Genomic DNA, 121,896 nt, shown 5'->3' on the forward strand with positions numbered 1-121,896 from the left:
ACAATTTTTAAAGATGCCAGTTTTGCTCATGGTGAAAGAAAAAACCCTTAAGAATACTTTCAAAACAGAAATGAACAGCAACAGCAATTCCCTAATTAAAATAACATAAAATAAGAAATCAGCATCTATGGAATGAAAAATGATCCTATCTGATCATACTGGAGAAATATGTGCACTTTTGTAATACACAATAAGGAAATGATGGCGGTGGTTTTTCCCTCAGTATTGCTTTTTTTTTCTCACCTTATCAGAAAACCAGAAAAAATAAGGGGAAGGGGAAGGGGAAGGGGAAGGGGAAGGGGAAGGGGAAGGGGAAGGGGAAGGGGAAGGGGAAGGGGAAGGGGAAGGGGAAGGGGGGAAGGGAAAGGAAAAGGGAAAGAAGGGAAAGGGAAAGGGAAAGGGAAAGGGAAAGGGAAAGGGAAAGGGAAAGGGAAAGGGAAAGGGAAAGGGAAAGGGAAAGGGAAAGGGAAAGGGAAAGGGAAAGGGAAAGGGAAAGGGAAAGGGAAAGGGAAAGGGAAAAATTAGGTGGAAACATGATAGAAAAAGGAAGCAGTGGGAGCTGTGCTCTCCTTAATTCCACCCTGGGATATGTCAGCAAACATAAACAGATGCAGTGGCAATGGAGAAAATGGTTGTGGCGATCTGGAGCTGCATGTTTCATGCCAGGGTCATCCCAACATGCACACCATGCACACTGCATGGAGCAGTTCTTGGTGGCAAGGCTGGGATTTGCTTTGCTGATTCTATGGAGCTGCTTCACAGAGCAGGAATGGGGATTTGGGGCCTGGGGAGCACCATTCTGTGTAAAGGCCCTGCAGTGAGAGGAGAGGACTCAGTGTGCCTGCACACAGCGAGGTGCTGAGCTAAAAATGACTCTTCCTGACACAGCACTGCTGGGACTTGGCACATGTCTCTATAAAAATTATAAAAATCAAAATCCACCTAATAGATGAGTTAGACTTCTAAAAACAGTCTGATTGTGTATCAGATGTATTTAAGCAAAAAGCCTGAACAGCCAAGAGCCTGTCCCAAAGCTCTAACATCCTAGCAATCATTTCAGGGAACATTTTTATGCTATGAGACAGCTGTGGCACAATACAGTCATGGTGTTTGGGCTTGTCAAAACAAACAAACGCTGCTAGGTGAAATCTGCTGCACAAAAGAGCTAAACAAATTATGGGGTAGAGGCAAAATCAGCCACACCATCAGTATTCAAGACCTGAAGGAAATAGTGGAAACTTTCAGGGTCTGAAGGCAAGAGTGGGAAAGCTAATTGAGCACAAATGAAAGGATCTATTACGGCTGAAAGAATAAGGGAGAGTACATGCAGGACAATCCTCTCATTTATGGTTCAAATATCCAAAGATAGCATGGAGCACAGCTTTAAATACAATTTACAGCCTTGATTACAAATGACTATGTGCATCAACTTGGAAGGAATGCAAAGACCATGAGCAAGAGAAACAGGCTGCCTTGTCTAAAAGGAAAGAGAAGGCAATAAGTGAAGGCGGAACTCAGCTGGACAGTCAGAAGCAATCGGAATGTGTGGAATTATGAAATAGTGCTTTTAGAAACCTGAAGATGAACTGATTAGTGGCCAAGAAGGCTCACATTTAAAATAACTGAATTGCCCAGTGATAAGATTATAAAGGGAGATTTATGCCAGATAATAGCAGCAAGATCAGAGGAAAGGGAGCATCGTTCTGTCCCTGTGTCTTCCAAAAGCAAGATATAAAAATATGAATGCTGTAAAAATAATAAGTGCTGGAAATGAAGAGCAAGGATGGGATCCTGCTTTTATAGGATATGGGTAAGCTTTATTCCCCAGCTTACAGAAGACCCAAAACCACTCTCAAAACACCCCACTTGCGAATTACTCTCTACCCAAAAGCTGCCCGATCCTCACTGTTTTGACATTATTTCTGTAATTTTTACATTTATTCATTCACAGAGTTTGAAAATTCTATAAACCTTACAAAATCTCTGGCATTATTTGGGCTGTGCAGCAAGCATGTCAGCCACAGCCCCATGGATCTACGCATGCCCAAAAGGCAGTGCAACCTTCAGATTGCATGGGCTGTATCTTCTCATGCTTTCTTTCCCACATCCACTTCAGGCTCCCAATAGCATTATGTACCACTATGGCTAGCAATAGTCAGAAAAAAAAAACACATCAGCTTGCCACAAGTCACAACTTCTCTATTCTCTCAGAGCCTGCCTGAAACCAGAAACTCACTGAAAGCAACTGATGGGAGTTACAGCTCAGTTACAGGCGGGTTATGCACAAGCAGGAGCAAGCAGTTGGCTGAATGTATGATCAGCAGACATCAGTGGCTGAGCACTCAGCCCTGGTACTTGCTAAGGGGTAAGGGTAAGGATGCACAAATCTCTAGACAGCCCTAAACGTGGCTCACTCAAGTGTGCCTCCATGATGTCGGGCTGAATTATCAGCAGTGCTCCACATGCTCATGGGTAAATCCCAAATTTAAGAAGCCTCCACTCCTAGTGCAGCATGCAGCAGCTCCTCAACTAAACAACATTAAGGAATTGTGCATGTGTCACTGCAACATCACAATCCTGCTGGAGCTGTCAGAATTGTTTTCTGAAATTCACAGGTATTGAGAATGATGCAATGGCAGCACCTACTTCCTCTCCCGTAACCAAGAGCCACATTCTTCATGACTGTGGGGGTCTCTGTCTGTGCAACAAGGAGGAAGAAAAGGAGAGGCATCTTGATGGCTAATTCAAGTCTACAGGGACTGCATCTGTGTGCCCCAAAAGTAACCACACAAAGGACAAAACCAACATCTCCTCTGCTTTCCTCATTGTAACCACTCATTGTGGAGCACAATAGTGCAGGAGTGAGTGTGAGCATTTTTATTTCTTTTGTAAGGGCACTTTTCTTAAGCAAGGCAGTTAACATGAATAGCCAGGCATAGCACCATTTCCCCACAATTACTCATTTTCAAGAACACTGCTTTTAAAAAGAAAAGAGAAACAAAATATATGGCATGAGCTCCCAGTTTCAGACTGGGTGTGGAAGAAAATAATGGCCACACACTGCTATACAATTAGGTCTGTCTTGGAAAGGAATTATAGTGATGTTTTTCTAAGCAATGCCAGGTGGTTTATTCACCAAATAATGAGACACTAAATGGATCTAAAGATTCTTGGCAACTGGTAAATGCTTACCTTGGACTCCCTACTCCTCTTCAAGAAATGGTTTGCTTTTCCCAAGAGTTTTCCTAAGCAGTTCCTCAGTTGTAATCAAAAATAAATAACAGTGGTCTGAAGGTTGGTTAACTTACACTTGTTTAATGATACAGCTCAGGGAACCACAAATGCACGTGAGATGTCTCACTGATTTAATAAACAGCTTCAGCTGCCAGACAACCTTGCTTTCAAAGTCCATAATTCCCTTAAAAAACAAACAAACTAACAAAAAAAACCAAACAAACCAAAAACAACAAAACAACATCTCCTGTTGTGGTTAACTTCATGTCTGTCTATAATCCGATGTAAAAAATCAACATTTTTAGCAAGAGCAACAAAAGTGGACATTTTTAACTATGCTACAGAAGAAGAAAGTCTCAAAAGTAGGAGAGCCTTTAGCAATAGTGGCTTCCGCAAAGACTTGTAGCCAGAGCCCAGCATTGAGCACCACAGTGGCCAGGCTCCCAATTGCTCCGAAGGTGAGCAAGGCATGGAAAAGCTGTATGTCAGCAGACTTATGGCAGCCTTCTCACTCCACACTGACAGTGAAGCAAATCTGTTCCATGGAGCAAGAGGGCCTTGAGTGTCCCACTTCCAATATCTACCCAAGCCAAAGTGCCAGCCAAAGAAAGTTGGGCCAGGAGGTCCATGGACATTCTTGGGGCTCTGCCATGCCCACAGCAAGAGACCCAGCCCAGCAAAACACCATATGAATCTCCCTATTAATCACTGGGAAACTCTGTATATGCAGCCTGGCTGTAACCTCGTACACTCTATTGCTCTGCATTGCTCTGTCTTCAAAAACTGGAAAGAAAGTGCTCTAGCTCCAAACAAAACTAGCTCAGAAATGGTGCACCTCATATACATGTATCCATAAAGCAACATAATGAATAAACCTGGGGTTGCCATGGACTGCTGATGTCAGAAGAGTGGGCTTCTCTGTTTTTCTCATTGCTGCAAGTTGGCTCCCGTATCAGACCCTCATGGACCAGGATTGAAGCCAAGGTGCAGAGAAGCACAAGCACCTAGTGGATAACAGCAACTGAACATAATACAGAGGAAAGGCCTTGCAGAAATACACCATTTTGTAAATGTCAGCAGCTGGCAAATCGATTAGCCCATGTTAGAGGGCAAAGCACAGGATAAAAGAAAGTAATGATGTAAAAAAAAATGCTTTGAATCATGTTTTACTTATGATTTCTTTTCCAAAGATTTGATATTTAAAATTAGTACTGCTTTGGTCATCTCTGTCCAAGACCTCTCCCAGTCACTTCAAGAGATGGCTAGTTGCAGAGAGCAATTCAAAATATCATTTATGTGAATATAAGTGGATAGCTATGTAAAATCCTACAATATGTCTACTTAAGAGTAATTTTCTAGAATATTCTACAGAATGCTAAACATGTCGAGCATTGCAGGCCTTCTCAAGAAGAGCTAATTACAATGCCCAAATTAATATTTGAAGAAAATCTTGAAGCAATGACTCTGTTGTCATTTAAATATGTGACTATTGTCTTTATAATGTGCTGAGCATAATAACCATTTATATATGCTCCAAGTGATACATTACCAAGTTGAACCTAGAGTTTCCCCTTCTTTTGTTATGGGTTCATAACCCTGCTGTATTATCTTCCATTACTCTATAGCTTGCTAATGCATAATTCAAGCCTCTGTTATTGACAAAAAAGTGGCAGAAAGAAAGAATATTTCAATGACACTTTCCCACATAGATAGCATTGCTTTCACTTCAACTGGCATCATTTCCATACTAAAGCCAAATCCCTTAAAGTATATTAAGTATCATTTTCCTTGCTTCTTTGCAGTTGATTCACTGGGACAACTACACCTGCTTACCTCCATCGTCTGAGAACACATTATGGCAAGGCTGTTTTTTCTTTTTAAGATAGGTTTCTTGCTAAAAGAACAAAGATGAGGAGCTAATGTGTGACATCAGCTGTGCACTAATCTCTTGGTTTAACTAGAGCTTGGCTTCAGAACTGGTGTCACTCTTTCCTCAGATGTGTGTAGGCATTAGGATCATTTTGTGATCATTCTGCATTCCTGGTTTGAATTCCTTCCCTGCACAAAATAACCATGGAAGCAAGCATGCTTAGAGTTTCCGTGCATCACTGACCAAAGGTCAAATTTGTCCTCATATACACCTACGCAATACTTAAAAATCCCACTCATGTTAATGCTGTTGCTTCAAATTCCCACAGGCGGGAAGAAGTTTGAACTTTTCCCACGTTGGAGAAGCATGGTGAGAATTCCAAGCGCTTTTAATCTTTACCGTGCATCCTTCCAACGGTACAAAAGTGACACAGAATCGTGGATAAGCAGAATAACTAGAAACAATAATTAAATTAACTGTAGAAAGAGGGAAGCATCAAACTGAACAGGTTGAGACTGGCAAGTTCTTGTGCCTCCACAGACCCTAAGCTCAACGTCCCCCTTGTTTGGGGGAGGAGGGGGACACATAGAAAGGACACCACGCCTTTCTTTACACATTGCTATAGGGCAGTGGGCTGCTGTCCTCCTTTTGGTCTGGCCCAGTGGAGAGGCTGCCATCATATCCTCTTTATGCTCTCTATTGTTTGCAGCTGGGCATACCACACAAGAGCATGCGTAGGGTAAAGCTCATCTGCAGATTTCCTACATGGTCACGCATTTGTCTGACCTGTGAAATCCTGCTCTTGCATCTAAACTGTGGGGAGCCTGGACTCAGTCTGAAGCCAGACTGCCTGGAGATCCCACCTGCCCCTGTGACAAGCAATGCCCACAATCCAGACAGCATTATTTGTAGGTATCCTTGTTGCAGTAAGGGCAGATTGGCTGAAACCAGGTATGCCAGGGCTCATCCACAGGACAAGCAATGCCTTCAGAGTACTGCACAAGTGGCCCCCACGCCACACTTCTCTTCTCAAAGCTGCAAGTGGTTTGCCTTACAGGCAGCTGGAAGGCACTCAAGCATGTATGCAAGGTGAGCAGAGGGTGAATTTGCCCTCAAGCCTAGCCGAGAGTCACTTCTGCACAGCAATCTACATGCTGCTATACAGTGCCTAGCACAGACACCTACCTAAAAGGACTTTTGTATAATAATGGAAACAGCAGTATTACAAAGGAAGTTGTTCCACCAAAATTAGCAAGAAATATGATCTGAGGTGTCCCTTCAAAACACATGGTATTCCCCAGAGTCACGTTTACCAAACCACACAGTGGCCAAGTCAACATTCAGCTCGGTTTACAGCCATGATGCTTCTTCCCATGCCACCTAAGCACTCACTTCCTTCTTGCAAGTTCAAATTCCTGAAGCGCTGCAGCTCTGGCTACTACCAAAATGATTTCTCTAGACTTATGTGCTTGTCTTCTAAAAGCTCACACAATCTTAATAAAGACTCACTTTCTGCAAAATACTCAGAAAATAAAATTCAAGAAACAAAATTCAAGTGGGTTTAATGGTGTCTCCAGCTGTGTCTCATTTTAAAGACACCATTTATTTAACAGAACCAATGCAAAGAAGAAAGAACTCAGTTACCAAATAATTTAGTGTCATGCTCAGAAAAAAATAGCAGTTTAGGACAGCAATGCTGCTGCTGCTTGAACTATTCCCCTTTTACTTGCCTTAACCTAGAAGCCACGTAATTTCTCACGTCTTGTGCTTGCAGAGGAGAAAAAATAGAAATGATTTAAGTAGCTTTGCAGGGAATTCCTTAGATGTTTCTAACCCTGAACACACTAAAAATTCCAGGAAAATTATAGGAAATGGAGTAGCCCATAAACAGTGTGCTAGGAGGTAAATCATCAGCCTGCTTGTGTTATTTCTGATGCTTGCTTGCTGCCTCTCCTTCCTGCTACCTCGAACACAGTGCTTTGTCAAACATCATGTACAATGCTGAGCAAATAAACTGATCTATAAAATCATCCATCAGATTATCTTCAAGAACAACAAACGGTGAATTTGCTGGAATTTCCCTTAGGTCTGATTGGATTTAACCCCAGTGCCGTGGACAGCCTAGCTCAGGAAGTTCCCACAGGCTTCCTGCGTGTTCCTCTTGCCCACGAATGACCTCTGGCTAAATGCTAGTGAGCTTTACACATGCAGAGGATGAAAGCAGTCTTGCAAAGAGCCTCTCCAGAAATTACCATCCAGAGTTACTCACCACACATAGGGTCCCACAGGGATTGCTGGCACAGGTCCCCAGCTCAGGAACTCGAGGCTGCTGGCTCCTCTCAAGGGATGGTGAGCAACCAGAAACCAAGCACGTAATCAAATTTCCACACAATCCCACCTTCTAATTAGCAAATTTCCACAATTCTTTCACTGCAAAGAGCACCAGAGCCTGTCAGTAGACCTACAATTTCAACATACATACATACAATGTGTGTAATACAGCATCTGCAGCAGGCTTCCTTCTGACTAGCTTTGGAGTAATATAGTCCAGGTATGCTATCTACTTGTAAAGGAAAAAAGGAAGAGCTAAGAAACAATCATTCCTATCTTGACAGCAGGTTTTTGTGCCTTATCTGGAGCTCAGTCACACAACTAGCTGCCAGTTGTTGGCAGGGAGTAACACAACTCATCAAGACTCTGGCAAGGTTTTCTCATCTACAGAAACTTTTCCCACCACTACTCGGGAGGTGCCACCTCCTCCATGATGCAAGAAACCTCTTATGGCTGTGCTCTCTGAGGGGAAAGGAGAGGAATGTGTGAAACAGGAAAGTTTGGGAAGACAGCAGCCAGCAAACCAAGCATCATCTGCAGTGCTATCAGGACAGACCTCATAGGTGAGCTAGCTGAAGTGACCTCCCATTGCTGGTCCCTTCTGCAAGGGCAGACCCTCTGTCTCCACAGAACAGGGACTGCTCTCTAAAACGTCATGGTAAGAGCAGGAAACGGTGAGTTTGTGACCTCCCATCACTAAGGAAGGTCCCTAGCAGAAGTGTTTTTGGAGCACCATCCTAGTACTCTGTGGCAAGCCACAGGTCTCAGAAACCACCAGTGGCTTGGTCATTGTCCCAGGTACGCACAGCATGGCAGTGTCCCAGAAAAGTAACCAGGATCCTGGGAGTAAGATGAACCGGAAAACCAGTGCCCCTTTTCTTTTATATAACACTAGAACAAAGAATATTTAGAAGATGAGTAAGTCATTTTCTCTCTTCTTAGAGAAGTCTTCTAAGACCCCTGCGATACTCAGGTTGATGATGATGAAATATGACATAGAGATTTTCTCTTACAGAAAGGAAACACGGGTGTGTCACATTTTCTAAACTCTTGAAAAGTAACTTACCTCTGTAGATCACACTGATAATATAGGAACAAACAAGTCAAGCCATCCAGTATATCCACCAGAACTGGTTTACAATAGAAAGCAGTTCACAGAGAGTCAAGTGGATGGAGCCATCTCAGTGTCACTTATTTTTTAACAGATTAGAGCATTCCCAGCTCTTTCCATCTAATATACTAAGAGGCATCTTAAAATATTCTGGGTTAGAATGCTATCTGAATGTACCCTCGAGCATCCTCAAAGGATTGCTGTGGTTCAGTATCTGCTTAAAACACTATGCCTTCTTGCCTTTTTTTTTTCTCTCCTGCTTGGGGCTAGACAGAGTCTGCTTGTTTCTTGAAAAGAGCAATATGCTTTTCAAAACCCCTTGGGTATTGGACCCTTCAGTCCAGCCTCGACTTCTCATAATTATGGTCCTAACTGCAGCTCGTGTCCCTTGCAATGAGCAAGACCTCTTCTAGTTAAGTTCCAGAGTTTCTGCTCCATTTTCACAATCTTTTGATCCCTCATGCTGTGGACTTTGCCTTTTATTGGCAAACTATTCACTCAGAAAGTTTTGGTGATTCTCTATGGACCTCTTGTTGCGCTGCTACATTCACCTTAGTCCCATCCTCATAACACATTCCATCTACCTATGTGAACTTCAGAGAGTCAAAACTTAGCCTCTTACTTCAATGTGCTTTCTGCATCTCTTTTTTTCATATAGCCCTTTGGCAATATCCACCTCGGTATTCAAACCCACACAGCTGGGTCATGTTCATGTTCTTGACCTCTCACCCCAAGCTATAACCAAACTATCTTGCTTTGTGCCTGCTTCCTATTCCCAATATGGTATCTTTTTCTATATCTCTCAATAGCAGAAGCGTCCTTCATGTTGACTAGTAACAGGTGATCAGTTGGGAACAAAACTTGTTTATAGTACAATACAGATTTTTTTCTCCATTCATGCTTTGCCCTTTGTCCAACAGCCTTGAGATAAAGGCAATTCTTTGGTGCAATTATTGTTTTTTTTTATTTTTTCCTCCCAAAATAGTACGAATGGAGCTCAAAATAGGTTATATATAAGTTTAAAAACATATGAATATATATGTGTAAGTTTCTCTCTAGGTCTAGCACCAGGACCATGCAGGCACTTCGCTATCTCTTTTCATAGAATGGCTCAACGTGGCACACATACTTTGAAGTGTCAGGCATGACAAATGTCTGTGTGCACTCCGAGACACAGCATCACATGGTACCAGGGGAACAGAACATGTTTAGGGGTTATCACAAAATGTACATGATGTCAAAGCTTGGGAATCGTTGAAGATCTGACAGTTAATAGCAGATTTATTTTTGCACAAACAGAAGATGCTGTCATCCAAAGGATGATTTTAACTAGTTTGCATATAAGCAGTCTTCTATAGGACAGGCAGGGGTGCCAATTTAAACTTAGTCTTTTCACTAAGGACTTTAAGTAGTTTCCAAATACTAAACCAAAAGTTGTTTTGGCTAATCTGCTTTCCACTTTGCACTATGTAATGAGTTACTCATAACATATTAACAGAAAGAATTTCAAGAATGCAAACAGAATTGTGACAGTGCTGTAGCTGACTGTCATCATGGAAAATGTTTCTCCAAGTTCAACTTTCAGTCAGTGCAGGATGTTCAGGACACAACACTGCTGTGGTGAAGAGAGGTCCTTCTTTCACCTGCACTCCAGCTATAATGAAACACACAACAACAGAGGGAGGAGCGAGAGAAAGAGATGGCAGATACACTGAGAACCTGCAGTGTAGATAATCAAACCCTTTATTGTCTAAGTTACATTAGACTTGCAACACCATAAAAACCTGTTAAGAAGAAGAAACAGTAGATTGGTAGAGGTAGTAGAAAGTCCCTGTAACAGTCATAAAAGGGCTTTTACAGGAGTGTATCATGCCAAAGAACTTATCACGTCATTTAAAGGAGCTGATCAAAGCCCACTGACTAAATAAATAAAGAACACAACTCAATTTTAAATACTACGGCCTAGCTAAAATAACAAATCAATACAATACAGCGATAAAGAAAAAAGAAGAAATCATGGGAGTCATTTGAGAAAACAGATGGTCTTTAGGGTTGGCTTTCTCCCACCCACTCTTATTTCTGGTTTAATTAAGTGAAAATCTCATTTCTGTGCTATACACAGCATATAATTATTTAAACTGATTTTCCCTACTGTTGTTCTTCATGTAGCTAAATCATGATTGTAAACTTTGCTGATTAGTACCCTGGTAATGGCGATGACAGCACTAGCTTCTCTGTCAGATATTTGGAAGAAAAGCTCCAGAAAAAAAGCTTTTGGCTCTAAATGTTAACTAAGATTTTTTTTATATCAGCTTGCAAAGCAAAATTAAAATGAAATAAAAAAGAAAGAAATTACAAATGTACGCTACGCTTTTGTGCCATTTTGGGTACACAAGAGTTTTTAATAACTAAAACACAAACAAATAGGCTAAACAACTAGCTTCTGTGCATTCCTGAACCATCACCATTATTTCCATTCATGGAAAACATGACTCAGAAAAGCAACGAAACAAAGAACAAAACCGAAAAAAAGAAACTAATAATAATAATAAAAACAAATGAGAAAGCTAGTGCAAACCCAAAATGATAATCATTAAGCAACACAGCAAAATATTTCTCTTTTTTTCTCTCTCTTTTTTTTTTTTTTTTGGTGTACAATGGAATGTGTCTATGCGACCTCCCTCAGAATAACTTCACAGAACAGTTAATTACAGTCACTTGTAAGCATTTGCACAGACATTCCTAACTACACCAAGACTTACAGAGAATTCTGGTATACATCTGGTGTAATGGTATAAGGAAAAACTAATAAAAAAATACACAACAGAGTTAATTTGCATTGTTGCAAGTGTTGTAATGTAACAAAAACTGTCAAGTAATTTAAAACAAGTAATAAGAAGTATCCAGAACCAATTACCAACTAGATTTTCTCTTTAAAAAAGCAAACCCTCCCCCCCTCCCACCCACCAGAACTGTTAGAACAGAAAGATCTCGCTTTAAAGGGTATTTTTTTTTGTATTTTTGTTTGCTTTTTTTTTTTAAACAAATCTTTGTGTCAGAAGCCCTACAAAAACAGCACTATTCCATTATTGTATTAAGTAAACTGTTGCTCTCACCTGTAGTAAAGGTTAGCATCATTTCTGTACATGTAAAATTATTGCTTTTTTGAAAAATATATTTAGCATGCTAAGTTTTTTTAAATTCCATCTCCTGCCTTTACAAAATGTTACAATTTAAAAAAACAAAACAAAACAAAAACAAACAAACAAACCTAGTAAAGCTTTTGCAAAAAATTTTCACAGAACGTTTTCTTTCAAGGCAGCAGTAACTTTTGATAATGCATAAAATTATATGTGCAAAATCTGAAAGTCTCAGAACTATTACCATCACACATAGTGTCACAGCAATAAGGAAAGAAAATATTTATATCTGTGGAATACATTTTAATTGCTTACACTGCATGGTTAACAACCTGTTATGTGCCACAACCCCACCTTGGAAACTTGCAGTTAAAGAGTTACTGTAGAAGAGGTATATAAAGCTTTTTTTTTTTTTCTTTTTCCCCCTCGTAACACCACCAGTGATCACTGCGTACAAGACATGACACATCGTATGAACATTAACCTGCCACCACAACAGAAGGACCTCGTCTTCTCAGAGTGTGGCCGGGCCCATGGAGGAGCAGAACAGCTTCGGGCTGAGGCACTCCGTGACGCCTTCTCCATTAGCAACATATGGATGGGTGGCATTAGACAGCTGAGCAGGTCTATTTATGTAATTGTTTGAAACGTGAAGACTTCCTTTGTGATCAGGTCGAAGAAAGTAGCCCTGTTACAAAAAAAGGTCCTGAGAGTAAAACACAGAAGCCTGTTTTTCTTAGTGTTCAACGAGCTTTTCTTTTCCCAAACAGAATAGAAGCTTTTCTGTGGAAGTGTTTCCATTTCCATATTCACATACTATTAATGGTGCGCAGTCAAGAACAAGAGCACTAGAAATGCAAGTGGTCCCCAAACTGTAATGAAACAAACCATTGCAGAGTGACGGTCTTTCTCTTTAGTCCCTTTAATCCTTCATCAAGCATTGCTTTCTCAGCACCGAATGCCACCTTCTTCCTACACCCCCCTTCTTCCTCTCTCTCTCTTTTTTTTAATTTGCTTTTCAGCATGACAGGCAGTGGCAGTTTCATTAATTAATACTTCTCCAGCCCTCGAATCCACTGCTGTTTTTCAAATGTATCAAATAGTCACTGTGAGCATCGGGGAGGTTTTTGTTACAGTGCTTAACTTCTTCATGCTGTCCAAATCACATAAAGTTTAATTTTTCCAGTGTCTCAAACTTCTCTTGATTAATATAGATGCCTCGTGCTGCCACGGCGCTTGCCAACTCCACTGTTTATTATAAAGGAAATAAGGAACCATGGGACTGATTAGTACGTCAATTTATATATATCTCGTGTAGCATCTTCATTTATTTCCCAACGACGAGCGGCGCGGCGGCACCCCCTGCTAGCAGAGCGCGGTGCCGCTCCCAACGCCGCACAGTGCTGCCGGCCAAGGCGATGATCCGTGCTCTGCAGGGACGCCAGGATGCCGGCGGGGCGGGGGCTACGGGGGGCTCCCGGGCTGAGGCTCTAGGTGCCCTTGTGGAGAGGCAGCGTGTGGGCAACGTCGGCGCCGGTGTGGTCTCTGCCCTGTAGGGAGGAAAGAGGGAAAAGCTCATTCTCACCTCCTCGCCTTCCCTATTGCACCTGCATCAAGCGTCCGGCGAGCCCTTCTGGTGCTCGTTCCTTCTGACTAGTGTCAGAAGGGCATTTGTCAGACCTATAACGTCTTGGACAAACTAGAAGAACAAGGAATGGAGCCGCTCAGAAATACTAAGAACATGGAGGGATGCTCCTCCAAAGAGAGCCAAGAGGGGTTCATAGCCCGATGAGAGCTTCACAGAGGCTAAAGTTGGAGGTCACAGAGGCAGCTCAAAGAAGAAAAACTGAATTACTGTGCAGGCTTGTCAAAAGCTAAGAAGACTCTTTCCCTCCCCTTGTCATCTTCCTTTAGGTTTTTGAGCCAATTTTCATGAATAATTACGTGGAAAAAATAGAAGGGGTATTCTGAAAATCAAGTGAAATTAAAGATAACATCATGAATAAGTGGGAGCCTGCAGCTCCTGAGAAAGGCTTTAAAATGACATTTAGAACATCACTGTTGGAACAATGCAGTTTACAATCTTGATCCTAAAACAACATGGCAAGATTAATCTTATATAAATGCGCTATCCTTAAGCTAAAGTCCTGATGAAGCGAAACAGACCATTTTAAATTAATGCAACATAAAATACAGCACCCATGTAAAATCCAAGCGTGTTTCAAGCTGTGCCTATGGCAGCCCTAGAAATAGCTGAAGAAAGCCCAGCTCTGGTTGACATAATGTATTAAGTGCATCTCTTTTGTTAATAGATTTAGAAAATTCCTAATTAAACCTGGCCTGAGATTCATGACATTTACCAGTCAAAGTTTGGTTTAAGTCGAAAAGATTTGCAACAAAATTAAAGAAAAAAAAAGCTGCTGTACAGACCGCAGTATATTTGAAATGTAGGAAACAGTAACTGAATGAGAGATGTGATAAAACTTCCTTAGTTGGATGCTGAATTTCCTGCAGTAACCTAAGAAAGATGCTTTACATTTTTGCACGGCTACATCATGCCTGAGAGACAGAGCCACAATTCCAAGTGGAGGCATTCATCACTAAAACCTCTTGCACAGAACCAGACCCACGGACATAGGGGAGCATGGCAAGCTTCCTCCCAGCTGTAAGGGGGAGGAAGGGGAGATGGGCACCATGTCCAGGTTTCCCTGGGCAAGAGCTGACATAGAGGGTGATAGGGGCTGCTGCTCTGGGACAGCCATCCTGTGGGCAGCACACACCCACAGGGCATCAAGTATATGTGAAAGGGAAGATTTATCACTTTCCACTGGGAAGGGATGCACAGAGGGTCAGGGATGTTTCCCTGTTGTCTTTCTTCACACTGGAGAAGTCCTCCTCCTCGATGGGGAGGAAGGCTTTCCTGCAGCAGCACTAGCAAGAGGGAGAGCTGAAGGCTTCAGAACTCAGATGAAAAACTGCGTCAGCAAACAGGAGCTCCTGGAGAATACCAGAAAAAGGAGGGCAAAGAAAGCTTTCCAGAAATCACCTCTTCATAGCGGAGGAGGCTGAAGGCTGGTGGAGGTGAAGACAATGGCCCTGGGCAGGAGCCGACCTTGGGGCACTGTCATGTTCTCAATTCCATCAGGAAAAGGTACCTGAGCTTTCTGAGGGCAAAAGTGGCTCCCTCCTTCGCATCCATACCCACTCATGGAAAAAGAGGGATGTCCGTCAGTTTCAACCATACAAAGTGGGACTGAGAACTGATTTTCCAGTAGATTGAAAGCTATCTCTAAGTCTTTGGTTTTGCAATTGTTAGCAAGGCAGTCAAGTTCTCGATCAAGTTTTGAGCTTTTCTGTAGAGGAAATCTTCAGCTTCCATGACAAAAGCTATTTCTGTACTGAGTTTTAGAGCATTACACCAGTTAACTAGAAAAGGAAAAAATCAGTCTGTGTGCATTGTAATGTATTGGAGATAGATGATCGCATGACATCGAAATAAATTACAATAATCATTTTGGACCATGGGCGCCTTTTCAGTTTGTTAGCAAGAGGAAAAGACTTACAGCAGCTAATCTTGTCTACTGCATTCCTAACCTGGTGGGTTCCTGGCGCATGCATATTACTCAGATTCCAGTACAGCAGCCTCCATGATTCCTTGATTGTTTGCATTATAATCTCCATATGTATGAACGAGACAAATTAGGTTGCCATTTATTTGTTCATTATCTATTATTTTGATTAATGGAATTCTTGTTCTCAGAATAACTATTTAAAAATAACATTTGCAATAATGAAGACTGAACTATTAATCATGATCTTTAGAAGAAACTCAGCAAGGAACTGGGGCAAGACATTTCATATGAACAAATGTCATAAATAGGACTTCTAACATACAGTGCTAAAACTTCAAATGAAAAAAAAAAAACAACACCCAAACACAACGCTAACAGTTTAAATAACTTTTTAAGATATATATTTTATTTTATTTTGCTCTTCCCCCTCTCCCTGCAGTTGGTTAAGGACAAGCAGGGCTGTGCTGTAGTTGGCCTACAAGCCCGTTAGAGGTATCAAAGGTCCCCAACCTTTCCTCCAAGTTTCTTTGCAACACATATATTGTTTTCTTGGTTTCTTCCACTCTATCACTCAAATTCTAGCTTTTCACATCATTATCTTATGCAGGTATTGAGCACTACAACCAATGTTTTTAAATAGTCATAGTGGAATAAGTTAAAGCTCACAGGCTCCTTAATGAAGGTGTTGTGCTCCTGTCACAGAGGCTCTGCTGTATTCTAGCTCTTTCACAGAAAAGTACTGCCACTGTCCTCTGGCATGTGGAAAGCTTCAGCCACAGATATCCATGATACCAACCGTTAACTTTCTTTCCAGCCTGTAGCTTTTCCTTGATCTTCTGTGAGTAAAAGAATAGCTTTCTGGAGAGGGCAGAGGTTAGAATTTTGGGGGTTCTGCTTGCTTCATTTGAGCAAAAAGCAAATTGGCAGAGAGAGATCCAGCGTCTTTGGCTCCAGCACTGTAGATACGCTTCACACACATGTATATTCTCAATCAGAGAGAATGCTGCTAACCAGCAAGCTATGCCTTTTGAAAATCCAATTACTTGTCTTTAAAAAAGAAAAGATTATATATATTTATTGATATAGATATATATAAATATACAGATATATTTATATCTATTTATTATAGAATATATTGTTTGCCACAGCAGTGATAAACTATATCCCTAAAGTAGGACATGTTTTTATATGTTTTTAAAAATGATCAAGACAAACACGAGGCATATGCATTAAAAACTGCCACAGCTGATGTTAGCATTTTGCAAAAGCAGACTATGGAATTGATCCTTGTGCTACTGAATGCACTTGGGAGCTGGGCTTCTGGCTGCAGTGCTGCAGTATCAGGCAGTTCCTCTGCAATAATCCCATGCTTTAGGAGAGCTTTCCTTCAAGAACTGCAGTGGTTTTGAGATTCATGCTGTAACATGGGCCCTTCCGAAAGGGAACCAGCTTTTGTCATGCTATGTATAAGCAACTGGAGTGTGTTTTCTCTGAATTCATGCTTTCTAAATCAGGTCTTTTGATGCTGCATAGTGTATTCCAAATTAAGATACATATTCATAGTGGATAAGTAAGCTTAATTATGGACATATTGGGATATTTAGCATTTATAAAAATATTCAGAATATTCAGTATGTTTAATATGGCAGCATTTCAAGAGGATCTGCAAGACTTTGCACAGATTGTATTAGTTGGGGTATAGAATAAGCGTTTTTTATCCTTTAGAAAAAGAAGACCAGGAAGTATTCTGGAGTTCAAGAGAAATTCATTTGGTGAAAATTTTGTTAAGCATTTGGGTAGAAGAGAACACAGAAATTAATGTTACGAGACACAAACAAAATGTAGGAAATAAGGTATATATTTCAGTGGTGCTAATGCCAAAGCATGAAATGTAGAGTAATGCTGACATTACCAACATTAGGTGTGCATGGCCCTCTTTACACAGCCCCATAGGTGGCCTACTTTTCAGTGCTGCCGAACACCTGCATCTCCTCTGGATGGTTCATTACCCTAAAGTAGGCTTCCTATTTGAACACCTAAATATAGACCTAACTGTCTCACCTTTGAAAAAGCTGTAGACTCTATTTTTAACACATGGAATTAAAATTATTCCATGAGAAAACTGCTATATAATGCAGCACTGTTGTAACCTACTGTGTTGGGGAATTTTAGAAGCCCTACGTAACTTTCTTTTATAAGGGAAACCTTCAGAGATGATCTTCTCTGACTACTGAAGGGAATGGGGGAACTGTGAAATACTAATATTAATATTTTTACTCTTTAGCTGACTACTCAAGGGAAGATATTTCACCTGTGAGGAGGAAACATTATGTAAAGTGAATCACTTCCACTTAACGTTAAAAAAAAGCCTCATTCTAAAGCTACTGAATGTGCTAACTATTGTTTCTTGCTTGAAGCATGTGTGTGGCACTCCTGTAACTCGAACTGACTTTACACCATAAACTCTCAAGAATAGATCTGTCCCCAATTAAGAAATGAAATGAAGACACGGAGTGACAATTTTTAAAGTGGGAAATTGTAATGTTACCAGAGTGCTGCAGGCATTGTTCCTGGTGCAAACTACTTCCCGTGCTTCTAAAGGTCCCTGCAGCTGCAGGTAGAGACAAATGTATTCCCTTGCTGAAGCCCAGGGATTGTGCAGGTGGAGTGGGAGTGCAAAGCCTGCTTGCGATGAGAACAAGGAAAACAGCAGACAACCGAATAATCCTAACTGACACAGATACTGACAAACTGAGACAAAGGCTGATACTGAAGAGCAAATGACAAAAGAAAGGAAACTGTCTCACAGAAAAGTGATCATACTGCTGCTTCTGTGGAAGAAATACCGATGGAGAAGAAACAAAGTGGTTCACGAGCCCAACCTCTACTCGGTATTCCAGTGCGTCGAAAGATGCTGTAATTTAATCAAATGCTTTGAAGACAGATTGATGTGGACTGAGTCTGGAACAGCAAACTACATTTGCTGTGGAAGAAGTCAGTCAATAAATTCTGGTGTAGCAGGTTACTAAGACAGGGTCATGAGTAAATTTGTTGTTCATAAATAAGTACAACACAATTTTTAAGAAGAGTCCAATTTAGCTTCCACATCTCCTTTTGGTAGATATGGCCATTAAGTTTTTGGAAATATATTTCCAACTGTGATCTTACATAGTCTTTTAAAGAAAGACAAGCAAAAACTGTAACACCGAATTCAGAAATTGATTTCAACTCTATAAGAGATAATCAATCAGCATGAAAAGATAAAAGAGTTTTTTCAAGATATTTAGGTTTACTAAATCTACATCACTAAACTAGAACCAAAGTTTGCAGCACTGCAGTGTTCTGCCCCAGCATATTCTTCTACTAAAAGGGATGTCCTAGTACAATTTGATGCATCACAAAAACAGCGTTTTCATGCAGTTCTCTAACTAGAACAGAATTTAGCTGCTACTGTCCCATAAAACCTAAATAAGCTTCGCTCAGAACAACGAGTACTTGAAAACTTCATGAGGAAAGCTGCTGGCCACTCATGAGACAGACCAGATATTCCAGTAGCAGAGACTGAGTTCCCAGAGTAGCCTCCAGGGCAGAAAGAAGCAAACATAACAGAGAAGACATGAAGGATTTCCACAAAGGGTGCAGCACATGACCTAAGCGATGTGGTGGTGCCTGGTGAGGATGTTTATTGAATAGATTGAAACAGCTCCTCATCTTCATGAAAGTAGGACTACTATTGAGCTCCATTCTCTAAACATGGCCGTAATCATCTGTAATTGCTTACTAAGAGACAAGAGGAAAGTCATAAAAAATTGTTTGTAGTAAAATATTAAAAACAAGGAAGGAGTGAGCAACGTTGAAAGCGGTTCCATATAAAAGAAAACTGCCCATGAGAAAGTATGCCCTGAAACCCATCTGTTAAGCTTGAAGATGGAGTGGGAAGGTTCACATTATGACAGTGATATCCAAAGATACGGGATATACAAAATAAATTCAGTTTAGTGGTTTTCTAAGTAGTAGATTTCTTATGCATAATTCAGAGTGCTGAGAAGTGTTTGTTAAGACAGGAAATACATTTTGAAAACAGGAAAGCAACACCACCTCAAAAAGTCCACATAAAGTGGGAGATAAGTCTTTGAGAGACTAGATACTGGCTGTTACAGTATAAGTGCTAATTGCATTGTTGCAGCAGAAAGCATGTTAGTTGTAAAAGCAAATTATTCCTAGAAATTCTTTAAATACCATCTCACTATTTTATATCACAGTGCATTACAGAGCTAGCTATCCCACCCACTCTCCAGTAAGCCAGTAACATGTTTATTTAAACACTAACTACTTGATCTACAATTAACTAACTCTCTATATAACAGACATTTAACAGACATTGACAAAATGCTTAAAAATTTAAGAGCTAAATATCAAGCAACACCATTATTATTTATACATGCTATAAAACAGTCAGTGCTTTACTGATGAGTATCACCATGCAACTTTTTCCCAGCTACCACATTAAAAACCAAACATCCAATTAATTGTAAAACATACTTGTTTTGGGGCATCTGCGGAGGTGGTGTGAACTTCAGTACCTCGGAGTCCATTAGACTCAAACACCACTGTGGGAACAAGGGGGGTTGTTAACAGATGAACATTCAAGCTTCGTTAGTGTGTGTACATTATTTGAGACCATTACAGATTAACCACGTTCAAAAAAAGACACCAGCTACTAGCCTGTGGCCGGAAAATACCAATTTACCGTAACACTTACTGTAAGAGAGTGTGCTAATGGCAGCCTAGGGCCACTGCCCTTTTTAATTCAGACTTCAGCGCTGAAGAAAGCAATCACTGACAACATTAATTATCGGTGTATGTGTAAAGGGACCCTCTTCTTGCATTACTTACCATTTGGCCTCTGTCATTTTGCATCAGACTGGCTTATGTATGCATCATTCACACTTCTCAGAGAGAACCCGCTAGTCTCACTGTCTCATGCGATGCTCAGGAGGCAACAATCCGGCTGGCTCTGGCCTCCCCCAGCTCAGCAGCAGGCTGTGCCAGGTTAAAAAGCTGCTGCTGAGGGCTGCTGATTTTGGGACTGACCCGTCTGAGGGAAATCTCGTTTCCCACAAAAATGGTCCTGTCAACAGCAATGATGAGGCAAAACAAAGCCTTATGTTCTGTTGAAAGGAGTACTTTGATTTCAATTTGTGCTGGTGGCAACAGAATTCATTAGCATATTCATTTCTGAGTACCCTACTCTCTAATTAAAATAAAACATTTGCAAACAGACTTATCTTAAATGCATTGCAATTTTATGGAGTTCGGGCAGGGATCAGGTAAGCAATATCCAGAGAACAAGAGCAATAGTCGTAAAAATAAAAACCTGTATGCTAGATTTAGGTATTGGAATTACTGAGGTTAACGTAGTATGGGAAACGTAATTCTTGGCATTTTGTCAGCTGAATCTGAAAGAAGGCAAGCGAGAAAGGGAGAAAGCAAGAGCAAGTGTGAAAATATACCTGTGTGGGACCTCTGATGAGTTCTGAGGTGACTGGGTTGGTTAAAGCATTTTCCACATTCCCTGCAGACGCAGTCTCCTTGGCGTGTTTGTGTCCTAAGCATCCCTGTAGTTGATAGGGAGGAGGGAAGGGAGGGAGACAGGGAGAGGGCGGGGGGAGAGGAGAGAGGAAAGTTGAGAAGAAAACATTATGCCAGAAGAAAACATCATTAGTATGTCTAATGTGTCATTATGTGAGACTACCTTCAGGCCCTGGATGACAACTGTCAGCCTTCATCTAGGCACCGGCTGACAGGCCAGGCACACACAGGACTGCAAGAATGCATAAATTACATTGAATTAAAAAATGCTCCCCATGATGTGCCCGCACCAGGACTGGCATGTCAGGTGTGCGCTTTTCAGAGCAGCTGGATCCACTTTTCAGCTATCACCCAGCTTTGTCAAGCAGTACATCAGGCAAATCAAAGTGACTCCAGCGTGGCGGAGACAAGTCACATGGATAATAGGAAGTGAGTAGGACCAGAGCCCGACTGTCCCCCCCGGGCGGCAATACCTCAGAGACAAATGCAGAGTGAGTGGAGCCATCACAAACTGATCAAACCTTTAGCCCCTGCCTACCTGCCTGCCGGTGCTGCTTTGACCCGGGAGCTCCAAGGCACAGACGAAAGACATCTGTGAATGAAAGTGTCATTCCGGACATTTTGAGCTAGTCGGGCACAGCAGCCTTCCTCCAGCCCTCGGTAAACATGTTTTCTAGGCCATTAGCATTTGTGGAAAACCGCTCAAACCTCTCCTTTTTCTCCAAAGGTCAGTTTACAGTATCTGACTTAAAGGGCTGGTCTTTGTCTTTTTGCTGCTGATCAAAAAAGACACATTTGACTTTTATTGGGCTTTTTAAAAAAAAAAAAAAAAAATGGCTGAACATCATCTTTTCTATTTTGGTAAAACGCCCTCCTCAGAAGGGAAGAGTTGATGTTTTCATTTGCCACTGGAATACTTTGGCTTTTAAAGACATTCTCAGGGGGTTGTCAGCAGAAATGAAGTTTGAGCTTTTCCTTTGTTTTGTTTTGCGTTTTTTTTTTTTCCCCTTCCTGTTAAGGCATTTTAAAAGAGTAAAACTGTGAACAAAAACAGTCCAGTGAAGAAAAAAACAAATACTGAAATCAACTGCAAGATGCCAGAGGGCCCATCCAAAATACAAACTGCTGTACCTCAAAGTGAATGCAAAAGGAGAGTGCAAAAGCTAACTGTGCTTGTGAAACACCAAGCATCCTATGATAGCTTTTACCATAACATAGATTATGAAGAAACTGTCCTGGCTAAGGAAAGAAACAGAAAAAAAAAAAAAAAAAAAAAAAAAAAACAACAACGACCAAACCAAACCAAAAATCCCCTGCCTGTTTTCTACTTCTATAATAGCACCTCCTGTAGATGGCAGTACAGTCTCTATAATGTAACTGAACAGAAACATCTCCAAAAAGTTCCTGGCAGACAAGAATCAGCTCGTGACTGAGACACAAATCCAGACTTGTCACACAGACACAAACACAACAGCTCTCTGAAGCCCAGGAGACTTGGGTTTCTCAGGTGGCTTTCTGAGATCTCTGTGAATCACAGATTCATTTGAGTTGGAAGGGACCATTAAAGATTATCTAGCCCAACTCCCCTGCAATGAAGGAACACCTACAGCTGTATCAGGGTGCTCAGAGCCTCCTTCAGCCTGACCTTGAGTGTCTCCAGGGATGGAGACACCATCTCTCCGGGCAACCTGTTCTAGTGAAAGACAAATATGCTCTTCTCCAACTTTTTATATTACCACACACTGTGAAGCAGAAAAATGTTTTTTCTGCTATCAAGTAACAGCAAAATCTGTCCTGTCTTCTTGTTTCCACCACCACAGTAACCCAGTTGCATTCAGAAACAGTGAGACTCATTTCCTCCTCCATCCACACACACAGCATGTGCACTCTGGTGAACTCAGCTCCCCACCCAGGAACCAGGGCAGATAAGGCATTAGTAAAAGTCTCTGCAGCAGCCCAACAGTTGTCCCAGCAGAATTCATGGAAGCACACTTCCCATCTCACGTTTTTAGGAGAGAAGGCTTAGAATTGCTGTTGTAAGCTAAAGTGCCCAAATGCAGAGGTGAATGGATTAGCCCTTTTATCAAACCCCTCCCTGGCAGTTACTTAATGGCAGTTATCTTAAAACACAGTTGGAAAAAAGGGACATAGCATCGAGGTATGGTTGCCATTGTTGTATATCCTAAGGACACCATAAGGCTTTTGATACTCCAGAACTTTGTGCTCTGGGCATCACTGCTGCAAGTAATAGCCCCATGACTCACCACTCAGGACACACTCCCTACAAGTGAACAAAAGACACTGGATGGCTGCAGGTGTCAGTGAACTCAGGTGGATGAGGGTGACCATGTGAATGGGAGGTCCTGTAAAAACAGCTTTCAAAGCTGCCTTGAGATGAGCCCCAAGGAAAGAGCACACTTGCTGCCATAACCCCTCCTTTCCAAGGACCACAAATGATATAAATACTGCAAACAAAATAAACAAATGCTGTTTATGTGTAACAATAAGATTTTCTCTATGAGTTTCAGGAAGTTTGGGCAGCACAAAACAAACCTATTCCAAGAACAGAAGCTTTGCGATGGCAGCTGCATCACTACAGAACACACAATTTTCCAAGGACGTGTTGGAATAAACACAAATGTAAAAGGAAGGGTCCCAGAAATAAACCAAGGCTCTACAGAGGAAGTTAAAGTCTGCACAACTGCACGCTAAAATATTCCAGTATGTTCCAAGATGAGGACATACTAATGCACAACACCCAAGTAAAGTCTATCAGGAACATTCAAAGAGGAAAAAAACGTGACAAATAGGGTATCTAACTAGGATTTTTTCATTGTCCCTTATGTCACAACGGCTATGTTCACACTGCTATATGAAGATTTAATTGCATGCTGCATACTGACAGAAACTCAAGGGGCTCAGCCTGGGACTATGTGTTAGTTCAGATAAGATTCGTTTAGCCTCCTCTATTTGCAGTTAGGAGGCTCTTGTTCCTTTTGCCTGCAACAGCTTTTTACGAGGACGGCTCTGAAAGTACTGCCTCCTATTTTATTATGTTGTCCCACAACATCAGAGGTGGATGTTGGTGGTATGGCAGTAGAGGTTCAGCCTTCCCACCAACATTCTGTTGTTGCAAGGCGTCAGATGTCAGCAGAAGGGCAGTCTGACAGAAGGGCATCTGACTGGAAGCGGATGGAGCAAAGGTGTGTCACTGAATTCCTTGACAAAGACAAAAATGCTACCCGCTGATATTCAGTGATGTTTGCTGAACATTTTATAGAGACCAAACAGTGGATATAAGCACAGTGAGGCAGACGGTGATGCATTTCAGCAGTGGTGACAGCAGCAGTGGGTCACCTCTGCTGGTGCAGATGTTTACAAGTGCAGCGTGCAGCCTCTTGTTCATCACTGGTGAAAATGCATAACTAATGGTGGCAACCATGTTGAAAAACAGTGTTTTGTAGCTGAGAAAACTTGACTGCTGTAAAACACTTAAAATGAAAGAAGAAATTTCGAAGCAGAGATAGGCACTAAATTACTTCCAGTTAAAATGTCTCTGGATATCAGTGCCCAGCTAAAACATAAAATAAATGTAATAAAATCCCTCTCTTCGAAAGCAGGTAGACGGAGACCTCCTTGGAAACCTTGCCCCTATTTTTACTGTGCTCCAGTGTTCCTCATGGGTTTTCTGGTGCCTGCATTCACTCAAGTCAGTTTCAGTTCATGTCTTTTATTGTTTCTCCCCACCTTTCTTAACATGGCTGGGAGCTCTGTGGATCAGTAATATTTCTCTGAGCAGGTTGATAGGATGTAGTCTCAGATAACATCAGCAGGCTGACCCACACTAAGGTACCTCAAGGTGCTTGTGGAACAATTAACTGGTACTCAGAGCAGGGAGAAACTTCAGACAACATTCCCAGCCACTGTGGTGCTGAAAGGGGCCTCAGCTAAGATTTGTACATGAACACTGGCCCTGCATTTGTAGAAACTGATAAAATCCTTCTCCTCTTTTCCTTAACAAAAACCATGACCTTGATGCTCCTTACAATAATTACATAGCCTCTAAGCACCTGCTAAATTGTTTACTCAGTAGTGATAACAGTCAACTCTTACGCAACATTACTTTTTATCTGATTGAGTAAAACCAACAATAGGGTGGCTTAAAGGTGCACCTCATTCACTATTTGGCCTCCCTGTCTTCTCCATAAGGCTTGCACAAAGACCTGACCCAACATTCTGTGTCTTTCCCTGCCTCATGGCTGCCAGAGCAGTCAACCTGCATACAACTTCTGGCAACTAGGCCACAACTGGCCCTAGACTACCAGCTTTTCAGTGTCCCATATTTCATATGTAAATGTAAAATGGGCTCATAAACTCATACTCCTTTGACAAAAACAGAGAGCACCATGTCATGCAAAGGTACTTGGCATTACCAGCTGTAGGAATAAAGGTGTGAAACAAGTGCTTTTTGCTTGTGGAAGTCAGTTCTTGCACAGCTTCTAGTAAGAGAAGAAATGTTTAAGAAACCTGGACAGCTTACAAATGGCAAAAGTTGGGACTCTAGTCCATTCTCCAATCCCACATGCCCATCCCAATAGTAATAAATCACTGACTTTAAGTTTCCAGTGAGGCAAACTAATTTTGGCAGTCAGAAGTGTATGGTTTCAAATGTAAATGCACAGGTTTCTTTTTTGTTATATATATACATATTTTGTTTTGTTTTGTTTTTACATGGCAGTTGACTGGCAAGATACAGAAGGAGAGGTGTGGTACTTATTTTTTTATTCCCTGAACTTTAAACTGGTTATTTGCACAGCAGTCTTTCCTGCTTATGTGAATTGGGATGTAATGTATTCAGCTCCACCTCTTTTTAATTGTAAACATAAAAACAGATCAAAAGAATCGTCTGAAAAATACCATAGCAGTCTTTGATACGGACAAGGAAGATCTTAAGACTTTTGTCAAGAAAGACAAAGGACACTGACAAGTGATTATCTGTTTCTGTTGTTGGAAGACTTGTTTGCAGACAAAATTGAACAAAACCTCCAAAATAACATCACAGATAAGCCCCAGAGGATGTTTATTTTGCCCGAAGCAAAAAGATTATGATGTTTGCCAGCACCAGCATATCGCTAGAATCATAGTGTGACAGCACATCTGTGTAACTCTAGCCTGCTTGAAGCAAGGGGACAAAGGAACAGTAACACTCCAGGTGAAACCAAATATATTTAACCCGCGACAGAAATGTCATGCAGTGCACAAGGGGGGGATGCTACAATGTTAGAGATCAGTAAACAAATCTATTCAAGCCTATCCAAAAGCGATAGAACACTGAATTTATAATCCCAACAGCTAAAAGGAGAGGAGGAAACTGCTAAACAACATGTCGTGGCTCAGATTGAAGAAAGAGCAAGCAAGACATGTCCCCAGCTCTGGGAGGGCTTGTGAAATCTTACCTGCGTGATCCAGGACTGGGCTGTTGGCACCACAGGTTTGGTACAACGAAGCAAGGTCCTTTGGAATGTATGTTTTAAAGATATTTAAAATGTCCAAACGTTTCTCATGCCCATCTGATCCCAGATCCTGTTTGTTGGAGTGTAAAACTGAGGAGACTCCTGCTGCTCCAGGCTGGGGCTGCATCAGTGGACTTGCTCGTGTCACAGCTGTGCAGTTTGCCAATGTCCTCATCTCATTCCCAGCCTTTATGTGAGACTCCCTCTGAGGCACCGATGGCTCTTCATGTTTAGTGTACTGCTCGCTTTTGCAAAGGGGATGATACTGCGGTGGTGGGTTGTATTTGGCCTTCATGGAATCAGATGCACAGTGCTTACCTGAAGGGAGAAAACCAGTACTTCCCTGGGGAACCACGTACTTTTCCACTTGTTTACTGTTGGTAGGCTGCATGCTAGGCCTGGATATGACTGTCTGAGTAGGCGTTATGCTTCCACTATAGGCTCCCATTTGCATAAGTTTGGAATTTGCTTCATATTTATTTTTCAGCGGAGGCTGTTGTGCTGCTGTGTTGTATTGCTCCTGTGAATGGTTTACTTTGGGCTGTCTGTACCCATCCAGACCTGATAAGCAAGGACCACAGTGGCCAAATGCATGACTGTCCTTTGATTGATGCATACTCCCAGACTTTGCAGTCATCCCAACAGGAAGAGAACTGCTTTTGGACCCTGGTAATGCACTTGGCACTTGAGTACGTGTAAATCTGGCAACGGGCAAAGGCTGGCATTCCTTACCACCAAGAGCAGGAGGGGGACCAGTACGCCCACTCCTTGCCAGGAAAACCAGGTTGTTTTTAATACTCTTGAATCCATTCTGTTGAACCCATGGGGGTACCATTGAGTTACAGCTGATTTTGTGCAAAATTCTTTTGTGCATCCACAGGACCTCAGGGTAGTAGGTCTTGTGACTGCAGAAAGGACATGGGTAGATAATTAAAGCAGCCTGCAAGGATATATTCAAATTTTTATTGCATGAATTATCCCTTGTTGATTTTTCACTCAAATCAAGTGGAGCTGCCTCTTCAGCTTCAGCACCTTTTTCTATCAGAGGATGCTCCCTGTGTAAGTCTAGTAAATTTTCTCTAGAGTGACTAGCTTGCATTTCAAGTGATGTTTTCAAGTCCATGACCATGTTTGAAGATGTCTGGCCCACACCTGAAACAAAGCCAGCAAAGTGACTGGAGCAAGGAAGCCCTTGGCTGTGGTGAAATGCTGGCATCTTTATATCTGCAGAACCTTTCAGATCCTGATATTTCGAAAAGGGATCCTTGATGACACTCTCCACTGTGGACACCAACGCTGGAATCTCTGGTTTAGATTCACTGGCCTCATTTTCTCTGGTGTTGTGGCTTCCCAGCTTTGTAGTTTCCTCCAACTGAGATGTTACCATGGGGGTTTCCTCTTCAGAAAAACTGCAGCGGTATGGCTTTTCATCTGAATGGGACAAACAAAAAACATAATTGTCACTTAATGGAAAAAGGAGTACAGCAGACAAAGCAAAAATCAAAAATAAAGTAAGGTAGAAGGATGAAAGAACAACTTTGGAATTAATATTGTAATGACATATTACAATGTGTACTGTAAGTGTACTGTATAAGCAAGAAAACTGTGAAATAAGACACAACTGTTTGATTCCCTTTTAACAATCACTGTGAAGTCTGGACAAACTCTCTAATGCTGGACATTTTGAAGACAAAAACAATTCAATAATATGCCCACGTTAAAATTCTGTGACTCTAAGAAAGATAAACAAATATGCAGCCATTTAATTCTTTAACAAAAGCAAAGATAGTGAAGCCAGATAAGACTGACCTAGTTAAAGGTCTGTCAGCATTTCCATTACAAGCCCCTATTTTCAAAGGGTTTATAACCTTGGCTCAACGCTGAAACCAAGAATATAAGCAGATAGAGAGTACAGAATAAATTGCTCACTTAAGAGAGACTTTAGCAGTGGCCCAATATAAAAGATGAGTCATGGAGAACATAAACTTTGGGTTTTTCTGTCCGTTAGCTTAAAGCAGACACATTTTTATTTTAACATATGTTTATGTTTTGAGTCAAACTTTAGGTAAATTTTATGACAGCTCAATCTACTGAGATAAAGAATTCATTCATTGTCAGCCACCGAGATTACAGAATTCAAGCCAGACCTTCAATTCTCAGTTTCTCCTTTGCTTCTCAGCTCTCCAGAGCAAATTTATCTAACACATGTCCTGGAAAGGGAACATACTGGGCAGTAATTAAAGCAGTTTAGAGGGAAGCAGAAGAATAGGATTTGTTTGCTGAGAGCGCAGTTACCTCCACCCGCTAACACAATGCTTATCTCTCAGAGCTGCTGATAAAGTTGTTGAATCCCTCCAAATCAGTTCACAAATCAATTCCAGAGAGATTTTCATCACAACAGTAATGCTTACTTCACTGAATCCATTTAACATGTAACTGAATTGAATCATCTGACAAACTTTCAGTTTCAATTAACATGCAGTTAATGAGCCTCTGCCAGGCAAGTGTAAGGAGACTATGCTCCATCTAAAATGCCACCAGTTCAAAGAGGAGTGGTGAGAATGGGAAAGGAGCAAACTGCTCTGTAGCTGCATATCCTCTCCAATCAACTCATAAAAGCACTTCAGAAAACCAAGTGCTGTTCCTTAGCAAGATGCAGTGCCACTGGCATTCTTCTAAACAACAAAATGGAAGAAGTATGTCTCCTGGAGTTGGAGTTTCACTTCAAATAAAGTCTACTTAACCTCTGCTTCAATTTAAGGAGCAAAAAAAAAAAGAAGAAGAAAAAAAAACCCAAACCCTAAAAATCATAGAATGGCCTGAGTTGGAAAAGGACCTCAAGGATCATCAAGCTCCAACCCCACAGGCAGTGCCACCAACCTCCCCATTTAACTCTAGACCAGGCTGTCCAGAGCCCCATCCAACCTGGCCTTGAACACCTCCAGAGATGGGGCATCCACAACCTCTCTGGGCAGCCTGTTCCAGCACCTCACCACCCTCACAGTAAAGAGCTAAGTAATTAGGATAAAAATAACTCATAAGATTTCAGTCCTGCAGGGCTGAGTGCTCACTCTGCCAAGATCATTTTCCTTTCAAACTCTCCAAGGGGATAAACTCAGGAAAAAAAACCATAACCCCTCAAACTTGTTTTTCCTGTGTTGCAGGGGGCAGGGCTTTGGGAAAGCACATGCCTGGCACTACTGGCTAACTTTACAGTTTGAAACAAAGACGCTGCATGCAGCAGCGAAATCTGATGCTGCACATCTGCGTTACTTTCAAAGCACATCTGTCAAAGCCCAAAATATTTGTGCTCCTAAATAAGATTTTAAGGCTTCCTTTACGATCACAAGCAGTGGGTCCTTTGATCAGCGCAGTAAATAACGAAGGAAAGCAAAACCAAATCATTCAATCGCAGCAGCATTCAGCGGGGGCTGAACCAGCCTCCAGGCTAAGCTCAGCCCAGCACAGAGGCATGGGGAGTGTGGAACACCCCAAATGTGCTGCCCCAGCTGAGGAGCCTCAGTGACTCCTCCATCCTCACAGCTGTTATCCCATCATTTTGGTCAACTTGGCTGTGATGATGGTGTACGGCCACAGAAGCTGTGGGAAGCTCTGCCTATCTCTGGTGCTCCTTGGTGCCTTCTGACTTTGTCCAAATCCACACACTGTGCTGTTTCAGCCAAATTGACTGAGGCGGCCTGACGCTGAGGTGTAGCAAGGTCTACACCTCTAAGACTGTGCATAAGGCGAGGGGAGGATACAGATGGACAGATCACAGATCTGTGTGCCCCAGCAGTTGTGTAGAAAGCCTGGGAGATGGCTATGGCCCTTTTTGGCCCTCCCAGGTTAGTGCAGCTAACAAGAAAAAGGGATTTTCCAGGTGGGAAACATAGCACAGAATATGAAAATGCACGGTGGCGGTGATGAGGTAAACCTGGGCACTCCCACAATTGCTGACATCAGACAGTGCCAGTGCAACACACGAAAATCACAGAATCACAGAATGGCCTGGGTTGAAAAGGACCACAATGATCACCTAGTTTCTACCCCCCTACCATGTGCAGGGTTGCCAACCACCAGACCAGGCTGCCCAGAGCCATATAACACAGCTTCTAGCACCTTACAGTAGCATCTTGGTACGTTCAGTTCTGGCGGCTCACATAAACACTACTAAACATTATCAGAAATAATTTTAAAGATCAAATAAGGAGCTTCAATAGCAGTATTTGTATTAATTGCTTAAGCAATTAATGACAATTTTAGCTTCTAGCAATAAAATGACAGAAAAAAATATAATTCTAAAATCAGCACTAAACAAACACATTGCTAGCTCTCTCCCCCATGATGTGCACACACACAGCCTAAGTTTCTATGGATGCCCTCCCACCTGCCCCAGGGACCCGACACCCACAGCAGCTCCAGGGATGCCCCATCCCCATGGCGTATTGGGAAGCACAGGCTGGGTGCAGCAGGCAGCAAGAGCTGGGGGAAGAGGGGATGCAGGCAGAAGGAAGGGGAGACAGCACGTTGCCCAGTAATAGCATCACAACCTTTTTAGAAAAATAGATGAAATTTATTTCCCGCTCCCAGCCGCTTGCCCCAGCTGAAAAGGGGTACTAACAATCCTTTTAAATCACTGGTATAAAATATTGCTCTAACCAGTGCAGTGCAGGCATTACTGTCACCAGAAACTTTCGAGATTTTATTATGGCCAGGTCAAAGCAAAAAGTCATGAATGGGATGCCTTCTGCACAATCTCCAGGGACTATAACTCATGTTCTCCATTGAAAGACTTCTTGGCTAAGCACTCTCTCTTTCTTTCCCTCAGACTTTGTCATCGTCTTATTTTCATCTTAATTCCTTTGCTTATTACCCAAACAGCAGTTTATCTCTAGTACTTGAGAGTGACAAGGGTCCTTTTACCACAGCCTTAAAGCATTACAGGTTTTGTGCGCTGCAGTCAGCCAGCCAACACTTGCAGCAGAGGAATTTTGCCAAATGCTCAGGAAAGAGGTGGCTGCTGATGCCATCTCATGACTTCAGTTTGAACATAGCTTCAGATATTGGCACTCTTAAATTAGATGTAAAAGCTTGTCTTTAGGATTTTTTGGACATAGCTTAAGACAAAACAGATCACAGCAGGACAAAGTAGAATAGCTTAAAACGCTATATGGGAAGCACAGGTCCAGAAATACAGGAACACCTGGGGATTCAACCACTTCTTCAGAAACATACATCTGACTTCTACTCCTTATATCTTACATATCTTACACAGGCAAACAAAAGAGAATCCAGTTCCTCCCCACACAACGCTCTTCTCTCCTCTTCCTTCTCACAAGCACAGACTCCACTTATTTCCTCCCAGCTCTGACCTCCTCAGAACCAGAATTCAGAATGGGCTGCACAGCTGCTTTAATTCATGAGGCTTCCTATACAGTAAACCAGGCTACAAGCCTGAGGACAATGAAACTGTGATTTCTATTCAGAATCTATTCAGAATAGCAGAACCATCTAGAAAATGGCCCCTTTTCTGGCTAGCACTGTAACACTAAGAGTTGAGGGAAAGGAGCAGATGTGATGTGTTTGATTTTCAGTAAACATTTGATAGTGATTAGCACTTTGATAGGATTGCTACATCTTTATTTGGAAACTGAAAATAAATTCTGATAAAAGCAAAAGATAACATTGGAAAAAGGTGCAATATTGCAAAGATCTGTATATGGGCCTATTTCACGTCATATTTTCCTTAATGATCCAGAAGAGACTCTAGACAGCATGCTAACTGAAGTTTCCAGGAAATACGACATTTGGAGGAACTGCAGAAATAATGGGGACAAGGAAGTAATGCACAGGGGCTTGGAGAGAATAGAAATGCAGTCTGAAAATAATCAAATGAGATTCATTCTGAAAGAAAGCAGGCTAAGACAAGTGAAGGGAAGCGATCCAAAAACCCCATGCAGTAGGAGGGCGAAATCTGGGATGGAGCAATGCTGAAAAGAACAGATGTTACAGGAGACAACAAGTTAAATACGAGTGTACTAGGTGAGGTTCTTCAGCGTAACTTTCACAAACAAAAGCATGCTATAAAACTAAAACTACTCCTCTAAAAAGGACACTTACATGATGGCAGTGCCAGCTGCATTGTTATATGAGCATTAAACCTAATATATACACCGCAATCACGGGCAGTACGGAATAGCCTGCATCAAGTACAGTCCATGGCAAGGGGAAGAGGCAAAAGCAGGTATGCAGTACAAAATTGTGGCATTCTACCCCAAGAAAGGAAGGCCCATCAAAAACACACCACGCTCTCAGAGTATCTGTACAGACCTGCAAATATGAACAAGTTTGGAGGAGTTTCAAAGAACTGTGACAGAAAAGTATGAAATAAAGATTAAGAGTAAAATGTCCCTAACCTCGCTGGTGGAAGACAGCAAGGTGACAGGCCAGTGCCTGCAGGCTTTTGAGGAGCACCAGGTTCCCAAAGAGAATTATGTCATCCTGAGCACTGGAGTGTATCACAACAATAAGATATAATTGCAAACAGGAAAACTTCCAATGACTAAAAAAATAACCTCCCAGTTGTGTGTATTTGTAGAGTAAATATCAAGGGAAGAGTTGGAACACCACACGGAATGTGAAACTTAGATTAAACACTACTTATGTAGGATAAAAATCATTCATTTTCATAGGGAGACAGAAAGCATGACTTAGTTCTTCCCTTTGCTCTACTCACACAGAAAACCAAATCCCCTCCTAAGCTGATATCCACACAGTAGGGCTGAGTTGTGCACACACCCCAAAAACAGCCTTTTCATACTACATCCCTACAGGGTTAGCCAAGAGAGGGACTCCTGGGGAATTCACCAACGAGCCCTGATCCTGTTTAGCAGTGTGCTGATCCTTTGGGCACAGCTCACGTTCTGTTCTGTTGAGTATTATTTGCTTCCCAGTGGCAATGCCCTGTCCCAAGGTTCTTATCCCTTACACCACCCGTTTTTGGTCCCAGCTGCATTACATAGCAGAACCCCAAAATGAAGCTAAAGTGGATGCGAGGTGAGAGACAACTCCAGTGCACACTCTTAGGTTTCCTTACAGCACAAGGCTGCTTGCTGCAGTGAGATACCAGGAAGAAAAAGTTATCTTGTTTTGTTACAGCCAGCGTCTCATCTGAAAAGCTCACCTTGCTCTATATGTAGTTGGATATTTTTAGATGCAGCTGCAACAGCTTCTCAATAATTCACAAAAACAGATGAACACGATTAGACTGGAATAGTCAATACAGCGTGACAGGGCACGCTAGCAGATAAGAGAGTAATAGTGAAGGATAAAAAGCACACGACCAACTAATAACCCTGCTTCCTCTTGAACTAATATTAGAACGAGGGTGTTTTTGGCTGAAGTTTGAGGTTTTTAACAGAGCAAACCAAATACACCTCTTGAGACTGAGATGCTGCCCAATACAGGGGGTTCATCAGTCTCCTAATTCTCCCCACCCCATAATGACTTCACTGCAGCTATGACGGAGGGAAAGCCAGAGGTCAGCCGTGCATAGAAACAAGTCCAAGATGCTCCAAGATGTCCTGTTTTTTCCCAGTCATCTGGTCACGAACAAGAAGTTTCTGTTTAATATCACGCTGCTTTTCCTTATTGTTATCAGCAGCTTTTTTTTTTTCTTGACTACATATTGAAGACTTACCTATTCCCTTCTAAGCTATGAGCTGTGTATTTTTAACAGAACTATATTGTCATCTTTAGCAAATGACACCAGAGGCAATGGGAATGCTTGACTTCTCTTGATACCGATGCACCATTTTTAGCATACTGATCAGACTAGCTGCCCTTTGGTTTAGCTTTGTTCATGATCTCCATTCTCCTTTTATAAACCTTAGAGTTCCTAAAACGATTCTCAATTACTTCTTTTAATCTCATGTCTTTCAATTTCAAGACAAGGATGCATGATGGTCATTGTCAATTTTTTAATAAACTGGGAATGGATGTGGAAGACAAAAAAGCATCATCTCCCAAGAACAGGAAAGAACTGCAGATTTGTATCACTGTTTTTTGGGAGTGGGCCTAGGGAAGGGAAATTATTATCTGAGCAAGGCAAATTTTAATTTCAGGAACCTTACACCAGCAAAATTTCATTTCTTTCCACTCTTTTTTTCCTCAAACAGAACTATTATGGTTGCTATGATGATTAAATGACTAATGCTTGGATCCCTACACATCAACGTTTATTGCAGCAGTATTATTCGAGTCACTTTTCTTGCACATTTGTTTCAAGCTTCCCTCTTCCTTTCTATTCCTGAAACAACAATTTATAGGCTTATACCAAAGGCCCATTTGTTTTATTTTATCAATTTTACACTCTGCAACTTTTAACTTCACACACGAGTTACTGTTTCTCCTTGCTGTTGAACATCTACATTCTCATGCTGCCCTAGCTCTTCAGAAATCACATCCCCAGCATGCAAACAGCCAACCGTCCCATCATATTGCTCACTTCTGCACAGAAGAACTGCGGATGGTCCATGAGATGAATGAGAAAAACGACAGCCCAGTCCAGTGCTCCCAACACTGATTCTCCATCTGACTAATCTCTCCTGCATTGTCTGGGAGGACACCTGCTGCTTGTGGAAACAAAACCCACTGAGCTCTTACAATCTGGGCAGCAGAAAACATGAATAGGCAACCATCAGTCTAATTCAATAAAGTTTGCTCAGTGCTGGATTGCACATGTTGTGGGTTGTTGGCTTTTTTTTTTTTTTTTTTTAAATTATTTCAGATTATTATTATCAGAGCCACTGACTGCATTAGTTTTGCACTTTGGAAAGAATGTGAAAGGTCACTGAGCTGATCAGAAAAAAAATACCAAAATTTTAGTTGATTAAATTTGAAACTTAACCTTTAAATGTGAGTGAAATCTGAGTCGGAGAACAGTTACGGTAAAGCACACAAAGGACCTCTTCTACAAGGTATTCCCTAGCTCAGTAAAATTACAAATTCCTTTGCACAGCAGAAATGCTTGAGAGTTATGTCACACTTCAAGGATCACTTTTTTTTTTTTTTTAAAGGGGCCTGAAACCACCCTCCACCCACACAGCCCCAGCTGCAAATGCCTGCAGGTTTACTGGAATTTCAAGCACTATCTGAGAATATGTACTAACAAAATAACAGGAATTAAGAGGGGAAGGGCATCATGTCCAAAGTCTGGCTGAAGCTTGTGTTGATTAAAAAAAACAGCATGAAAGTTCACAGGGAACTTTTTCTTTCTAGCTACTTGTATTTTTCCTCAAAGAATATTTGGCTTTGTTGTCTAGGGTACCGATGCTACAAGCCTTTCAAAGGCCAACTGATTGCAGAAGCCCCTCCATGTGCAAATGACTCCGCTCTTCCTTTGCATTTCTTTTTATCACCCTCAGCTTCAGAGGTGCTGGCAAGCTCATGCTGATGCCTAAATTCAAGCTCTCTTCTGGGACCTGTCTTCCAGGTATCAGCCTGAACAGATTCAACACAGACTTTTTCTTTTTTTAATCTCAGAGTGAGGGAGGGAAGCATCTGCAGTAGAACAGAGAACAAAGTACAAGCGCACATGTGGGCAAAACGGCTGCTGCTGGCAGCGTGCCACTGACAAACACCACATTTCCAGTGTTTATAGTGTCACTGAACACCTCCTCAACTGCGATTTTGGTAAGTCATTAGATACATGGTACTGATGAATTTTGGACAATGGCAGAGCTAGTGCTCACTCACCAACCCTTTGGTCTCAGCATTCCTCATAGGGAATGCCACATCTTGCTTGCATCCTAAGCAGAGACCTGAGACAGCTTTCAGTGACCATCCTCAGCCATCACCAGTGTCAGGGGCACAGTGGGGAGGCTGGCACCATGCTGCTGGTGACATTAGCAAGCCCCCAAGCAGGGGACCAGCCTGCCCAGCCATGTCTCACAGCCACACACAAGAGCATCAGGCACGCATTGCCTCCGTCAGGCAAAGGAAAATGAACTGTCCACATTATACAAAGCTTTTGCACCTCTGTCACCATGTCAAAAACTGGCTTTTCTTCCTAAAAGAAACTTAATGCACAAGCACGTGCACAGGAAAACAGAGAGTCCAAGAATGGCTTAGGTTGGAAGGGACCTCAAAGACTATCTAGTTCATCAGGCAACCAGTGACAGCACCACATGGGGTTGAAAAGTACAGGTATCTTCACAGTCCTTTCACCTTCTGGATGGTGAGAGAATGGCAAGCACTTATCTACAAATTCAGTGGAATAGAGAGAAAGAGATATGACTACTTACACAGGACTGGTGCAAAATGCTTTTAGACATGGCTTGCCAGAATGAAAACTGTAGAATTTGGCACTGCCTTAATATTACTGATCATGAAGTATTTAAAGAAAATTATGGGATATAAAACCCTTGGAATGCTTTGCAAAATTAGGAAGTAATTAGGCCAGATGATACCAATTTGACTGTAACACAGTTTTGTCATAATTCCAGACTTAACAGCAATGCTGCATTAACTGGTCCAAAACTTAAGTGCAGTACTTCCAGTGCACTGCTAGGCATTTCGCTGTGTGTGGTCCTGCTTGTTAACTGCAGCACAGGTAGAAGGGGGGAAAAGGAAAGACTGTTAACTCAGCAGGACACATAATTAAATTTGAGAGGGTTAGATTTGGGTGGTGCTTTTTCATTGTTATTAATTAAGGCACAAAAAGAGAAATACAAATGGTTTTGATGCAACAAAACTACTAGAAGAGGAGGTGGAAAACGGTGACTCAAATTTATTATTATATTTTCTTTTTTAAGCAAGTGGCAGCCTGCCTTGCCTGGAAAGCCACTCCAAACACAGAACCATGCAGCTGTAAATCTTCCTGGAGATTTTCCCTTTCATTCTTACAGTCAGACATGCCACAACGTCTGCTCCACAGTGTCTTCTTGACCACCACCTGTTCTTCTTACTTCAAGTGTAGTAAGGAAAAAGGCGTTCCAGGCCAGGACTGTGGGCTGGCAGCTACAATGCACAGCTTAACATTCCTCAGCCAATATTTCATTTCTCCTATCATTTGTTAAGCGCGGGCAGCTTTTTGCCATATATCATAAAACCTGTTACTAGACCTGCTCAGTCTAAAAACAGAGGGTACAGCTGTGCTGCAGGCCAGGCTTCTGCCAAAATACCTGCAGCCAATGAACACAATGTGATAACAGAGGGAGCATGGCTATGGAAATACAGAGCACTGCATGATCTAACTTACCTTGTTTCTCGTACCAAAGGCCATGCCACCAAGGCTTGTTCCTATGTTCAAAGCCTTACAGTCAGTCAAAGATCTCTACTCTGCACATCAGTCTTGTCAAAAGCAGTGGCATATCACTGAAAGGTGAACTTAGATTATAATTACAGGTATTCAAAAGTGCTCTAGTTGTATAGCATTTGGGTAGAATTTTTATTTCTTTATTTTTTTTGAGATTATGAGAGGGAAAAGGGCTTCGGAAGGAAAATGGAAGAAAATAGTGCTGAAATAATACGGAAGTCCAAAACATGAGATGTTGACTGGACAGACTGACATTGGTGGAAACAAGGGGGTCAGTGAGGGGTAAAACTGCAGGATCTCAGCTACCCCAATTACATGGGATGCAAGCACCAAGCCCAGACCTGGCATGCAGCAGCTCTTGTAGACCTGGTATGTCACATCTCTGTGCCATGGCAAGAAGGATGTGGCAGAACAGATGAATCACAGAATCACAGAATCACAGAATTGTAGGGGTTGGAAGGGACCTCCAGAGATCATCGAGTCCAACCCCCCTGCCAAAGCAGGTTCCCTACAGTACAGATGAGCATGGGTTGAAGTTTCCTGAGGTGAGGCTTGGTGGCAGGAAGGCTCCAAACTAGTGATGGACCAAAAGTTGATTTTAACAGTTCTGCTCTGGCTGGACTGAAGGTGAACTGTAAGGGAACAAGGGTTATCACAGAGGATGGGGCTACAGCCAGAAGGGCAGCAAAAGCCACGCTGCTGAGGCCACCACTGATGTGCTGACTGCAGCGAAGGCAATGGCCTTCATTGGGTGCTGGCTTCAAATGACCAAATGTGTTGTATGTGTGCTGCAAAACCTGAAGATTTGAGTGAAAAGCCTCAAGAAAAGGCTGAAAGCCCTGCTTGCCAGTCCCTCTGCCGGGCCTCTAGCATGCCAATGGTGGCATTGGCTCCAGCTGACCTTGAACTGCCGCTGTGATATTCACAGGTTAGTTAATTGCTAGGTAAGTAACATTTCCTTTCCCTTTCCATCCAGCATCTTCCCTTGCTCTTTTGTGTAGAAAACAGAGGAAATGGTCACAATAACTATGGGAGGCATTTCCAACAAAGTAAATGGCCTTTCAGACCAGGCTTGAAACAACTCTGACAGCCTTGTGGAAATCACTAAAGACACCAGTCATTTACTGGCAACTTCCACAATATCCCTGAAGAGCTAATAGACAAAGAATCCTGCAACCCACCGCCAGGAACAAGATAACAGAAAAGGCAGTTGTTTGTGGTTGTTTTGAGCTCTTAGAGAGATTTCAGGGTTTTAATTTTTTTTTTTTTTCTGGTGCTTTTATACTGAGAGGTAAGTTTTAGAGCTCATGAGAGCACCAAAGTTAGTTACGTTAGTTCTTACCTAACTGAAATTCTTGCTTATAAAATCTTTTGTAAACGAGCAATAAACAATAATTTTTAAGAAGTAATTTAAAAGATGTAAGAAATTTGAGCATTTATTCACATCCACCATGCAGGCTTCCCTTTTTAAAAAAGAGGAAGCCGTCTGGAAAGGAAGTCAGATGAGAATCATCCCATGGTGCGTAATGTAGATCAGAAAGGTCAGGAGACAGGGATGTCTCAAAGATGTATTGAAAAAAAGGAGAACTGGCTGTAAATGCATTTTATGAATCTTTCAAATAATAGAAACATTGTTATGCTAAAGGAAGAAGGGGAGAGAAATCAAATCCATTAGAGAAAAAAGAAGCAATAACAGCGCATCGCGTTTAAAATAATTTTCATAGACAATGAACTAGTAATTCTGCACCTGTGAGTCATGATTACTTATAAGACACGCTCATTTTAATAAAAGATCATGTTAAAACGCTGAAACTCTAGCAACTGAAATTAACTATTGCACATAGCACACAGGAAGCTGCCCAACTTTTCCAATTAGTACCGTGGCTTCAGCTTCAAACGCAGAAGCAAAAGAAATGCTGAAAAACACTGCCACAGGCTGGCTTAATTTGGAATTTCTCCTTTTCAAAAGGATTAAGACACACATGCACACACAACCAGAAGGGCTGGAAGGCACTTCAGATTTCTGTCCTTTCCCTAGTCCTTCTTGTTATATACATTGCAAAAGAGCAGGAAAGGATGTTTAAAAGCAACTTGTAATCTTGGTTTGATAGAAAAGAGCATCTATATTCACACTTACAGCAGACTGCAACCACCATCTTGGGCGAGAGGCCTCATTAACCTCACCTCTGCCTTTTGTTTCCATATTGAGAGCAAGCCCACAGAAAGCTACATAAAAAATCCCTGTGCCTGCCAGAGAGTTATCAAGAGACTTTAAAATTCAGATGATCAGCTACTGAAATGAGGTGTCCTTAAACAGAAAGACACCTGCCGTCTCAGTTCAAAACTCTTATCCTCAGTCTTGAGAAACTAGTGGGATGTAGGCACATCCCACTGAGAACAAGGAAAAAGCTGTGACACTTCTTAGGCAAGGGCTGGGGTCTGGCATATTCTTGCGGTAGCAGTACTGACACCACTCCTCCCCAGGAGCTTCAGTGTTAATTATTCCCCAGCGTTCAGCTCTTGCAGGGAACTGATATTTGGAACCTCAGGGAGACCATCTGCTCTCCCAGCAACACACAGCGGCTCTGCTCACAGAACTCCAGTAGGGTTTAACAGCATGCTGGGGGGAGGGATGGGGGGAATGGAGGTCACCAAACCACCTCCCAGTCCCACTGCCCGAGGCTGCATCAGCTGTGGGCTCTGTTGTTACACGCAGAGAGAAAAAGAAGAGGGTGAAGTTATCAGAAAAAGAACTCTTCAGATTACCTGCTATTTATCCATATCCTTCTGTTAAAACACGATGGACATGGGTTAGTGGGAAAGGTGGTGATAGGGGTTGGGCTAGATGGCCTTTTCCACCCTTAATGATTCTATGGCTCTATGAACAAACTAGGCACTCCCCACCCCAACCACATTGCTCTGTTGCCTTCAGTCAACAGAATAAAAACCGGGAGAGGATTGGATTTAACAAATGTGGCACAGACAATACATTAATCTGAATTTATATATATTTTTTTCTCTTTAGCCATAAGGAAAAAACAACTTCCACAGTGCACTGAAGTAGCCACGAGAGAGGTGACACAGTTAATGGAGTCACCAGCCTGCAGCAATTAAGACACACACAGTGAAATCACTACAGTGCTGGTGGACTGCACTGTGGTGAAGTTAAAATGCTGTGCTAAGAATTTATTGCTCTTTGCAATACTTTACCTCTTAGAATCATCCTACAGTAGTTCCTGCATCCCAAAGAGCACAGTTAAAGAAACCTTTTATGTTCAAACAACGCACAGAAAAAAGAAAGCTTCGGAGTTTTCCTTGCTATTAAAGGGGCTGATACTTCTGCCTGCCGGAGTCACCTCCAGTACATAAACCTCAGCAGCAAGCAGGCACCAGGCAGGTGCCAATGCACAAGGCCATGGCCGCCCCCGCTCTACCGCCAGGTGGCGCTGCCGCCCAGCGGATGAGTCTCGCCGCCTCTGCGCGGCCCGACCCGGGGACGGATAATAGGAAAAAATCCTTCTCATAGAGCGGTGCTGCAGTGGCACAGGCTGCCCAGGGAGGTGGTGGGCTCACCGTGTTGGAGGTGTTCAGGAGCCGCGTGCATGTGGCAGTAAGGGCCGTGGGCATGGTGGGAGTGGGCTGGCGGCTGGACTGGATGGCCTTAGTGGCTTTTTCCAGCCCCAGTGATTCTATGGTTCTATGTCTCTATACTCCAGCCAAGCAGAAGAAACTTCCTGTGCACGCCTGCAAGATGGAGGCATTCTAACATGTTCTATAAGGATGAGCAACTCACCCTGGGTGAACAAGTTTGCAACCACAAAAACAAAGAAAATAAACGCCTTCTTGTGGTTGCAGCCGTGTGTGGTACAGTGATAAGGGGTGTAATCAGAGACAGGGTTAAAACAGTGACAGAAAGTACAGAAACTTGATTATCTGTCCTATGTACGATGCTACACAACGCTCTCTTGAAATAAATATTCCCCAACAGGCTAATATAGGTTACTTAATAGGAAATATCATGTTCACAGATGGTAGGAAAGCATCCGTGTTAGGGACAAAAGAAAAACACCCTCAGACACAGAGGTTTTGACTTTTGTTCAGTGCTCCTGGTATGCAGAAAGATCTCAGTCAAAACAGGCTGCAGTTTGTGCAGTCAGCAGTAGAATGAGGTAATGCCAATCTGTATCTTTCTTTTCAGCCATTCTTGATGTCCAGTAATTAGCCCGCATGCATCTCTCTGCATGCAAGTATCGCTTAAACTTTTGAAGCACTCAGGGAAATACAAAAGCATGGGAGGAGAAAATATACAGACCTCACAACTTTAGCCTGCAGAGTGCTAACTGACAGAGCATTCCTACAGATTGAGAAAGTGCTGTAACAGGCTTCTAATCAGCTAGCAGGAAAGTAAAGCAGTGAGTAGTAATGTGTACAAGAAGACATCTATACAAAGATGATAACCAGCGTCTGCAACTAGGTCAGATATGAACTATTCTGGAGAGACATTTTAAGATGTGAGAAAGGCAAGCTATGGGGTTGCAGTGACACATTATTAAATTGAAAATATTAGCAGAGGCCACATGGGAAAACAAACAAGCAAACAAAAAGAAAAACACCTTCAGATTTTGCCAAATTTAACAGTGAAGAAATAATGCTTCTGTGTTTGAAATTCAACTTCAAGCCTAAAACACAGACCAGGAATAGGACCAATGGAGTCATCTCTTAATTCTCAGAAAAAAATAAAATAAAAATAAATTAAAAAAAAAAAATATCAAGGACTTAGGCAAACAATCTCTGATTCAAAGGCCTAGGTTTGTTAATGCAATTAGGAATTTGGGGTTCCCATATGTTTTTATTTTTATTGTTGTAGCAGTAAAGTATACATAAAATACTTTAATTAATGGGATATTGGTTTCAGACACAAAGTGTATTTCATTTTGTTCTGAAAATTTTGAAATGATCATAGAATCATATGTTGAGGGTCACCAACCACCAGACCAGGCTACCCAGCGCCACATGCAGCCTGGCCTTGAATGCCTCCAGGGATGGGGCATCCACAACCTCCTTGGGCAACCTGTTCCAGTGTGTCACCACCCTCTGTGTGAAAAACTTCCTCTTCATATCTAACATAAACCTCCTCTGTCTTAGTTGAAAACCACTCCCAAGTGCACTTGGTGTTTGACTGGCGTCTATTTTCCATTTCAGGGCTCTTCCCTAATGCTACAGTTTTCCTCCAGAGTCTTCAGGACCTGAGAGCAACAGTAGCAAAGCCAAAACAAGTGCTTTAAGGATATTTTATGAAAATACAAGAACAGAATGTACTTCCAGGCTAAATTCTAAAATTAATTAAATAATAATTTAAAAAATCAAAACTAAAAATAAATACCTTAAGATTTAGGTTTCACTTATATAATAATTCATTATTTCAGAATAAATGTTTCCTGAAAAAAAAAAAAAAGAAAGAAAGAAAGAAAAAGAAAAGAAAAAAAAAAGAAAAAAAAAAAAAAAAAAAAAAAAAAAAAGAAGCATAAATGAGCTTACCAGGGACTTTCCAAGGTCATCTTAATTTTTTTTATTTTTGTTCATGAAATACTGAAAGACTGGCTTTCCCAGCTCTCTGTCTACAGTTTCCCTTGTCTCCTCCCTTTTTTTTTTTTTTTTTTTTTTTTTAAGAGCCTTTAAAGTTTTCTTTTGTTCACAATTAAGAAATTCCATATGGTCAGGTACCTCTTTCCACTTTGGTGTTTTCAAGCAGGTTTCCCATGAGAAAAGAATCCTTAACACAACTTCTATAGCTGCTTCTAATCCTTTTCTCCTTTTCCTTCCCTGTTTGAATCTTCCTATCTATCTTTTGGTTATTATCCAGCCAGCAGAAAAGCTTGTTACAGCTTGTTTTGTCTTACTCAAAACCATAAAGGTGACTTTCAGAGCTCTCTCTCCTACATCCTTCCACCATCTTGAGAATATATTCTTCTTGTTACACACCTATAATTTCTGCAGATTTGCTGTGCTCCATTCTCTGTTTCACAAGAAAAAATATATATGTATCACTGAGGATGGACAGTTTTGCAGTTAAAGGCATCCTATAAGACATTCCAAGTTACAATTTTCAGCTGTACCACACGCTTTAGTGCCATGACTGACCACGAAAAGGTTTCTCAATCACTCTGAGATTAAAGTCATCTATCTTGTAGAACAGGAGTACCATAACTCAGAAGTACAAGCATTTCTTGGCTCCAGCTAAGTTACATTTGTCCTCTGACTAAGCTCTCTGTGTAAAAGTCTCTACCATAGATTTCATTTGTGGTTCCTTGCCTTGTTCCTACCTTGGTCAGGACAAGAATCTTAAATTGGTCCACTGCCCATTTTTGAAGATGGAATGCAGTGAGAACAGCCATACACGCAGCAAATCCAGCCTTCATTTACTACAACCAGATATTCAGATCAATCTGGTTATTCCTTCTTCTCACGCACATTAACTACTTGCAGTGAAGCTCTAGATAAATACATACAATGAAGTAACCCCTGTCATTATGAAAAAAATGCCATAAATTTGCAATAAACAAACAGCACTTTGCTGTTGCCTTTCCCCTTCTCTCAACAATGCTTCTCATTCTTTTTCCTCAGCTTCTTTATACATTCAATGGTTTATATTCGTGCTTACATAAAGTAGAAAAGCTTCCTTTAGGCAACAATTCCTGCCTAAAAAGTTCAGCCCCCTTCTAACTAAATGTAAAATTCAGATTTAATTTGAAATACCAGAAATTTTATACAACTAAATTTTACTGGCACTTGCACTGTGCTAGGTATTTTCTTGCTACTTAGAGTTGAACTTCAAAGAGAAGTAAAGTTTTACCCTGGAAACCTCAGCAAGAACAATTTAAAGCATTTAGTACTCCAAAGTACTTTTAACATTACTCATTTCTTCATGCATACCCTTTTGCAGTTTGAAATTGATGCCCCACTGTATTGGTTGCAAGCTTAAGCTGTAGTGTTAAGAATATATAATATTTTTTTAAATAGAAACTGTTTCTATGTAAAGTAATTATCCAGGTTACTATCTGAGTCATCTTGTTACTAGGCTGGGAAAAAGAAAAAAAAAAAGAAAAAAAAAAAAACCAACAAAGCAATACTTTGTGTAACAACATTACTAAGTCACAAGAAATTATTTTCTATGGAAAGCATTGATTTAAACACTGTAAGATCAAACTGCCACAAATAATATTTCAAAATACACATATCTGATGCTTAGACTGACTTTCAGCGGCTTCCATGGAATAGCTCATTTCAAAAATTAAGAGAAATCTCATGTATCAGCATAAATTCAGTTAAAGTTGCTTCAAAATTATAGGCTGACAGGTTTAATAATGCAAGAGGGGTTGTGAATAGTGTCTCTGATCGCCTGCCAGTCTCCCCAACCCTTGCTGATTTTGTTTTCTGCAGTCTCTCTTTAATTCAGGAGGTTTTCCATTCCCCCAAACCCAGACCCATGCTACCAACAGCTCATTAGTGTGTTTTGTGGAGGGTGGGTGCACCAACCTGCCTCTTTACCACGCTCCTTCCTGCATCTAAGAGGATCTAAGAAATCCCTTATTTGGTGTGGTCTGCCCTCTAAGACATGAAGGCTGGGGGGTGATAATGGGTCAATACAGTCTAAACATAGATCAGCCTGCCCTAACAACTTAATAGCTTGTTACAGAGAGCTGAAGCACTTAATAAGACAAAGAACAAGAACCCAACTCCTGTGAGGTGTTGCTCCCAATTGCTGGGAGTGGCACTCTCTAGCTTGTCCATAAAAAAAAATAAAATAAAATAAAAATTGTGGTTATTATCTTACTGTTCAGTTCTAAGCCAATCTCAGGACTGATGACAGTAATGACAATATCTGCACAGCCTAGCTGCAAAACTCATGTTTAGCAGTTGATGCTTGTCACAGATGGAAAGGACGGATCACTTTTGCCTACTCAGCTGCTGAGCTGATACCTGAACAGACTCACCAGCAGTTTTCCGGAAATGGATGCCAGCTCCACCACATCTCCTCCTCATTGGTTTAAAAGGAAAACAGAAAAGCTGTTGGATTGGCAGCTCTTCCCCTTTCCCTTGCTGAACTCCAGCAGTGGATCACCTGCTTGGCAGACAGTCTTCACCCAGCCTTAACCTATGTACCTATCAAGCACTGCCAAAGAAGAGCCCTGACTACAGCCTTAGGATACATGGTTTGGAAGAATGCAAAAGCTCGACCTGCTTAATTAGTTAATTCCTCAGAAGGAGTTCATTCCGGGGAACATCTCTTCTACCAGGGAACTTGAAGTACTGTTAGAGGAGACAAAATGGTGCCAAATCCACAGTATCCATAGGATTGACATTTTTAAAATAAAACTTGCAAGATAGTTACAAAGAAGGTCTTTGTCTTAAAACCATCTCGCTACAACCCATTGACATAAGACTCTGGGAGAAAGCACACCTCTCCTGCCATGGGCTGCTAAATTGGAACCCTTGATACACCTCAGATTTGTACAGTTTTATTTTGCAGGAAAAAAGTGATAAAGGACAGGCTTTTTTTGATCGCTCTTTTCTTAAGAAAATTACTTCTAGACCCAGTGCAGGGCCTGTATTCCGACCCTTTCCATATTAAAATATACAATACCTTGGACTTGGTAAGAAGTAACTGAAATTGCTGTGATTCTTCCCCTGTGAGCAGAGTAAGTCAGGAAGAGAAATGTATGAGCCACTGCCCCAAATACACCAATGTGCACTTTGAGGTGCATCAGGCTGCCGAGCAGTGAAGCATCCCTGAAGCACCACACTACACCTTGGATTAGAAGTTACAATTCAGAAATCTCCCAGTGACCCCATTATCAGCATAGCAAAGAGAAAGCAAACTTGAACTTGGTATATGACAGCAATGACTATTCAGGGAGCTTTAATCAGGAAGAATTTAACTGAACAAACAGCCACGGCTCCCAGGGAAGGGCTGAACACTTTGAAAAACTGAAAGTAGTTGACCGTATGCTTTAGAACAATAAGATAAAATTATTACACTAAAACCCTTTAATTAATGCATGCAACAGAAGCTGTGATAGTTAAAGCCTAATCTCCCTGTCATTTCAGTTTTTAAGAAATAGTACGAAGCACCCATCTGCTCAAGCTGCCACAGGAGGCCCAAAGTTCTGTTCTCACACCAGTTTTTGTGCCGGATGTCTCAGTAAATGTACTGCTTATTTACATCAGCCAAAATGGAGGAGAAAGCTGCTGATCCCATAAGTTTGCCCTCCTGCAAAAATGGCTAAAATGCATTTTGCTGTTACACACACCCCTTTCACCCTTAAGAGCTGGGGTGCTCTCCCCCCTCCCTCCCCAGAAGAAAACCCACAGGGCACTTTGAAAATCCTGGCAGATGTTTAATTACAGAGGCACTTGCAGGCATTATTTTGATAAGGTCAAACACAGAATGACTGTAGCTGACGACCAAATGGTTTAAGTGTCTGCTGTACTAGCAAAGCAAAAACTTTGCTAATCCACATTTTGCTAATTCAAACACCTAATAATTCACATACAAGTAAAAAACTGCTTGTAGCGCAACACTTCTGAATAAGTATTCAATAGCAGGAATCTGTAATGCCATTTCATGTTACTAGGGGCATATTATGAAATACACCAAACAGCAGTCAGCACTGTGTTATGAAATATCAAACCAGACTCTTAGTCTCAACATCTAAGAACAAAGTACCTTTTGTAATGCAGTTTTCTTTTTCCCTGTGCTTATTAATTCATGAAGTTCATTCATTTAAAAAGGCCCTTTAGTCACTGATGTAAATGAACAGGGTTCCACAGTACATCCGTGGGTTTGTGGCTGGAACAGAATAGAGATGGCACTGCCTTCTCCACTGTTATTTCCCATTATTTCTTCACATTCCTCATCAATTCACTGCAAGTTCTCACACCAGGTCCCTACTCAGAAAAAACTGTTTTATTTAGAAGGCCAGAAAATCCTATTTTGACTTACTAAAAATAAAATAAAATAAATAACAAACAAGGCATGCAAACAAACAAAATACAGACACACCTGGACCAGTGACTAAAATTTCTTGGATTTGACTTTGAATGGGGCAAGACCTGCCCTTCTTTGCTGAGTCAAATGCAATAGCAATTAGCCTTTGTACATTATCCACCTTCACAGCTGAGAGCGAAACACAGGCGCTTCTCAGTGCTTCTGCATTGTGTACCGAGCATGCACTAACATGAAATATTTTACTAACAGATTTAATCACATTTGAAGCACATTGTTCTGACAGCACCTGGGTCTTCGTCATCACTCTCCTAACTATCAATGATTCTGGTTAATTTTACAGTCACAAGAGGTGCAAAACTCCATCTGGTCAGCCTACATATTACTGCAGATCTGGAATCATACTGATCAACAAAGTATGTTAGCCAGGAAGGCTCTGTTAAGGTGGAGCAGTGGAGCTGGGCTTGAATTTACCCTGAAGATTCATCACAACTACAGCAGTGCAGAGCACAAGGATTAAGGCTCACTGTGCTATGGGGCTCCCTGGGCAGGGAAAGCAACCGGAGCAGGACTCAGGTGTGCCAGCTGAACTGCTTGGCAGCACGGTGACCTTAGCCTCCTGCGCGTCTGCAGTGTGCACAGCAAAACCCTGCTGCATATTTTTCCTTGGAATGAATGCAGAAGCTGGGGGAAGAGATTTCCTGGTTTAATGCCTATGACTAAAGCAACCTTGTAAGTTCATGAGGCAGGATTTCCAAATGCTTTTTGTTCCCTGCTTGTTCAAATGCCAACCACAGCACCCTCGCCCACGACAGAGCAGCCACGTAGCTGCTACTACCACACGAGCCATCACCGTCCCCATCACCCAACCCTCACAGAGAAGCCCTGCCTCTTGGGCTGGCTAGGAATCAGATGGCAAAACCAGCCATTGCTTCAATGTGCAGGGCCTCAAGCCAAGAGTCCCAAGGCCACATCTGTGCCAGGAGCAAAAATCAGACACCCACAGGACTGTTGGTAGTGATGCAGCTATCCTCTCAAGTCTGTCACTTGCACCATTACAGCCAAAACCTCCCTCTTTTGCATAAGACCAACTTAAAATGCTACTTGACTGACAGGTGTCTCTGTACTAAGGGGTCCTTTACATTAGACCTACACTGGCCATGGAGTGACATCCCTACAAAACCTAACAGAGATGATGCTGTGCCAGCCGTGCAGGCTGCCACTAAGCCTCCTGTGAGAGTTGTCTCCCGCTCATCTTGCTGTGGGCTACTTTGGGTTGTTGCTATAGGCTGGGACCTTACCCCACACACTTCTGTCTCCCAGTACAGGCTCCAGTGTTGATTTCTCCCAAGCCTGTCTGAATTTTACTCATCTTCTAAACATGCCCTCTGCACGAACCCCTGATAAAGAGCATAATCAAATGCAGAAATAAGTCTCCCTATATTTGTACCTACAGCAAGTTCTCAAACTAGCAAACACCCAAGTTACTATGCTTGTAAGTGCCATAAGCAAAACAAATGCAAAATTGAGCATTTTCTAATTCTGGACTTCAGAAAACACCTCTCCATTAGGATGTTAAGTATAGAGATGTAAATGCTCTTTAAAAGCACACAGGCGGGAAGCAAAGCACCCCAACCCTCCAATTGTTTCAGTGCATTCTTTGCATTTATCTAACACACAAACAGAAACAAGCCATGAGCAAAAGAAAGGCACCCCTTCTTTTCTCTGCCTTTGTTGAACGCAACTTCCTATAGCTAACTCACCATTAACCACAGTGCAGAATTCCCCGACCAGACCACGTTTTACTTCATTCAACTAATATTACTCTAAATATGTAAAACAAGAAGGCTGTCATGACCTTGCTGCAGTCACTGATGAAACAACAGCTGGAGTCTTTAAAAACCCAGTGGTTCCATGGCATAAACAATGAAAACTAGGTTATAAAACTCAGCAAAAGGAATTAATAAAAATGACCAAGGGTCACCTGTAGCCTGTCAATCACTGTATCGTTTATAGTTCATACGACAGTAAAAAGGCCCGAATGTTGTCAGAGCTGTACATTGGCTACTCTGAGACCTACCATGAATAATGGATGGAGGTTATCCATTTGAATCCCAGTCTATTATTCAAAACTCTAAACCTGCCGTTCACCAACAGCAAAGAGCACTTTGGATGAAGGATGGAGAGGTACTACAGGGAACCATTTTCAACAATGCAAGCAGTGATGAGGTAATGAAGATTATTTGAAAACAAAAGCTGAATTTTTCTGAGAGCTGAGGCACTACTTTTTGTGATACAGTGAAGCAGCATTTCATGTCTATTTTGCACAGTTTACTTTAAATGAGAAAACATAGCAACAAAAACCAAACTCGAGGCTTCAGACCTAAATCTCTCAAAAGCTTGGTTGCCTGAGTTTAAGTCTGAAAAGTGCATTCATCTCATATACCCTTCCAAGTTTTTGCATTGAGCAACCAATATGTGTCTTTTTGAAAAAGGGACTTCAACCCGCCATAAAAGAAAAAAGAGCTTAATATCCAATCAGGACCTCCCCTGACAAGCATGGAGCTGTTGTTGGAAGAAGGTCAGGTGGAGAGTTAGGAAAAGATGACGATGGGCATGGAACAAGCTGTCCAGGGCAGTAGGCACAACACTGATCTGCCAGAGTCCTACCACTCTCAGACATAGGGTTTGAATTTTGGGTGGTGCTGTGTGGAGCCAAGAGTTGGACTCAAGCATCCTTATGGGTCCCTTCCAAATCGGGGTATTCTATCATCACCATTACAGGGCAATGCTTTGATACTTTTAAAATAAGTAATAAAGAGCTGTATTTCTGAACTACACTGGATGCCTGAGGTACTTAAATGTGTAAAACTGACCTATACTTCATTAATTCTGGCACAGCTGTTATCCAAGTACCTTACTCCACTGATGGCATTAATTCTGACATAGGCAAACAGCAGCACACCTTTGAAATGAAGAGTAAGGTAAAAACAGTGAATATAAATCTGTTAACCACTAACACAACCATTAGTCTGCAAGACAGGACGTTCAACAGCTCACCATGACTGAACTCAAGAACCGCCATCTTGAATTTTAAGTACATACTACAGGGTGCAAAACAGATCATAATTTCATCTCAGATTTAAGAAGGTCAAGCTCACTGAGCCCTCTTTGTATGCTCCATAATGTCAGAATAATCCTGTGCCACAATGACAGGCTGAGAAGATGAATGGCTAAGAACAGCAGCTCTGTTTACTTCTTACAGAAGGAGCTGATCAGCAGTGTTCGAACAAGCCACAGTGTAGTTCATCCTTTGACAAGCAACACCTGAAACAACTTCCTTATCTACATACCTCCCAGAACACAGCAGAAATGTACTTTTTCCCATTAAATATGAAAGACAGGTAGTAGAAAGATTATTTTGCAAATCCAGGGACATCAGAGCCTGCTTTTAATTCCCTTTGCTGAAAAACAAGGCCCTGTCTAGACACCAGCCTTAAGGCTTTCTCTTTGCACATATGGAAGGATAGACTACATTGGAAGTGTAAGGATTGTCAAAAAGCCTGTTTGGACTTTAGCAAGTTAGTATTAAACATTGTGTAGACAGTAAAATTCCTATGTTAATGTCTAATAGAAGCAGAAAAAAAATGCTAGTCCTTTTGAAAAACTCAAATTTTCCACAGCAAAAGCCATCTTCTTTCCAATTCAGCCTGTTAGGAAGCCAGGCCTGAAGAAGACTGTGCTCAGATCTTCACTTTTTCCTACCAGGAGACATTTTGACTGTGTTTTGGAGGCTGCATAATTTGGTCTTTTGGACTTCCAAAATCTATAACACTGGTTTCATACCTGACTTCTTACAATCACACACTCATCATTTCCATCAACAACACAGTGTCATTTATTTTTTTTTTTTACCAGAAACTAAGTAACATCCTGCTTTAACAAAAGAGCAGCATTCCTTCTCTTATGCTTCATGTAAACAGCAAAGCCCAATCCTGCTTCCATCTTTCTCAATGATCATCAACAGATTCCACATGTACAGTCAGCAGTTACTTTCAATGGGACAAATCCTCACTTATTCCACTCCTGAGGCTTATGGATACAAACAGCAAGGAAAGAGGGTGACAAGGCGTTGAAACATCATTTTGATGAGCCAACAGTTGAAGAGACCAAGCAGTTTTCACCAAAAAAATGTACCACTGAATTGGCCAAGTGCTTCATATGGTGGAAGAGTGGCAATTGGGAAGACAGAGAGAGAAAGATTGCACACAAATGATTTATTACTAACATAACTGTGTGGCTTCCATATAATTCCTCAGCTAGATATAAGGTCAAAAGACCAGTATAATATTTGATGTGGATAGGCAAATACAAACAGCAGCATTTAGTAAATCAATTATGAAGATTAAATCTGAGCAAAACATTAGATCTAAAGCCCAAATGAACTTCATCATGTAAGAAAAAAAACTAATTGCACTTTAAAGAAAGCTTAGTAAAATTACTACACAATCAGAAGGCAGTCATTTATTAATACATAAAGATTGTATGCTTCTGTTCTCTTTAGTTAAAATTAGAACTGAAATATGAGTCTTATATGGAAAGAAGCTTTGATGACAGTCATTTATTTGGGAAAGCTTTTCCAGCCTTTTTGTTTCACACAAATGATTTGAATGTTTAAGGCATTTAAATAATTCCATATCTAAGTATTAATAAAGAGATGCTGTCTTTTCCATCTTTTATGTTTTTATTAAACTGATAGTAAAAATGCAGCTGCTGACTTATAAGAAATTCAAAATTAATATACATACAAGCAGGCAGCCATTTTCACAATCTGGCAAGTAACACGTTTCCATAAATAACAAAGAATACAGGGTCATGATATCAGCTGTTGAGAAATTTACTAAGTCACCATATCACTAATTCTGCTGTAACCATTTGCTAGATTGTTTCTCTTATGGCTTGAAACTGAATTTAGAAATGCTTTCACTAAAATACTGCTGAACTTTATATATTACATTCCCAATTTAACAGCTTTATCTCTGCTGCTTTCTCTCTAGAATTCCATACGTCTTTGTCCACACTGAGCACGGCGGATGATAACAGAGCACAAGCTTGGTGGGCAAAGGTTTATGAACATCCGAGTCTGGTCTTCACACATTCATCTGTACACACTGCAACAACACGGGGTTATTTGTCCACATACATGGTCAGATGCACTACTACCCAGCTCTTCAGGCACACGGTATTAGTTAATTGCACGGTACATCAGCTTTAGATAATTAGACACAGCTGTACATTTGAAAATAGTAACACACAGTGGGAAATCCTGCTGGAAGAGTTTTGTCATAAACACTTTCGTGGTTCTCAGATATACCATTATCTACTCCTTACGTCTCTATTTTGATCACTGTTTAAAGTTCTTTGTCTTAACTTTTCTCCTGGGGACTGTGCCAAGTATTCCACTTAAAAATAATTTTGTGGCATTGTCACACAGCATCTTTCTAACAGAAAAATATAGAGACAATTTCTTGAAAATGTAAGCTGTTTCCTTAAAAGAATCAAGGAAAAAGAAAATACTACTTGTAACTGACATTGCTAATGGACAATGAAGGGTTATTACATTTTGCTTTTAAATAGCATGCGGAGTAATGCAATTCAATCTTCATTTTTCTCCAGAAACAGCTCCCCCGCCCCACCCTCAAAGCTGTCAGGAAGCTCCAAGCATTTTTTTTTTTAAATAAAACCATCTCAGATCTGTTTAATTTATCTTCTTTCACAAACATAAAAGTTACAAGCTATATTAGCTTAGAATTGATTTTGACGATCTGATTCTTTAACGATTCAGGTGACTGAAAAAGAAAGAATGACTTGGTTTATTGTGTTGTATTGAAGGAGGATGCTTAAAAATAAAGGAGGGAAATTTATATTGGTGATTCTGAAAGATTAAATGGTCACAAAGGCATGCACGGAACTAAACAGAGCAAAATAAAAATAAACACATCAATCAAATCTGAAGGCATACCTGGCATCACAGAGCCAGAGCACAGCATTAGTTTCAGCAGCATAATGAAGTGATTTCTCTCTTGATTTCTGGAGTGCAGACACAGAAGCGCTGCGATCACACAAGTAACTCCAGAAAGCAGAGCAGAGAAACACCATTTCATTTTGATTCATGAGCTAAGATGCTTTTCCTCATTTTTTCCTAACTGCTGCTAACTGTATTTCTGGTCTCCTGTCCAAGTGAACTCCAAGCTACTGGGGGATTTCCCAAGTGGGATTACGCGTGTTTCTTCTGTTTCTACTAGCCACTTGCAGTGGCACCTGTGACAACTTAGTTGAGCTGGCTGTCAATGACCAGCAACCAAATGTGAGGAAATAGCAGACAGACTATCTCAGAAGACAAAATGTAACTTTGGGGTGGGGTTTCTTCTTCTGTCTGAAATTCATAAGAAATTCTAATTCCTGGGGAAAAAAAGGAACAGAAAATTGAACTATACTAAAATCTTCTGCCTTTTGTTCTAGGAGTTTTTCTTGTTGTTCCTCTCAGCTTTTGCCGAGGTACAGTCACAGTGCATAATATAATTAACTTCCAATTAAGGAAATAGTGGGAAAATGTTTCCCCTTCTATTCCTAGGAAAAGCACTGTGAGGGTGAAAGGTGGGGAAGTCAAAACAGGAGAGCACCACAGCTTAAAGTATAGAGAAGCACCATTAAGACTTCATACAACATCTGTATGACATTTGCACATGCACTCACTTCCAGTGAAGAGACAGAATTCAAAACTAATGGAGAACATCCCAAGTCCCCCAATGCAGGAAGAATCCCATAGCCTTCCCAGCTGTGTTTTCAGGATTGTGAAACGGGAGGCTGGCAAAGCAGCCTATTTTCTACTAAATTGCTTTCACTGCTATTTTTGTGGCCAGGAGGTGTTACAAAGTTCTTAAACAGATCTATCATACTACTGCATGTACTACGAGAGACCAGAGTACATTGAGACTACTGTAAAACAATAGCTACAGAACAACCCTCATCATCTTCCGCTTGTTGTACACAGTAATTGGTTCTAAGGTCAATGCTGTGATGTTGCAACAAAGGACGATAGCTTAAGGGTAAAGAATGAACAGCAGTTGTTAATGGAAGTTTTGTTCCTATACAAATGCCCCAGAAATTAATGAAATAAAATATTCTGTATTAGCAAAACTGATTATGGACACTGTTCAACCTTAGCTCTCCATAAACTGTCCATTTCACCGAGAAAACGCAGCAAATGCTTTCAAGAATCTGAAACAAGAAAAGAACACTAATGATGAATTATGATTTTGAAGCAGATTTGACAAACGCAGCACTTGCCATCAGTGCTAACTTATTTGTGTAATAAATAAGGAAGGAAAGGTACCTGGATTTACAGTGTTACTTGTAAAATATCCATTACTAAGAGTAAGGCAGTTTTGTTCAAAGCCCCATGTGGGACTGCTCGACTGAATCTAAACATCTGGGGCAAGTTATGTATCTGGCTTTCATGCCTTTGGAATGACATGCTACATTTAAGCCAAGAGGTTCAGACACACCACTTTTAACAGCCATATTTCAAAAGTCCATGGCTTTATCATTTTGAATCTTCCCACTCAATAACACTTTCAATTAAAAAAGTTTATTCTTCTTTTCTGCACTCCAAGTAAAAACAGGCATAGACATTGCAGATGTCATCTTCCAAAGTGTTTTCCCAAATCCAGTGAGTACCACTGAGTACTTAAGCTCTCAGATGGAAAGGTACAAAGGAAGAGTCACCTTGACGAATCACAGTGTAAAATGCTAAGATACAGAGGGTATCAAAATGTGTTCTCTCGTTTACACACTTCTTTTCGTTTCCCTCAGGACCTCAGAAAGACTTCTATTTGTTTTTCTTTCACCTGTTCTGCCTCCTTACGCTGCCCTGAGCTCTGAGATTGTTCCCGCAGGGCTGCGGCAGCTGCTCTGCTAAATCTCCTGTGCTGACAAACCCCCACCCCGTGCAGACAGGATTACGCTCAGCTACAGCCTCTCCTTCCCTGGTACTCCACTTTCTCTGTGTGTGCTCTGCGCTCGCTCATTTCCTCCCTTCAAACAACACTCATTTTTACCCTGCCAACTGTGTCTTCACAGCCTAATTCCTCACAGCATGCCAACCTTTCCAGCACGTGCTGACCCAGGGCTGGGCTGTCCTTGTGGCTTTCAATCAGCAAGCTAAAGCCCAGGGCTGGTCTGTCCTTGGGGCTCTTCTATCAGCAAGCTAATGCTGTGACACCACTTACGCAAACATAAAACGCTTACCTCCAGCTTACTTCCTTATGCCATTAATTCACCCGTTTTTCAAGGCTCTATTTAAGGCTCACATTCGCTACAATTCCTACACGAACCACCTATGGTCAGTAGCTGACAAGAGCAGCTGAAATGGTTCAAGTGGGATTTTTGGAAGTAAATGCTCAGCTGTGTCCTTGATCCCTCCAGCAGGCACAGCCAGGGGATTCCCTCAAGGTCTCCTCCCTTCCTCAGCTACACTACATTGTCTAGCCTAAGCCCAGACAAAACTCTGAGACGAAGTCTTCCACTGCTTCTTTTGAGAAACCCCAAAGCACCTTTACTTCTTTACAGTAAGGGTAACAGAGCACTGCAATAGGCTGCCCAGAGAAACAGTGGATTCTCCTTCTGTGGAGATAATCAAAACCCATCTGGACACCTACCTGTGCAACCTTTTATAAGGAGCCTGCTTTAGCAGTGGGGTTGGACTCAATGCTATCTTGAAGTCCTTTCCAACTTCTGCAGTTCTGTGGTTTCTTGTATGATCATCAACGCAAGCTGGATCAAGTCGTGGCCTCTGAATAAAAGAAAATGTCCCCAGCCAGGTCCCACCTTCCCTGTCACAACACAAGCAGCTCTCTGCCCATAGAGCTGCATCCTGGAGCCAACATGGCAGGCAGCTCTGCAGAGGTAAGGAGAGAGACTGCACTTCTGTCTTACTCATGCTTCAAACTGCCAACAAAAGAAGTGCATGTTGGCTATCACAATGGTTGAGTAAAATATTTAAACTTACTGAATATATCCTAAAAAAATTTAATTCTTGCTCTAGTATAAATGACAAAGAAAGACTAGTCCAGAAGAAAATTTTACTACCACATATAACTACTTATGCATTAGTAACATCTGATTTCCCACTGTTCATATGAGGGACTCGCATGCTGGCAACACCAGAGATCTAAAAAACCAAAAACAACAACAACAACAACAACAAAAAACAAAACACAAATCTAATAGCTCTATTGCAAAATAAAGTGATTATGTTTGAATTATACCTAATATATCATGCCTTCTATTTTTATTAATTTTATTAATGAAAACAAAAATCAACACTGCACATTTCCCACACAAACAACTGTGCTGGGCATCCTTGTCAAACATATTTAGCAATACAATAGCAAGTAAGTGATTCTCATGTGCACCAATTTGCTGTTCCAGAGCAATCCAAGTAAACAATTACTTTTTCCTGTTAGAATTTTACTCTCTGTTCTGTTTTTGGCAATTTTTCCTAAGGCTTCTCTAGGCTTCAGAAGTACTTAAGGTTAAGATGTTTGTGAGAGATTGGTGTGCGTGTGGACATAGCAAGTGTAAGGACAAGAAACTTCTGCAAAGTATTAGAAGAGGTTTAGGATTAATGTGTTCCATGTGCAGTGTAAGCTGTATTTCCTGAATACTCTTTTAAGGAAAGAGAAAGGCCTCTTTACTTCATTACCTAGTAAAAAAAAGTTTCACTACCTACTGAATAAATGCTAATTGCAGAAAACTGAGCAATCTTGTGGTTCACTGATGCTCCACATTACCAAAACATGCAAAGGGCAAAGTCCAAATGCAGCACTTGCTCCACTACCTTGGGGTACAGCGGGGATAGGAAGAGATGAAGCCTTTGCATCTCTCTATCACCCTGACTCTTACAACACGTTGCACTCAGTCTTTCACCATCGTGACACTTGCTCGAAATCACTATATTAAAACATGCAGAAAATGTTCCATGGAGAGCAAAAGTGCTGTTTAGATTGAGGTTGGTTTTTCTGAAAGAATCCATGTATTTCCCTTGTGGCTGTGTTTTCTTCCCCCCAAAATTTAGTTTTTTGCTGACAGCAGCTTGCCTCAAATGCTATTTAAGTAGTAAGACATCACAAGACATATGCTATTCTGAGATAACACACACCTCTGAAGTACTGTTAGGTGTAGCTGATGCCTTCAACTGCCTGATGAATTTGTTATCTCAAAGAAACACAAGGTTTGGGAGGGTCTTGTATTACGGACTAAATCCAAATTTAGTCTTAAAATTAAAAAAAAAAAAAAAGGGAGAAAAAAAGTGTTTTCCTATCTCTTCAGAAGAAAATAGATTTCACTTAGAGTAACTATCCCTAATATAAGGCTGCCAAAACAAAACCAAGATTACAGCTGTGATACGACAACAAAATCATTTTAATGGCTGCTTATTCTTCTGTTACTTGAAGTAACAGAGAAAATGAAGTGATATTTGAAGTGAGAGATGGCCGATCTGGAAAACAAAGTTCTAAAAGAATGTAAGACTGTGTCTAAAAAACACGTCCTGTAAAAAATACTGACCCTGACAAAGAGGAGTATCTACACCCATACTCAAGTTACAATAACCATTTATTGTGAAAGTTCTTGTCTTTCTCACATTAACACTGCCTTGGTAGAGAATCTGCACTTTAAATGAATGAAGTGTTGGATTTTCATTATTAGCATCACTAAAACATTACTGAACCTATTAACAGAATATCCACAAAAGGCAGTTTTGAGATTTGCTCCTCACAGTGTCTTATCTGCTAGGACTGAAGTCTGAATGCTCCAGTAGATTTCAGGATATGTAATTTACACTGGCATTGATTACTGAAAAGAAACGTTTCTCTGTTTTTCCTTCAACCTCGAGCCAGCAGGTGCCAAGTGGTTCAACAAAGCAATTAACGATGACTCCAACCCGACTTCGCAGAAGCTGAAAACCAAGCCAGCAGTTACCACTTCTGCTAGATCAGCGCCGAGGCATTCAGCAATTCACCAGTTCAAACCCTTGCTGTCTATAAACAAGAAAAGCTGTGGAGGGACTTTTTAATAAGGGCAGGTAGTGACAGGATGAGGAGAAATGGCTTTAAACTGGAAGAGGATAGATTTAGAAGATTTATCAGGAAGAATTTTAGAAGATTTAGAAATTTAGAAGATTATCAGGAAGAAATTCTTTACTGTGAGGGTGGTGAGACACTGGAACAGGTTGCCCAATAATACAGTTGTGGATGCCCACAATCTGAAGGCGTTCAAAGTCAGGCTGAATGGGGCTCTGAGCAACCTGGTCTAGAGGGAGGTGTCCCTGCCTATTGCAGAGGGTTGGAACTACGTGATCTTAACGGTCCATTCTATGATTCTATGAAAAACAAATTCTCCATGAAAACAAGTTCATTAGACTTTTACAGTTCCATTCCAATAATGCCTGGATGCTGGTCACAAAGCATAGAACAGTAGCAGTCACAGACCAAGCACAAAAAGAATCTGAAAGTATCAGAGACTAGTTCTAGGACATTGAAAATAACGATACAATGAAAAATAGGAAGTTTTTTCTCCAGTGTCCATAAAATTTACTATATATGTTTTTAGTGACTCTCAAAAAATCCATGTTTACTGATGATAAATCTTGAAAGCAATCAAGAGCAAACAGAGTAATGGGAAAAAAAGGTTATTGACGCTCTCTCTGTAAAGGGTTCCCTTGACTGCAGCTAAGTTGCTCTTGACTTTTAGTGGTTTGACTGATGCCACAGCCAGGTCCACTCAAGCTAAAGCTGAATAACTGAATGAGACTACTGGTGTAGGAAATAAGTAAATAAATACAAGAATAAAGTGAAGTCAGGTGACCTAATAAAATCCGTATTTGCAAAACCCAGCTGCAGAAAACAACTTAGCTATGCATACACCAAGCTAAACTCTGCGTTATTTTTATATCCTGTGCAGCTCTGGATCCCACTAGGTTTCAGCTGAGGCCCATTCCATCCACAAAGACACATCAAGAGCATCCACTGCCAAACCCAGCCCTTAACAAAGAAAACCTGACTCTCAGGTTAAGACGGATCAAAACTGTGAACCATAATGTTAAGGGCAGCAAAAAAGATCAAACATCAAAGACACTCACACTTATCCCCTGTTAGCAGCCATTTACAGACCAGCAGAATCCCATCTCAACACAGCCATGGTGCTACAGAAATATTTGGAAATCAGATTAAAGCCACTAGCATTGCACAATTTGCATTACTTAAATCTTGTTTTACTACTTGGGGGGATGGGGTCCTTGCTCACCAATCAGAAACTACTAGAAAATAAAAGCATTACACAATGTGATTTTATGCCTATAAATGTCAAAGGGTGATATTTCACGTGCTATATATTAATGTAACAGACACATCAGTAAATTGCTACAGTGGCTTTTAAAAAGGACGCAAGGTTAAGGTAGGCATAAAGAAGTGATGTTTTTGTGGAAGCTGTTGAAGTTACTGAAAGCTGAATTCAAAAGTAGGTGTCTTATATGCTGAAGTTTAAAAAACTTGCTGAAAAAGAGCTAAAAGCCAACTGCAAAAACTGGACCCGCTGTGCAAATACATTAAACATAACGGGAGGTATTTTTTTGAACGCATAAACTAAATCCAGCATTGCTAATAGTTTTCCACATCCCTGGAAAAAAAAAAAAAGTATATATATATTTTTACATTCTTGTTGCATTGGTAAACATGAAATGGACACTGGTGTTTTAGACAGGATTAGCCAGACACAAACAGTCCTTGAAGAACCTGGTGTGACAGCAATTTCAAAAGCTACTGAAGAAGTATGAAGATGTAATCTCGCTTTGGGCATCTTACACAAGCTTCAGGGCAAAGTTTATCTTGCTATCACGTCCCTTTAAGAAACCACACTCACCTCCTTGCTTCCTCACAGATAAAATAAAGACTGAGGAAACCTATCACTCTCTCAGTATCTCTGTACAAGTTTTCTTCCCAGCTGAGCCATGCCTCCGTTGTTCATATCACATACCTACAGCTACAATAAAATAAGTGTAAACAACACACTGACCTAATAGAGTCACTTGTAATTGTGCATGTCAACCAGACAGAAGAAAGTAACAGTTAAAACTAAAATACAGTGGAAATATCTATGATGTACAAAATTCTGCAGTACTTACACCATGGGACTCCCACTGAACCATTTGTACAGAATAAAATGAGTGCAACAGTTGCATTAGTAAATTCAAAATGTTGCTGAAGTTCGCTCTCCATCAACAACTAACAACTTCTGCTATAACTGCCACACCTGGCACAAGTCATGCACTTACCCAGGTATTTCCATCTCAGCCAGAGCTTGCTGCCTTAGTTCTGACTTGAGCTGACTGTGCGTTATCTGCTCCCCATCACCCTGCCCCACTGCAGGAGCAGCTGGAGCTCCTGTTCAGCTCTTGTGCTGGCCACCCACACAACATCAGGCTGAGTAAGACAGGACCTAGTAACAAGGAGCTTGGTAATCAGGAACACAGTGGAAATTACCCAAGATGCCTACAGGGCAATCATTAAATGTTCCTTAGTTAGTATGATGTCAGGGTAATATATAGCATTAAAGGGTACAGACTGCATTATCCCACAGCTACTGCCCTGTTCCAATCAATCATTTTTGTAAGAGCTTCTCGGAGCACAGCCTCCAGGAGCCTAAAATAAAGGGCTAAACAACTTGATGCTTATGAGGTACATGCACCAAAGAAGGTTTTTAAACACATATCAGGAAGTCCTGTGTCTCTCTTCTCTTTCTCCTTGATACATACTTCAGTGATTCTGGCTGCCTGCAATCTTTTTGTCATCTATTTCCTTGAGATGATCAGAATTATTTCTATTTCGTTCTGTTCCCTCAGTTCTTCCCATTCATATTGTCCCATCATTAAGAAGGTAAATAAAAAAAAAAAGCTATTGTGGGTGACAGCACCACAGGAAGATACTCACACTGCAGATTTTCACTGCAGTCCTGAAGATTGTACTAGGGACCAAAGGGGAGGGAAGAGGCAATGGAGTACTGCTGTGCAGATGCACAAAGGTCTGTACTGATCGAAAATGCTTAAACCTGCAATGCTTTGCGAAGAAATTTGAGCTCATAAGAAAACACCATCCCCCATGCAGCTTTCCCACATGCATCGAAATGGGGCTATGTGCATTACTGCAAGGTAGAAAAGTTTCTGAACAGTATTATTAGACATGGCACAACTATGATTCAGTAACTGATTCAGTCCTGATCCACTCAATTTGTACATTGCAAAGTCCAAACTATGCCTAGCAGATCTCATTTCTGCAAGCACAGGGTCCTTGTCTCTTTTTTTCCCCTGATGACTTGAATTGTCACTCTGCTATACTTTAAAGTCTCAGCATTAACAATAAAAACAATTAGTGAGAGCTGTAAAGTTGAGATGGTTTTGTATTCCAACAACCACTCCTGAGCAACACCAAAATTAACTGCTACATGAAGAGCATAATCCCAGCAAAATGTTATTTTCATTGTAGGGTTCTAACAGGAGCCACAGACGCTGTTCTGCTTTGAATTTACTCCATTACAAGGAAATCTGGGGCAGTAGTTACCAGCTGTCCTGCATAGAGATATTCCCCAAATTTTAGTACACTTATTCTGGTAAATAAATAATGCTAAATAATTTCAGCACACTTAAGATTGTACCTATAGAACAAGAACTTCATTTGGTGTAAGACGTCATAATAGCATTGTCTTCAGTGGCAGTTATAGAATCACTGAGGTTGGAAAAGCCCCCTAAGATCACCCAGTCCAACCATCAACCCATCCCTACCATGCCCACTGACCACATCCCTCAGTGCCACATCCACATGGCTCTTGAACACCCCCAGGGATGGTGACCCCACCACCTTCCTGGGCAGCCTGTGCCACTGCCTCACTGCTCTTTTGAAGAAGAAATTTTTCCTAATACCCAATCTGAAGCTGATGCAACTTACAGCCAATGCCACCCGTTCTATCACTAGTTATCTGGGAATAGAGGCCAACTACAGAAAGCAATTTGCACTAAATGGGAGTCTGGCATGAGAAGTTCCTAAAGCACAGTCATTTGATTAAGCTACATAGCAAAATCTATAAATAGCAGAGAGGATTTCCCTTGTATACCCTTGTATACAGATAAACATATTTTCATATAAGCAAAAAAAGGAAGTTCTGGCATTAGATCTTGGCAGCTATATTGCATGCACTCAGTTTTTCCAACAGTATATGTTCACGAGAGCTATCTTTCTTTACTCCTCATTCTTACTCTGGAGTTCTAACATATTTTTATTTTTCTGTTTTCACTTGCAATGCCACTCTACATATACGTAGTGTTCTTCTTCCCCAAACAACAGTCTCACCATTCCACCGGAAAATAAAAGCAACTCTTGAAGATGCTTACCTTTTATTTACTTATTTTAAATCAAAACCCCTATGAGATTAGGCACTTTTTGTTATGGTACCAGCTCTTGGATTTGTAAGAACTTATATCTGAACAAAAAAAAAATATATCCAAATCTATGCTTTACAAATCTCTGCCAGTCTAACAAATGTCATTATCTTTCTATTCTAGCATTGCAATTTACATACAGGATTTTCTTATAATGTTTTTGGGATAAATGCAATCTGTTACATCTTAGTGTTTGTATAATCTGTAGCAATTCATAGGTAGCTCTCCTCCCTTTCAGCTCACTAACAAATACACTAAGACACTAAATCCATTGGATTTCTAAGAGTGTTTAAACAAATGCAAACAAGCCCAGGCACTTCTTCTTTTCTTTTCTTTTCTTTTCTTTTCTTTTCTTTTCTTTTCTTTTCTTTTCTTTTCTTTTCTTTTCTTTTCTTTTCTTTTCTTTTCTTTTCTTTTCTTTTCTTTTCTTTTCTTTTCTTTTCTTTTCTTTTCTTTCCTTTCCTTTCCTTTCCTTTCCTTTCCTTTCCTTTCCTTTCCTTTCCTTTCCTTTCCTTTCCTTTCCTTTCCTTTCCTTTCCTTTCCTTTCCTTTCCTTTCCTTTCCTTTCCTTTCCTTTCCTTTCCTTTCCTTTCCTTCTCTTCTCTTCTCTTCTCTTCTCTTCTCTTCTCTTCTCTTCTCTTCTCTTCTCTTCTCTTCTCTTCTCTTCTCTTCTCTTCTCTTCTCTTCTCTTCTCTTCTCTTCTCTTCTCTTCTCTTCTCTTCTCTTCTCTTCTCTTCTCTTCTCTTCTCTTCTCTCTCTCTTCTCTTCTCTTCTCTTCTCTTCTCTTCTCTTCTCTTCTCTTCTCTTCTCTTCTCTTCTCTTCTCTTCTCTTCTCTTCTCTTCTCTTTCTCTTCTCTTCTCTTCTCTTCTCTTCTCTTTTAATAAATTAAAACCAAGGAAGAACATCCAAATACTTACAACTTAGTGAATCCATATCATCAACCCAGTGGATGTACCGGGAGATGCAAACACAAGAAGCTCCTGCAGCTCTGCCACCTGTTTGTGTGACTGTACCTGACCTCTTGTTTGTTATCATGCAAAACCTCCTGACATCACCCACCTCAGGCCAGGATGCTGTAAGTCCTTTGGCTTCTGTGCAAGATGCCCAAAATCTTAGCTCTGCCTTGGAGGGTTCAAAATCCAGTGCTGTCCTACATTTCCTTCCATTCTTTCTTATTGTCACCTCTCGTCTTGCCCTTCCATTGAGCTCATCTTCTCACCAAACCACTGGTATATCCCAATGCAAAAAAAACACAGTCACACACAGATGTTTTGTTTTCATTGTTTGTTTTTGTACTCTGTGCTTTCCAGCCATTTGTGTCCGTCTTATCTTTTCAGACTAGGAGCTCCTTACGCCTCGCACTGTATTTGTACAGGGCCTCACACAATAGTTTTCCTCTGCAATCAGTCCCTTCCTGCATTAGCCAGCATAATAAAACCAGCATGTATTGAGTAAGAATGAATCAGTTACTCCTTAAAGCATTTTGAAAATTTGGAGGAGTCTGACATAGGAAAAAAAAAAAAAAAAGAAAAAAAAAAAGGAAAAGAAAACAGAAGGAAGAGGCAGAAAAGAAACAAAACAAAATGGAGGAGACTATTCCCACTGAAAGCAACATCACCTCTAAGATGCAAAACACTCTTTCCTTTCACTTGCTTCCCTTCTTGATAATGTCAGGCTAGAACAACAAGCATTCCTCTCATTTATTCCTACATAACAATCCTGGGTTTGGTGTCTGACTGTTTCTTCCTCCTTCTAGGTTTATTTTAGTATTTTGCATTCAAACACCATATTTGGCAGAAAGGAAAAGCAGCAACTTTATGACATTCTCCCTTTCCCCAAGATATAGATTGGGATATCAAAGACTTGCTGTTTTAGTACATGTTTGCTGAGCACCAAGTAGTATTTAAATTGTTTTCACTTCTTTTCTTCATCTTTCCACCTGTCAGAAGCAGTTATATCTTTAAAATCATACTTCCTTCTTTATTTCAGGACTGAAATAGTCCCTGGTGCCTACTATAACAAAATGCAACACTCGAATTCTAAATATATCATGACCACGTGAGTGCCTGCATTAAGCCTTAAAAATACTGACCACTGAATGCACACATATGTACATGCACACAGACTGAACTGTTTCATTTGCACATTAAATACTGCATTTTAGGAGAGAAGCTGTTAGACTGAAGGAAAAAAAAAAAGTATTTTTCCTTCCACTTTTATTGCTGTACAACTTCCCTTTTCTTGCTTAGTCATAACACTGGAGTTCTTTTAATTAAAAAGTTAAAATCATAGAATCTGTCTTTAAATTGGTGAAGTGCTAAGCAACAAATTGCCAGTGGCTCAAACAGTGTCAAACTCAACTGAGTGGAAATTCAGGTACAGTTTGCTAGTGACATGAATGCCAAATAAAAACAAAGACTCATTTGGAGTAGGGAGAGCTCAAAATTATTCTAAGTCTGCTCTTAGCAGACAGACCGCACTCTGGGGCTCCTTTTCCCAGGTGGCTGTCATACAAAGCACATGTATATGGTGCATATGACAAGTCCATATGATGGGCATCACAAGGTACTCTGCACATGAAATATAAGAGAATTGTTTCATTTTTTGCCCTCCTAATAAGATGGAAAACAGTTTGTAACCTGCCAGCTTCCCCCTGGCAGCTGATAAGCAGGGTCTGCATGCATCACTCTCATGCCTGAGAAATCATTATGTTACTCTACGTACACAGCAGAGACAAATTACTGATGTGTTAAGAGCAAAGAAGTGGCTACCCTGGAGGCTCTCAACCCCATTTCACATGCAAAGTGCATTCCTTGCTTTCCTCCCAATAAGCTCTGCCACTTTTCCCCAGCTCCAGTCACCCTCAGCCCCAGCATCTGTTGGCCCTAAGTGAGCATGGAGGTGCACACCCAGCTCCCTTGCAAGATACTGGGCAAGCCAGTTACTACCTACCCTGTGTGTCAGCAGGACCAACTCAGATTAGTACATTAAATGCACAGAGGGGCCTTCAGCTGAATTAGGACTAGAACTTTCAATACCTGGTAGTACCAAGATCCCTCTTCTGACCCTGTGTAACATGGTTAATATGTCAAATGGGGGGGAAAATAGATATGAAAGTAAACTTATTCAAAATAACCTTGTGATTAATGCAAGATTTTCTTGACCACAGTCTGAGTAAAAATACTACCACAACAGGCACATCAGGAAGAGGAACCGAGAGCACGGTTTGCCCTCCTCTGCTGGGGGTGGCTGCTGTCTGGGGCACTGGAGCTCTGCTCTCAAAAGAAAAGGTTCAGCAGCAAGAATGGCTACAACAAACCACAGCAGAGGACAGCAAAATTCTGCACTTCTAGGACAAAATGCATTTGAAGGTCACACTGGACCATCTGATTTTAACAGGATGTACACAAGTGTGGAATTTGGCCTGCATTCTTAAGACCTTATGCCTATGGTAGCAGAGGAGGAAAAGAAAGCCTCTCCAGTTAAAACTGTAATTTGCAGAAGAGTAAAACCAATCCTACAGCTTGCTGGAGAAAAGGACAACAGTCCCATAGCAAACAATGTAAGTGCAGCCTCAGCAAACCTGATACCAGAAAGAGAAAAGTGAGAAACTTCAGTCCTGAAATTTGATGTGCTATGGGAAAAAAAAAATCCTTCCTTTTTAATTAAAAAGTCTTGTAAAAGACTTTTTAAGACTTTTTGTAAACTTGTAAAATATAAAATGCAGCAGCCATTATCACAGACAATCAATGCAAACGCATCCCTTTTCTAAGATGTATATTTAGGCCTATCAGTTTTCTTCTTCTTTAGTATTCAGCAAAATAGATAAGAACCAATTTCACACCCAAAGGAATGAGTTTCCTGGTGTTGGTTAGAGACAGTGGTTAATCCAGTCACCTTAATTCCTGTGAGAGAATCTGCTGTGCAACTCAAACTCTCACGTTTCACTCATGAGACAAGGGCTGAGCTTCAAGTGAGGTAAGAACTGGGACAGGGAAAGAGATGAGACAGCTCCTCTTGTTAAAAATAAAGTGCTGAATAGGGAGAGCACAGAAGAACAGCCTTACTGTTTGAACATCATGTGAAAAGTGTTCCAGTGTTTTCAGCCTGTCTCCAGAGAGATGGTTTTCCATCACAGCGGTTTCCATAAGGGCACTGTACATTACACAGGTAAAATATGGCAGCCCCACTTAACTCCAGACAAAGCTGCAGCTTTAGAACTACGTTTCATATCAATTGTACAGAGGTGCTTCAAGCAGCAGCTGATGGGTTTACACGCAAAACAAGTACAGTCCCATAAACAACTTTTTTTTTTAAAGGATTCAAATCCAAGAAATGTAGATGGGAAAACCAAATACTGTGTTTTTTAACTGTGCAAGTAATAACAGTGACAATATTTGAGTTAACTTGTCACTAGGACTTCTTGGAGTTGTGAAATGGACAAGAAAGCATTAAAAAGGGTGGGGGTTCTCAGTTTAATTTAAATTTCTGTTCTCCTGTGCACCCAACTTGTCCACAGGGGAGTTGACCCAAGTTATAGTTAAACCAAGTTGAGGACCCTTCTTGTAATTATTAATGACAAATGGATGGGTTTCATGAATCCTCCTTTGTTCCCTCCTCTTCCTGAACACTTTGACAGCCACATTGTCAAAGAGTGGTGGCCCCAACATTAGCTGCCTTTAAAAACCCCCAATATTTTATGAAAGAAGCTTGATGACACAATATCCCAGACTGCCTTACCACTGTACTTACTAAAAATGTGCAGTTATTAATACACAGCACTGGCAAGCATTGCTTTGGGGTCACTATGGGGTTTGCAGCCACTGGAGAAAGCACTACATTATATCCACCTTCCTCTACAATGAGATGGTCTTGAAAATGAGTTTAATTTACAGATAACATTGTTCTTCAGAGAGAGAAAAAAAAAAAAAAAGGAACAAAAAGAGGAGGAGTATGTTAATATTTGCCTAACAAAACCAACAAAAAAAATCCACATAAGGCCAGAAAAGAAAGAATGGTTAATCTCATGTTTCTAAGAGGGCATTATAAAACAAATAATGGTAAACAACAAAAATCAGAAGAAAAAAAAAAAAACATACAAAAGTGGTTAATAGTGTTCTTTTAAATATTTACTTTGCTGTTATTTGGAGCATAATTTGTTCCATTTAGTAGCGTTGGGCTCAAAGGACCGCTTTAACCCGAAGAGATTAATTATAGCCCTTGGAGTTATAAACACAAGTTTGAGAAGCAAAGCAGAAAGGAGAGGAGAGAAACACCTTCCATGCTGGCTATTAATGAGTTCACATGCTTAGGAGCAACACCACACAAGATGCACCCTTCCTGAATGAGCTTGCTGAAGGTAGGACTGGGGTTGGGTGTCCATAATCTGGGGAAAAATAGCCCCTGAGATGTCACAGAATGGAAAAAGACCTCTAAGTCATCTAGTCCATCTACCAATATCGTCCACTAAACCCTAGGTACCCATCTACATGTTTCTTGTGCTGGGAGGGCAGCATGACGTAACAGCAGAGGTAACTTGCTGCAGGTCACTGAGATAATTCTTGGGTATCCCCCACTGAAATACAAATTTACCTGCACCTTCTGAAGACATCCTCTGACCTTACATCTATCGCAACAGCATCAACGAAACTGCGACACGGAGCAATGCATGTTGGGCACAGGGCTCCATCCTGCCCACACACTTTGCTCACTGAGTGCCCCAGCCAGCAGCCATCTTACCTAGCGAGGGGTCGGCCGCTCCCTCCTCTGAGCTCTCCTCAGCCCCCTCTTCCCCCAGGCCAGAGGTGGCCGAGTCCTCCAGAGCAGACGCGGAGTCAGGTGTGCTGGGCCCACTGACGGAACCCAAGTCCCCCTCTTCGCTGCTGGAGCCATAGCGGTCGGGCTGGGCGGCCGTCCCACCTTCACGGCAGCTTCTCCGTTCCTTGCGGTGCACCCGCGAGTGCAGCACCATTTGGTGGTAGGTGCGGAAGATCTTGCCGCACTCGAAGCACTCGGTGGACTTGTTCTGGGCGGCCCGCCTGCCCTGCCGTGAGGAGGGACGGTAGTCCACATCACCCTGGGCAGGCGGGCAGCTCTCCCCGGGCAAGACGTTGCTGGCCTTCTCCAGGCGCCCGCTGGGACAGCTCTTCTTCTTGGGGTTGCTGGAAGAGCTGGGCGAATCCTGCTCCCGCTTGCGCTTCTCCTGGTTGACGAGGATGTACTCCCTCTTATCTTTGTCGTAAGTCACATCCGCATCCGCCAGGGCCTCGTCCCACCCCAAATACTTCACATACTCGGAGGGCTCTGCTACTTTTCCTTTGGTGGCCAGCTGCCAAGCTTGGTAGCTACTGACTGGATCCAGCTCAGCTACTCTTTTTCCAGACTGTCCTCTTGTAACTCTATCCATCCCTACAGATGGCCTTAGACTGAGACACTGCAAGAAAAACTGCTTTGTTACTGAGGGGCTCAGGCTCCCATCGATTAAGCCCTCGGCTTTATCCCCAGTGCTGCCCCGCTGAGCCTGGTAGTGCACAGCATTATGTGCTTTTAGGCTTTCCATATTTGTAAACAGATTTCCACACTTGGCGCAGACTTCGTACAGGGACAGGCCAGTCACAATCGTCTCCTCCTGTATCACATCATTGATAGTGGCTATGAGCTCCAGCTCGTTTTTCAGTTTGTTTTTGCTCCCAGATCTCGGGCCGTGTGACTTCATGTGGTTTTTGAGAAACCAGGGCTCTTTGAATCTTCTGCCACAAATGTGGCAGCCGTGATCAAATGAGCCCCTATGCTTTTTCATGTGAGCTTTAAGGAACCAGGTCTGACTGAAAGCCTGGCCACAGACTTCACAAGGAAACTCACCGGCACTCAGCTCACTCTTGCAGTTCTCAGTGTAGGCCTCCCCATTTGGGACCTGAGCAGTAACATGGTCCTTCTCCACATGGCTTAACAATGACTCCTCCCTCAGGGTCATGAAGCTACACAGCCTGCACTTGAATGGTTTGTGGATCTGGTGCAGGTGCTGCTCCAGGTCCTTCTTCCTTTCAAATCTGCTTTTGCAGAAGGTGCATGGGTAAGCAGACAGCTTGCCATCCTCCTCAGCAGGCGTCACCTCTGTGATGTCCTTTTTGCTGCTTCTTAACAAGATCTTGCTGCTGTCTAACTGAGCACTACCATTCAAGATCTTGTTGCAGGCAGACGTGCTTTTGGTGGGGCTGGTGCAGCCGCCAAGGCCCTCCGACACTCCCATCTCGCCCAGCTGAGCCTCTCCCATCTCCACCTCATGTCCCTGACTTAAAGTGCCTGCCCTGTGGCTACGGATGTGGATCTTCAGGTTGCCTTTTTGGGAAGCTCTGTGATCGCAGTAAGGGCATTTGTAGGGCTTCTCACCTGTGTGCTTCCTCATGTGCTGCGATAAGGAGCTCTGAAAAGGGAAACTTTTACCACAAATGCAGCAGCTGTGGCACATGGTCTTGTCAGCATCCATGTCGTTCTTGCTCAGCTTGCCTGGGCTGGAGGATCTCCGTAATGCCATTTCTGCTTCTCTGCTACGATCCATCTGTGTTACTGCAACAGTGGGTGAGTGGGGCAGGAGGATTAAAGCATGTTCAGCAGCAGAGGAGGGTTGAACTGCGTTCTCAATCATACGGTTCTGCGGAGATGTTTTATTGCTTCATTCTTGGAGTAACATTTCTCCTTGCAGCTGCTCAAATCGCTGATTTATTTCTGCGTGTTCTGTAAGTGGATGGCGGAGATCACCTGGAACAAGAAGAAAAGCACATAAACTTACAAAAATCATGTAAGCAGATTCTTAAATGTATTTCAACCCATTAATATTTTGACTTCAACAGATTCTGACGCTTGTGCCACACTCGTAAGCACACTATGCTACGATTTATTGCACCAAGAAGCAGCTTCTCTGATATTGTAGACTTCAATGGCAAGCATTCAAAGCACCATTAATAAAATCCAAAAGGAAGAAACTATGAAAAAAGAATTAAATTTCCATAAACTTACATCACGTTGTCTTTATAGAAATGCAAACTTTAAAAATATTTTTTGTTTTAAAACCAAGCAGAAGTGGCTAAAAAATGCAGCTTACATGAGGAAAACATTTCTTGAGGGGGTTATTACACTTCAAATCTGTGGCTTTACCATCATGAGTAATTTCATGTAAAATACTTACTTGCCAAAGATAAAAGGCTTTCCTAGAGACTTTAGCAAATATCACATTCCTGCTGGCAACTGCATTACTTTGCATCTCAGACAGTTCTGCTGTGCTTGATGTGGCATGCAAGGAGCAGGCGCAGAAACTGAGCACATTCAGTACTTTGATTAAAGAGAAAATGAGAATGCAGAGCCTGACAAAGCATTCCAGGTAACTAATAGTTATTTCCTGATGGGCAGTATGGATGAAATCTCCAAATATAATATTTAGTTTCAATCTGACAAAGTGAACTGATAACATGCTTAGGTATCAACTCATCTTAAAAGTGGGTGATTTATGTCAGCAAGACATACAGGAAACCACAAGAGCAACCACCTCAATGACAAAGAGCCTTAACCATAAACAAACAAACAAAGGAAGCAGCAACTTCGATTAACAAAACAGATTAATAAAAGTCAAAAAGCTTTTGTGTTCTGCCACAGTTAAATACGATGGTCATTATCTGCCTCAGCAATGCAATATGCAATGCACCAGCATCCCTCCCCTTTTCATATAGCAAAAAAATCAATAGTTAGATTTTAATAGATTGCTTCTTTTTCACTTACAACTGTAAAACAAAAATCTTCTCCCATTCCTATCCTCATTAAGAACTACAGACACCACATGACTAGATCAAAGGATACGACGGTCTGTAATGAACAGCACCAAACTATTATTGAGTTAAGAAAACATCAGCATCTTAAAATGTAACTAGCAAAAACAAAACTACGTACTCATGCATCCATCATTTGAGATCTATGACTCAAAAAATAAAGAGCTACAGATCTAAAGTCACAAAGGTTTCTCATTGTATTCACCTTTGAACCTCTTCAGTACATAAATGAGTAAATGCAGTCTAATCACATCACCAGCACAAGCTTAACAAAAAGCAAGGTAAAGCTGATGCAACGCTCATCTCAGTTACACAGTATAGAATAACTTCATTATGTCTAAGTTAATTTAGTCCTCTTATTTGCTACAAAACCATTCATTTCTGGGTTTGATTTTCTACATCTTGTATCTGTACAGCATGTTACAAGCTATCAACAGCATCTATTCAAACCACTTTTTTTCATAGAGAGCTGATACTAATATCTAAAACAGATGTATCACAAATGCAATTTCATTTCTTGAACAAAGCATTTTTATATTACAACTAGTTTGGAAGTAACATATTAGCCTGGGGGTGAGGGGTGGAAATCATATCAGATCACAAATTCAGAAGTCCATATAAGCAGGAAGTGTGCCAACAAGAGCATCTGAATTAATCTCTGAAATTTGTCATTTAAGACCAAGTGAAGGGGCTGCCTGACAGCAAACTGAGTATATGAAGGATGGCAGCCGCTGGAAGTTTTTTGCTGTCTCAGATGGTACAAATATGCAAAATCGCAAATAAAAACATGGTTTCCACTGCTGAGGGAACTGACGGATGAAACAACACAGAGTAATATTTTCATTTATGTGACTCATAACACAAGACTGCCAAGTAGCAACCCAGATTGTCTCATAACCAAAGGCTTGACCTAAAATTCATTAAACAGTAAGAAGAAACAGCAAGGTAATACTTTTTGCCTTTCACACTATAGTATACTTGAATAGGCTGCAGCTGCTTCTGAAATGTTCTGTGGAGAGAGGGGGGAAAGAAAACAACTAGTAAGCCTTGGGGACAGACTGTCCTGGGTATTTTAGATGCCTTCTACATTCCACATTTTCTGCACTTTACACCAGCAAGAACGCTGCTTAATAGTAAGCTTTTATACAAACAACCTTTCTTTTTTTGTTGTTGTTGGTTTTTTTTTTAAATGTAGGTCTCATTCTAATTCAACTTTCTATACTGTTTCTTGTCTGAAAATTCAAGAGTGTTAAAAGTCAAACTTAGACAAGAATGCTGCATGCCACAGTTAAAGCATGTATAAATCCAAAGCTTCAGAGTCCCTTTGTTTACTCGGCCACAGCTTTTCTATGCTTAGCCATGACATATTTCATTTCAATTATTCATAGCATTTTCATTAATGAAGCTTAGTTACGAAAATGAGGATATGAAGAAAGCATTACTTATAAGACAAATACAGTCACTTAGAGGAGATGCCCCAAGCCCTGTATTCAATTAGGCCTCGGGGGGAAAAATAAGCCAGAGTTTAAAGATTGCCAAATGATTTTATTAATCTAAAATAATTAATGGAAGTATATCATCTTCATCAAAATATTGCGAGACAATCGGTTCTGCTTTATTACTTAGCTTGGCCTGCGCACTGCAATTTATAGCGTAAGTTGAACTGAGTGTTCCTGGTTTTGCACAGTTTCAATTAGTACACATTTAAAACCTGCAGCATTTCAGGTCTGATCTCCCCACCGACAGAAATTCCAAGGGGAGGATGGGCATCCACCAAATCTGAGTCTCTACAAGGTAAGCGGAGGTCTGCTTTAGGCCATAGTAAACGGACTGGCAAAGACATACAGGAGCAGCTTTCAGCTCCCACTTTGCATCCTCTAAGTGCCTCTTATATGTAATTCTCTTTGAGGGGCTCTTTGCAGAACAACAAAGCTAGTGTTCATTAGAAAGGAGAGAAGCAGCAAATGCAAAATAAAAACGACAACTTTCAAAAATGCTTCCATTCACAATACCAAACATACAAACCAAGGAAAGTAACACCGAGAATTCTACCAATTTACACTTAGTAACTTCCAGATTAATCATCAGACAAAAATTTCAATGTCAAAAATGGCACAAGAGATGGAAGATGTTGAGTAGAAAACCAAATCATACTGTTTTCTCCTTTGCAGCAAGTAAAATTTTGCCACAGCAGTGTGCATTTTTTTCTGGCTGACTGCAACAATAAAAATATTTTGACCTAATTACAAATTTGAAAATATTCTGAAATAATACTCTTTAAATGCACGTGGTATCTGTCCAGCTACTCCAAGGTATCAAGTCTAAGTAATTCAGGTAGTAACCAATACCCTTTCATCTCTTTGGTCCAAATTAAGGCTCCACAATTGTCATAAACAGCACAGTTTTCACAGCACAGTTGCATCCAGCCTGTAGATTCCTTGCAGGCTGCCAAGGCAGGGGGAGTCCTGCTAGCAGAGGCTGAAGCTGGAGTTAAAAGTAAATCGACTCTATTTCAAACATTTATGCACCAAAACATCTAATAGGCTCTAATATTAAAACTGAGCTTGGAAAGATTTTTTGGCTTGAGAGAAAATGCATTTGGCCAAAGCCAACCTGCTGTCACCAAGGAGCTTGGAGCTTCAGCATCACCCACAGTTTTGATAGAACAGGGGGAAAGAATGGTTTTATAGGACAAAGGGGAATAGTTTTAAACTAAAAGAGAGGGATTTTGATTAGCTACTAGGGGAAGTTTTTACAGAGAGGGCGGTGAGGTGCTGTCACAGCTGCCCAGAGAAGCTGTGGGTGCATCATCCCTGGAGGCTCCCAATGCCAGGTTGGATGGGACCCTGGGCAGCCTGATACAGCAGCCGAACGTCGCCTGTGGCAGTGTGTTGGAACTAACCGATCTGTAAGGTTCCTTCCAACCCAAGACATTCCATGATTCCCCAGTAGAGCATCGGGCCCTTGCCAGCACCACAGCAGAAACACACGGCTCTGCTGTGCTCGCAACTCCATTGTCCTCACGGCTAAAATGAGTTGTAAAGTGAGGCACGGGTAAAAGGGCAAGGAACAATGCTTTAAATAAAACAGGAGCACTCTGCAATACCTGATACTCTACTTTTTATGCCACCTGCGTGTTCTGAAAGAAGACGAGACACGCTTAGTCCCCGCAGCTGGCCACACAGCCCTCTCAAGGCCTTTTTGTGCCACTTGGAAAACACTGAAGGAAAGAAATACATAGAAAATAAACAAGGTGAGAAATTTGGAAAAAATACAATGTAAAGAGAAGTACCTCATTGAAAAATTGCAAATTCATTTCTGTCACATACTTAGATACAAATATCTTCAGCAGTGTAGACAGAGTAAGAAAGAGAAGAAAATTATCCCTGTTCCAACATACAGAAAACTGTAAATCCTTTGTTTTCCTGCAACAGATGAGAATATTCTTCAACAGGTAATAAACAAGAAGATACATTTTAGGAAGCCTCTGCAATCTTTTCCCAAAGCAACGTGTGTATTTTAAAATCAAATGCTTTCAGTTTGGGTGTCAGTATTGCAAGTCCCATCTGAAAGATAAATACATTGTAGAAATACTGCTGTTCTCATCTGCAAGAGGTTGAATACGCACTGCAATCGCTGCATTCATTGTGTTTCTCTGCCAAAAGCAACAGTGACTTTAAAAAAAAAAAAAAAAACAACCACAAAAACCAACACTGCGAGTTGTGATCTTAGGAAAAAAACCTCACTGAAATTATTTTACACGATGCAGTGATAGGATATTGCATGCAAACATCTATAGGTAAATGGAAGGAAGTCGTATCTTTCGAAGAAGGGCAGCCTGGAGCCTCTCTAGGCTTGTGAAGACTCAGACTGCCCCAAAGTTATACTCTACTGCACCGCAAAAGACCAAGTGTGTCTTTAAATAGTAAAGCCCACCCTTGAATTTACAGGAAATCCTCACATTCTCTGACCTAGGGACTAAACTTGCCAGTAGGTAAAGGCAGCATAGCTTTGAATTGATTTTCTGAAAGTAATCCAAACTAATCCAGTGAAAAGCTATCAGCGAATCCAGAGATAGTTATGGAAGATGACTGTCTAATTTTCAAATGTATTCAATTATTATGAATGCATCTTAACAACAAGCCTGTTTGAAAAGTTTGTTTAAGCCTGCCAAAATTGACACGATGACAGGAAAGGAAAAAGAAAAAGAAAAACATGGAACTTCTGCTAGTCTAAGTTTATTCCAGCTACATTTCATAAAACCCAATCCTTAAGCAGACTTTTGCAATACTTGTTGTTCAATCATTTTAAGCCAGCCATCCCCTGCAGCTGAGGAAGCTGGTCCCATCTGGGAAGTTTGCCTTTCAAACACTGAAACATTATTTTGAGCTCCTCTGACTACATCGGAAGGTTTTGTGTCTTCCTCCCTCCATGAGCTAATGGCATCCTGCAGCAGGCTCCAGCCCAGCAGCCAGGGCTGCAAAAGCAGAGTCAGGTCTTTCCAAAGCGATGTGGCACCCTTCGTGGGGGGTGGGAGAGGAAAAAGACGCTGGAATAAAGATCAAAATCACTGCCATTGAAAAAGCTCGAGGTAGGCATCTGTAGCGAGGTGACCTCTCTCAAAACCAAGCCGGCAGGACAATAGGGACAGCGCAACCCAGATTTTGGTGGTTCTTAAAGCAGCAGTGCAGGAGCGTGGAGGGGGGGAGTTTGCCCTGCGCTGCTCCTGGGTTTGTCGAGAAACACGGAGCTGTCACCCACTCAGTACATATTTTGTGTTTTAGTGCACTGTGCGTGTTTGTCTTCTGGAGACAAAGCAGTGCGCTCTCTTGGTTACACTGTAGTATTATGAGCAATGAATTAAAATATATCATTAACATCCAGGACAAGCTTTATCTTGCTCGCAAAACAAAGAGACCATTCTTTGAACAAATTGAGGGGGAAAATCCTATAATGACAATGAAGAGTTCCTCTCCCTAAAACCGGCGCTGTACAAGATTAACAATTACGGGCTTATATCCTACAGACTGGGGTTACGAATAGCTGCATGAAGTGATGCATTCACTATTGGGAAAGTAAGTACCATTGATGACAAGGCCTTGGGGCTTCTGCTGTTCTCAGACCAATCAATAATCCATTATGAACAAACTACATTTCCACTCTAATATGAAGAAATGAATAAAAGGGAACCAGTATCACTAGTACTTCCATGGAATGAAAACAACAACGCAGAAATCACAAAATGCCACCATCACAAGACTTAATCTAGTGGTGATACGTAACACTGACACAACCAGCCACAATAACCCTTTATTTTAAAGCAGTTGTGAGTGACCACTACATTATAGTCCAAAATAAAAAGCTTATTTTAAAGGCAAGATTCTTTCAAGACTACTTACTCTGGCTGCGGGACAAAACAAAAAAAATAACATTAATCTTACAAGGCAAGAGGAAAACGAACCAACTTCACTCAAAAGCCTACCAGTTTGCTTCAAACTATTTTCTAACGCAACGTAAATAAGAACTTCTAATTAGAACTAACTTGTTATGCTTGACCAGTCGCATTTGGACAGACCTCATAGCACCAGCTGTGTTGCCATCCAGACAAGAAGCCCTGGAATTGTTGTTCTCCCATTGTCATGTTCACATTCAACAATACAATGAAGAGTGGATCCATTTAAATAGCAAAACCGTAGCCAACTTCAGCATCCTCAAATTCCTACTTAGATCACTCAGCACTGCACCATAAGGTAGAAATGAAAAGCTCTCACGAAAAAATGATAAAAGTATTAAAATAAAGCAAAACAAAGAAAAACAAGTTACTCATTCTGAGGGGGTAACAGTAAATTAGATCCAAAGGAAACACTGAGAACAATATTATTAATGCATAAAGCCGTCCAACGTCCTTCATCTGAAATATAAAGACTAGTAGTTAAAGTTGACCTTGCAGGGTGGGGGGCTGGAGGGAATGAATACACAATGTGATTATTGATCAGCCCTAGAAAAGCCAAGAACTGAACTAGTGCAGATGTGATTTTTTTTTTCCTAGGGTCATTAATGATATATGTTGGGAAGTCAAAAGCTCTTACTTTGACATGCTGTACATTACTAATTCTGAGTATGAGCCTCATTTTAAGTTAAAAAAAAAAAAGGAAAAAAAAAAGAAGAAAAAACCCCCACAATGAACAACTCAGTTTTACTTCAATTTAACAATAATGTTCTCTTATTTGGCCACACCTGCACAAATGAGCTAATTTTGTGTCTTGAAAATATTCAAGTGCTAAGAATTAAAAACTGAGGAAACATTCACCATGCCGTCCATAGCACAATAAACACAAGTCACTTCCAAACACAAGCAAAGTCACCTCAATTCTGCACATTACCTCCTTATTCAAATCGATGGCATTGATGCTGCCCATTCATGCACGTCCATGGAGATGCACACATGTATGTGCAGCACAGTACTTTCCCAGCATCCAACAGGGCTTTTATATTTAATGATCTTGTTAGGGTTTCCACTGCAAACCAATTTGCAGGGAGTTGCAACATGGCTATTTTAAATCTGCAGCATGGGGGCTGTCTGCAAACTGGTTGGGCAGGGCATTTTCCTGCCAGTGTGCTTCACTACATTCTGCTCAGTTTTTAATCTTAAAATAGGGGGGGAGGGGGAGAACTACCTGCTTTTATTTTCAGCATCATGATAAGAAAATGTTTACTTTTAATGTATTTGTATTTTCTTCAAAAGAATGGGAATTGGATCATCAGCTGGCATAAAATGCTAGTGCATCTCACACATACATCTCCTTTCTCCCTCTTACATCTGCCCCATCAATTCAAGCTCCATACAAACCACGTCCCCAGCTGCTGTGAGTGCACACAGTGCCATGAGATTAATTTATCTCAAATGGGAAGCCATACCATTAGCTAAAATTGGAATGCCTTTGTGCTGTGTGCATCAAGTCTTGAACGCAAGAACATGTGTGACTAAAAATAAACATTTTGAATGGTGGATTCCCTACCCCAGCAAAAGTTACATTAAGAACACTGTCCAAAGCACCCAGATTCCTGCTGTCACAACACACAATTACCACAACACACATCAGTGCTGTCATACATGCATACTGCATTGGAATGGCTTATGCAGAGCAGACCCTGAATGCAATAAGCTGTGTGTTTAATACAGAGCAAATTTACTAGCTATAGCTAGGTGTTCAGTGGGTCAGTGGGAGGTAACGATTATTTCTACAGTACATTGCTATGAAATAAGCTGTGTGCAGAATTAAGAAATTCAAGGTAATAAATTGCTTTTTCTTATACCTAATATATCCTGCTGCTCAAATTGCTACAGTAAAATCATTACCTTATAAATATAAGCGTTGCCAAGCGTTAACCTGTTAACAGATCCAGAATTGCAGCACTGTTGTTTGACTAACTACTAAAGCCTTAGTGTAATAAAAAAGATCTCTGAACGAACACCAGCAAGTTATTTGCTCACTTTTTCCCCCAGATTATAAAACAATTGTAAAACACTGGAACAAGGCTTTGGGCTGATGCTGACTTCCTTATCACCTTTCAAAGTCCCATTTTCAAGAGAGCTACAAAAATACCCAACAACAGCAAAACGCACGCACAAAAAATAAGAGTGAAAGAGGAAGGGAGGGGAGTGCAGGGGAAAGAGAGGAACTGTGCCCTGAAATACAAGGAGGGATCGTTATATGTAGAAAGCCATAAAAGCCTTCTGTTAAACATTACTTTCTGAGGTAGCAGGGTTTAACACTGAAAAACAACACCAAACTCACAAAGCATACAACACCGAAAACTCATTCTCAGTTGTTAGGTTACTTTTCTTGTAGGCACTATTTTCCTGTAAGCTCTTGCAAAGCACTAAACAGAATGGACTAGCTCTATTTTAGGAAGCTTTCTTAACTGTTTAAGAACTTAAGCAGGTAATTAAGACATTCAATTACAGCTTTTCCATTCTCTGCAACATTTCTGAATGTCAAGCACACGCACTATGCCCACTCCTACATACACACACGCTACATGTCAGAGATCCCAGACCAGCAAAGCTGAGACCTTTTACATTACTGAAACTGCAGGCAGCTTTGGCTCAGTAACACCAACCACAAAACAGATGAGAACAGCACAGAAGGCAAATGTGCAGATATCCAGCACCTTGAAAATCTTTTCACTTTCTCTTCACTAATGTCCACAGCGCCCCTAAAGATCACTTAATGCACAATTTGTGATGATGAGCTTACCTTGTACTTGGTAATAAGCCAGAAGACTGCTAGGAGTTTAAAGGAAGGCTTGCAAGTTTCAAAGTTCACCAGCAGTTTTAAAGACCAGAAGATGTTAGATGTTGATTCATCCATCCATAAATTTATTTTAGAGCTTTCTGCAGCTCTTAGCATTAAAAGCTACTTCCATTACGCATTTGATAAACCCAGCTGTGAAATACATGGTGGCTTGCAATGACCTGTCATTGTCAGCACAGAAAAGGACACAGGTACAGCCAGCGTTAACAAAAGCTATGTCGCCATAAAGCATTAGTTACCCTACACCAGGATAACTGTTTTTCCCATCTTTTTACTATTGTATTTCTAAGACACAAAGGGAAGAAACTTGATAATAACTGTATGTCAAAATAACATAAAGCACAAAATTACTTTCTGAATTTCAAAACTCATTAGAATTATAGAATGGCTTAGGTTAGAATGGACCTCAAGGATCATCAGGCTCCAACCCCTCCTGCCACAGGCAGGGCCGCCAACCTCCACATTTAATACTAGACCAGGCTGCCCAGGGCCCCATCCACCCTGGCTTTGAACACCTCCAGGGATGGGGCATCCACAACCTCTCTGGGCAGTGTGTTCCAGCACCTCACCACTCTCTCTGTGAAGAACTTACCCTTGATATTCAACCTAAATCTTCCCTCTTTCAACTTAAAATCATTTATCCTTGTCCTGCTATTATCTACCCTTTCAAAGAGTTGGCTCCCCTCCTGTTTATAAGTTCCCTTTAGCTATTGGAAGGCTACAATGAGGTCACCCTGCACCCTTTTTTTCTCCAGGTTGAATGCACCCAGCTCCCTCAGCCTGTCTTCATACGGGAGGTGCTCCAGCCCCCGATCATCTTTGTGGCTCTCTTCTGCACCCTCTCCAACAGCTCCCTGTCTTTCTTGTATTGGGTCCCCAGCCCTGGATGCAGTACTCCAAATGGGGCCTCACAAGGGCAGAGTAAAGAGGGACAATCACCTTCCTGTCCCTGCTGGCCACTCCTCTTCTGATGGAGCCCAGGATACCATTTGCTTTCCGAGCTGCAAGAGCACACTGCTGGCTCATGTTAAGTTTTTCATCCATCAGGACCCCCAGGTCCTTCTCTGCAGGGCTACTCTCAGGGATTGCTCCTTCCAGTCTGTAACTCCTAGCTAAGAAAGGAAAAATTGAACCCCAAACCAAATATTTCAGCTGTCAGTCAGGCAGGCTTATTTTGGTATGAAGTGTTGAGTTATTTCTGTGTAACATCACTGCAGTGTATCACACAAAGAGACAAACAGCTTCTACACATTGCTTACAAATATGATTCCTACGCACATTTTTACAAATCCTGTTAACTTTGCTCTCATTAGTGCACAACATAAAGCATGCTTCAGATTTTGGCAGGTTGGGATGTAGTGAATATCACAAGATAAACCCTGATAACTCTGTTCAGGGAAACTCTATTTTCCTTATATAAATAGATACAGTCGCTCCCTCTCCTTATCATTTAATCAAACACTTTGAAACAAAAGGCCTTAAACAGTTGGGCCAGCCCCTCACATACAGAGCGAGTATAATTTTCCACAAAATCCACAAACACACACCCAAGTGTAGTGCACAATAACATAGCATCACAAAGTCATCCAGGTTGGAAAAGACATCTAAGTACAGCTAGTCCAGACACCAGCCCACCCCCACCATGCCCACTGACCACGTCCCTCAGTGCCACATCCACAAGTTCCTTCAACACCTGCATGGATGGTGATCCCATCCCCTCCCTGGGCAGCCTGTGCCATAAAAGAGAAGGGCCCAGTGGGACATCCATCCCCAAAACCAACTCTAAGCTCGCTGCTGGCCTTCTCAGGCATCATAAATCAGAAAGAAGGACCAAAATCCACCCCCAATTTAGGAAGCGCTATACAGCCTCGACCCACAGACGCTGAGTAACTATTAGGGAGATGGAAAACAGACAAAGCCCTGGAAGTGCAGCAAGCAAACAAGCCTGCAGGGAAGCAAGGCCTGGCTGCACAGGTTGCTGGTTTGTTTATTTTTCCACACACTACAACTTCCAAGACAGATCTATCAACAGGTAAAACAAATACGAACCACACACACCTTGAGACACATGGAGAACATAAATCTGTTTGCATCGCTAGGTGTTACAGAGTTAGCCTTTTTCCCTCCAAAGCACCGTGGCTGTAACACAGCCACCCTCCTCTCATGCATGCTCTCTGTGACAAGGAAGAAATCAGCCTGATATTACTGCCACACACACACTTCATTCAGCTTCCGTCGCAGCATATGCCCACAGCATCTCACTCACACAGCCCGGATGGCACTGATCTCCTTCATTGCCGGCTCCTCCCTGCCTTCATCACCGCCATGCCTCCCAGCCCCGGCTGCCCATGCAGGCTGCTGCCCAGCCTGGCTGTCACATCCCTTCTGGATCACCTGCATGCAGCTTCACCCTCCTCACCTCTTTCCCAAGATATGCCCATCCCGCTGACAGAGTTTAAAGGCCACTTTTCCCCACCTCTTCCTCTCTATCATCTCACCCTTTAGCCTTTGCTTTCTCAACTCTCCTCAATGCCTCTGCTTCTTCCAGAAGTGCCTTCTCCTCCTCCCTCTTGCAAACCTGTTTGGGCCCCTTTTGACTCATCCTTACATTTGTGCTCTCCTTTGCTTAGCTTTGGCCCTGACTCGTTGGCTCCTCATTCACAAGGTCATTTCAGCACAAGTTTAGCAGCTGTGGCCCCGGGGCACGCAGCCTCCTTCCTTTTCCCCTTTCACAAACCTCTCTCTGCATGTGCTGCCCCTCAGCACATGCCCCATCAGCTACTTCAGATCCATATTTAAAAACTCATTGGGCATCCCCAGTCACCAGCTCACAGCTTGCTCCCTTCTGGCCCAGTCAAGTGGGACTGCTCCCAGCAGCATCCTGCTCTTCCAAAAACCAAAGGATGCCAAAACCCAGGTCAAACGCCTTGTGTGTTAGGCTCAACTGCCATTCTTCTCCCCTAGGGATCTCCATGGTTCCATCCTCTTTTATTCTGTGTGGACAATGATTCATACTCCCTAATGTGAAGGAGGGAAGATTTAGGTTGGATGTTAGGGGGAAGTTCTTTACAAGGAGAGTGGTTAGGCCCTGGAACGGGCTGCCCAGGGAGCTTGTGGATGCCCCGTCCTTGGATGTGTTCAAGGCCAGGTTGGACGGGGTCCTGGGCAACCTGATCTAAATGTGTATGTTTGGTGGCCCTGCCAGGCAGGGGGGTTGGAACTACATGATCCTTGAGGTCCCTTCCAACCCGGGTGATTCTGTGATTCTGTGATTCTGTGTAATGTATCTTGTATATCCGTTTCCCACATATGACCAACACTGCATTTAGAACCAGTTTTTCTTTTTTGTTGTTTTTGTTATTTATCCTTAAAAAAAAAAAACAAAATCATTTTCCATAAATGGTTCAAAATTATTTTAAAAAATGAAATCCATCACTGTGTTTATTTACTCAAATGCATAACACTATAATACTTATTACATATGTTCTAACTGGTGTTCCTCAAGTCAGAGGCTTGAGATCTTTTATACACTTTTATACAGTGTCAAATGTTCTGACTTCAAATAATTTCTAAGAGCAAATTATCACTCTAAAGTGAAGCTTCACCTTTCAAAGAGTCATAGTCCCTCTTCCATCAACAAGCAAAACTAAAAAAAGAAAAACACAAAAAAAATTTTCCTCTGACCCCCAAAACTAAACCAATACCCTCTGTTGCCTGTCCAGACCTCACCTCTTACTGGGCCTCCGTTTACCACCAGGTACTCAACAAACAAACAAGGCATAAATGAAGCGTCACTGGGCTCAGCTCTTCTCTCTGTGCTTGCATAGTCATCCTGATCAAACTTCTTGGTTCTCCTCAGGCACCTCAGCTGATATGTAGAGGCCAATGAGAAAGAACAAGAACCTGAAAAACACTACTGCTCAGCTCTCTCTGGGAGCTCAAACCTCTCACGTCATTTCCTTTTGAAACATACGTATCCACTCATTTACAGAGTAACAATTAGAAGCAAGAAGCTTCATAGCAAATGCATTTCAAGTGCCACATACCACTAAAGGAAGCAGTTTTCTCCCCACTTCTTCAATTCACAGGTAACTGGAAAAAATGTGGGCTCTCCAGCATACCAAATTAAGGTGTAAGGTATGTAGAAATGAGTCTCGTATCAGCAAGGTATTCTTACAGCTGTTATCCACTGTACCCCATTAAAAAAGGGGTGGCCAGTAGGGAGAGGGAGGTGATTGTCCCCCTCTACTCAGCTCTTGTGAGGCCCCATCTGCAGTGCTGTGTCCAGGCCTGGGTTCCCCAGTACAGGAAGGACGCGGAGCTCTTGGAGCGGGTCCAGAGGCGGGCCACTAAGATGATCAGAGGGCTAGAGCACCTCTCCTATGAGAAAAGGTTGAGGGAACTGGGCTTGTTTAGCTTGGAGAAGGATCCAGGGAGACCTCACTGTGGTCTTCCAATACTTGAAGGGAGCATAGAAACAGGAGGGGGGAATGGCTGTTTACAAGGGTGGATAGTGATAAGACAAGGGGAAATGGTTTTAAACTGAGACAGGGGAGGTTTATGTTAGACATTAGGAGGAAGCTTTTCACACAGAAGGTGGTGACACACTGGAACAGGTTGCCCAAGGATGTTGTGGATGCCCCATCCCTGGAGGCATTCAAGGCCAGGCTGGATGTGGCTCTGGGCAGCCTGGTCTGGTGGTTGGCGACCCTGCACATAGCAGGGAGGTAGAAACTAGATGATCATTGTGGCCCTTTTCAACCCAGGCCATTCTATGATTCCGAGACTGACCTACAAGCTTTCCAAACCAACTCTACTCCAGGAGGTACCCGCTGCTTGATATCACACATTTTACTATTCTGCAAATTCAAATACTTCCTTGCTTCTTAGGGCAACATTTAGATTTTCCACCCAAGAAGCACGACATAACTGTGACTCTTTAACTCTGAGAGTAGAATTTGAGCCACACTGATAAGTCCTTAAACCTGTTACACAACAAATAAGCATGGATTACTGCATGACTGACTAATTACGGGATGTTTGGGGATATTATTCCTAACACACAAACGTAGTTTGCCTCAGCCACGTAGGTGAAGACCAGCCTTGTATTTTCTGCTGCATATCTTTTTATCACTTTCACTTTCCTGCACATCACCCATTTATTACTCAGCTATTCCTTCTCAATATACTTACAGCCCTTAGAGAGTGCTAAATAATCATGATGTAACAGCACAGTATTATATTTCCTCTGTGTATAAATGACTGCTTGCGCTACAGTTACTTGGCACTTCTTACTATCAGAACAAACCATTTATAACTAAATAACATCCTTAGTATTCTATGGCTACTTCATTTTCAGTGCTGAACACACAGCACAAACAAAAAGGGAGCAATCTACAATGAAATGAAGAGGGTCATATTTCAATAAGAATATGAAACAAAAGTAATAGAAGATGCCTGACTAAAACCACTTTTTTAGGCAAGTATAATCTAGTTTTGGCAAGTTTACAATAGTCAGCAACTATGTTTGCCAATACTTCAGAGGATTTTGGATTTTAGCAGGTTTAGATAAGCACACCCGTATTTACTTCCTTAGGTAATGGGTACTTTGATCAAAGTCACTGCTTTTAATCTGAAGAGAAGATTTCCTTGCAAGAAAAACTTGTTGTATAAAGAAGTCACAGTCTCATAACTCAAATAATGATAAAAAACCTCACACATTTTTAATGAAAAAAACAGTACTACTGAGTACTACTGACCATATACACTATCTAATATGAAATATTTTCCAATCATAAGAAACCCTTTTCCATTACAAAAAATATTTATCAGGCTCATAATCAAGTAGGATAACTCCTTATGACATCACAACTTTACCACTAAATGCTAAATATCATTCACCATTCCATTACACTTCTCCACTCATAGGTTTCTGTGCAGGTACCTGAACTTACCACATGTGATTAATTCAATTAACAAATAAAATCAAGAAGGTGTAACTTGAAAACACTATCCAAAAAAACAAGTACATTTAAAACTTGCACATAAGGCACAATAAAAATCACGATTATAGAACTGCCAACTCAAAGCACTAAATCTCATGGGTCAAGCACTCCATATCATAAGGTAGCCAAAGACTTTGGAAAGGTTTTTAAACATAACATAGCTGTGGATTCTTTTAGTTGCCTTTTGAGCTTTTACAATACACTTAGTTGATTCTCAAGCTTCTTCCAACAACCACGAAGCACAGGAATTTACTTTCTGTTTTTGGAAGCTAACATCCGGGATACAGAAACACAAGCTTTAGGAAAAGATGCTTATTCTTCTCCACTGACAAAATCAAAACACACAACCAAATTTACAGATGTGGTATCCCTTCCTCCCTCCAATCCATCATTAAAACACTCCTCAGAAAACTATACCAGTTTACCTACCAACATCTAATGCCAGGCGATAGAATAATCTTTCTACACACTCCTTCAGTGGAGGTCAGATGTACAAACCATAAGCAGACGCCACTTCATAGGATTCATGTGCCTTTAAAAAAGGAAAAAAAAAAAAAAAAAAAAAAAAAAAAAAAAAAAAACCTATTCTTTTTTGGGGGTAGGAGGAAAAATGTACTTGATTGAGATATTGAGCAATAGAGATTTAAGTTCATAAATATTTTTCCTCAACATTTTTGACTAGATTTAACAAAATTAGGAATATTCAAGTATAGTGTTCAAAGCATCTTAATTTGGTAAGTATAACCAAGAAAAAAAAATTAAGGTACACAAAGGCAGACACATGGTGCCACATTCTCCTTGGCCCAGCTACTTCTCCTGCAGGACACAAGTCCTTTGTCACATAAGCCAGGTGCCTTACAGTGCAAACGTGACACAAACACAGCAAAACCGAATGGTACTAATAATACCTCCATCTTTTCTCAGAATCTGTCCAGTAAACTGCAACTCAGTATTTATGTAGAAGAGTTGGTGACAATAGCATCAGAAGACAGGACTTTTCTCAGGGAATGGACAAACCCCACAGAGTCAGTGGGTTTGTCACTGGGTTGCTTTGACTCAAATTACTAGGTATCCTGTAAAAGAGAAGGTCCAAAGGGCAACTTTCTGAGTTGCACCACTAATGCTAGATGCTACTCGAAGCCTTTATCTTCTGTTTCACTATATTACTTCTTCAGCAGCTGCTAGCAACAATCAAGTTACTCACATCTAACCCCAAATACATTGCATTTCCCTAGCTGCAGTCATCTTCATCAACCAATCCTAAGGAGGGCCTCACACAGGGGCACATTCAAGCAGTGGCCCTGGAGCAGCATGGTACCCCTTGCACAAGGGTAGTCTTTTCCAGTAACCCTTTCTGGCAGCATTATATAGCTCTTTTATTCCACAAAGATCTCTCATCTCAGGCCCAGCAGAGGGATCACCAGCTCACAGGAGATTCAGGCACGCTCAAAGCCGGTTTTGTTGCAAACCATGAGTAAAATCCTAATCTGAGTCAGTTGGGTGTCAATCCAGACTTACTGCACTGACTTCAGCAGTCACCACACACTTAAGTGTGCACAAGAAAGATGACATCAGCCTTTTGTTTTTAAGTGCCAGGCTGCCATCTTACCTTCCTCATGCACCAGTACTGAGCAGGATTTCTTTTGAAACTCAGACTGAGCCCACTATGTGTATACCAGCTGGAAAACAAGGCATGTAACACTGTAAAAAAGCTCTCTATTTACTTATTCCTTCACCACCAACTGACTGGCTCAAATGATGCTGAAAGACAAATGGACAACCTCAGACAAGAAAAGTCCATCCGGGGTTAAGAAACCAAAAAGATGCAGATACATCCTCTAGTTTAGGAAGTGACCGAGCTGAAAATTGGTCAAATGATTGGAGAGATTGGGGAGTGCCCAGGAGGGCTGGTCACCAAAGGCTCATGCTGTTTCTCATATTTTTTTCCCCCCAGCATATGACACCAAGCACAATCAAAGGAAGAATTCTAGAGAACACAACCTTTAATTCTGAGTCAGTTCAGGCCCTCTGAAGTTCTCATGACTACTAATACCAAATATTAAGACATTTCTTGCTGCACAGGAAAAGGCTGTAGGCTTCCCTTTGCTCAACTCTTACAGCCCGTCCATCTCCAGTTTAAGGGTGGGGAAGTTGCTTTTATGTGACCGCAGAATTTCAGGCCAGGCCTTATCTTTAACAGTGAGTTGCAAAATAGCAACTCACTAGTATACTAGAGTATACTGAGCGTCTCTGGTGGGAACACACCCTACCCAAGGTGAGGCTGTCTCCATCCTCTCTTTTTTACAAACACACGAGTGGTCAACAGTCTAAAGAAAAGCTGACACCACCACTTCCAAGCTGGTAAGAAAAATGGCACTGGTTCCCTAGAACATAAAAAAACCCTACTCTAAAAAGCACATACATCTCCTCCCACTGCAACCTGGTGCACGTCTTTGTCCCAGTTTCCCATCACACAGCAGCACTGACAGCTCCATCGCTGCAAGCTAGACACACCACACTACATAAAAATGACAAATAGTTGTGCCTTAGTCAGATGGACCCCAGTGACAAAACCAAGCCAAGTGTCTCCAAGCTGAAGGGGAAGAACAGAAACCCAGGGACAAAAAACCATACAGAATTATCGCAGGGATTTTCCTCACTTAAGCAAAGTAATTCAAAAAGATGTTGTAAATTTTAAAGTGCTTCAGTAGTCAACACCATTCAATTTCTGTAGTGAATAGTATACTGCTAGGAAGAAACAGGACACCATTAGTGTATTTACAAACAGCCTCCAGAGCTTTTGCTGCAAGATGAACAGTTTCGCTGTCCGATATAGTGAAACTCATCTGCAGAGATTTTGTGGCTAACAAGCATTTGATTTCACTTACCGGCAACAATACAGCCATCATATTAGAAATATGATCAAACGAAATTTTAATTATTTTCTAAGAGTCACTTGGTAGCAGTTAATGAAGGCAAACTGCTAGGGAAACCCTGCCAAAAGAAAGTAATGACCAGATGTGTATCAGTGCCATGAGGTCTAATTTAACTGAATAACAACTTTAAATCGTTAAAAAGAGTTGGACCCATCTATTGTCTACATTCATTGGAACAGTCATTTTATAGCGTTTGTCCTCACCACGAATCTACGTATACATGCAGGCTCAAAAAAAGTAGTTTAGAAACCATGAAATATATGGAAATTTCTGAATAAGAGAAACAGTAATGCTATTAAGGGCTTCCACATTTAAATCCCAAATTGTATTCAGCAGCTTCTATTAACCTCTCTTTACAGCTTTTTCAGAGTTCATAACGCTTTTTGCCACCTAAAGTACAACAAACTGCAGAGATGTCATAAAGTTAGATGTACACTTTAATTACCGTACGTTAATAATGTTTGTCATCTCTATTAGCATTGTAAATGAAAACAACATATGCAAATTTGGGGATTTGCTTGCAATAGCTTATATACTTTCCTGCCACACCTATGTGCTCACAGCTCGTTATGGCAGTGAGTTATGCCGATGCTGAGCTGTTGCTAGGCTATGTGATACTACGTTATAACTCCCCGGATTGCAAAAACACCCATTTATATTCCAGCTTAGTTTTAACTGCACAGCGGGTGACTTGAAGAAAAGACTCATTTCTTATTGGTATTATTAGATTAATGGCTTTCACAAACCCAAAGTGAACTATGTTTCTGTATGCATTAAATAATCGGAAAGCGCAAGTGAAAGAACAGTTTGTATCATCTTACATTTCCTTATAAGGCCTTTGCAACCCCAAAATATTTAAACTACTGCCATAGACCTTTGTGACATAAACATACTGAAATCCAAGGCATAAAACCACATCTTCAGCACAGTGCAAAAACACAGAAATTAAAAGCTACTTCATTTGTAAATGTACCCTTATTAGAAGAATGTTTATTGCTTCACTGGTTCATATTCCCATGTCTCCAGTCCGTTGTTCAAATCAGTGAAACAACATCTACGCGTTTCATAATTAAGTTATCTCCACGTTATTGTTACTGTTCTCCACTGGCAAAAGCCCTAAAGGAAGAAATGCAGCTGTTCAGGCATTGAAGGCACTCCTCATTTAAAGTACCTCACAAAACATGGAAGAACAAAGACGGAAGCCAAAAGTTGGTCTCATTCACTCAGCACAATAAAAGCTTTCCAGAGAGATTCTCCACAATGATCAAATACAAACACACACACAAAAACAGAGTGGAGGTCTTCACCCAACAATTCCAGCACCCAGAGGCAGATTTCCTGAGAGCATTATAATTACTTTTTACTGGATTGTTTAGCCGAAGAATACAGCCAATAGCTGATAAGAAACTGTGCACAAAGTTTTAATTATTCTGCTAGAGTCTGAGCATCAAGTTTGTTCTAACATTTTTTCAGCTGTCCAAGAAAAGCAAACAAGTGTCAAGGTCAGAAAGAAATAGTTGTTTCTTACTTCATCTGAATTCCAGTCCTGGGCAACAAAAAACTGCAATTTAAACAGGAAACTGGCTTGATAGCACTGAATCCAGCTTTTCCGTGAACAGAGATGCAAAATACAACAAATCTGCTTGCTGCTGCTGGATTCACCATTGAAGGGGGGGAGAAAAAGAAAAACACACACACCAAAATTTCAGCCCTGCAGTAAATCTGCAAGGAACTGCTGAGTTGCTGGTTGAATACAGCTACTCTTCAATGAAGTACAGTAGATGTAGATTGCAGAACAAAGAGAGCAAAGTAGTTGTTTTTGCAATACTATATTTGTTTCTAACACAAACTGAGTCTCATGAACAAAAAAATTTCTAAGAGTGAAAGTATCAAAATGTCAGCGCTGCCAGGTCGCCCAATTCATTGCCGCGTAATCCAGAGGAGTTTCAGAGAAATTGCAAGCATTATGTTGCTGTATTTGGCTGAACTAGAACTTCACGACCATTGGGGGAAAAAAAAAAAGCCATTTTATGACATACAACGTTCATATTTGGTGCTAAGATAACAGAGAATGCACCGTCACAAGGACGCTTCCTCAAAATCTGAACTGCTATACCAGCAATTCACAGGAAAAAAACACTTTTTCTAAAAACAGTGGCATCGCTCAATATCAGAACAGCCAGGCAAGATGAGACCGATGCCTCTAACTTTAGAAGACAGAAAGTAATTCAGAAGCATCCTTGTTTGAAAAGTTGTCTCTCTAACTTACTGTTCTTTGTAGCTCTCTTACGCCATAAGGCATATGACATAACCTCTTAATTACTTAGTCTGTAATGCGCTGCTCTGATAGTATCTAGGTACAGTGAGTTCTCCAGATCAAATGTCTTTGGGAGGTCAGCTCATTCCTGCATCCAGCCACATGAAGACATCTCTCTCCTCCATGCAGTTTGTGAGCCAACCTCGTCTTTTTAGATAAGCATCACTCCAGCTCCACAGACTATTATGCAAGTTAACCATAGAAGACCAGTAAAATAGAATGTGACCACAGCTTGAGCTTTTCTAGTAATGGAAGCTTGCTTTTCTTTTCCCATTTGACATGAAAGAGATATTGCCAGGTTTACAATCCAGCACATTTCATACACTTACACAGATACACAACAGTTACACAGAGAGAAGCATAATCTGAAAATTTCAAAGCACTCAAAGAGAATCAAGCACCTAATTCTGGAAGTTCCCTTGGAAACTTGAGCTATGTTTTTACACGTCTTCTCATTTGCGTTTTTTTTTAATCTAAGGAATAATCAGATAATTTAGCACAATGTACCAAAGAATGCATACCCAGGAAAACACATATATATATATATATTTTCTTCTCAGTACATGATTTTATATATATATATATATATATATATATAAACATACTATATATTGTATACATTATATTTATATTGTATATATTATATTTATGTTGTATATATATTATATATACACACACACACACAGTAAAGGGCTGTTAGAGCAAGTTTTTGAGGCATTTTTTTGAAGCATTTTTTTGTCCATCTTTTAGTGCATAAGGGTTTGGTACATTTTCAATTGCTGCTTTGAAAATGCCCCATTTTGTCTGCAGAGCAAGGCAAAAAGTGTCTGAAACCATTAAACTTCCAGGTATTGCCTGGAACATCTATTTAAAAGGACACACACTGAATCCTGTTTAAAATTTAATAGCAATGAAGCATTTTATACTGTCTGAGGAAATCTAGGATGTTCCGAGTTATGTGGCTTGTCCATGGTTTGTATGGCAGTACTACAGAATCTATTTCAAACTATTTTATGAATATGCTTTTCTAAAAGATGCTGTCATACCATTTCTACATGTTCTGTTGTACACTGCCTGAATACAAATACCTGATGCACACGCATCATAATGTCCTGAAGTGGCCTGCATTAGAATAAAGAAAAAGCCTCATCCTTCTCCTCATTCCGTATAAAACCATTACCTGCTCAGAATGGTCAAGTCAGCATTTCATAATTACAGCTCTAAATTAAGGCTTTTGTGTTGCTATTCCCCAGGAAAACTTGCGCCTACATTTTACAATGAGAGGGAAAAAAAAAATACCAGAATACATCTTAGCAAGGTTTTATGAATGAATCCATTGTACCAACCACCAAGCATACACAAAGCCAAAACCCTTTCTACTTTACTTCCCCCCCCTCCCCCCCTCTTTCTGCAGAAACAGAATTTGACCTGAAATGATTTTCCCTCCCAAAACGGAATGCAGAGAGTGGGTTGTGCTGTAAATACGGGCTTTTCAGAAATTTTCAAGAAGTTATTAAGAACCAAACAAAAAGAAACCTAAGTCGTTAACTGAAACTTTACACAAGCCCCAATTCTGCAAACACTTACGCAACGGAGTAACTTCACACACATAAATAATCTGATTAAGTCCAGTGGGAGCACTCGTATTTTCAAAGCTACTCATACATATTAAGTGTGAGTGGAATCATGTCGCAGTAGATTTAACAAAACCTGAAATCTCTGATTTCAGTGTGAGACGTCAAGATTTTTTCCATACGGCAGTACTTAAAACACTTGATCAAATTCTACTCATCCGCTCCAAGCAAAAAACAATGTATTTAAAAATTATTTAATATTAAAGATGAAGTTTTCACAATGATCCGCAAATATTTTTCAAACAGTTAATTGGTTCTGGAGATATTAACTAGGTTACTAAATTAGGTGAACACTTCTCAAGTCTCAGGTATCTCTACAAACCATCAAGTTTAAGTGCTTAACAAGGAGAGCCTGCCTTTCAAAGTGCTTATTACTGCAATTCCCGTTGACTGCAATGGGATTTCTAAGTACTCAGCCCTTCTGAGTAAGGGAATACTTAATACCAGGACACGGGACTGCCAATTTAGACATCTATAATGAGGTCACCCAGACTTTACAGTTTTTGTCTGAATAAGTAATTTGAGCATTGTTCCAGCGATGGTAAACCATCACACACTTAAAACTAGGAATTACGATGCAGTAAAACAAAAAGCATGCTCCCTTTCAACGAATTGCCAATGGAAGACTGGAGCTTTGATCTTCTTTTTAAACAACCACTCACAGTGGATACAGCGGCAGGAATAATCTTAACCCTCCGAAATATATTCAACAAACACTACAAGATGCCTGCGCTTTCTCAACCAGCATTAAATGGAGGATGACCTCACCTGAGAAGTCCTTTAATCCTTCCTGCGTTACTTTGTTGTCTGAGCACATAGCAAAAAGCTCTCCATCACACCCCTCCCTGCATCTGCGGATGGCACTCTCTACAACTCAGATGCAATAAGCTGCAGCTCATTTTTCCAATGCACAATCAATACTATTAAGCGGGAATGTGTTATTTTTTTCCTTTGTATGAGTGCTTGTAACCATTATTGAATCATTTCTCATCGGCTATCTTGCATAATGTCAGTGTTCGTTCTTTCAAGTCTTCCCTTTGTTTTTGCTGCATCTCCACTTTCAGAACCTGCTTTCAGACTCATTTGGGAGGTGTTTAGTCACAGCAGGGCTGTAAAATCATGTCTTTGGGATGCTCACTCAGTGCTGCGTTAAAGAAACAAACAGAGCCATGCTAAATATATAAAAAGCAACACTTCCCAATACTTTTGGTTTTAATTCCCCTTCATTTCAGGGTATCAGCAAGCCAACTCCCAAATGAAATTGATGCTGGAAAGCTGTCAGGAAGCTATTTACATCTTGCAGGTTGCGAAGTGCCGAGAATGTTTATGCTTTAATTTAAAAGAATTACCTGTAACCAACACTTCAGCCCTTTCAACCATTTCTTTCCTCACGTAGCACACCCCCAGCTGAAAGACCAATACTGGTTTGATAATCGCCAAACAGGAACGGTCCATTTGTAGTATTGATCAGCAGCTCTCTGCTTGTGCAATAGTTCGAGTAAGTAACAATCCCTTGGCAGCGCCAATGCCGCGCTGACAGAACGAGAAACCGGCTGGCGTTCGTGCAGCAGCATCCTGTCACCAGTTACTATGTCCATCAAAAGCTGACAGGTTGGCAGATCACTGCCATAATATCATAATGACTTCAATTCATTCTCCGCAGCACCTAAAGGCTGCCATATCTGCTGCTATCTGAGCCTCTCTTCTTCAAGAGGAAGGCTCTGCGTCTTTTACATTCTTGACAGCTCCGTGCATTTCCTGGAAGCTTCCTACAAGGCATAACAAGAACACCAAGGAACACAAAGCTGTTACCACTTCCCTTATGATCTACACAAATAACTACCTGCTGAAGGAGAAAAGCAGTGGCAGCTGAGGATGTGTGGGCCTGATGAGAACACACGCGTGTCACTGCGTGAAGTCAGCAAACAAGAGTCGCAGGTGTTTCCTCACCAATATTCAGATGTTGCAACGGGGGCAATCATTCTGTCATTCAACAGCTGAAATGAGTTTTGGTATCAGAACCTCAAAAGATCCGTAATCTCACTGCACTACTGCTTCTAAGAGGATAGCTGAGTAAGTCCCCCTCTATCTCCTCTTCCTTTGTCACCTCCCAACTCCCTGAGGTTCTCTGTGCTTGCCAAGAAAAGTATTTTAAATGTTTTACATGGCCATGAATAGCACCATTTGGGTCCTTTTTCTTTCAAACAGAATGAGTGGAACAAAACGAAACAACAACAACAACAACAACAAAGCCCAACTAAACAGAAAAAAAAAAAAGAAAATCAAACACTTTTTTCCTGAAAGAGAACAGAGACTCAGAATTGAGAAATTAAACACGGGTTTCTGCATGTAATATCAGTTTTCCACAGGAAACGTTTTCTTCTTGTAAAGCACAGCAGCTAAACCAACACTTCTGGTAAAGTGTAGGTAGAAAAACACACCCAACTGAGAGTGAAGATGGGAGGTGAGGAGAAAGTCTACCAGAAGACTTAAAAGCCCTCCTCAACTCAAACAAAATAATCTCAGTGCATCCAGGTGAGTACCGTTTCCATGTCATATCCCTGCCATCTTCTGCTTTCCAGTACCTACAGCAAGAAGGTCCCCACATCTCTACCTCTGCCTTCCACTGAGAGCTGCAGTGACAAAGCAAGGCAACAAATGGGACAGCGGTTCTTTTACACGGGATTTGGCTTATAAGGATGGGTACAAAATCATTTCAGCATGAGGAACACAAACTACAGGCACAATTTAAGGACAACTTGAACCAAAATACAGCGATTTTGAGTCACCTCAAACATCTTCCAAATTATTGGGTCAAAATAAACCAAACAAGTCTTTCATTTCTGTTTGCAGAGCTGTAATGGTACATCCTATACACAGAGCTAAAAGCAATTTGGTCTTATATTCAAAATACAATAATCAAATAAATAAAAACTTCTCAGCAACGTAATAGCTTTCAAAAATGAAGCAATAAGAAACAATCCTAAGGAAAAGATAGATAAACTATTCAGCATGCACCACTCCAAGTGATTGTTATATAAATACAGAATAATTACCTTTTAATCCCCTGCTTTAAGAGAGACATCTCGTTAATCTGGAGAAGTAGGCAAACTCTTTGTTCTGCTGTAATACCTGTCCAAATTATTACATCAGTATGGTAATGAACTAGGTCATGCACACAGATGCTCTGCTACTCTACAGGATGCCTCACCCATCAGTGCCACCAGGCACAGAGTTAGCAACCACAGGAAGAGCAACAACCACGGGACAATCCCAAACTGACTGCACCCCAGCAATTGCACCACCTTGGCCTTATCATGTTTGAGCACACTTCCAAGTTGCTACATCTCAGCCAAATCCTTTCCTCCTCCCCCTTTCAGAGTTGCATCGCACATCTATCGTCTTAACAAAAGTTCTCAGTAGTTCCTGTCTTCATAGAATCATAGACTCTTTTGAGTTGGAAGAGACTTTTAAAGGTCATCTAATCCAACTCCCCTGCAATGAGCAGGGACACCTACAGCTACCTCAGGTTGAGCAACCTGATCTTGAGTGGGCTGGGGCATCCACCACCTCTCTGGGCAATCTGTTCCAGTGCTTCACTACCCTTCTCATATTAAAAATAATAATAAAAAAAAAAAAACCACCTTTTTTCTTATATCCAATCTAAATCTCTCCTGTTTTAGTTTGAAACCATCTCCCCTTGTCCTATCACAACAGGCCTGCTAAAGAGTCTGTCCCCTTCCTTCTTTCAGACCTCTTTAGATACTGAAAAGCTGCTCTCAGGACCACCAGATCCTTCTCATCTCCAGCCCAGATCTCTCAGCCTGTCCTTGTAGGAGAGGTGTTCCATCCCTTGGATTGTTTTTGTGGCCCTTCTCTGTGCACTCTCCAACAGGTCCATGTCTCTCCTGTACTGAGGACTCCACATCTGGATGCAGTACTCCAGGTGAGGTCTCACCAGAGCAGAGTAGAAGGACAGGACCATCACCCTCAACCTGCTGACACCCAAGATATGATTGGCTTTCTGGGCTTTTTGAGGGCACATTGCTGGCTCATATTCAGCTTGCCATCCACCAGTATCCCCAAGTCCTTTCAGAAGGACTATGCTCTATCCTTACACCCTCCAGCTTGTGCTGATATTGGGGGTTGCCACAACACAGGTACAAGACCTCATATTTGGCTTCATGAGGTTTCCCTGGGTCCACTGCTAGAGCCTGTCTAGGTCTCTTAGGATGGCACTCCATCCCTCAATTGTGTCACATGCACCACAGCTGAATATCATCCACAACGCTGATGATGGTGCACTTGATCTCAGTGTCTTCATAAGTATTGGTGTCAAACCCAGAAAATAAACAGTGGACATGGATTAAGAAAAGCAAACAAACAAAAACCTCATCCTGTTGATTCAGCCATTTCATAGCAACCCTTTTCTGAATGAAGGAATAGAACAGGGTGAGGGACCAACCCAAGCCCAGGACCTCTGTGGAGATCATCAGTCAGCAACCACAATAAGCTGTCATTTCTGTGTCCAGGTGCATCATGGTAGTAAAAACCAAACAAACAGTGCACATTTCTACTTTTGGCTGGGTAAGAGGGTGTATCTTTTATTCTCTGAAGATGTCCTTGGAGTCTGAACTTTTCTTTCAATTCCAGTTTTCTTTTTCTTTCACATAATGCATTCAGTTTGGGCACCTCAATACAGAAAGGACACTGAGGTGCTGGAGCAGGTCCAAAGAAGGGCAATAAGGTTTATGAAGGGCTTGGAGAATGTACCCTACAAGGAGAGACTGAAGGAACTGGGGCTGTTTAGTTTGGGGGAAAGGAGGCTGAGGGCACACCTTATTGCTCTCTTCAAATACCTGAAAGGTGATTGCAGTGAGAGTGGGGTTGGTCTCTTCTCACTGCTGACAGGTGACAGGATAAGGGGAAATGGCCTCAAGTTGCACCAGGGGAGGTTTAGTTTGGATATCAGGAAAAATTTCTTTACAGAAAGGGCAGTTAAGCACTGGAATAGGCTCCCAAGGGAGGTGATTGAGTCATCATCCCTGAGTATGTTTAAAAACCCTTTGGATGTCAGGGACATGATTTAGCAGAAGATTGTTAAATTTAGGGTAGTACAGTTAGGTTGTGGTTAGACTAGATGATTTTGAATGTCTTTTCCAACCCGAGCAATTCTATGATTCCATGACTGGGGAATATTCCCAGTTCATACATGTCTCTAGATACTGCAAAAGTGATCTACTGAATACAGCAGCCTTGCTTACGAGCTTAGTACGTCTACCCTCCCAGAGAGACCACACAGCTGTGTAAAACACCTCATCAATGAAAAAGCAGTGCAGTTTGGGTAAAATGAGTATACCTGACACTGCAGCAAACACTCCCTTGAATATGTTAAATCACCATTTTGGATTAACCTAAACCCTTTGTAGTTGCTAATGTGCTTTCCTTCCTTCACCTGGAACTCTCTAAACCAAATGTGTCACACTAAAACAAACAGCTTCTCCTAAGGTAAAGTCAATACTGATATATCATGGTGTAACATTTATGCGGTTTTCAAGAAGATTTAGTGCTTTTTTTTTTTTTTTTTTGAGCAGCAAGTAATTCCCCCTCATTCCTTTGTCTTGGAATCTCCCAACTGCACACCAGAGAAGAGTTATCTGCAGTGACACCTGCAGTGTCTCTCTCTAAAAGCATATGTAAGAACGCACTGTCAAAACATGCTTCCCCAAGTTGTGCCAGAGAGGAATTTTGGGCCAAAAGACATCCATATAGGGACTGCAGCAGGATAACTTGGGGACAGGAGCCAGCATGGCCCAGCAGAGAGGTGCTTCCCTGCTGCCACACAGGGCACATGGAGCAATGGGAGAGGTACACAGGCACATTATCATGCCTTTGTGTTGGGCAGCTCCTGAAGTGTCTCTGAGGGTAATTGCCATGCTGTCACTTGGGCTGCCTGTAACTCTTTTAACTGAGAATAAATTACATCTGGCTTGGGGAAGAGTACCAAGCATCCTGGAATAACACAGCTAGAGGTAAGCCATGAGAACTCAAGACGCTTTCTTGGTCTGAAAGCCATATACGAATGCTTAGTATATCCCAGTGTTCAGCAGAGCACTCAGGACACTGTGGACTTTTGACATTTTCAGGAAGACTCTGAATCCATAAACTAAGGGATGAGTTACACAGATGTGTAAACACAGCAGCTCTATGCAGTAACCAGGCAAAATTGTTCTCCTGCTATGTAAGGTGAATTACCTGGGTTTCCATCCCTGTCGTGAACATTTCAAAGAGAGGCAGAGTTCCTCCTCTTAAATAAACAAGGCAACTATTTGAGCTCTGAAATTAGGCAACAGTGCATCGTTAATTACCTCTGAAATGAAATCCCTGACCGTACAGACTGACCCACGCAGGCTGACCCACACGAGCCAATCTCTGCCGTCAGTTCAGTAGGTTTCCACGCAGCCACCAGAATGTGCTGGCGCAGCTCTGCTTGCCAGCCCAAGGACAGGCTTTGTACTCAAGGCAAGGATGTTTATTTTAAACAAGAAGTTACATCCACTTTAATACTAGCAGAGTGGCAACCTCATACAAAATCTTCAAAACCTATTTAAATTTTGAACCCACTCTGATACCAGTTTAAAAATACCAAATCAATAACATCCTTTAGCTAAATAGCTACATTTACTCCTGGTTAAGCTCTGCCAACACTGGAAATGAACCAGAGATTAATTTGGTTCAACGAATTTGGCTTTTAACCTAGACAATAAAATTTATTGTAATAAAAGCTGAAATCCTCACTGGCAATGTAAGGATGCCTTAGGGGCACTCTGGTTCTTGCCAGGACCACGTATCCACCTTTACAGCTTTAAAATAAATCTTGCTACTTTTTCTTCCACGTGTATAGGCATACACTATGCTCGTGTTATACACAATGAACTCTGATGTGCAAGGGTTAATAATACAGTGCTTACAAGTATATAACCCCAGAAGCATGAAGGACTATGAACAACCTATTTCTGAAAAAATATAAAGAGGGAGAGGATTAAAAACAAAACAAAACAACAAAAAAAACAAGAATGGGAAAAGGAAATGTTTTTTTCTTTACCAAGGTAAGAAATGCAGAAATACTGAGAATACTGAACAACTGCAGGACTCTTAAGTCACTGTTAAACTGCATTCTTGCCTGTGGCATTAACTGTATCACACACTGCTATTCTAGCAAGCAAGTTTATTTTTTTAGCAATACTTAGCTAGGCATCTTTTGCCATATTTGAGAAACTGAAGAAAACAGAACTTCTGTATTGACCTAAGGATGCCATAACAATATTGCCTTAATTTTCCCATTGCTTAGCAAGCCACTTACCCCTCTTCTCTAAACAGTGGACCTGTAGTTGGAACAAAAACACTCAGAACTCAGACGTGTGTGTCCTGTATATGCAGAGGAGGAACTTAGCCAGATCTGCTCCCCTGAAATCCTCTCCTCAGTGGGCAGTGACAGCAAGCCATCATGGAGAACATGGTCTACCAGGATGAATGGGAGGCAGGGGACAAAAACGCACCACAAAGCGCTGTCACAAAGATGAAGTGCTATACATGATGCTTCGCTACTGAGGAGGCATTTTTACCTACAGGCTATAGGCACTATGCTTGCCTGGTTTTAAATAGGTTGCCAATATCAAGAATAGAAGTGAAAACAACAATTTCACATTTTTCAAGCCGGGGCCTGGTAATACCAGCACTTGGCTCTGTCTCCAAGAAATGCTGCACTCAGGATGGCTGAGTAATAACACTAGTCGTTGGGGCCAGACTGGTAACCAGTGCTGACGTGGGGAATTTTTACTCATGAGAAAGCGCCTGTGAAGTCAGCAAGACTCCTCAGATGAGTGGTAAATGCTCATCGATGTCAGGAGAAGTTATTCCGTGATGGCTTTATGTTGTAACAGCATTTGCTGCTACAGCACGCACACACACACAGGAGTGAAGGAGACTAAAAGCCACGGTGTGATCACGATCCTACACAACCATTCGGGTTATAGCAAAATGCAGTCAGAAGATGAGATCAATGAGCCAGCTACATGACCCAGAGCTGGCACAGGCTATGGGAGGACAGCACTTGACTCAGGGAGTACAGTGCAGTGCTTGGTGTAGAATGTAGGGACATGGGAGATACTCCATCAGCATCTCCCTCCATTACCTGATCTTCCTTCCATCCTGCTACACTTTCTATGCTACAGTGCATATTTAGCACACTGAATACCAAGCTTTGCTCTCATATACACTGATTAAGTTTAAATTAATGTGCCTGAAGTCAGGGGAGAAACTCCAAAAAAATCAAAGTATCAGTCCCTGGGGTCAAAGTGACACAAGCTCCTAACACGATGGAATTTGTATCCTTTTCTAACCATTGCATTGAAAAAATTACAAAGCCATTGACATGTTCATGGGATACAGTACCACTTTACTCCCAGCTGCAATGCTCAGAAGACACATAAATGTGAGCTTTGTATCTGTGCACATACACTATGCCATAGAGCTCTTACTAATAAGCTGCATCACCAAAACCAGAAAGATGTCAGGGCTGTTTGGAAAAGCAGACCATCTTCGTACTGGGGGAAAACTGCACAGACAACACCTTAAACGTGAAAACATCCATGCCATATGTCATGCAAAACTTACTCCTTCCCTGGCTGCTCCCATCTACTGTGACTATTCATAGAACCATAGAATCATTAAGGTTGGAAAAGACCACTAAGATCATCTAGTTCAATTGTGAACCCATTCCCACCATGCTCACTGACCACATCCCTCAGTACAACATACACACATTTCCTGAATACCTTCAGGGACGGTGACTCCACCACCTCCCTGGGCAGCCTGTGCCACTGCTTCACTGTTCCTGCTGGAATTTTTCCTGTTATCCAACCTGAACTTCCCCTGGCTACTCTCCCCCCATACAAAATATGAAGAGGGCCAGTACGCAGATTAGCCACCCCCAATTTTCCAAATAGCCGTCAGGTTAACTCATGGGACAATCCTGGTGTGCTCATTATCCGCATATCTGGGTACCCACAGAGCAGGAGCCCCATGGCACTGTTCTCCTGGAGGACTGGGTGGAGCCCACGGTCATGCACAGACACCAGCTGCGTTTGCAGGAGAGCAGAAATGCAGAGTGTTTCCAGAGCAAAAGCACACAGGCAGCAGCATTCTCTACCACAAAGAATGCTGGCAAATTACTCTGTGTATGGTGGACAGACATTCAAGTGCCAGCTGAGGATCAAACGCTGAAGTCAGCTTCCCCCTTCTCTAGTGAAATGCACAGTAAATTCAATTCTAATAACTTAGTATTGTGAAGAGGGCTATGATAATTAACTGACATTTATGAGCATTTAACTTGACAGCAGATATGCTTTGAGGAATTTTAATGACCCATTAATGGATCCATACAACCACATGTACACACAAGATACAATCGAGTCCAGGGACTGATTCCTGCTATGTGTTTGTACACATCCCAGGAAAAACAGAAATAGATCATCATTGCTGCTGGGTGCCACCGTATGACAATGGTTATAATTACGCTGCCCCGATAAATCATCGTCTTTTGTAAGCCTAAACCACTGAGTTTGTGTCAGATGAAAACAAACGCCTGGCACGTTCCCACACACCTTTACCCGATCGTCATGCTGTGGTTTGATTTATAGGATGGCTTAGCAGGAGATAGCACGACTAGAGAAGCTTGGAAGAAGGAACTGCTGCATGTCTTCATTTTAACCCCTCTAACGTGCTTGGCACATTAGGTTATTACTCTTCTCCACAAGAGCAGAAAAGTTGTACCCAGCGCATTCTTTGTAAAAGTAATCAGCGCTGAGGTCATAGCGGTAAAGGCCATATCTAGAAAATGCACTTTCATCAGATTCATGAGCATACGCAGAAAGGACGGGCGATGAACAACAGACTTCCCCAGTTTGTACTACTGTTTTTTTAACAGCTGGTTTTGCTGACACACGGTCTTTCCTAAACCTAGCTACTTCTAACAAACTCTGTCCGTTCTCAGGAATTTCTTTGTTTCCTTTCTCAAGGCAGTTTGCTGCTGAGCTGAGCAGCGATGAGGCCCCAGTGCCATCAGCATTCTGTCAGCCACTGCCAGCACCCGGTGTTCCCGGCACAGCCCCATCCTCCTCCTGGCCCTCTTGTAACACCCAGATCGCTCCCATCTTCATCCCCAACGTAAACCTGCTCTTCTTCATACTCCTCCTCCAACAACTCCACAGGCTCCACATGCCCACATCCACCCACTCAGCCCAATGCTCCCCACACTCAGGCTGCCGGTGTTGACACCAGCTCGGAGGCATGCAGCAGTCAGGAGCTGGGGACCACAGAGCAAGGCAGGTCTGGGGACAGAGCAGTGGGAGAAGGGTCTGGTTCCCACTATACTTTTCCTCCCAAGTTCCGTGTCCTTTAAAATAACCACACAAAAGAAAAATCCAGCCACTCTTGCACATGCAGACATATGCTTGGCCAGCTTCCTCCTCCTCTGCTTACGATCTCCTCTCCCGCCCCCCCCCCCCCCCCCCCCCAGCACTACTCACACTGTAACTTTTCCCAGGACCCCTGGTGACACAGAGGACCGCCCCAAGTGAGGCAGTGCGCAGACACTAGACAGCTCTTGCACAGCTCTGAGCACTCCCCTGCCTGATGACACAAAGAATAAAGACACTCACCTACAAAAACCAAGTGTTCCTAGGGATGGGGATACTGGTTCTTCATCCTTCGTGTCTTCCTGGGCACCCACGGATCGTCCCGAAAGACCCCTTTCCCCCTCATATTTCTGTACAGCCTGGTTGCATCCCCCTTTCCCTTAGAGCAGTGTTCAGCTCCACAGCCTGATCTTCTGTGTTTTCCTCTCCTCAAGCATTTACAGCAGCTGCTGCCCACCCCAGCTCCTCAGTGCCTCTGCGAGCGCAGAGCTGATGCCAGCTGCAGAATAGCCCAGAGATGTGCACAAGTCACCCAACTAAGCCTGCACAGCTCGGCTATCCCATGTGCAAGGTGTGACCTCACGGTGGAGTTACACAAAAAAGTAATTTGGGGCATCTGTTCCTCAGCTGAGTTCTCAGACCAGCTGTTCTGCTCCACAAGAAAGCTCTGAGTTATGCCAGATAAAACCCACCAGACTCACAGCACAGGAGTAAAGCAGGGCTGACTGTATTGCTCCTCTACAGAATTACTTTTCATATTTTTTTCCACATTCATATACTCCTATACCTTTCTATATACAATATTTTTAACAGAAAATTAGAACTGAATAACTTTGCTTTGAAAATTACAATGGCATACTGGGATTTCAGCTCCTCAAACACCACTCTGTTCTCCAAAGAGCAAAGCACACTCAACAACGCATACTAAGATGGCTTTTTAACAACAACAATCTGTCTCATATCTAACATCTCCTCTGCTGTCAGACTTGCAATTCTGATCATCTTGTCCCTCTTTCTCAAATGTTGAAGGGAGTGTATTCTCCATGGGGACACCAAAAGGCATGGACTCTCCTGAGCAATAGTCCCTTCCATGTAAGAACTACCAGCTTGGATGGCAATGCTCCCAACCCCATTGGGTTAGGACTCAAACCAAACTTTAGACAAACTTCTTACCATTATGCTGGAGTGCTCATCCTTCATCATGCCCACTCTGCTTTCTCTCCAGTTTCCTGGGGGCATGAAACTCACACGTGGACCTACAGGAACCATGTTAAGAGAATAACTATCTGCCTTCCTCCCCAGATGCAAACCTTGACCTTGGGACACCAGTCTCAGAAGCTGCAAGAGGCCAAGACAAGCTTTTGCAAGAGGAGAAAAGCAGCTAGGCTTTAGGATGGTTAAGAAATCCCTAACATCTCAAGGACACCATTTCTTCCCTTTTCCTCAGTCTGCCAGACCTGTCCCAATGGATTCCTCTATATGTAGTACCTTCCATTCCTCTTTCAAATCACTTCTGCATTTCTCACACTTCTTGCTCAACCATGAGACCCAAGCTAGCAAGAATTACAAGTCTCCCCACTAGCCTTCTCCAGCACCCCAGATCTAGCTATAAAGTTACCGGAGTCTTCTACACCTGCCATTTAACTACATTTCTCTTGGCAAGTATTGGAAACCCAACAAACATTGCAGGTTATCTCAAGGAGCACAGCAGGACATGGCAGCAAAGGGAGTATGAAAGCCACAGCACCTCCTGAGCTAGAAAGCAGTGATAACATTAAGATCTAAAGGACTCCAACACAGCCCTCAGCCTTGATGAAGGCTCTGAGGGGATGCTCTGGTTTGCAGATCTATGCCTAGCTCACAGATGGATTTGCAACCTGCAAAATACAGGTGGAAATTAGAAGATTTTGTTACGCAGAGGTACAACTGAAGGCAGTTAGTTTGGAGGTTAGAATAGGACAGGCAAGTCACCGATCTACAGCACGCCGCAGCTCCTGTGCCATCAGCGGCCTCTGTGCAACCCCAGCTGACTGAGGCAGGCAGGGCCCATCAGGTCCCAGTCCCAGCCATCCACACTGCTTGATTTTGTGGAAGAAATACATGGCAACCTATAATCCCTAATCAACCTAGAAAATAAATGACTGATAAACCAATCTGCTTGTAACCTCATTAACAGATTCTGGCTTCAGTATCAACAGGGTAATTTGCTGACTATTTTTAATCCCAACTGCTAAACCATTAATCCCACAATTTCCACATAGGGTTTTTTCCCCCCCTCTAAATTTACCCCAGGTTGCCACCAATTTTGCAACTCGTGAAAAAGCAGATAAATAAGTAACACCAGCAAATATACACCTCCTGGCACTGGCGAACTGAGAGACTCCGATTACCTGCTTTATCCCCTTAAAGTCATTACTTTCTAATTGGAAGGAGTCATTCAGCAGCAAAGCCGTGTGCCTGCCGTGTCATCTGACACCTGTATGTACAGCTCACAGCACCAACTCCCAATGCATTTGCCACAGTAAGAACTGAATTATTTCCTCCCATCGTTGATAGTCATTTCTCTCTCTAATAAAATCAGCTCAAATTTAACAGGATGGGGGTTAACAACATAAATTGTATTATTTTCTCGAACTGGCATTAAAAGATTCTCTAACTATCATTATTAATGTCAACATAAATTATGCATTGAAGATCTCAGCATTCATTACAGAGGTAAAATCCAGCTGGGGGGAAAGTAAGAAAAAAACAAACAGAGTAAGTCCAATTAAAGTACGTATTCATAAATCCCTTGCAGCGTTGCTCAGCATTGATGAAACACTTCTCTAAAATGGTCTTACAATAAGTATTCACAGAGTTAGAAACAGTATCAAGAAAGTATTGCAGTAACCAACTCAAGGTAGTGCTTAGTGCTCCTTTCAACTTCTGTAAATTACAGAGTTAACCATTTCTAACTGCTGTAAGTCAGCATTCAAATACTACACTGAAACTGGAAGCCTAGCAGTCTTGGGGTACTTCTACAGACACTTCATACAAACAAGTGAATAGTCTTGGGGAAACATTTTTGTGTTCTGAGGTTAAAATAGATGACTTTAGGAGATAGGTGGCAAGCAGCTGATATCTCACTTCAAGGAGACTCCCATCTCCTGAAGACTCCAAGACAGCCCTACCTATGGCTGCACAGAGAAAGCAGGCTTGAGAACAGAGCCGCTAGGGGCTCCAAACCCAAAGGGAAGATCTCATTCCCATAATGGCAAGGTTTAAGCCAACCCTTCGGCTGCTTGATTCATGGCTTTATCATACTTGTGGCTGCCAATCCCAGTGAGGATGCCTCAAAGCCAAGTGAAGCCAGACGGCATCTATTAAAACAGGCAACTCAGCAATCTCTGTGCAATGGAGGAGGGGGGGGGGAGTGGAAATAAGAAAAAAAAAATATATCTTTCCAAGCACATCCTCAGCTATTGAAGGACAGCTCCAGTTTCGGACAGCAAAGGCAGTAACACCTCACCCACAGTTCTTTACAGCACGTCCCGTTACAGGCTATTGTTTGCAACCCTTCCCGCAAATCATTTCAACATTCAGAGCTCAACTGTTTCTTAAGGAAATTATTTCAGGAGGAAAAGAAATTGCTTACTCATGAACCTGGTATTATTATAACAATGAGCTAAAACAGCGCAAGACAGTTACATTGCACAACTTGAAATGCATCACTTATTGTCCCAGATCTCAGAAAAAGAACAGTCTGAACACTGAAACAAGTCAGAGCATAAATGTGACTCGGTGTCAGCTCACACAATATGGGTTAAACGCTACCACATGGGCAATGAACACACACTGCCCTTTCAAAAACAAAGAACATGGATAATTTCTTTCTCAAATCTATTGTTACCAAACAAACGTGGTTATTTTAAAACCAGACTATGATTGTGACTAAAGCACGTGTGAGCACCTCTGTTTCCACCCGTCTCCCTCTATTTCCTGAAAACGAATGCCACTTCACCGCTCACAATCTCCTTAAAAAAGCCAAGAAAAAATTACTACGAAGGCAGCTTTATCACTGCAACAAGGCAACACGAGCATTTCCGTGCCGTGTAAAAATAGCAGCAAAGCACTCGCTGCTCTTCCTTTCTCTTACCTGCCTGAAAAGAAAAGCATGTGTGTGTTTGGAATACATTAAAACTCCCTGATCTGATTTTCAGCAAACACTCCAAACCCTCCATAATGTACTGTAACATACGCTTTCTTTAGACTCCAGAGCAAAAGAAGAAAAAGAAAAAGAACCAAAGCAACCAACCACATATGAAATAGCACAAATGATGCCGGTTTAAAATCATCTGCCTATTTTTTTTTTAACATCATAATATAAACTGAACATGTCAGGATGCTAAAAATAGCCACAAATTGTAATTACACGTGCTTTGTAGTTTCTATTTTACTTTGGAAAGAAGATTAGAAGCCAGATCATTTTAAGAACTGTCCTTAAAGATTTGGGGAGCCACAAAATTCGCCTTGCTTTGCAATTTGGAGGAGGCTGCTGGAACACATTTCCTCTGCGACACGGCAGCAAAGAGAGACCAGCTCCCAACAGCGAGATGGAAATGGAGAAGGGCAGACAAAGAAAAAAGTAATTTCTTAGAGATTCTGAGAGTGCCCTGATTACTGATGTAATACCATAAGCTTTAATTAGGAGCTAAGTGCTGTGTGCTAAATTCATCCTCACACACAGCCCTGCAAAGGCAGAGGAGCTCTACGGAAGGTGCCTATGGCGGTTGGGCAACAGCCTGCCCTATGGCTTCCACCACTGCCTACAGCAGAGTGGGGATTTGTAGAAGGAGTGCTCAGCTACACTGTATATCCTGCTGATACAAACAGAACTCTTTTCAATAAGCAATGGTTTCAATGAATGGTTAGCAAAAGGGGCAGTTCTCGGAACGTAAGCAATTGAGAATCCCCAGCAGAAGCTGTGCGTCTCCATCAGGCTTATGGCAGCTCAGAGCACCATCTTTATCAACAAACCCGAACACCTGCTCTCAGCACCACACAAACAGCCACGTTCCCTACTCAAAACGTTAGTGCACAAGCCAGGAGCAGCAAACAAGCAGCACCCAAATGCTACCGCTGTAAAATACCTACTAAACTCACGGGGCAATACACAGTTGGGCAGCAGGATGAGAACCACAAGCTAATTCAATCTCAGGACATACACTTAATTCCCTGAGTCTGTTTGCAAAAGAAGTGTTGCTGTAATCCAGTTTCTGGAATGCAAGGAGAAACTGCGAACATGAAACGTCTAACTACACTGATGAGGCTCTATAGATAACCAAGACGTAAACAACATCAAAAAATGAATAATCAACGTTGAGTAACCATTGCATCAAAAATAACAAAGCTCAACAGCTTCAAATAGCAAAGCAGGTTCAGCAGATCAAGAGACAGAACATTCGCTGACTAACAGTTGGGTAATGAAAGTAAACACTAGCAATGAAGTCATCATCCTAATGAAAGCTAAGGCAATGTAACTACCTGGACCATACGCCAGCAGCGTGCTTCAATGCAGGCTCGCTACCATAATATTTACTAGAATCACTTCTGCTGGAAGAGGAAAGGAAGTCGCACTTGCTTTCACATACGAGTTGCAAACAAGAGAGGTGCTCCTCATTATGTCCTCCCAACTCTCAAGCACTGTGCTGGCAGTGCCCACAGTTAACACAGGGGAACCAAACAGCAGAATTCTGCCTTCAGTGACTGAGTCACAACAGCTTTACCCTTACTCTGAGATGTATAAATATTTGCAGCATGTAAGATGTCTGCTTTCAAATAGCACTGTTGCTCCAAAGTTCAAATATTTCTATTGCAGATATCTCACAAAATAATGTTGTTTTTTTGTTTGTTTGTTTTGTTTGGGTTTTTTTTTTGCAATGCAGTGATTAGTAGTCTGGGCGACATTTACGGCTACAGAAAAGAATAATAATAATTAAAAAAGAACTCTGAAGGATTTCAGGCTCTGTCACTGAAATGCAGAAACTGTAATTCCACCCTGAGAGCCCTCACGCAGCTCCCAGCAGTCACAGGGAGGGGCGAGCATGCTCACTGGGGACAGCAACCAGCAACCAGCCCATTCGTGGGAAGGCTGTGCATGCCCCTACCAAACGGTGAAGAAAAACAGCTGTCCCTTCCCTCAGCTTTCTGTGCAGATACCCAATGCCCATTCTGGCTGGAAAGGCGTCTATCTACAAAGCCATCCGCATGTCTCACACCTTTAAGCAGGCTCATCTTCCCTGTGAAATTAGCAAGCTCAGACAAGTTACTTCCTGCAAAACGCAATCACTTTGAGTTTCAGCTTTCTATTTTGATGACTTTAAGAAATAACACGGTCCAACCCAGCTTTCCAGTTTGAGTACTCTTTGCAGACTCTGTCGCTGATCTCACAAAGGCTCACCCTTTTGCTTATTCTGCATACGGCGGGTGTGTATTCCCAAAGAAGCGCTTGGCGGAGCATGAATTTCAGTACTTACAGAACTGAGGGTTTCCAAAGCTGTTAACGATTTCAATGGGTTTGGGCCACGCTAAAAATAGATCCCACCCCTCCCACCCCCTTCATTCGATGGGATCTCAATGTAACTAACCAGGCGGCATCGCAGATAACCACTGCTAACTGTAGAAGTCAGCAGCACACAAAGACCTTACAAAATAATCCAACTGCCCACCAGGCAACGTGCACAGCACTTTTTGACTACCTCGCCCACCTGGCTATTCTCTCGCAGGCTGTCCCCTGTGGTATCGCTATGCAAGCACGCACATTAAGCTACATTTTGAAGCAGAGCAGCCCAACAGGCAGAGGTTCAAGAAGATGGCATAACCCTCTCACCTCTGCAATGAGGCCTTTAGCACCAATAACTGACATTATTAAACCCTTGTGACAGCGTGATACTGTGACCAACTGTGAAAACACGGGATGCACCTCATTTTTAAAGCAGAGCCATTTGTCACTGCAGCAGGAAAACTTTAATCCACAGCAGTTAAATGTCACCACTGTTGCTCCATCCCAGCCAGCGACACTGCTCCTGAGGTCACCAGCAAATAACAATAGGCAGCTTTCATGTTAGTGATGCAAACTGTTTTCCTTTCTGTGACGTAGAGCAACAGCCGCCCATACTTATGGAAGGACTGCGAGCAGCCCTTGGTGCAGACTGGTTTCAGAGAATCACAGAATAGTTGAGTCGGAAGGGCACTTGGAAGGTCACCTAGTCCAACTCCCCTGCAATGAAGAGGGACACCTACAGCTACATCAGGTTGCTCAGAGCCCTGTCCAGCCTGACCTTGAGTGTCTCCAGGGATGGGGCATCCATCAGCTCACTGAAGCACTGGAAAAATGCTAAAGTTTTGGTCATGTCCAGCAACTGAGAAGGTCAGGTAGGAGCCCAGTTCGCAGACACCAATCCTCTCTTCAGGTGTGTTACGAATAATCGTCTGTTACATCACTCCTTCTTTAAAACAACATTATTCTCACTGATGTTTAACATTGCCTTCCCCCCGCCACCATCTGTATTATCCCTACATATTCAACTAAGAGCACGGGAGAGTAATGCTGCCTTATCTACAGTGGTTTTATGACTTACCACCAATGGGGCATTTCTTCAACACCCACTGATGTTTCCCAGTGATGCCAAACACAAATCATCAATGCAGTCTGAGAGCGTTCCACACCAGGTGGTGGTGAAGGCGAGCACAGCGGCAGTCGAGCAGCCCACCCACTACTGCTGCATGGGGCTCAGCCCCTTCCTCAGCATAGCCACCACCCCTGCCCCACAATGCTCCCTCTCCCCCTCCATGCCGCCGCCCCCCCGCCCCACGTGCAGTGCTGTGCTCCCAGCCCACATGCAGTGACAGCCTTCAGCACAGGGCAACAGAGGCACACCAAACAAAATAAAACTCCCTTCTACCAACCATCCCACACTTACATGGGGAGGGGGGCCCAAATCCGACAGCAGAGCTTGAAAAGCACGCTCCTCAAAAGCAACCCACGTTTTGCCATTCAGCTTCGGCACAAATTTATGCTTTTTTTTTTTTTTTTTTTTTAGTGGTGGGGGAAGCAACCAAATACCGGTTGCCACGTCGAGTTAATGACAAACCCCCTCGCTGTTAACTCGTTCAGCGCAGGCAGCGTGACATCGTGACATACAGCCGGCACAGCAGCGAGGGGGACCTTCGATGGGCTGCTGTCCGCACGTCTCTCTCTTCCAGTCCCCCATCATCCGACACCGGCTCGCACCTCATCGCGGCTCTCCCCCCCCCCCCGAGGAGCAGCGGAGCCGGGCGGGGCCGGGGGCGGACGCCATGCGCTGGGGCCGCCCCAGTGGGGCGGGGTCGGATGCGGGCGGGGCCGAGCGGAGCTGCTCCCCCCCCCAACCCTTATACCCAGACCCCGATCTCCCCCCGCCTCGGCCGGGCCGCCCCCGAGCCCCTCCCCGTAGAGGAAACTTCGCCGCTCGCCCCCAGAGTTCGCTGCCCGCCGGGAGCCGGGCCCGGGGCGAGTGGGGGCGGGACGAGGAGGAGGAGAAGGAGGAGGAGCAGAGAGTCCCCAAAAAGGGACTGTGACCTTACGCCCATCCCGGCGCTCCCCCAATTCCGGATTTTTGGCACAGGTCGAGGCGGAGCGGAGCTCGGCCGCTTCTCGTTGCGGGGCTCCCCGGCACTAATTTCGTTATGGAATCGTGCGGGAGGCGAGCGCGTTTCCTTAAGAAAGGAGTGACCTATTTTTGGCTGGAGATAAACGATCGTGTTAACAGATGTTAATCTTGTAATCTGTTTTTCCTGTAAGCACTTCGCATCGCCGCGTTTCAGACGTTAAACAATAACAATAATAATAAGTAAACCTTTCCCAAGCGACGTCATGATTATTAATAAAAACAAAAAATAAAAATGAAAAATCTCGCGCTGGTTTCAAAGCCATTAAATCTTTCCCACTCTATAAATGCCGATTTGTTCTGCCCCAGCTCCCACGGGCTTTTATTTGCATTACAAATTCCACAGGTTACACCGGTCGCCTTTTCAGGACGCGTAAACCCCACAGCGCGGCGGTCCGGGGGGAGGGGGACGCGCATCTGGATCGAATCAGGCGGACGCGGGGCACAGCCCGCACCGCGCATCCCTGCCGCCCCCAGCGCCCGGGGCCGCTCCCGCACCACTCGGCGTTGTGGTTCATTGCGGAGCTCTCTGCTTTGCCAACCCGATCGACGCCGGCTGTCATTCCGCACAGCGCTCCGCACACGTAGTGCCCGCGCCGTGCACCCCCCCCCCCCCCACCCTCCCCAACCGCCCCTCCCCGCTCGCTGAGCACAAAGTTTCCCCCGTGCAAACTTTCCTCCAACTCGCCCGAGCCCTTCGCTGCCGTCGCCACGCTAATTAGATAGCGGGGGGAGGGCAGATTTAGAGCACAAAATGTCTGGAGCCGCATTATTTCTTTTTTTTCTTTCCTTCCCCCCTGCCGCCCCCCCTTTTTTTAAACATATCCATGCACGCACCGAACCGCTCCCCCACCCGTATCGGCGCCGTCCTCGGTGCCCCCCCCCCCCGCTGCGAGAAATTGGTCCCTCTGCCCTCCCCCTCCCTCCGAGCAGGGACACCCGGCTCCCCGCAGCGCGGGGACCGAACCCGCGGACCCCCTCCCGCAGCCCGAACGCTGCACTTTAAACTCGGGCGATCCGCTCTTTGTCTCTTCCCGCACCCACGTCGCACCCACCCTCCGCACAAAGCCTCCCGCAGAACCCCCCCCATCCCCATCCCCATCGGCGCAAAGTTACCGTTCGGGGGGAGGCCGCTCCGCTGACCGCTAAGTTTGTCCCGGCGGCTCCCCCGCACCACAGCCCCGCTCCTCACGGCGCCGAGCTGCACATGAGCCGCCGAGCGGCTCCACGGGGGCGGCTCCGCCGCGCCCCGCGCCCGCGCACCGCCCCCGCGCCGCGCCCGCGCCGCGCCCCGCCCGCGCCGCCGCCTCGCGTCCCCCCGCGGCCGCAGTGGTGCGGGCGGAGCGCGGCGCAGCGCAGCGCGGAGCACCGGCGGCTGTCGGCAACGGGGGGCGGCCGTGGGGATGGGGGGGAGCGGCCCCGGTTCCCACGTCCCCGCGCCCGGCGAGGTGTGAGCGGTCCAGATGCATTTCTAATAGAAACTTTTATATTATTATTATTATTATTATTATTATTATTATTATTATTATTATTATTATTATTATTATTGTTATCGTGCGCGAATCCCGCTGGTAAAATATGTGTGGATCTATTGAAAATGCGCAGAAACAACAACATTAAAGTCCTCCGTCGAGATCAAAGAGGGATAGTGCTCAACGGCCGCTCTGGGGAAGTTGAAAGACCTCCGAACAAATCAATCTGCCACATGGCTTTAAAAAAAAAAAAAAAAAAAAAAAAAAGAAAACAGCAAACCCCCCGCACGGAGCCCATCGCTGCTGCGTGCGAGAAGTTCCACCCTCACTGCCCCGCGTGGCTCCACCGCCCCGATGCGTGCCACGGGCGAGAGGAGTGCGTTCCGCCTGCGGCTGGCAGCCCTCCTTTAACCCGCTCTTAGGCACCGAGGGTGGGAACCTTGGGGTTTTCCTCATTTTTCTCCCATTTTCCCCCCTATTTTTTTTTCTCCATTTTTTTCTCCTTTTTTTTCTTCCTTTCCCCCCCCCCCCTTTTTTTTTTTTCTCCTTTTTTTCCTCTCCCTTTTTCTTTCTTTCTTTCCTCCCCCCCCCTTTTTTTTTTCCTTTTTCCGTTTTTTTTCCTCCATTTTTTTTTCTTTTTTCTTTTCCCCCTTTCTTTGTCTCGCAACGCGCGATGACGTCGCAGGGGCACGGAGCGCTCGGCAGGAGCTCGGGGTGCCCCCGGCCCCTCATCCCCCGGCCCCGTCCCGCGGAGCGCTCGGGTACCGCTCGCCAAGGAGCAGCGCAAGGGCGGAGGGGCGCGGGGGGGTCGGGCTGGCTGCCAGCAGACTTGGGATAAAGGAAAGGGGCGGGAGCGAGCGAGGGGGAAAGTTGGTAATGAAGGATACACGAATCATAAAATGTAAGCTATGTGTGATTAATGATCTGCACTAATTTGAATAGCAGGCGTGTTAAAGGTCAGTGACAATTGTTGCTGCTTTCAGCATGAATGCCCGAGTGGGATGGATTCGGGACAGGCAAATTTCGTTCTAAGTCAGAGAAAAAATGCCGGGATGTGCGGGCAGAGAGGGCATGCCTGGAAAAATGCACTGTGCATTAACGCCCCGATGGTGTCCAGAACGTCTGCCTTCTGATCTCTACACAGCACCATGTCAATGCTCAATTTGCTCAGGGACATGATTTAGTGGAGGGTTGTTAGAGTTAGGGTATAATGGTCAGGTTGCGGTTGGACTTGATGATCTTGAAGGTCTTTTCCAATCTGAGCAATTCCACGATTCTATAATTCTATCTTCCCTACACACTTTGTCAGTGCCTCCACGCTCTGTGCTGGGTTACTGTGGACACACACGTGTGTGCCAACGAGGTGCTCCTCGCTCTGGTGGGACGTGGGCTGGTTCCCCAGGTTCCCCAGTCACAGTTTGTGTGGTGGTTCAGCATTTCTTGACACAAAGAATAAAAATCCCATTCTAAAAAGCATTCCTGGGCAGTATTTAGAACACCAGCAGTAAGTTAATAATTTCCATATGGTGAACATTGACAAATTCAAGCAATGAAAGGTGCGTGGGACTTCCAAACTACATAAAAACACGATTTTTGTGACCTTCCCCTTTTCTCGGTGTATATTCTCTGTGTAGATTGTGCTCCTCAGGCAGTAAATTGTGAGCACGCTCAGCACTGTGCATGCTGTGTTGCTCAGTGAAGTCCCTGCAAAGCTTTGCATTTTCCATACTGCTCCCATAGGCCCAGCATCAAGCCCCTTGTTCCCACAGAAGTGAGGTGCTGAGGCTGGGAGGTGAAGCCCAGCAGTGGGGATATCCCACTTTAATGGCAAGGCAATTAAAAATGTAACAGAAGCAAAAACCTTTGAACACTCCAGTGGTAAATTCATGTCATGAAAGTCATCGGTGGAGTTCCTCTGTCCATGTAATTTTAAACAGGAGATTTTCACACATTTCCAAGCCTGGAACAGGATAGGGATTCATATCACAGAATCACAGAATGGCCAGGGTTGAAAGGGACCTCAAGGATCACGAATCTCCAACCCCCCTGCCACAGGCAGGACCACCAACCTCCCCATTTAACACTAGACCAGGCTGCCCAGGGCCCCATCCAGTCTGGCCTTGAACACCTCCAGGGACGTGGCATCCACAACTCCTTTGGGCAGCCTGTTCCAGCACCTCACTACTACATAGTAAAGAACTTCCCCCCAAATCCAACCTAAATCTTCCCTCCTTCAGCTTAAAACCATTTCCCCTTGATGCTGTTATCTACCCTTTCAAAGAGAGGTAAGAAAATATCCCTAAAAGATATGCAAAATGTTGTAAAAAGCATTGCATCCTCAGGAATCATCTGAAATTTCAGGTGGTAGATTCCTAACTTCCAATCCATTCCTAATGCACCCACACCTCGGGTGATGAATCTCTTTGCAGACGCTGTTTACCCACTTTATCTTTGCCAGAAATCTTCCAGGAGATGTCCTCCTGTTTGAAATTCCTTAAATTACAGTATTTTGTAGGAAAATGTCAGTGATATTAATGGCTCAATCCGTGTTTTGCTATTTATAGACTCCTATGTATAATAATTCTGGCTAATGAAATACGTGGAGCAGGAAAGCATTTATTTACTTTTGGTATAGTCCAATAAATTATTTGTTCAGCGTTTGGGACTCAGCTTGCTCAAGTTAAGGAAAATGGCATTTTGATGAAAATCTGTGCAATGACTTGTCTGCATAACTTAGCCTGAGGAGCGAGCAGTGGAGGCTGAGATAAGAAAGGTTCCTGGGAAACACTACGATAGAAGAGCAGGGGAAAAAAGGGCCGTGTCTCTAAAAGCAAAGTAGAAAGCATGTATAAATACTTCAAGGCAGGCAAACAAGCCAAGTTTAGATTACATTTTATATGTGTGTGTGTGTGTCACATGCACAGTTACTTCCAGTGAAGTGTAACTGGAGGAGTCAGCTCCAGCCTCAACTTCAGCTTTTACTGTGTGCTTGCTCAGAGTTGCATGTATCTACACCATGCTAATCCAGGGTGGCTTGGGGCTCTTGGGGCTCTTTGAAGGATTCTGTTCCTCCCTCTCAGGACTCAGACCAGTACTGCCCTTGCTGTCTCCCTTCACATTTACCTCAGCTGTCACAGAAGCACAGAATGATGAAGGTTGGAAAAGATCATCTAGAGTTCTTTGGTTCCGCCAATAAAGCAATATACTTATTTTCTAATCTAATCCAGAGGTTTTGCTTTCAAAGTGTGCCTGCTCAAAACCAAACCAAACCAAAATAAAAATACCCCACAAGGTTTGAAAACAAATAATTTTGCATTGTTTTCTATGTTCCAAAGGAGTCTTTTTTTCTTAGCATATTTGGAAATGCAAAGAGCACGTGCAGAATTTACAGACTAGAAGGCACGGGTGGCTCATGCACATCTGAATATCAGTGCACAGAACTATTGCCAGTGATGATTCCTAATGAGAAAGTTACATTTCTGACTCCAGTTAGAATGGGCTCTCCTACCACCCATGTGCTTTCAGTGTTTATGTGGGTGGTACGAATTTCCTCTGAAACAAAATGGTTTCAATCAATAATATGCATACACTCTTTGATAAAATGCATTGGTTTCTCACATACACTCCAGAAATCTGTCTCTCTGCTTTAACCGTGTCCTGGTGTGAGGCTGGTCCTGCGGGAATGCACTGTGATCCAGCAAAGGTTTGCATGCTGATGTGCTCTGGGTCTGCGTGCCATAAAGGCAAGCTCCTGTGCCCCACTGGTTTAGTCACGCATTAACTCAGCAAACAGAATGAAAAAAGAAAACAGTTTTCCATTGGAAGAGCTGCACATATTTCTGGATCTGAAGAGTCTATTGGCACGTCACCACAAGAAGAGACTTGGGCATTTCTGATGACAAATGGTATGGGGTGTGAGGACATGGTCACACCTCTTTACCTTTTACTCATCATACAAATTGGCCCATTGCTATTCATGGAATTACTTTAATGATAAAAGATGACCTAGGTTTGTCCCTGTCATCTTATTTACGGTGCACGACAAACTTTTCCTTATGGCAGAAACAATCTGGAGAACCTGCTTGAAGAATCAACATCTCAAACTCTGATGTCTTTCATATTTGCCCCTACCATCAGTGCAATTGCTAGGAAATAGACTGATTCTGATTTCTGTGCTTTGATCCTCTCAAAACCACATTTCCTTACATCAAGTTATTCAACACTGCTGTTACAATGACACTGAGGAGAAGAACAGAAGAAGTTAATGCTGCAGAGTACGTACAGCCCCGGTGAATGCGGTTATTTTGGGTTCCCACTGAACGCTGGATATAGTACCAACTTTTCTAGCCCTGGCAGTCAGATTTTCTCACCCATATGTAATTCTATAAACTACATCACGGCTTCACAGCAGGTAGGGAACCCACAAACCTGTTCCTAATTTCAAGTTAACTGAAAGAATCTCGGCAGCAGCTGCTTTCAAAATAGCTGATACAGAATTCCACAGATGTGGCCCATAATAGGTTCAGAAAGAAAAAGAACTAGGCCACAGCGTCAAATTAATTTCAAGGAAGACAAATTCAACAAGGATGCCACTTTCACAGATATTTTTAAGAGATCTTTGGGAGCACATATTTTGGCGGCCTGGGTTTTTTCATGCTGTCTACTAACTGTAGTGCCCCATTTTCTGGCAGGCGGAACCAGGCTGTTAGTGTGCTACACTCCTCCCAGCCCAGGAATGGGCTGTTTTGGAGCTTGTGTCCCCTCCCCCAGATCCTCTTATGTTCCTCCAAGCATAACTGATAGCACTGGCGTGCCTCTGCGCTTCTCTGACGGGACCAGACAAAGGGACACAGCAGCTAAACACGGCCTTTGGGACACCGAACCGCTTAATAGACCCAAAGAAACTGGCAGCTAGCTATGAAACAAAGCGTTATCGGATGGGATTTCACAAACATGAACTAAAGAAACAAAAAAAAAGTTTCCCAACCATTCAGTAATGGAAATGCTTCGAACAATTTGTAGAACAGCATGGCAAATTCGTTGATGCACTGTCTCTGCTGGGTAAAACATCCCTCAATAGTAAAAGTGGAACAAACTCGTCGCTTGTTCTCGCTGACAAATTTTCCCTTGACATTATGTGCAGTGCTCAAAGTGTTTGAATAATCTTGTTTCGTATGGTTTTTCAACTCAGGCATGCAAGGAAAAAGGAACTTCAAAAAGAGAATATTTTACCTGATGCACTCTTTTAAGGCTTCAGTAATTAGAGAACAGCAAAGGTCAAAATAGCCATCAATATCGTGAGCAACAGAGTAGAAGTAACATGTTGAAGAGGAAGTAAGTTGGTTGGCTGTAACTTAATACGCCATAAGCACTAAGATGTGGATCTGCAGTGACAAGCAGCAAAAGAAATGGTAACACATAACCACCATCAGACATTTACTTCACTGCAATCACACCAAAAGCTGTAAGTAAGACATAGAGCTCCTTTCCAGTTTAAATCCCAGCTTTTTATCTCACTGCACAGAAATTCATCCACACGTATCCATTCGCATGCTGGAGAAAAAGTTTGCCAGTGCCCTCCAACATTTCAATGAGCCAGACAAAAACTCCAGGCTCAGAAGCTCCCAAACTGTTTTTCCACGCTCTGGTTCTCCTTCAGATCAGAAACATGTGGTTTTAACCTGTTTGTGGCATACTACTGCCCACCTCTTAAACTCAAATCATGAGATACTAAATTAAAGTGAATAGTTCAGGCGTTGTAGATTCGCTGCTCCTTAAACTGCATGTTGCAGACGTTGCAGCCTGTATTTCTGAAACAGCATAACTTGAAAAGGAGTTACAATTCTGTGCTTATATGCGAGGATGCAATAGTTTACAGCAGGGTAAATCTCAATAAAGATATACAATTCTGGGGAAAATTATTTTGAGAGTGGGAACTCTTCCAAAACCTTCCCTCTATTTCTTTCATTGCTGATAGACCATTTTTCTTGCCTGTACAATTTTATGCCAAATTGGCCACTTTTCTAATTTACCCATAAATCACAAGAAACTCACGACTCCTTTTTCCACATTTGGATTCAGAAATCAACCGAGTAAATTTTTTTCCCCGAGAGCAAGAGGCTGAGCAAATACTCCAGATTATTAGCAATAAATGAATAAATAGATAGTGACTAGCACAAAATTATCCTCACATTTAACAGAAATTGCAGAAGAGTTTGAACTCATTTCCCTCTGGTAGAAAGGCAGCAGTGAGCCATGGAAGCCAGTCCGCTGCAGACGTTGAGAGGCATTTGCCTTTTTCCTCTGTTAAACTCCAAAGCTAATAAACCTGGAGCATTTGGTAACAAGCGAGGCACTCATGTCAACAAAGGCCTTACTTAGAGGCTGTTCGGTTTTTAGAAACTTCTGTGGTGAGGATTTGAAGATATTTTAGTAATATGTGGCATACTCGGGATCTGAACGTGCACTTTTGCTTCTCTGTTTCCAACAGCGTAATCCCTTTGCTTTTCCTCGATGTTTTCAAACGCGCGCAGAAAAGGCTGAGTGTTAAACTACAATATACAATTGTCCAGTGAGTACACAAATTCCGTCTGAATCAGAGCAAATGTTTTAGTAGATGGCGAGCACTGTTTGGCTTTCTATGTGATGCCAGTACCCTGCTGAACACCGGTGTGCAGGGAGCACGGCCAGAGCCGGCCAACAAAAGGCTCCCAATGCAGCACGACCCCCCCGCTCCTCTCCCAGTGAGCCGGCTGCCGTGGCTTTGCTACCGTAATTGTTTGCAGAAGAACCAAACCTGTTCTGAAGCTGTTCCCTGCGTTTGTTTGGGAATAAGGAGCACTTTGATTCCAGGTTACTTACCTCCCTTCCCATGGAAATGAACAAGGTATTTGAAAGATATTTCTTCGTTGTTCTTGTGGAGTAATGCCTTGTCTTTTTTTCCTTCTCTTTACTCTTTCATTTGCTCCTCTGCCACAAGTAGCAATGCCCGTAAAACAGTTACTGCATACACCAGTAACCCTTCGATTCCCTCTGCTGCACAAAAGATTCCTGAGTACTAGTTTTAATGCAGAGGACTCCATTAATATCAATGGTGCAAGCACCCTTTTCACTTCTAGAAGCTTCAAATGTATCATAAAACAGTTATGCTTAATAAAATCCAATGAAGTAGGCAGATCTGCTTTTCACATCACTAGTATCACTGTATTCTTGTAACACAAGCTGGACCCCTAGCCATACTTCTGTTACTGCACAGTATATTGCCATTTGATATCCCAGATATTTCCCCCTAAGACATCAGAACACTTCATGTCAAATCCTTCTAACATCTGAGGAGTCCAAGATCCTATTTACTTCAGTGTGATTTGGTGTAATAAAAATAATATGCTGCAAAAATAAGTGAGGTAACAGCACTGCCAAAAATGTTTGCAGAATGCTGCTGTTAGTATTGTGTAAGCTAATGTTTTGTGTCTGCTGGGAAGGATGTGTACAAGAGCATACTGGCAACTCCATTTGGTTTGCCTGCATGTCCACTAAAGCTGAAGTTACATTTTGCTTGTTTGTTTCACAAAATTAAAGAGAGATGGGTACACTATTTGATGCTTAGCTCCTGGAAGGCTCCTTGAGGTAGAATTTAATCAATCCATGCATCTTGCCTTTTGTAGTTCCTAGAAGAGAAGACAGGGATGGTAAGAAGGATGAAGGGGTAGATGTGGAAGGATGTGGAATGAAGGGAGAACCCACTGGCCATGCTCTCTTACTTTGTTGCCCCAGCCACTGTAACTGCCTCAACTACTGCGACAGCCCTGCTGTGAAGTCCAGCTGAGGTCAGCTAGAAGCTGAGCTTCACCCTTAAGAGTTTTCTGCTCAGAGCCCACAGTGCTCTGCTGCAGAACGGGTGTAGTAGATATAATCTTGTTATAAAAAAAATTGCCAGTGAATGGGATATTTGCATGAATGACCTCATTTTTCACTTGCTCCCTAGCACATTTTTT

General features: G+C 42.3%; 1 protein-coding gene across 3 annotated transcripts; it reads right to left on the reverse strand.

The window, feature by feature from the left end:
- Positions 1-12,045: 12,045 nt before the first annotated feature.
- On the reverse strand, positions 12,046-113,676 carry ZNF516 (zinc finger protein 516). Of its 3 annotated transcripts, none has more exons than XM_048938953.1 (6): positions 113,547-113,676; positions 68,976-70,994; positions 26,307-27,794; positions 20,772-20,876; positions 19,801-19,868; positions 12,046-13,236 (listed from the first exon to the last, which is right to left on the reverse strand). In XM_048938953.1, the coding sequence occupies exons 2-6, from the start codon at positions 70,879-70,881 to the stop codon at positions 13,177-13,179; spliced, it is 3,627 nt and encodes a 1,208-aa protein (XP_048794910.1). In that variant the 5' UTR covers positions 70,882-70,994; positions 113,547-113,676; the 3' UTR covers positions 12,046-13,176. The 3 variants fall into 3 exon arrangements, with proteins under 3 accessions (XP_048794910.1, XP_048794911.1, XP_048794912.1); XM_048938954.1 differs by lacking the exon at positions 113,547-113,676 and adding an exon at positions 111,705-112,035; XM_048938955.1 differs by lacking the exon at positions 113,547-113,676 and adding an exon at positions 75,162-75,563.
- Between the last annotated feature and the right edge of the window lie 8,220 nt (positions 113,677-121,896).

This window comes from Lagopus muta, chromosome 3 (genome assembly GCF_023343835.1).
Source record: "Lagopus muta isolate bLagMut1 chromosome 3, bLagMut1 primary, whole genome shotgun sequence".
Lineage (NCBI taxonomy): Eukaryota > Metazoa > Chordata > Aves > Galliformes > Phasianidae > Lagopus > Lagopus muta.

Excerpts from the sequence above, each read along its gene's own strand:
- ZNF516 (XM_048938953.1), bottom strand. The coding sequence starts at position 70,881 with ATGATTGAGAACGCAGTTCAACCCTCCTCTGCTGCTGAACATGCTTTA. Across the intron at positions 19,869-20,771 it reads TCATCAGAGGTCCCACACAG|TGGTGTTTGAGTCTAATGGA; the intron begins GTATATTTTCAC and ends TTGTTCCCACAG. Across the intron at positions 13,237-19,800 it reads CCGCAGATGCCCCAAAACAA|GGCAGAGACCACACCGGCGC; the intron begins GTATGTTTTACA and ends TCCTCCCTACAG.